The 141,398-nt window shown below is 43.4% G+C and overlaps 4 protein-coding genes and 1 pseudogene across 6 annotated transcripts; 3 read left to right on the forward strand and 2 right to left on the reverse strand.

Moving 5' to 3' along the window:
• Window positions 1-13,729: 13,729 nt before the first annotated feature.
• Window positions 13,730-19,320, forward strand: LOC121544275 (annotated as a pseudogene).
• A 4,993-nt stretch (window positions 19,321-24,313) lies between these two features.
• LOC121544333 (protein yippee-like 5) lies at window positions 24,314-26,122 on the reverse strand. Of its 2 annotated transcripts, none has more exons than XM_041854255.2 (3): window positions 25,961-26,122; window positions 25,502-25,699; window positions 24,314-25,154 (listed from the first exon to the last, which is right to left on the reverse strand). In XM_041854255.2, exons 2-3 carry the CDS (start codon window positions 25,640-25,642, stop codon window positions 24,930-24,932), a joined length of 366 nt encoding a protein of 121 aa, XP_041710189.1. In that variant the 5' UTR covers window positions 25,643-25,699; window positions 25,961-26,122; the 3' UTR covers window positions 24,314-24,929. The 2 variants fall into 2 exon arrangements, with proteins under 2 accessions (XP_041710189.1, XP_041710188.1); XM_041854254.2 differs by having other exon boundaries at window positions 25,502-25,660; window positions 25,961-26,121.
• A 15,174-nt stretch (window positions 26,123-41,296) lies between these two features.
• Window positions 41,297-61,549, forward strand: LOC121544778 (b(0,+)-type amino acid transporter 1). Its single transcript, XM_041854920.2, has 6 exons — window positions 41,297-42,044; window positions 60,136-60,269; window positions 60,355-60,484; window positions 60,619-60,743; window positions 60,834-60,921; window positions 61,081-61,549. The coding sequence occupies exons 1-6, from the start codon at window positions 41,310-41,312 to the stop codon at window positions 61,309-61,311; spliced, it is 1,443 nt and encodes a 480-aa protein (XP_041710854.1). The 5' UTR covers window positions 41,297-41,309; the 3' UTR covers window positions 61,312-61,549.
• hs1bp3 (HCLS1 binding protein 3) lies at window positions 61,550-69,548 on the reverse strand. Its single transcript, XM_041854921.2, has 7 exons — window positions 69,061-69,548; window positions 68,520-68,685; window positions 67,981-68,188; window positions 67,284-67,491; window positions 66,974-67,095; window positions 62,356-62,491; window positions 61,550-62,269 (listed from the first exon to the last, which is right to left on the reverse strand). The coding sequence occupies exons 1-7, from the start codon at window positions 69,084-69,086 to the stop codon at window positions 62,026-62,028; spliced, it is 1,110 nt and encodes a 369-aa protein (XP_041710855.2). The 5' UTR covers window positions 69,087-69,548; the 3' UTR covers window positions 61,550-62,025.
• Window positions 69,549-81,053: 11,505 nt separating this feature from the next.
• Window positions 81,054-117,705, forward strand: apoba (apolipoprotein Ba). 2 transcript variants are annotated; one of them, XM_041854922.2, is made up of 29 exons: window positions 81,054-81,180; window positions 82,654-82,698; window positions 83,168-83,280; window positions 83,414-83,559; window positions 83,774-83,921; window positions 84,009-84,161; window positions 85,085-85,209; window positions 88,219-88,295; window positions 88,617-89,073; window positions 92,289-92,397; window positions 92,526-92,678; window positions 92,850-93,061; window positions 95,040-95,244; window positions 97,050-97,229; window positions 97,321-97,524; window positions 100,682-100,849; window positions 101,002-101,207; window positions 101,482-101,664; window positions 101,775-101,905; window positions 102,019-102,229; window positions 102,327-102,499; window positions 102,622-102,797; window positions 103,512-103,609; window positions 103,776-104,149; window positions 107,649-115,250; window positions 115,359-115,470; window positions 115,574-115,603; window positions 115,739-115,925; window positions 116,119-117,705. In XM_041854922.2, the coding sequence occupies exons 1-29, from the start codon at window positions 81,126-81,128 to the stop codon at window positions 117,208-117,210; spliced, it is 13,125 nt and encodes a 4,374-aa protein (XP_041710856.2). In that variant the 5' UTR covers window positions 81,054-81,125; the 3' UTR covers window positions 117,211-117,705. The 2 variants fall into 2 exon arrangements, with proteins under 2 accessions (XP_041710856.2, XP_041710857.2); XM_041854923.2 differs by having other exon boundaries at window positions 101,005-101,207.
• The last annotated feature ends 23,693 nt before the right edge of the window (window positions 117,706-141,398 follow it).

Genomic DNA, 141,398 nt, shown 5'->3' on the forward strand with positions numbered 1-141,398 from the left:
CCGCAGCAGATTGAAGCTTGTGATTGGTTTAATAATGGTCGGGGACCAAGGCAATGGGATGTGCATTTGTAAAGAAACATACCCTCACAATTAGAGTGGAGTGCAGCCACGGCAGACTGGACAGGCACGTTTGTTCTCCACTGATCAAATTTTATGAACTCAATTGTCAAAAGAGTAGCGCTGTTTTATACACATAATGTGTTGTAGCACTGTTTTCTCCATATAACTGTCAACAAATGAATTTGCGGTCACTACTGTCCCTGTCACAGAATGCTTCCTTATGACATCATGTGATAATGTAGCTTATACTACTAATAATAATAATAATATGCCATTTAGCAGACGCTTTTATCCAAAGCGACTTACAGTCATGCATGCATACATTTTTTGTGTATGGGTGGTCCCGGGGATCGAACCCACTACCTTGGCGTTACAAGCGCCGTGCTCTACCAGCTGAGCTACAAAGGACCACATGATTAGTGATTTACTACTAGTGATTTAATCCACCACTTGCATTAGCCCAGATCCATAGGCTACATTATTCATCTCTGGTCATTGGCAATTTAGCACTATGTTCATTATGCTGTAACAACGAAAAGGCAGCATTGAGTATGAATTTTGGTAGGGTGACCTGATTTGCCTTTAAATGTATTATAAACATTATTTTGCCAAAACAGAATGTGATCCCCAGTAGCGGTGCGTGGGTAAAATCACTGGGGAAGTCAGAAAAAAAAGCCATATTACAACCTATGTGTTGTGATAATTGCGTTGTTTGCTCTATAACCTGTTAGTTCATATGCCTTGCGACCGTGATATATAGGCCTAAAGGACAAGACAATAAGAAGACACAATGGCAGAATAAATTCAACCACACCTTTGTTTCATCACAAAACCAGAGAGGAACCTCTGTCCGGTGAAGTCCACAAAGCATATTGCATGTAACAAACAGTTACATGACCTACAGCATGGTCAAGCAAGTTAATGTTTCCGACATATTCTGACTACTAAACAACTATTGATTTAGAACTACAGAGAGTTACCACAAGTCGCAAAGAAAACAGGAGCTGCCTCCACTATTCCAGCACCATTTATACTTCAACATTTCAACCCCATCAAATTACCTATGCTTAGTGTAATACAGTGACAACTAAAAGATACCAAAAACTATTTAGTCCAATCAACGTAAGAAAAATATGATGTGGCTGTCCATGTTTCTGATTTCTGTGTGTGTTTGTGTGTGTGTGTGCAAGTTCTTGAAAGTAGAAAAAAAACGTATTATTCTTCTTCTGTGGATTTTTAATGGCGGTTGGTTGGTAACCAACTTTAAGGTGCATTACCGCCACCAACTGGAGTGTGGACCAGAGACAGGGAAAGTCTAAATCCTATCCAATATTCTCATATCCGTAAGGAAACTAAATAGATAATTAAATACTACAACCCCTGAAGATTTCCCCAGCAGTTCACTTAATGTTGGCTCTTCAACCCCATTACTCCTCAAATCTAATAACAATCGCTCCCTTTCCCTCCCATATTTCTGGCACTGAAATAGAACATGTTCCACTGTCTCCATCTCCTCCTGACAATGAGCACACCTCCCAGTTGGATGTTTCCCCACCAATTTCAACGTGTGTCCCAGTCTTAGCCTTGTGATTACACTTTTCTCCCTTCTCTCTCGGCCTGGTGACCTCCCTGCTCCCACCTTTTCCTGGATCGTATACAGGTGTCTTCCCTTTCCCTCCCTGTTCCACAACACTTGCCATTTTTTTTTAAACACTGTTTTTATCAAACACTTGGCTTCTGCTTTACTGATTGACAATTCCCATCTCAACATTAGGATGCTTAAGAGGCTGCTTGGCGATAACATCCACCTCCTCATTCCCCTCTACTCCCACATGAGCTGGTATCCAGAGGAACGTCACAAATACCCCCATCGGTTTTACCCTATACAAGCATTGCAAAACCTCATACAATACATTGTTTCTGCTCTGAGACACAAATGAATTTAAGCTCATCAGTGCTGCACAGGAGTCAGAGCAGATGACTACCCTGTCTGGCCTCACCTCCTCCACCCACTCTGCAGACAATAGTTTGGCCATCAACTCCATTGTGTAAACAGACAAATTATCCATTGTTCTTTTCGTCACTGCCACCTTAAACTCAGGAACACTAAAAGCTGCACCTGTCCTGCCTGTTTTAGGGTCCTTAGATCCATCTGTGAATATATTCAAGAAAGCATAGTATTGTGTTCTTAAATGTTTACTTACAACTGAATCAACAGCTCTTACCCTCTCAAGCAACCCTAGATATATCACTGGCTGAGGGAGCAACCAAGGTGAGATAGCAGGAAGAACCACAGAGGGGCTAAACTCCCTCCCAAACAACCCCATCTCTCTCGCCATGCCATTGACTATCCACCCAAAACCAGTGGTGTAAAGTACTTAACCCTCCCGTTGTCCTAGGGTCAAAATGACCCGCCACTGTGTTGAACCAACTTTATTTAATTTTTATATTTTTTGGATCATTTGTGAGAAGGAGGCAGTGATACTTTCTTTAAAGTCTCACTGCCTCCTTCTCACAAATGATCCCAAAAATATAAAAATTGAATAAAGTTGGTTCAACACAGTGGCGGGTCATTTTGACCCTAGGACAACGGGAGGGTTAAGTAAAAATACTTTAAAGTACTACTTAAGTAGCGTTTTTGGGTATCTGTACTTTACTTTACTATTTATATTTTTGACAACTTTTACTTTTACTCCACTACATTCCTAAAGAAAATTATGTACTTTTTACTCCGTACATTTTCCCTGACACCCAAAAGTACTTGTTACATTTTGAATGCATAGCAGGCCAGCGAAATTGTCTAATTCACACACTTATCAAGAGGAACCTAAACCCTCCCACCCTCTCCAGATTCCTTCATACAACTTCAAATATTATTTCCTCCCCTACCTTCCTTCTAGAAAAATAACAGTCTGTGTTTTCTCAACTGAAAACTTGAAGCCCCACCTGAGGGACCACTGCTCAACTTCACTGATTGCTTCTTGAACTCTCCTGGCTGTAAGGGTAATATTTATCCCTCTCTTCCACAGTGCCCCGTCATCTGCAAACAATGACCTACCAATATCAGGTCTCACCTGGGAGAATACATTGTCAATCATAATGGAGAACAACAAAGGACTAATGACAGTTCCCTGGGGGGTACCATCATCTACCTCATAGCTTTCTGACATAGAGCTCCCCACCCTCACTTGTATTGATCGCCCAAAAAGAAAATCCTTTAACCAGTTAAAAACCCTTCCTCCAAACCCCATGATATCCAGCTTGATAAGTATGCCTTCCGTCCACATCATACTGCATCATAGGCCTTCTCTACATCAAAGGAAATGGCTACAACCTCCTCCGTATTTGCCTGTGCCTTCCATATGACTGACTCAAGACACAGTACATAATCCATCGTTCCTCTGCCTTTTCTGAACCCAGTTTGATCTGGTGACATTAGTCATCTACTCTCCAGAAAGTAAGTCAGCCTTTCCCTTAACATCCTTTCCATAAGTTTACATGAGATGTCAATGATATCGTCCTATAGCTTGAACAACTAGTAGGGTCTTTCCCTGGTTTCCGTATCGGCACTACTACTGCCTGCTTCCAACTTACATTTACATTTTAGTCATTTAGCAGACGCTCTTATCCAGAGCGACTTACAGTTAGTGCATACATTATTATTATTTTTCTTTTTCATACTGGCCCCCCGTGGGAATCGAACCCACAACCCTGGCGTTGCAAACGCCATGCTCTACCAACTGAGCTACATCCCTGAACTGAACTTCCAGGCAGTTTCCCTTCCTGACACACCTTATTGTAAAGGCCCAATACTTTCCCCATTGCAGTGTCAATGAGATGAGCCATCATGATGTAACACTTCTCATCCTTCCCAGGAGATGCTACCCCAGCTTTAGCTAATGCCCTCTTCATCTCAGCCAACGTAAAAGGGGCATTCAATGCATCCCCCACCATCTCTCGCTGATCCAGGAACCCCGGACGTTCTCCTCTGACCCTCTCTCTCCCACGCTGCTTCTCTTCTATCAGATTATTTGAGCTGTGCACCTTCACAAATGCCTGGGCTAACATCTCTGCCTTCTCCATATCACTCACTGCAACAATCTCCCCATTTTTCAGCACAGGGAGATCCCAATCTCGTCTGACCCCACTCATCCTTTTAATCATCCCCCGTACCTCTCCCACAGGAGTGGTCCTGCCTATGTTTCCACAGAACCGGCGCCAATACTCCCTCTTAACAGTCCTAATGATCCTCCTTACTACTGCTTGTGCTTGTTTATACTGAATCAGGTGCTGGTAATTATGGGACCTTTTCAACATTCTGAAATTCTGTTCCTACTCTTCACAGATTCTCTACACTCTTCGGTCCACCAGGGAACTGTGTTACTCCCCCCGTACCCATAGGAATCACCTGCCCCTACTATTGCTCCTCTTACTCCATCATTCACTGTTTCTATATCGGAATTGAGATCAACCTGAGACAGCTCCTGTTCACTCAACTCCTTAAACTGACCCCACTCCGCTTTCCCAAATATCCATCTCCTCAATCCTTTTCCTACTGAATCTTCCACCCTCATTCCTACAGTACACATGCTAGGATAGTGATCACTAACCACTGTAGATTCCTCAAAAACCTCCCAACTACATCTGCCTGCCATTGAACTTGAGATCAGAGTAACATCCAGAGCAGATTCCTTTCCAGTTACTGGGTCAATCCTGGTTCCCCGGCTGTCATTAAGACTCACAAGCCCTTTCTCATCAAGTAGTTCCTCCAACACTTGTCCATTTACATCAGTCCGTAACCCTCCCCAGAGCGTACTATGAGCATTAAAATCCCCACACCACATTAGCCGTCTCCTATCTTGACCTTCTACATTCCCAAGGGCCATCAACTCTAGTCTCTTACACGGATTGTAAAATATCACTATTACCATATTCCCCCCTCCCTCCCAACCACACCTCTACCACTACATACTCCTGTTCCACTCCCTCTCCCACACGCCTATATGGGATCCCCCGCTTTATAAAGGTAACACACCCTGCCCTCCCCTTGCCACCCTATCTCTACGGATTGCAACATAGCCTTGTATTACAAAATCTTAAGTAGGTTTAAGCCATGTCTCCTGGAGACATATCACATCAGGTTTGGCTGGTAACTCCTCAAGAAACTGTTTGAACTCTTGCGCATTAGCCATCAAACTTCTGGCATTCCATTGAAGGAATAACACCATTATGAAAATTAACCAATACATGATTCCTGGCTGGACTGATTCTCAATCTTATTGAGGTCATCCTGTACATTTTCCCATGTCAGTCCTGTGATCACATTATACTTCACTGCAAGCTCCACTATGATCTGTGTCTTCTTATTTTTAGATGTACATTTTTCTTTGCAATTGATTGCTGCTATTGTTACAGGTCCCAGTTTTGGGACTGGTGCAGCAGATAATAGTTCCTGTAACACAGGATAAATGATGAAACAGGAGAACGTGGCTTCTCTTTCAAAGGTTCTCTCAATTATTTTATTCAACATTCTCTCAAGGGCAAATCGTCCTTTTCTGTCTTTTCATTGTATTTCAATGTTTTTTCTTCTTTTTCTTCTTTAAAGTGTATATTGTAATCTGTCTCATAAATCCCTGACATATTACTTCATAAACATATCAAACATACATCAATTTACACATAAAAAATATGAAATTCCAATCCAATTCACATCCTCAACTCCTTTACATTTATACCCCAAACACATTTACTCTTATCTTTAATTCACCTGTTTAGGTTATACTTATGTAATTGACTGTTGCCCACTATAGCCTCATTGGAGACTCTAAAACATGAAAGCCTTTAAAGACTGGTATAACTCATTAGAAGTTACTTTATACCCATGCTCAAAATACATTCACCCAGTGTAATAAGAGCTAATAGAAAGACCATACTATTTCAAATTACATTAATGCTAATTATTGGAAAATGACTGAACAAGCTAGCATAGCGCTAACCGAAGCCAGCAACCAACTGACCCGAGCTAGCAAACAGCTAACCGGAGCCAGCCAAAAGCTAACCGGAGCTAGCCAAAAGCTAACCGGAGACAGCTAATAGCTAACCGGAGATAGCTCTAAGCTAGTGGCTTATCTAACATTTACAGTACAACAATTACAAAGTTCTTAAACATCACAATTACAACATGAACTTCTCTTAACCCTTAGGATACTGTCAGGAGTGTCTTAAAAAAAACATGTTTAGGAGTTAACAATTAGTCATTTTTTTAGATCAAAGGAATGCACCGCCATCATTTCATTTTATACTCAACATGCGTTTTCTGTCTAGTATGAAGTTATACAGTTACTATGTTGTTCAAAACCATTACATTCACTTCAACATGAAAGTTACAAAACTATATTGTGGTATTCAGTGTATTTTTGTACTTTACTGACCTGTAACACAGGATAAATGATGAAACTGGAGAACATGGCTTCTTTTTCAAAGGTTCTCTCAATTATGAGAACACACATGTGCAGGATCGCATATAGTCCCAGTGCGAAGCGAACACATCTCACTGCCCCCTACTGGCCAACAGTAGTATAAGTGCATCTCAATTGGGAAACCTTGGAGGACTGACATTTCAGTAAAAGCATTCTTCCCCAATACAAAGACACAATACATAAACACAAATGTGACCATACATTTTGTGTGTGTCACACTATCACAAATGTAACAACCTTCCTCATGTCAACTACCAGTCTTGTGTTCTCCCCCATTCTGCTCCCTACATCACGCCCAACCTACATCCCGATCTGCCCTGGAATACGTGCTCTTCTAGGTGCACCAATTCTTTATGCGTGAGCTACCTTCACTGCTTCTGCATATGAGCTTTTACGCTGCTGAACTTCCACCTGTCTTTTCATCCCTGCACTACCCCTATATGCCCGACTGTGGGCGCCCCCACAGTTAAAGCACTTTAACTGGACCCCTCTCCACATTCCCCATATGCATGTTCTCCCCCACACTTCACACATCTCCATTTGCCTTTACACACCGCCGCCACATGCCCAAACCTTTGACAGTTATAGCAACGCAATGGTTTCGGAACATATGCACGCACATAGTAACTCATATACCCAATCCTAACTTTTTCTGTCTGTACCAGATCCTCAAAATTTAATAGACCTGACAAGCTATACACCTTCTTCCCATCTTGTGTCATCTGGAGGCGCTTTGCCTCAATAAGAGAGCCTCTTATTCAAGTGGTCCTTTATTTTTTTCATGTTAACAATTTCTAGAACTCTTGTAATAACTCCCTTCACCCATTGCCGTCCAGTTTGATCCGGCATGCTACTCTCAACCACACGTTTACATACACTACCAGTCCAAAGTTTGGACACACCTACTCATTCAAGGGTTTTTCTTTATTTTTACTATTTTTTACATTGTAGAATAATAGTGAAGACATCAAAACTATGAAATAACACATATGGAATCATGTAGTAACCCAAAAAAGTGTTAAACAAATCAAAATATATTTTATTCAAATAGCCACCCTTTGCCTTGATGACAGCTTTGCACACTCCTGGCATTCTCTCAACCAGCTTCTCCTGGAATGCTTTTCCAACAGTCTTGAAGGAGTTCCCACATATGCTGAGCACTTGTTGGCTGCTTTTCCTTCACTCTGCCGTCCGACTCATCCCAAACCATCTCAATTGGATTGAGGTCGGGGGATTGTGGAAGCCAAGTCATCTGATGCAGCACTCCATCACGCTCCTTCTTGGTAAAATAGCCCTTACACAGCCTGGAGGTGTGTTGGGTCATTGTCCTGTTGAAAAACAAATGATAGTCCCACTAAGCCCAAACCAGATGGGATGGCGTATCGCTGCAGAATGCTGTGGTAGCCATGCTGGTTAAGTGTGCCTTTAATTCTAAATAAATCACAGACAGTGTCACCAGCAAAGCACCCCCACACCATAACACCTCCTCCTCCATGCTTTACGGTGGGAACTACACATTCGGAGATCATCCGTTCACCCACACCGCGTCTCACAAAGACACGGAGGTTGGAACCAAAAATCTCCAATTTGGACTCCAGACTAAAGGACACATTTCCACCGGTCTGAGGTAGAGAGAGAGGTAGAGAGAGAGAGAGAGAGAGAGAGAGAGAGAGAGAGAGAGAGAGAGAGAGAGAGAGAGAGAGAGAGAGAGAGAGAGAGAGAGAGATGAGGTAGAGAGAGATGAGGTAGAGAGAGAGAGAGAGAGAGAGAGAGAGAGATGTGGTAGAGAGAGTGAGTAACAAGAGAAAGACAGGAGGTATGGAAATGAGACAATTATGCAAGACCCAGTAAGAGGGGTGGGGTGAAAGGGAAGAAGACTTGAGTTAAATCATCCCTGTCTCTTTTCTGAACCCCATGCACCCCTTTCTCCTCCCCTCTCTTTTCTCCTGTGGGGCTGTCAGGGGCCAACCCTCCTACCACGACTAGCACTACAAGCCAGGTGGTCAGCCTAGAATGCAGCCATCAGCTTGAATCCTTGGGATGGGTCATCGTTGGTCACCTGACGGCTTCACTCATGAGAAGAAAGGAATGTGGCGCTGTGAGGGTCATCCACCTAATATCCATGCTCTCACCAGCATCACAAGCCATGTAGTCAGCCGGGAACGCGCGCACTGGCTAGAAGGTGAACAGGCACGGCTGACTTCAATAGGCTCGTTAAGGGTGTGGCCGGCTACTCAATCAGGCACCACACTTATTAGCTGCTGGTTTCCCCTCATGGGGGAAGAGGACTGAGAGAGCAGGTAGCTCTAGTTGCAAGTTTTATTTGCTGAACATTTAAGTCTGATTCTTGAAGAGATTGTTTAGGTTGGAACCTTATAGGCAATAACATCTATTTTGTTTTGAATTTACCCTGTCTCATGAGCCTCTGTACTAGAAACCTAGCCTAGCTCTGGTCAGTGACATCACACCTCCCCACTGGCTGCCACATCTCCCAAAAAGTACAAGGGGTCAGAAGGGACAATAATGTTTAAGAACAACAAACCAGAAGAGATTTTTTCTCTCCAATAAAGTCTTGTTAAAGCGCTTTCTATAGACTCCTTTGAAAATAAACCCAAGACACAATGTCCAATGCCCGAAAAAAGACATCCTCTGTCTCTCTCACAGTCCGAGTCCATCACAGACAAAGTGAAACGACAATGTTTTTACGCTGTTATATGTTGAATGTTATTACTGATATTTTCACCCTATTTGACCTCCAGGTTTTTTCATTAAGAATATATCTCTTCTGAGAAATGGAAGCGTACCCCTGAGTGTCGCATTGACATGTTTAATTAAAAGCCAAGTAGGCTATTTCAGGAGGGACTTCTAGTGTCACCTCTTTACATGGTCCATTAGCTTAAATACTCTTGTCAAAAATTCTGTGGTACTGATGATGGATAAGGTGATCACTTCAGCTTGAACTTGCAGGCACCATTCAACAGGAAGGATGCAGCAACGGCCGGGTGTGTGGGCATCTCATCGGTGTCTTTCTCTGTTGTCAAATGTCAACTAGCATTGAAACAGAACTCAGTAAGGTTGTTTCACAGCCCAGCCTTCAGTATCCCTCTGAAGTGATGCGCGGACCCTGGAGATGTTAACTGATAAACCCCTACAGTCCACTCAGACACTCAGATAATGTGCATGACACGGGGAGCAGGCCTTGGAAAGTCTTGAGAGAGAGAAAGAAACATGCTTCACTGACTGCTGAGGTAATTTAGTAACAGAGGAACTGGTCACAACTTTGGGTAAAATAATAAAATGACACCAGCTTGATCGTTGTCATTCCTCTAAAAGGTTTGGAGCAGAGATTCCAGATCACAATCATTATGAAGTACAGTTGATTGCTAATGCTATGCATCACAAATACACATAATCACCAACACTATCTTCTTCTCTCTTATGCACTTTGATTAGGGGAGGAAGTCTGATGAAGCTGTTTGAGTCCCCTTCAAGCCTTCAACACAGCAGGCCTGCTGTCCACTTTTCCTCACCCAGCCCACATAAACAGCATCTCCTGATGGCGTGTGCTTGGGTATAACATTTTAAACCTTTTCAACCTCCTGAGGGGGAAGAGGCGCATGTCGCTCCTTCTTCACGACTGTGCGTGCGTGTGTGCACCATTTTAAGTCTTTAGTGATTTGGACAGCTTGAAGCTCTTGACCCGCTTTACTGCAGCCCCGTCGATGTGGATGGGGGCGTGCTCGCCCCCTCGTTTCCTATGGTCCACAATCAGCTCCTTCGTCTTACTGACGTTGAGGAAAATATTGTTGTCCCGGCACCACACTGCCAGGTCATTGCAGTAGCTAGAAAGGATTTAGCCGGTATTCTACCCAATAATCCCAGTCTTTGAGTTGAAATCAAAGTGTGCTGTTAGAATGTGAAAATGGCTCCGCTCATGATGAATAAATGAAGAGTCTACTAACTATGCTTTTGATGTTTTTCTTCCAGTTTAGACTGCAGCATCAACCTCATTAAACTGCATTCTCTCTGTCAATTTGAGTTATTTTCCAGGGATTAAGCAGACCCCATAATAAGCCCAGATGCCCTCTATGTGTTCTGACACCAACATAAATCCTCACAGTGGTGATGTCCATTAGCGAAATGAGCAGGCTATCTCCTGGTCACATTCCAAACACTTTTAGGCCTATTCATTTTTGATGGGACTTTTGGAAAGCTTTACACACACGCGCGTGCACACATTCTGCACACATTTCTGGAGGAGGGATGGCAGTGCTTTATGTGGGCCTGTGTGGGCACAGTGTCCGGACCAACTGCCCCGACCCTGATGAGAGCCCTAGCTGAATGGTCGGCCTCTCAGAAATTTACATTCACATTTACATTTTACATTTTAGTCATTTAGCAGACGCTCTTATCCAGAGCGACTTACAGTTAGTGAATACATTTTTTTTTTTATACTGGCCCCCCGTGGGAATCGAACCCACAACCCTGGCGTTGCAAACGCCATGCTCTATCAACTGAGCTACATCTCTGCCGGCCATTCCCTCCCCTACCCTGGACGACGCTGGGCCAATTGTGCGCCGCCCATGAGTCTCCCGGTCGCGGCCGGCGGCGACAGAGCCTGGATTCGAACCAGGATCTCTAGTGGCACAGTTAGCACTGCGATGCAGTGCCTTAGACCACTGCGCCACTCAGGAGTAGAAATGAAGTCATCACTGCACTGGCCCTTGTTCTCTAGGCATTATCCCAAGGGTTTTCAGCTACAAGCACTGCTTACCAGTGGGACCATGTGAACTACAATCCCGACACTCTGTTTTAACGTTTAGAAACATCAATAATCATCACTTATCTTTCATATCGGCAAGAAATAATCTTTAAAATAAAAAAAATACACTTACTGTAGCAGGTCTGCACAGATCCATACAGTTGTGTGCCTAAAACCGACGAACTACAACTCCTCCCCAGTTACGCTTATACAAAGGTGTTCGAGCACGCTAGATAGCTAATTAGCACAGGTGGTCACCTCTGTCTTCCGTCTGTCTTCCGTAAACAAGCGCTGTAACATGGAGATATGGCTTTGTGGGAACACTAACCCTAACCCTATAAAGGTGTGTAGTAATTGAACCTTTTAAAAAAGTATTATTACTTGCTGATATGAAAGATATGTTCCTTATGTTTCCAAAACTGTACCACAAGAGATGAGTGTTAACGTTCAGAATGAGCATCGGGACTCTTAACAAAACTCCCAAGGCCAGAAGATACCTTCATTCATAGACGCTAAAGGTAGTTAACGTCAATGAATGGGCTACACTGGCCCCATTGTCCTATTCAGGTCCAATCACTGTGCCCTGTCTATTACAGGTGCTGTCCCTGGCTTTGATGACCTACTGAAGTGGAAAAGCCTATGTCATGCATTTCAAGTGCAATGGACATTGTACTGAGAAGAATGGATAATGTCACACTTACACTATTGGTTGATAATTGTGCCACAGTTGGGCCTAGTTGACATGTTGTTATTGAGATCTTCTAAGTTCATACTGAAAGTAGGCTAACCTTACAGCCTACTGTATGGACTGACTAGGTCCACGGGCTGCGTATTGATCATTGGCTGTCACGGTTTCGGCCGAGGCTGCTCCTCCTCCTTGCTCGGGCAGGCTTCGGCGGTCGTCGTCCCTGGAGTACTAGCTGCCACCGTTGTATGTTTTCGATGTTTGTTTGGTTTTGTCTTATTTGTACACCTGTTCCCGTTTAGTGTTAATTATGTGTCCTATAAGTTCTCGTTTTGTTAGTCGTGTGTTGTGTGTAATTGTTCCGCCTGTCAGCAGGTGCTGTGATTGTTTTGCTCCATTGTTTGGAGAGTTTTCGCACTTGTGTGCGCGCTCATTGCATTTTTGGTGTTTACTCACGGTGTGCGTAATCGCTCGCCTCCGGGCTCTTTTGAGGCCCGTTTGTATTTCGTTGTCGTCTACTAAAGTCTGTTGGACGAAGCTTCTGTGTCCTGCGCCTGATTCCTGCACCACATCCACATTCAGCATTCTGACATTGGCACAACTAAGCCTTTTTACTGGTGTGTGAGTGTGTGTGTGTATCTGGGTGTGTGTTTGTGTGTCCAGCTTGTTTGTACTTACACTTTTAATCTCCCTGATCTTTATCAGAGATCCAATGGGGAAAAGTTATTAAAGCATTGTTCTTTTCCCCACTGACTAACCCTCACCCTCCCCTCCCTGCAAACTGCACCGCTCATCACAGACAGCAGGCAGCAATTAGCTGTGAGCACAGTGGAGATGGAACCCAGGGGTTGAAGTCCTCTCTGTTTTTCCACTGCAACAGAGAGGGTTGTTCAGCTAGCCTAACTCACAAGTTCAATTACTCAGGCTAATGGTTTTGAGAGCAGAGAACCAAGAATGGGCACGACTCGGCTTGCTGTTTAGACATGGTTGACCTCTCATTTCCATTTGCTCTATGGTGATATCTGGCCTCGACTGGAATGCAAAATGATATCCAGATTATGCAGGGTCAGACTAAGAGCAGATATTTTGCATTGCAGTTAGGCTAGATCATATTTTAGGCAATGATCTGTGGTCATTGCTATGTTGATTGAATAAACATTTAATCAATTATCATTATCTGGACTTCATCACATTTTCAATGATTTTATTAGGCCTACACCATTGAACATTGAAAGAAAATGTTTTCCTTGTGCGGGTGAATAGCCTACATCCCTTGTGTCCTGCGGGTTGGAAAAAATCATGATGTGATGACTTTATCACTTTTCACCTCTCATCCTCTGTGGACCATAAAGGTGTGTTCTTCCCACTGCCTGTGTGTGCTCCAGCATGTTCCTGCAGACACGTGTGCGTGTGTGTGTGTGTGTGTGTGTGTGTGTGTGTGTAGGAGTATGTTGTGGGGGAGAGCAGTAACAAGGGAGGCGTAATTGTGACAATTGTGCTGAGCCAGCGTGTTCCTCACCTCTCCGATGCTTCATATTTTCCATTGCTAAAAAACAACAACCCTTAAACCCCCAGCCCGGCTCTGAATGACACATACACCTGAGTTGTTAGTGCACCAGTCCATCAACCACTTTGCATGCTGCTGCCGTGAGACCTGCTGTGTCATGGTATGGCTGTTGCTAAGCATGGTGGTAATTACGTGAGGGGTGTTGGGACCGGGAGACTTGTGCGATTACAGCGGTAATGGAGGTGGAGGAGCGTGAACCACAGTTCAAAACACCTGCTTCGTCGAGCAGAACTCCCCGTAGCCGAGCTCAGGTTCACTGCGTCAGCAAGACCAAGCAATAAAGACTAGCAGCATAAATAAAGCCATAGGTTCTACTGATTTAGTGTTATGATTATTATTACATTTTTTCATAGGCTTATCCAAAGCCACATGCATAGCATACGTAGCCAACATCCCAATTTTTAGACCAATAGCTGACACTGACAGTAGTTCTGGGAAAGTTTGTCCAACCTGCTGGGTTTACACTTTATGTTAGGCTATGCTCAATTGGTTCATGCTTGGCATACTGAGCTGTTAAAGCCCCATAAACCTAAATCTGATACACTCTTCCACTCAGCAACTGATTTCTATGAACACTAGTAGACACAAAGGGTCCCTGTGGGGCAAGACTAGATATCATCTGACATGATCATATAGAGATTTGCCGTCAGCTGTCAAAGTCTCAGTACTGGGTTTTGAATTTCAGCATGTTTATGTTACGTCTGTTATACTGATTTATTAGAAATAACACCTACTGTAATACAGCAGTAGCTTTGAAAAGAAAATGGAACATTGGCCAAGGCGTATGACAGTATTGAGTGAGCCCCAGATGGTATCATTCTCGAAAGCATGATCCAACAAAAGACACAGCTGTAGGCTGGGTTATATGCAAATATATTTAGGCTATCCAGTGAAAATGTGAAATGTTCAGGTCTAAAAAAAGGTTGTCAGGCGAGCTGCATAAAATCCAGTCTCCGTGCTCACAGCATTTTAGCAGTAAGAAACTCCTGGCTCCAACCCCTATTTACATTCCACAACAGGAATGTCTGCCTTGGTTTTTCCACTGTTTGTGTGGAAGTGTTTAGGAAGATCAACAGAACAGGAGGGTTTGCTATTGATGAGGACATTGATAACTCCATTTGTCTTACATTAGGCTACTCCATGATTCATCCAATCCTTCCTCATTACTCCTAAGCTTGCAGTTCCACATTCACAGAGAATTCTAAAAAATTGATATTATATCCTAATGTACAGTATATCTCCTTCATGATCAGTTTAACTGTTTTTACTGTAGTGAACTAACAAGTTCACTGACGCATAAAGAGAGTCCAAATGTAAATGTGAAATCATCTCTCCCTCTTTCTTCCAGGTATGGTGGTGTCGGTGCGGGGGCTTTACTTTGTGGTGACCCTGTTTCTGGGCAGTTTCTTTGGCAGCATCTTAATGCTGGGCCCTGTGCTTCCTTTCATGCTGATGTCACCCGCCTGGTACCACTGGATCACAGACCGTATCGTGGCCACCTGGCTCACCCTGCCCGTGACGCGTCATCTTACCCCGATCTCTCCCTGTCTGTCTGTGTTCCTTACCTCTGAATCTTCTTACTTATGTCTGTCTGTTTTTCTCACCTTTGTTTGACCACTGTGGTTTAACTGTTTTGCCTTTTTGGTTTTGACCTCCTAACCTTCTTTAATGTCTTCCCTAGACGTTTATTGATCTCTTGCCCTGAAGTTCTTTGACCTCTCACTGACCTTGTTTTGTACTATTCTTGGCCTGTGTTTTGGAACCATTTCAATTTAGTCATTTAGTCAATTTGTTTTTTGTTTTTGTCTAGAGATGATGGGGTTAATACAGGGTGCTCTTGTTAATAAGAATACAAATACAGGGGAATACAGTAGGACCAAATTAAATGACAGTCTTTCTGTTCCTCCCGCCCTCCCTCTGTGCAGGCCCTGCTGGAGCTGGTGTTTGGGTTAAAGGTGGTGATCATGGGTGATGGCTTCATCCCATGGGAGCACAGTGTGATCATCATGAACCACCAGATGCGCCTGGACCGGATGTTCCTGTAGTGCTGCCTGCTGAGGTACAGCTACCTGCGCCTGGATGTGTTAAACCCTATCCAAGAATTGAATGTCTGTCGGCCTTGCATTAAAGAACATAATTGGTTAAGGAAAACTGTGATAAATAAAAAAGTATATCAGTTTCACTTAAGGACCAAAGGATTGACAGCTGACCCATATAGATTGCAAAATAGTTGGGAAGAGATTTTTGACAAACCGATCCCATGGCATGGTGTTTATGAACTGATACGCAAAACGACGCCGGATTCAAAACTTATAATTTTTCAATTTCAATTATTATATAAAATTCTTGCTACCAATAGAATGTTATTTATATGGGGGATTCAATCTTCCCAGCTCTGCAGATTTTGCAGAGAAGAGACAGAATCATTAGATCATTTGTTTTGGTACTGTCCATTTGTAGCTTGTTTTTGGACACAGGTCCAGGAATGGCTAAAGGATTGCAATATTTACCTGGAGCTAACCTTGCAGATAGCATTACTGGGTGATCTGAAAAGTCATAGTCAATCGATCAATAATATAATAATACTTTTAGCAAAATGTTTATTTTCAATTTACAATCTGTAGAAACAATGAGAATAGAAAGGTTCAGAACTTTTGTAAAACATCACAGTACAGTTGAGAATTGTATGGCAGATAGAAATCCAATGTGGATGGTGTTGAGAGATAGATGGGTGGTGTTGAATGGAGCTGAAGGATCGGACTAATAACAACTAACACCAACTAATAACAACAAGTCTCTGCAAGCATGAGTCTCTGCTCAAGTATAATAAGTATATAGGTTATAGGTTGAGAACTTTTGTGAAAGAGCACAGTTAGAAAGATATGGCATATAGAAGCAAACCGGATGGACATCATGAAAATGATCGGCGAGGTTGAGGGTAGAGGAAGTTCAGGAGTAAGAACAAACAAAATATAATTATTGTAAAATTGACTGTGTCCATAAAATGTACAGTGGGGAAAAAAAGTATTTAGTCAGCCACCAATTGTGCAAGTTCTCCCACTTAAAAAGATGAGAGAGGCCTGTAATTTTCATCATAGGTACACGTCAACTATGACAGACAAAATGAGAAAAAAAATCCAGAAAATCACATTGTAGGACTTTTAATGAATTTGTTTGCAAATTATGGTGGAAAATAAGTATTTGGTCAATAACAAAAGTTTCTCAATACTTTGTTGTATACCCTTTGTTGGCAATGACACAGGTCAAACGTTTTCTGTAAGTCTTCACAAGGTTTTCACACACTGTTGCTGGTATTTTGGCCCATTCCTCCATGCAGATCTCCTCTAGAGCAGTGATGTTTTGGGGCTGTCGCTGAGCAACACGGACTTTCAACTCCCCTCCAAAGATTTTCTATGGGGTTGAGATCTGGAGACTGGCTAGGCCACTCCAGGACCTTGAAATGCTTCTTACGAAGCCACTCCTTCGTTGCCCGGGCGGTGTGTTTGGGATCATTGTCATGCTGAAAGACCCAGCCACGTTTCATCTTCAATGGCCTTGCTGATGGAAGGAGGTTTTCACTCAAAATCTCACGATACATGGCCCCATTCGTTCTTTTCTTTACACGGATCAGTCGTCCTGGTCCCTTTGCAGAAAAACAGCCCCAAAGCATGATGTTTCCACCCCCATGCTTCACAGTAGGTATGGTGTTCTTTGGATGCAACTCAGCATTCTTTGTCCTCCAAACACGACGAGTTGAGTTTTTACCAAAAAGTTCAATTTTGGTTTCATCTGACCATATGACATTCTCCCAATCCTCTTCTGGATCATCCAAATGCACTCTAGCAAACTTCAGACGGGCCTGGACATGTACTGGCTTAAGCAGGCGGACACGTCTGGCACTGCAGGATTTGAGTCCCTGGCGGCGTAGTGTGTTACTGATGGTAGGCTTTGTTACTTTGGTCCCAGCTCTCTGCAGGTCATTCACTAGGTCCCCCCCGTGTGGTTCTGGGATTTTTGCTCACCGTTCTTGTGATCATTTTGACCCCACGGGGTGAGATCTTGCGTGGAGCCCCAGATCGAGGGAGATTATCAGTGGTCTTGTATGTCTTCCGTTTCCTAATAATTGCTCCCACAGTTGATTTCTTCAAACCAAGCTGCTTACCTATTGCAGATTCAGTCTTCCCAGCCTGGTGCAGGTCTACAATTTTGTTTCTGGTGTCCTTTGACAGCTCTTTGGTCTTGGCCATAGTGGAGTTTGGAGTGTGACTGTTTGAGGTTGTGGACAGGTGTCTTTTATACTGATAACAAGTTCAAACAGGTGCCATTAATACAGGTAACGAGTGGAGGACAGAGGAGCCTCTTAAAGAAGAAGTTACAGGTCTGTGAGAGCCAGAAATCTTGCTTGTTTGTAGGTGACCAAATACTTATTTTCCACCATAATTTGCAAATAAATTCATAAAAAATCCTACAATGTGATTTTCTGGATTTTTTTTCCTCAATTTGTCTGTCATAGTTGTACCTATGATGAAAATTACAGGCCTCTCTCATCTTTTTAAGTGGGAGAACTTGCACAATTGGTGGCTGACTAAATACTTTTTTCCCCACTGTATGTAAGTGTATGTATGTATATATATATATATATATATATATATATATATATATATATATATATATATATATACGAGATAAAAAATGCATATGGGGGATTGGAAGTGATGCAGACAATTACCTTGATGGAAGTTACAATCTATCTGCAATATTAATGCTGATCTACCCCCTAAAAATATTAATCATAATAAATAAAATAAAAATTTGAATGTAAAATGTCATCTTATGACAGTCAATTATCCTAGATGTCGACAATATTATTTAGGCTGCTTCACATTCTCTGTTGTCCTCTCCCTCCTTCAGACTACACTAGAGTAAGAAGTCATGACTTTGCAGAAAACAATGGCCTGCCTAAGTTTGAGTATGTGCTCCACCGGATTCACCTTCATTGTGGACTCTCGCCGCAAAGGTCAGGGGTTCACTTTTTCGATATATACTGTCATTTTTTACCCATGTTGCACAACATGCAGTGAAGTTTAACCAAGGGTGTTTTACTGACTTTGCATTGTAGTCCTCATTTGTTAACGATTGTTATGACAAGCGTTAGCCTATGTCATTCAAATGACTCAAGCGTGAAGGGAAAATTGATTTTTATCTCAATAAGATTCACCTGGTTAAATAAAGGTTAAATCAAAAACATTACAAGCCACATCAAATAATGTTACCTGTTTTTCTTTAGAAATCTCAGACTAGTGTTTCATCAACACCGTGACACATTACAGCACCCCAGGCATCTCATCTTGCCTTGTTAGCTAATCCTGGCAGCCCTCCAGCAGTCTTAAGTACTGCCGCCTGCGGCGCTTAGCTGGGCACTAACTCACCAAGCAGGTGTTCTGAACCACAGTGATGTCACCGGACTTAGCCCTGTTCCCTCACTTCTTTATTTACATTGACTCAAGGGTATGGGTCTTCCGCATCAGCATCTGCATAAACCCCACGGTTAAAATAAAGATACACGACGTTGGTCATACAGGTTGTGTAACCACCCCTCCCCTCCTTTACAGGAGACAACCTGGATGCCTTCCATGACATCACCATGGCCTACTTCCACGTGCGCTGCTACGAGGCCTTCAACCTGCCCACCTCCCTTTCCGACCTGCAGGACCCAGGAGCACTGGGCAGAGAAGGAGGTCCGCCTGAGGGACTTCTACGCCGCTGAGCCCTGGGGCTTTTGACAGGGAGGGCATGTGCCGCACGCTCATGTTACAGTCATAGTGACCTCACACCATAGACCGTATATACACTACCGTTCAAAAATTTGGGGTCACTTAGAAATGTCCTTGTTTTCGAAAGAAATCAATTTTTTGTCCATTAAAAGAACATCAAATTGATCAGAAATACAGTGTAGACATTGTTAATGTTGTAAATGGCTATTGTAGCTGGAAACGGCTGATTTTTAATGGAATATCTACGTAGGCGTACAGAGGCCCATTATCAGCAACCATCAGTCCTGTGTTCCAATGGCACGTTGTGTTTGCTAATCCAAGTTTATCATTGGAATAGCCTTCATTTCTCAGAACAAGAATAGACTGACCAGTTTCAGAAGAAAGTTCTTTGTTTCTGGCCATTTTGAGCCTGTAATCGAACCCACATTACTGATGCTCCAGATACTCAACTAGTCCCAAGAAGGCCAGTTTTATTGCTTCTTTAATCAGCATAACAGTTTTCAGCTGTGCTAACATAATTGCAAAAGGGTTTTCTAATGATCAATTAACCTTTTAAAATGATAACTTGGATTAGCAAACACAACGTGCCATTGGAACACAGGACTGATGGTTGCTGATAATGGGCCTCTGTACGCCTATGTAGATATTCCATAAAAAATCAGCCATTTCAGCTACAATAGCCATTTACAACATTAACAATGTCTACACTGTATTTCAGATCAATTTGATGTTATTTTAATGGACAAGGAAATTGCTTTTCTTTCGAAAACAAGGACATTTCTATGTGACCCCAAACTTTTGAACGGTAGTGTATAAACACACTCACCACACTAGTCTGCTGTGGCACTGACAGACAGAGGGCAAGAGATTTGAAGGTGAAGCGGTGTTGCCGTGGCAACTATTGTTGACTCATCCGTTCCTTAGCAACGTGATGCAGAATTATGTCAATGGAAAGCATGCTATTTCTTCCTCTACTGCTAAAGGTATGATGCCAGTTGTGTGTGTGTCAGTGTGTGTGCAGAGGGTGGGTGTTGGGTCTATGAGCTGTGTCTGCAAGCATGAGTCTCTGCTCTGATTTTAAATCCCGGCTCATTAATGCAGGAGGTAGAGAGGGAGGGAGTGATGCTGACATCCTTGGGAATAAATGAGGGAGAATGCAGGCCAGGTTGATACAGGACTTTTTTTTAAATAGCCACTCCAGGGACTATGAATCACAGACAATTATGCATATGACTCTAATTATTACCTTACCTGTTTCTTTCATCATCCTTTGTGCTTTGGCCAAAATGAAGTCCACACTAACTATGATAGATATTACAGTGGGTGGAAGGATTATGATACAGCTTCCATCATTCTGTTGGCTGGTTGCAATGACACATCATGAGACATGTTCCTATTCCTTCTCATCCCTGGAGGAACATGAAATCAGGAGCTCCTTTTAGCATAGCTTTCTTAAGAGCTGCATAGGAAGGGTTATGCAAGAAGTATAACGCTGTCACCAATACGGTGCTTACCAACATCCCAACATACACAGCTCCCAGTGTATTAACTTCCATCCTATTGCGTGCAGAGTAAGAGGATGAGCAGGGAAGTGTAATTAACCTAAGATGGCTCAGAAGTCTGCTGAAAGAGATCTAACTAGGGCTCAGGGCGGGAGTAAATGCATGGGGGGGGACACCGTTACGCGGATGTGTCAGCGTGTGCCATCCTGAGCCTGTTGATTTTGTCCATCCACACCAGATGCAATCAGGACACGCAGGTTGAGATATCAAAACGAACTCTGAACCAACTATATTAATTTGGGGGCAGGTCGAAACACATTAAACATTCATGGACATTTAGCTAGCTAGCTTGCTGTTGCTATCTAATTTGTCCTGCGAAATAAACATTGGTCCTTTTTTTCTGGATCTTTGTAGAATTTTGAGTCACACAAAATAGTGTTTTCTCTACTCCAACAATTAATCCACAGATAAAAGGGGAAACCTAGTTAGTTTCTAGTAATCTCTCTTCCTTCAGTCTTCTTCTTCTTCTTCTGTGGACTTCATATGGCGGTTGGCAACCAACTTTAAGGTGCATTACCGCTACCAACTGGACTGGAGTGTGGACCTCAGTTCATCTTTCAATCACCCACGTGGGTATATGCTCCTAAAAACCAATGAGGAGATGCGAGAGGCGGGACTTGCAGCACGTCACGCGTCAAAAATATAACCAAGTTCTATTTTAACGCCTGGCTACGCAGACGTGCGTGAGCAGTTTGGATGAAATTATTGAAAAACATGTATGTGTAAATGTATTTTGCAATGCTCGCGCACACAACGTGGGCGGATTGGTCAGCATGTCAGAGGGGAAAAGGATAACCAATACAATGCATATTAGGGACAAGAAACTTGTTTGTTCGTCTGTGTCAAGGTTGAGGTGTATGTGGTGTGGGAGTCAGGCGCAGGACACCGAAGCTTAGTCCAACAAAGTTTACTTGTGAAACCACAAGGCAAAGATACAATGATCGGCCTCAAACAAAACAGAGGCGAGCAATTACGCAGACTATGCGTAAAACAATAAAACAACAAAACAGAGAAAAACACGCAGCACTACGGACAGGCGAAAAACAACACACAACCTAACCAATACAAAACAGGCAACTTATAGAACAAGTAATCAGACACAAACGGACACAGGTGTAATAGACAGACAAAAGCAATCAAACATAGAAACATTCAACGGTGGCAGCTAGTACTCCGGGGACGACGAACGCCGAAGCCTGCCCGAACTAGGAGGAGGAGCAGCCTCGGCAGAATCCGTGACAGTCTGATTGTTTTGTCTACCTTGAGTATTGGTGGAGTTGGTCATGTCTGGCACTCAACATCTTGCTATTTTAATCCACCCTCCTTTAACACCCTGACCCTCATCCTCTTTAGTTCAATCACCTGAGATGCCTCACAAGTACACTACTGTGCACAAACCCCAGCTAGTTCTAACAAAATGGACCACACAGGGTAACCCATTCTGTCCTGCCAAACCTGTGCATTTAATCAGGATTTGTTAGAGCTTGCCTGGTAAGTGATTGGTAGCACTCTTGCTCGAGTGATTGCAAACCCCTGCTGATTCTACCATCCATGACACATAAACACACTCAGACTGACACCCACAGACAAGGATGGCTTCCAACAGGATCAACTCTAAAAATAACCCCTGTGCTCAGCTCTGTAATATTTATGGGTGGATTAGGAATGCTTTGTCACTGCCTGTTAATAAGCCAATTTCACACACCACCAAACCCCTTTATAGTGGGGATATTTGTGGCCTGTATTGAGTCACCTGTGTTGAGTCACAGAACAAATGATTGTGGTTGCTTGGTCTGTGTTCACACAGCTGTTCCTGTTTGTCTCCTTACCTGGGTTGACTTGGTTCCCATTCTCTCACTTTTTCCACTACTCTTTGTACCCACTTTGACATTCTCTACTATCAGTTTGGTGTGAGTTAGTAGTTTTATATTCATTTTTTATGTGTGTATAACGCCAAAGCCACTTACTGATTTGACAACTCCAACGCAGTTACACCTCCGAACATCGCCTTAATGAAAACAATCAAACTGCTATGCAGCTGTTGGTTATTGCGGGTTAAGGCAGAACTGATTGAATCTAACTATTAAAAAGACATTGGTCGTGTTAGAGCATCAAAACCCTGATGTATCATGGGTAAATTGTGACTGACTCACTGATCTCCAAATACTATTGAGGTTATTTATGATGCAAGGTGATTTGTAGATCACTCAGTCTCGACTCAGCTGCCATGTCGAACGCGTCCACTGCCTAAAGCAGGGGTTCCCAAACCTTTTCACTCGGGGCCCCGCTTCCAGCATTGGGGAACATCCCGCCCCCCACGTCTATTTCTATGGGCACAAGCACTGTTCACGACACAAAATGTTCACACCCCTCTTGTTTGTGGAGAGTATTTCTGACAAGTTATAAATAGCTCTCTAATGTATGCAATGACTAACATGACAAGAGGAACTGATGATGCACTACCCAATTTCCAAATTGCACCTTGTGCATTCTACTATTAGTTTGGAAACCACTGGTCTATAGGATAACCATAGTTACATCACAGCACGCATAGTATCATTAGTATGTAATCGGTATTCTGGTGCCATCTAGTGATCTGACACTCAAACTGCACCAAACAACATTTGGAAACATTACCTTTAGCAAGACTACACACTTTATTCAGAAATCATCACTACAGAGGAAAAATTGCCCAAGCAGGCTAACTGGAAAAAGAGACAATCTTACTTTATTTTTACCTCATATCAAGAAAAACATAATATCTTGTTTTTAAAAATACATAAAGAAAAACAATCATAATCATAATAAAAGCAATATTTTTTTAACTAATTCTGTAATTTCTTGGTTTAGATTTTTGTATTATTTGTATTGTATTTGCGTCACATTCTACTGCACTGTTGGAGCTAGTAACATAAGAATTTCGCTGCACCTGCTATAACACCTGCAAATCTGTGTACGCAACTAATAAACTTTGATTTGAAAAGCAAACCAATTAAAACAATTACTCCACTAAGAATAAAAATACAATAATGATGATAACCATTAATAAAATGATAATAATATCTCTACTAACGAAATAATTTCTGATGATAATGTGTTATTTCTATCTATTGCACATTGACCTGGGCAGGGGATGGAAACAAAGAACAGCATGACAGAGAACACAGATCCCTTCATTCCAACTGGCTGGGAATTGTCAGAGATTGGGAGGAACAGCAACAGTTCATGTGAAGGCCAGCCTGGCAGGCCACCAGTCTTTGGGCATGTTACTGCCCTGCTCAGCTCCTCACTTACAAAGAGGCTCGCACTCATTTTACATTTACATTTTAGTCATTTAGCAGACGCTCTTATCCAGAGAGACTTACAGGAGCAATTAGAGTTAAGTGCCTTGCTTAAGGGCACATCGACAGATTTTTCACCTAGTCGGCTCGGGGTTAGAACCAGCGACCTTTCGGTTACAACGCTCTTACCCACTAACCTACCTGCCTCCCCCCTCCTCACACACAGAAGGAAGGACTTGTGGGGATGTGCATCGCAACAAGCAGGTCTTCACAATGCACGCACAGGCACAGCAGCCAGATAGAGGATAAGGATACACAGTACTAACAGCACTGGGAGGGAGTTATAGTGACTGCAGCTGTAAAGTTGACAAAATATCCAGAGTCAGTGAATATATCTACTAATCATGCATGTGAGCATGTCAAGTGTGTAAATATGAGTGTGTGTGCCTTGCAGTGTGTGTAGTTGTGTTCAAAATCCTGTGTGAATGTGTGCACGTGTGCATGGAGTCCATAGCTATGTGAAAGCGGGCCCGTCGATGTCTCTAGGTGACAGGAGGTGGTCTTTGAAAGAGGGAGGGGTTTAGGAGAGGCCAACACAGCATCAAGAGATCCAGCCAATCAGGAGAGGTCAAAAAGTCATAGCTTGGTCAAAGCTGTGGGTGGAGCCAAGACTATTGACTAGTGTCTGGAATAATGAGCTTGGGGCTTTGGAGGGTTAGGGCAGGGGCGTGGGGGTGAGCGAGTATTTTGAGCATCAACTCAGGAGTTGTCAGAGGGGACGTGCTCTTCGAAACCCTCGCTCTCCCTGACGAGTGCTCTCTCCAGGATGACGCGGCCCTCCTTGTAGCGCTGGCTGTCCTCGGTGGCAAACTCATAGATCCAGCCCAGCTTGCTGTTGCAGTTCTTACAGCTGACATCTCGCACCATGTGTCTGCCCGTCAGCATCACGCGGTCCTGCACCTCGCTGTACTGCAGGTTCACCACCTTACAGATAATGAATAATAATGCAGAGGTTATTACACAGCCATAACATGGTAATAAACACGTATGTGTTTGCTAGGTGTGTTATGTCTGTCTATTGTGGAAGTGGGTTTTCTAGGTGTCACGTTAGTGTAACTTGCTGTGTACATTTTGTGAGTACACTTGTGTGTTATACATAGCTAAGCATAGCGAAAGTGAGTCTGGCATAAAAGTTATTAGTTTGAGTGTTGAGCATAAAAGGCATTTTCACATTGGACCATTTCACTCAAGGGGTAAAAGCACTAATGTGAAAACATGTATTTGGCAGTAGCAGGCTGGTGTCGTGGTGTTACAGCGGAGGTGTCGCTTGCCTTGTTGAAGAGGAATGCTCGGCCGGTGGCTCCGGTGAAGCGGGTGGAGATGAGTTCTGAGCGGTTGGTCAGGATGGTGTCACAGTTGGCACAGGAGAAGAGGCGTGTGCCCCCGATGTGGTCCAGGAAGATCCGCCCCATGCTTCAGTACACACTCACCTACAGGACCAAAGGGAAGGAGAGGGTTAATGCTGCTCTCTGAAAGATAAGACAGAGAGATCATTTCAATTACATCTCTATACTCTGATAAAAAAATTGTTCAATGAAGAACAAAAAGCACTGACAACTGTCATAATACAGTCCCTAACGATAATACAGTCCTTAACGACGCACGCACCCTCTCTTTCATGGCGGTCTTGTCAAACTCAGTAACGCCATATTTAGCAAACGACGTCGATGGCACCAAGCAAAGATCGGGAAAAAATGACATGTCGTAGCCTAAACACAACCCAGTCTTACCGTTTAAAGACTTTTCGACTAGTTGGGCTTTAGCTAGTTGTAGCTAAGGCGTCCTTTTCCACGTTAATTATTTTCTTCCCTGAAGTCTGTTGGGTTCGTTGTCGCTTTGTTGTTCTCTCACAGCTGTTCCTGCGGATTCTGTATCAACATCCGGTACGTTGAGGTGACGTAGAACGTCGCACTGGTTCAGAGAGGAAAAGGAAGAGGCCCAACTCGGCGGAAAATATGTCTCCCTTCCAGCAGGTGGCGTTTTTTTCGTTCTTTCGCCCACCAAGCAAGGAGTTTTTGTATTGAGGTCAATGAGAGAGTGTCGAATTTGGTCAACTGAAATGGCTATTTTGCTACATGAGGTTTATATGATTGAATATACGTTTCGTAATACTTTTAAGTTGTTTCGAGTGTACTGATATAGGACACGTGACATCCCCGCAACTTGATAAAAAACTTTATATCGGAGTTGTCTCGAGATGGCTATGCATATTCATGTCACGAGGGTAGTAGCATAGCATCTATCTCCATTGAATATGTTGACGTCAATAACCCTCATAGAATATTCAAAATAAATTACAATAATGAGATGTATCCACCAATCCAAAGAAAGGATAGGTCAGCCCGCTGTGCCGCTTTTTGGATGACTCCCATTGTTAAGGCGGAAAGACATGTATCTTGTCAGTATATCCATAATCTTTAACTGGTTTTGCCTGATGACCTAAATTGAGCTATCTATATTGAAAATACTGTGATTGAAGAAAACGATATAATATCACTTCTATACACTTTCTTCCTGGTTTAAGTCGTTTAAATTCCGACTGGAGTATTTTTTCGTTGTAATAAAATAAAATAAAAATTACAATAAAACATTTACTCAGACAACCGCGACCCATTCAAAACCTCATCGCGACCCAACAGTTAAGAATCGCTGGGTATGACAATTTTCATTGAGCTACCATACCACGAGAGTTAGGACTTCTGTTTTGAAGCCAGAGAATGAGTCTAAGTCGTATTTCACTGTTAGTTTTACACAAATAATTGTACATTTTCTGTTATAAAATTGACGATTGTTATTTTTTTAAATAAAAGTACTGATGATGGGTGTACTGTTGCTTCTTGCGTTGTATGCGTGTGCTTACTGTGAACTGTAATATCATATGCTTCACGGAGTCGTGGTGAACAAGGACATGGTTAACATAAATCTAGCTGCTATTTTTATGCATCGGCAGGACAGAACGGCTGCGTCTCGCAAACTCAAGGGCGGGGGTGTGTGTCTCTATGTTAAGAACAGCTGGTGCACGATCTCTAACATCAAGGAAGTCTCCAGGTTCTGCTCGCCTGAGTTAGAATACCTCATGATAAGCTGTAGACCATACTATTTACCAAGAGAGTTTTAATCAATGTTTTTCATAGCTGTCTATTTACCACCACAAACCGATGCTGGCACTAACACCACACTCAACTAGCTATATAGAGCCATACGCCAACAAGAAAATGCTCATCCAGAGGCAGAGCTCCTAGTGGCCGGTGGTTTTAATGCAGGAAAACTGAAATCAGTTTTACCTAATTTTTACCAGCATGTCACCTGTGCAACTATATCATATTGACTACACTCACAGAGACGCATACAAAGCTCTCCCTCGCCCTCAATTTGGCAAATCTGACCATAACTCTATCATCCTGATTCCTGCTTACAAGCAAAAACTCAAACAGGAAGTACCAGTGATGTTCAATTCAGAAGTGGTCTGATAAAGTGGATGCTAAGCTACAGGACTATTTTGCTAGCACAGACTGGAATATGTTTTGGGATTCATCCAATGGCATTGAGGAGTTTACCACATCAGTCACCGGCTTCATTAATAAGTGCATCAACGACATCATCCCCACAATGACCGTATGTACATATCCCAACCAGAAGCTATGGATTACAGGCAACATCCGCACTGAGCTAAAGGCTAAAGCTGCCGCTTTCAAGAAGCAGGACACTAACCCGGATGCTTATAAGAAATCCCGCTATGCCCTCTGACGTCCCACCAAAGAGGCAAAATGTCAATACAGGACTAAGATCGAATCCTACTACACTGGCGCTGATGCTCGTCGGATGTGGCAGGGCTTGCAAACTATCACAGATTACAAAGGGAAACCTAGCCACGAGCTGCCCAGTGACGCAAGCCTACCAGAACCATCCATGAGAGCACCAGCTGTTACGGACGACTGAGTGATCACGCTCTCCGTAGCCGATGTGAGTAAGACCATTAAAAAGGTTAATATTCACAAGCCTGCAGGGCCAGATGGATTAACAGGATGCATACTCAGAGCATGCGCTGACCAGCTGGCAAGTGTCTTCACTGATATTTTCAACCTCTCCCTGACCCAGTCTGTAATACCTACATGTTTCAAGCAGACCACCATAGTCCCTGTGCCCAAGAACGCCAAGGTAACCTGTCTAAATGACTATCGCCCCTTAGCTCTCAGATCTGTAGCTATGAAATGCTTTGAAAGGCTGGTCATGGCTCACATCAACACCATCATCCCAGACACGCTGGACCCACTCCAATTTGCATACCACCAACAGATCCACAGATGACGCAATCTCTATTGCACTCCACACTGCCCTTTCTCACTTGGACAAAAGGAACACCTACGTGAGAATGCTGTTCATTGACTACATCTCAGCGTTCAACACCATAGTGCCATCCAAGCTCATCACTAAGCTAAGGTCCCAGGGACTGAACACCTCCCTCTGCAACTGGATCCTGGACTTCCTGATGGGCCGCCCACAGGTGGTGAGGGTAGGCAACAACACATCCGCCACGCTGACCCTCAACACGGGGGCCCCTCAGGAGTGTGTGCTTAGTCCTCTCCTGTACTAACTGCGTGGCCGTACATGATTCCAACACCATCATTAAGTTTGCTTACAACACAACGGTGGTATGCCTGATCACAGACGATGATGAGACAGCCTATAGGGAGGAGGTCAGAGACCTGGCAGTGTGGTGCCAGGACAACAACCTCTGCCTCAACATCAGGAAGACAAAGGAGCTGATCGTGGACTACAGGAAACGGAGGGCAGAGCACGCCCCCATTAACATCGATGGAGCTGTAGTGGAGCAGATCGAGAGCTTCAAGCTCCTTGGTGTCCACATCACTAAGGATCTATCATGGTCCAAACACACCAACACAGTTGTGAAGAGGGCACGGCAATGCCTCTTCCCCCTCAGGAGGCTGAAAATATATGGCATGGGCCCTCAGAGCCTCAAAAATCATTTTGACTGGCTGCATCACCACTTGGTATGGCAACTGCTTGGCATCCAACCGCAAGGTGCTACAGAGGGTAGTGCATATGGCCCAGTACATCACTGGCTCTATACCAGGCGGTGTCAGGGGAAGAACCAAAAAATTGTCAAAGACTCCAGCCACCCAAGCCACAGACTGTTCTCTCTGCTACCGCACAGCAAGTGGTACCATTGCACTAAGTCTGGAAACAACAGGATCCTGAACAGCTTCTACCCCCAAGCCATAAGACTTCTAAACAAGACTGCTAAATAGCTAATCAAATGGCTACCCGGACTACCTTTGCATTAACTCTCTTGCAATGACTATGCACACACACTGGACTCTACCCACACACTCAAACATACTTACACTGACACCCCAACACACACATACTGTACACACACACACTACATACGCCCACACACACATAACATGCACACACCTGCATACTGATGCCACACACACACTCACCACATAGGCTGCTGCTAGTCACTTTACCCCTACCTACAGTATATGTACAGTACATAGCTACCTCAATTACTTCATACCCCTGCACATCGACTCGGTACTGGTACTCCCTGTCTATTCCCTATACATTCACCGGCCAGTTTATTAGGTATCACCCCATTCATGAAAATGGATCACTCCTACAGACAGTGAGTCACGTGGCTGTGGCTTGCGTTATAAAGCAGGCAGAGAGACATCAAGGAATTCAGTTACTGTTCAATTGAACGTTATAATGTGCAAAACGAGTGACCTAAGCGACTTTGAGTGTGGTATGATCATTGGTGCCAGGCGCGCCGGATCCAGTGTCTCAGAAACGGCCACCCTCCAGGGTTTTTCACGCATGACAGTGTGTAGGGTTTACAGAGAATGGTGAGACAAACAAAAACATCCAGTCAGTGGCTGTCCTGTGAGCAAAAACAGCTCGTTGATAAGAGAGTTCGAAGGAGAATGGCAAGAATTGGGCAAGCTAACGGGCGGGCCACAAACAGACAAATAACAGCGCAGTACAACAGTGTGCAGAACGGCATCTCGGAACGCACAACTCGTCGATCCTTGTCACGGATGAGCTATTGCAGCAGAAGACCACACCGGGTTCCACTTCTATCAGCTAAAAACAAGAAGAAGAGGCTCCAGTGGGCACGCGATCACCAACACTGGACAATTGAGGAGTGGAAAAACATCACCAAGAACATGACAGCGAGTTCAGTTTACTTGAGTGGACTCCTTCGACCTCTCTCATCAGTCCCCAGACCTCAACCCAACAGAGCATCTTTGAGATGAGATGGAATGGGCTGTTCGCAGCATGATTGTACCGCCGTCCAATCTGCAGCAACTACCTGATTCCATCTCGTCAGCATGGACCAACATCCCTGTGGAATGTTTCCAACACCTTGAAGAATGCCCCGAAGAATTCAGGCTGTTCTGGAGGCAAATGGGGGTCCAACCCGGTACTAGATGGGTATACCTAATAAACTTACCGGTGAGTGTACATAGCCATGTTATTTTTATTCATTATTCACTGTGCCACTATTTCTATTTGTAATTTAATTGTGTATCTTATCTTTAACTCTGCATTGTTGGAAAAGGTATTTCACTGTTAGGCTACAACTGTTGTCTAGCTACTTCCCACGCCGTTGCCGGACAGTAGCGCTTGTCAGTCGGGAGCGAAGGGCGCTGTGTCCCAATGTTGTTGTCATTCATGCCCTCCCCATTGAGTAGACTGTATATGCATGTATCAAGGTGACATCTAGATGGTTATCAATATTAGTAACTTTGAGAAAAAACACTTTATATCGAAGTTGTGCCTGGTCGTCACTAGTTACCACAGCCACCAAGTCATAAACCCAGCCCATTTCTCAAAATTGTCTTCTTAAAATGTGATTTTAAACATAACCCTAACCACACTGCTAACCTTATGCCTAGCCCTAACCATAAATTAAGACCAAAAAGCACACTTTTATTTTCATGAATTTTTACAATATAGCCAATTGTGACTTTGTGGCTGTGGTAACTAGTGGAAACCGTTGTGCCTGTTGGTCACATGCGTATCTGCCCTCTCATTGGCTAGAATGGTCCCACCTGCTCCTGCCTCCTCCCAACTGCCTTCCATTTTAGAAGACATTGGCCGTGTTTGAGAGCATCAAAATGACTGCAGGCAACTGCCGACTGACTAATCTACAAATCACCTTTCATCATAAATAATGACAATTTACCCATGATACATTGTGGTTTTGATCCTCTCGAACATGGCCATTTATTTTCATTGTCAGAGCGGCCACTAGAGTATCGGGTCAATGGATAATCTGTGGTGATACCCAGTAGGAAGCTTCCTATTGGGTATCACGGCCAGGTCTAGGTCGACAAACATGTCCATACAACACCGGTGCACTGGTCGTAGGTGGTGGGCCAAAGACATAAAACGAGAAGTTGATCAATCTACGTTGAGGGAGGAGCTGCTTTTTTGCATATGACAGTAAGACATTCTTATGATGACTATAACATTTGTTGGCACCATCAATTCTTGCACATTCTCATAAAAAGTATATTTCAACACTCGGCTGCTCAGGCAAATTTGTTGAACTCCTGTACATACCACTCGTGATGAAGGCTGCCAGTGGCCTGCTTCTATCTACGATGTAAACACAGCCTCTTGTGAAAACCCAAGCTGCTGTCTGATGAAGAATGTCAATGTGTTTCATTAGCTATCTCTGTGAGTACATTCAACTGTTGAATTTCGTTTTAGCATGATTATATGTCTCATTTCAAGTAACTAGATGCAGGCTTAAATAAACATTAAATCATATATTTAGCATTGAAATCCAAATAAAAGCATGTAGATAGAAAGATGTGTGTGTGTCATGCTAGAATGGAGATTTTTATATTTAGGTGGTTTAAATTATTAACTTTCCTACTAAATTTCTAAAAGTTAAAGGGATACTTCGGAAGCATGCTAGCAGATACCCATAGACTTCCAGTCAATACGCTAACGCTAGACAGCATTGGCTCGCAAAACTACCTCTCTTAACTTCCTTCATACTGGACACAGAGACATAAAAATTGTATCACTAGTAGATAAAGGGCGTCATTGACAAAATCCCAAAGCTGCCCAGTGACGCGAGCCTACCAGAACCATGCATGAGAGCACCAGCTGTTACGGACGACTATGTGATCACGCTCTCTGTAGCCGATGTGAGTAAGACCATTAAAAAGGTTAATATTCACAAGGCTGCAGGGCCAGATGGATTAACAGGACGCATACTCAGAGCATGCGCTGAACAGCTGGCAAGTGTCTTCACTGATATTTTCAACCTCTCCCTGACCCAGTCTGTAATACCTACAGTGGGGGAAAAAGTATTTAGTCAGCCACCAATTGTGCAAGTTCCCGCTCTCTCACTTTCCCAGATGTTTAGTTCATTTCATTCCGATCTCCTTTGCATTATTGTAGCCTTTTTCTATAGCCTGTCAACTATGTGTCTGTCTATCCCTGTTCTCTCCTCTCTGCACAGGCCATACAAACGCTTCACACCGCGTGGCTGCTGCCACTCTAATCTGGTGGTCCCTTCGCACACGACCCACGTGGAGTTCCAGGTCTCCGGCAGCCTCTGGAACTACCGTTCTGCGGCCAACAAGGCAGAGTTCATCTCAGCCTATGCTACCCTCCAGTCCCTCGACTTCTTGGCGCTGACGGAAACATGGATTACCACAGAAAACACTGCTACTCCTACTGCTCTTTCCTCGTCTGACCATGTCTTCTCGCATCTCCGAGAGCATCTGGTCAGCGCGGCGGTGGCACAGGAATCCTCATCTCTCCCAAGTGGACATTCTCTCTTTTTCCCCTGACCCATCTGTCTATCTCCTCATTTGAATTCCATGCTGTCACAGTCACTAGCCCATTCAAGCTTAACATCCTTGTCATTTATCACCCTCCAGGTTCCCTTGGAGAGTTCATCAATGTGCTTGACGCCTTGATAAGTTCCTTTCCTGAGGATGGCTCACCCCTCACAGTTCTGGGTGACTTTAACCTCCCTACGTCTGCCTTTGACTCATTTCTCTCTGCCTCCTTCTTTCCACTCCTTTCCTCTTTTGACCTCACCCTCTCACCGTCCCCCCCTACTCACAAGGCAGGCAATACGCTTGACCTCATCTTTACTAGATGCTGTTCTTCTACTAATCTCACTGCAACTCCCCTCCAAGTCTCCGACCACTACTTTGTATCCTTTTCTCTCTCGCTCTCCTCCAACACTACTCACTCTGCCCCTACTCAGATGGTAATGTGACGTCGCAACCTTCGCTCTCTCTCTCCCGCTACTCTCTCCTCTTCCATCCTATCATCTCTTCCCTCTGCTAAATCCTTCTCTCTCCGATCTCCTGATTCTGCCTCCTCAACCCTCCTCTCCTCCCTTTCTGCATATTTTGACTCTCTATGTCCCCTATCCTCCCGGCCGGCTCGGTCCTCCCCTCCTGCTCCGTGGCTTGACGACTCATTGCGAGCTGACAGAAGAGGGCTCCGGGCAGCCGAGCGGAAATGGAGGAAAACTAGACTCCCTGCGGACCTGTCATCTTTTCACTCCCGCCTCTCTACATTCTCTTCCTCTGTTACCGCTGCTAAAGCCACTTTCTACCACTCTAAATTTCAAACCCCTGCCTCTAACCCTAGGAAGCTCTTTGCCACCTTCTCCTCCCTGCTGAATCCTCCCCCTCCTCCCCCTCCCTCCTACCTCTCTGTGGATGCCTTCGTCAACCATTTTGAAAAGAAAGTTGACGACATCCGATCCTCATTTATTAAGTCAAATGACATTGCTGGTCCTGCTCACACTGCCCTACCCTATGCTTTGACTTCTTTCTCCCCTCTCTCTCCAAATGAAATCTTGCGACTTGTGATGGCCGGCCGCCCAACAACCTGCCCGCTTGACCCTATCCCCCCCTCTTCTCCAGACCATTTCCGGAGACCTTCTCCCTTACCTCACCTCGCTCATCAACTCATCCTTGACCGCTGGCCATGTCCCTTCCGTCTTCAAGTGAGCGAGAGTTGCACCCCTCCTCAAAAAACCTACACTCGATCCCTCCGATGTCAACAACTACAGACCAGTATCCCTTCTTTCTTTTCTCTCCAAAACTCTTGAGCGTGCCGTGTCTAGCCAACTCTCCTGCTATCTCTCTCAGAATGACCTTCTTGATCCAAACCAGTCAGGTTTCAAGACTGGTCATTCAACTGAGACTGCTCTTCTCTGTGTCACGGAGGCTCTCCGCACTGCTAAAGCTAACTCTCTCTCCTCTGCTCTTATCCTTCTAGACCTATTCGCTGCCTTTGATACTGTGAACCATCAGATCCTCCTCTCCACCCTCTCCGAGTTGGGCATTTCCGGCGCTGCTCACTCTTGGATTGCGTCCTACCTGACAGGTCGCTCCTACCAGGTGGCGTGGCGAGAATCTGTCTCTGCACCACGTGCTCTCACCACTGGTGTCCCCCAGGGATCAGTTCTAGGCCCTCTCCTATTCTCTCTATACACCAAGTCACTTGGCTCTGTCATATCCTCACATGGTCTCTCTTATCATTGCTACGCAGACGACACACAATTAATTTTCTCCTTTCCCCCTTCTGATAACCAGGTAGTGAATCACATCTCTGCATGTCTGGCAGACATATCAGTGTGGATGTCGGATCACCACCTCAAGCTGAACCTCGGCAAGACGGAGTTGCTCTTCCTCCCGGGGAAGGACTGCCCGCTCCATGATCTCGCCATCACGGTTGACAACTCCATTCTGTCCTCCTCCCAGAGTGCAAAGAACCTTGGCGTGACCCTGGACAACACCCTGTCGTTCTCCGCTAACATCAAAGCGGTGACCCAATCCTGCAGGTTCATGCTCTACAACATTCGCAGAGTACGACCCTACCTTACACAGAAAGCGGCACAGGGCCTAATCCAGGCACTTGTCATCTCCTGTCTGGATTACTGCAACTCGCTGTTGGCTGGGCTCCCTGCCTGTGCCATTAAACCCCTACAACTTTTCCAGAACGCTGCAGCCCGTCTGGTGTTCAACCTTCCCAAGTTCTCTCATGTCACCCCGCTCCTCCGCACACTCCACTGGCTTCCAGTTGAGGCTCGCATCTACTACAAGACCATGGTGCTTGCCTACGGAGCTGTGAGGGGAACGGCACCTCCTTACCTTTAGGCTCTGATCAGACCCTACACCCAAACGAGGGCACTACGTTCATCCACCTCTGGCCTGCTAGCTCCCCTACCTTTACGAAAGCCCAGTGAAAGCTATTCGCTGCTCTGGCACCCCAATGGTGGAACAAGCTCCCCATGACGCCAGGACAGTGGAGTCACTGACCACCTTCCGGAGACACTTGAAACCCTACCTCTTTAAGGAATACCTGGAATAGTATAAAGTAATCCTTCTTCCCCCACCCCCCATAAAAAAATAAAATAAAAAAAGGTGGTTGTCCCACTGGCTATCATAAGTTGAATATGCACCAATTTGTAAGTCGCTCTGGATAAGAGTGTCTGCTAAATGATGTAAATGTAAATGTAAAGATCTTACCTCGTGGAGTTGCAATGATCATGAGAACGGTGACGAATCAGCCCAGAACTACACGGGAGGATCTTGTCAATGATCTCAAGGCAGCTGGGACCATAGTCACCAAGAAAACAATTGGTAACACAGTACGCCGTGAAGGACTGAAATCCTGCAGCGCCCGCAAGTTCCCCCTGCTCAAGAAAGCACATATACAGGCCCGTCTGAAGTTTGCCAATGAACATCTGAATGATTCAGAGGAGAACTGGGTGAAAGTGTTGTGGTCAGATGAGACCAAAATCGAGCTCTTTGGCATCAACTCACCTCGCCGTGTTTGGAGGAGGAGGAATGCTGCCTATGACCCCAAGAACACCATCCCCACCGTCAAACATGGAGGTGGAAACATTATGCTTTGGGGTGTTTTTCTGCTAAGGGGACAGGACAACTTCACCGCATCAAAGGGACGATGGACGGCGCCATGTACCGTCAAATCTTAGATGAGAACCTTCTTCCCTCAGCCAGGGCATTGAAAATGGGTCGTGGATGGGTATTCCAGCATGACAATGACCCAAAACACACGGCCAAGGCAACAAAGGAGTGGCTCAAGAAGAAGCACATTAAGGTCCTGGAGTGGCCTAGCCAGTCTCCAGACCTTAATCCCATAGAAAATCTGTGCAGGGAGCTGAAGGTTCGAGTTGCCAAACGTCAGTCTCGAAACCTTAATGACTTGGAGAAGATCTGCAAAGAGGAGTGGGACAAAATCCCTCCTGAGATGTGTGCAAAACTGGTGGCCAACTACAAGAAACGTCTGAGCTCTGTGATTGCCAACAAGGGTTTTGCCACCAAGTACTAAGTCATGTTTTGCAGAGGGGTCAAATACTTGTTTCCCTCATTAAAATGCAAATCAATTTATAACATTTTTAACATGCGTTTTTCTGGATTTTTTTGTTGTTATTCTCTCTCTCACTGTTCAAATAAACCTACTATTAAAATTATAGACTGATCATGTCTTTGTCAGTGGGCAAATGTACAAAATCAGCAGGGGATCAAATACTTTTTCCCCTCACTGTATATAAATAGGCCAGTTTAATTTTGTCTGCCTTGCCATTCCAAATAAAATTGAATATTATTTTCTAATATAATTTAAAAAACTGTTTGCTAGGTGTAGGCAAGACCATAAGCAAATAGGTCAACTGGGATCATACTAAAGAGTTAATCAGGGTGATTTTTCCACAAATAGACAGGTATTTACCTTTCCATGGTAGCAAGATCTTATTTATTTTTGCTAACTTTCTATTAAAATTGATTAGAGTGAGATAATGTATGTATTCCGACCATTATTCCTCCTCCACCAAACTTTACAGTTGGCACTACGTATTGGGGTAGGTAGCGTTCTCCTGGCATCCGCCAAACCCAGATTTGTGCGTTGGACTGCCAGATGGTGAAGCGTGATTAATTACTCCAGAGAACGTGTTTCCACTGCTCCAGAGTCCAATGGCAGCGAGCTTTACACCACTCCAGACGACACTTGGCATTGCGCATGGTGATCTGAGGCTTGTGTGCGGCTGCTCGGCCATGGAAACCCATTTCTTGAAGCTCCCAACGAACAGTTATTGTGCTGACGTTGCTTCCAGAGGCAGTTTGGAACTCGGTAGTGAGTGTTGCAACCGAGGACAGATGATTTTTACACGCTATGTGCTTCAGCACTCGGCGGTCCTGTTCTGTGAGCTTGTGTGGCCTACCACTTCGAAGCTGAGCCATTGTTGCTCCTAGACATTTCCACTTCACAATAACAGCACTTACAGTTGACCGGGGCAGCTCTAGCAGGGCATAAATGTGACGAACTGACTTGTTGGAAAGGTGGCATCCTATGACGGTGCCACGTTGAAAGTCACTGAGCTCTTCAGTAAGACCATTCTACTGCCAATGTTTGTCTATGGAGATTGCATGGCTGTGTGCTCGATTTTATACACCTGTCAGCAACAGGTGTGGCTGAAATAGCCGAATCCACCAATTTGAAGGGGTGTCCACATACTTCTGTGTATATATAGCGTAAGATGTGCAGTTGCTTCATCTAGCTAATGCAGTGCCCCCAGTGTCCGGTCTGGAGCGTGAAGTCACGGGTCGTCACTAGTTACCAAAGCCACAAAGTCAGAAGGCCCGCCTACCCGACCAATCAGATGAGGGAGTGTGATGACACGTTTGCCGACTCAGATGGCCCGCCTACCTGATCAATCAGATGAGGGAGTGTGTGACGCAAAAGGGTACGTTTTCTTAGCTTTTTTAGATATCTAGTAGCTAACTTTTGCTACTCTCGTCTAAAATGAACTTGCTAGCTAGCATAAGGGATTCCATTCCAAGCACAGAGGAGTTATTCTATTAGATAGAGCAACGTTGTTAGTTTCCCTACAAGCCTCATATTCTTGACCTTCAACAGATGCACAGCCTTTGGCAAGAAAAAAACTCAGTTGGGAGAGTAAAAGTCTCCCATTCAATGGTGTTCTGTTTCGAGTTGTTGGCATAAAGACATATAAATGCCACTAGGGGAAAGACAGACAAACAAAAGCAAAGAGAAATATGCTGCTGAAATGAACAAGAGGGCTGTAAGTTCAAAGACAGATCACTGTAATTTATACCATACACTTTTACAACATTAATTTAATTTTAATAATGTTGAAGTACTTACTAACAATGGAATGTTCTTCAATAAAATTGAAGATGAGACTTTAAACGGGTGTCCTAACTCTGTGGTCACTAAAGATCCCATGGCACTTATTGCAAGAGTATGTAATGATGAGTACCTTTTTATGTGTAAATCAAACTGTATTCCTATCATGTAATACTGTGTATAAAAGTAGCATGTATGTAAAGTGTATTGTGGCGTACAGCAGGTCAGCCACCAGGGGGAGACTCGTCGAGGCCTGGAAACAGATGGCGTATACATCACGAGGCAGTGGCTCCATCTGCTGGACGTGCCAGGTCTCGACGGGCTCCCCGGACAGGACTAATTGGGGCTGATTGGGAGCTGGTGAGTAATTAAGGGCAGATTGCTCACCAGCTGTGGAAGGCCCATAAAGCTGCCAGAAGGGCAGCACATGAGAGTGGACTGAGGGAAGTAAGGTAACGTCCATGTAGTTGGAAACGGTATCCTGGAGAGGGTATCATAACCTTTTCTTTTGATTATTTTATTAATAAACACCCTTGAAACTGAGCTACTCATACGCTGTCCATGTCTGATCTGTGTAAACGTCTTGACCCAACCCCCTGATCTGCCACAGTATAAATAATGTACTGTATATGTAACAAAATATCTGTAAAAAAACAAAAATGTAAAACAAATGTACTTTTGTCCTCCGAAGAGGGGGGTGGATGGTCCAATAAAATAAATTAATAAAGTGTATATAAGTGGGGTTAGGTTGGTAAGTTTCCCCTTACACTATAAAGAGATTTGGGTGTCTAGAAAAGTGCCATGTAAGTCCAATCAATTATTATACTAAAATGTTTTGCCATCTTCCATAGCTTGAAGACCATGCCTTTGTACAGAGACTGGAACTGGTACTGTGAGAGATTTATTATTTTTTATAATTGATGGGATGACTAACTTAGGAAGAATGCATTCTTGACTGGGCTAATGTAGGTTGTGACACCTGGCAAGCTGTGATTGATGTGAAGAGCTGTTTTAGGGGGTAAAGGGAGATAAGGATTTGTGTCTCCAGATGCTGGAATATACTGGTTCTTTGTGATCTGTGAACCTTCCTTGGACGTAGGAATGGTGTCTAAGGGAGCTGGCTCTTCTCACTATGACAGGTTGTTATGATATGGACATATGCCTGGCGACAGAGGTGCATCAACGGATTGGCTGAGTAAGTCTAAACCACGCTCAAGTCTTTACTCTAATTGGCCAGCAGAGAGGTGGGAAACTCTCTCTGTCAGAGTATTTGAGCAAGATCCTAGAACAATGTTTTAGTTCTCTGGGGTGCCCTGCGAGGTATTTCAGAGAGCCCGTATATACGAAACATCATATTTACCATTGAGGGCTTTTGCATTAATTAAAATAACTAGTATATCTTAGAAGTCGTGTTGACCTCTTTTGTTCATAATGCCAGATTTGAATTGACGCAACTTTGACAGTACAAAATACCAAAAAGGTGGACTGAAAGGCTATGTTAAGTTAAATAAATTACTATAGTAAGTGCATAGGTGCCAAATAAAGTAACAGGGTTGAAGTTTTCATCTTAAATCAGGCAAAAATCTGCCAGTTTAAAAAAATTACATTTCTGTGAACCTGTGTACGTTTTACTTGTGGATTACTTGTGGATTTTGAAAATAAAAATATAAAATCAAGATGTGTCAATTTGTTTGTCTACATGCCATTTTAAAAACAAAGCAGATATTGGAGTAAACCTATTTTGGTTTAAGACAAATAACTATGAGTAAGGGCAAACATCATAAACTTGCAAGCTGAGTTTGAATAAGACATCCGATTACCACTTTGCCTTAAGAACGGTTGGTTTTATTATAGCTAATAAATAACCAAATCATTGATCACTAGATAAAAGAAATGCATGTGTCTCGTCTACCCCTGCAAGCCAGTCGGCATACGCGTCATCACACTCCCTCATCTGATTGGTCGTTTCCCACGAGCCGTAAAACGGTATATGCTTCATCACACTCCCTCATCTGATTGGGCTAGTAGGCGTGCCTTCTGACTTTGTGGCTGTCGCAACACACCCTCATCTGATTGGTCGAGTATACGGGCCTCCTGACTTTGTAGCTGTGGTAACTAGTGACGATCGAATTCACAAACTCTGCTAGTCGGCTACTGTGTAGCAACCTAATCTCATTGAATTTATTCACATATCAAGTTACGTTTGCAAGTATTGTTGTATTTATTCACACATCACGTTACCTGCTTGCGAGTGTTGTTGCATTTATTCTCAAAATAAGTTACATATTCTCAAATATGTTTTGCAACTACAAAACTGACAATACATGTGCAACTCATATTTTACATGTGCAAATCATACTTTACATGCCTACATACTTATGTCTCTAATTTACTTACATAGTATGCTCTTCATATAGGGTGACATAACTCATTAGTAGTATATAATATTGAAACAACTTGACATTGTGAACAGTAAGTGAATCACATTTTCAATGGGTGTGCAAGCTATCAGATAATCAGGTGTTCAATCACACACACACACGCACATACAAACAAACACATTCACGCACACCTACATACAGTACACACACATGCCACACATTCATTTTACAGAAATGCTGGGGAAAAAACTATTCAGATATGGGTGCAAAATAAAGTTATTTATTTTCATCTGTGTACTTATTTACTCCACCAGTGACCTCACCATCCCCCCCAAAATCTATCTCTATCTAATCTGTTACAATCCCCTGACACTGAAATGTGGTTGTAAAATAGTCAGACTCACTCCTACTTCTGTAATTATTAACCCACTCAATGGTGGTACGAGTGACTTGTACACAGATTTGAAATCTTTTCTTCAGCAGATATCTTGTTGGTCTATGGTAAAACATGACTGTTGAGGACACATTTCCAGCAGTTGAAGTTATGGATGGCAAACCACAGAAGCTCAGCCTGAAACGGGAAGTGGGACTGGTTGGCGCCGTGTCGCTCGTGGCTGGCACTATGATTGGATCTGGGATTTTTATGTCCCCTCAGTTCGTTCTGGTCAACATAGGAAGCCCAGGAGGCAGCCTGGTGATCTGGGCAGCCTGTGGCCTGCTGGCTGTGCTTGGCTCTCTCTGCTATGCTGAACTGGGGACAGTCATCCGAGAGTCAGGGGGAGAGTACATCTATATCCTAAGGACGTCAGGCCCAGTATTGGCCTTCATTTTAATTTTCAGCTCAGTCATATTTGTGAGACCTGCCAGTGTGGCAGGGATCTCACTGAGCTTTGCTGAATATGCATTGGCACCTTTTTACCAAGACTGTCCATGCCCACAGCTGGTGGTGAAGTGTGTGGCTGCAGCAGGGATTGTGGTGACAGCCACTGTTAACTGTCTGAATGTACGATTCGCCATGTCAATGCAAGTGTTCTTCATGGTGGCCAAGGTGCTGGCTCTTTCAGTAATAATTATTGGAGGAGTAGTGTTGCTCATCAGAGGGGAAACAGAAAGTTTTGAGGATTCTTTTAAAGGGACCAACTTGGGCATCAATCCGATAGGTATTGCTTTCTACCAGGGACTGTGGTCCTACGATGGATGGAATAACTTGAATTATGTGACTGAAGAGCTGAAACGTCCTGAGGTAAAGCGATGCATTCACTTCCATTACAGAAACTGTACATTTAAGTTATGTTAGTACTGATTTTGAGTACATAATACATCATATTTCTTATCTCATACAGGTTGATTACAAAGGAACACTAACACTGGTTTAGGTACACAATTTCTGGCGCCAACACTGTGCCCATCTTTTCAGTCTACATTATTTTCAATAATGCAGCATGCTTTTTTCCAGGACACAGGGTGACATAACATGCCTTACTTAACTCATTCAGTTCCGTGGGGTTTAACATTCAGAACATTGACAACCTAGGCTGCTCAAAAAACATGCCATCCACATTCTGAGTGTCACTGACACTGACAAAAAGTGTTTTTCCTTGGCTCCCATTGACGGTTTAGAAACAACTTTATCGATAATAATGTGCAACATCATATACGTTTCAGTTAGTCATCCCTCCTCAGATCTCTGAGGTGTTACTACTGTTCCAGAATGTTTGAAATTATGGAAAATGGGTATACATTGTTACCGGTACGTTTCCTTTTTGAGTACATTAAAGTTGACAGCACTCACAATCTTGTAATTATTAACTGATGTAACAGTAGGTGCAACCTTGTCCTATAAGGACAAAACATTTAAACCTCTCTCCAGCTTAATACAGATAATTTTTGAGGATAGATCTCCTACCACATGGCTGAAACACAGAAACTCTATTGGTGTTATCTCATTCATTGCCGGGACCATGAAGGGATCTGTAATTTTTATGTGTCGTCAGTCTGTGCTGGTTAACATAGGAAGCCCCGAAGCCAGCCTGGTGATCTGGGCAGCCTGTGGCCTGCAGGCCACATTGGGTTCCCTCTGCTCAGAGGTGGGTAGTAATAATAATAATAATAATATGCCATTTAGCAGACGCTTTTATCCAAAGCGACTTATAGTCATGCGTGCATACATTTTTTTTAGTATGGGTGGTCCCGGGGATCGAACCCACTACCTTGGCATTACAAGCGCCGTGCTCTACCAGCTGAGCTACAGAGGTAACGTGCTACAAGTAACAGTTACATGTACTTAAGTACATTTTTGGAGGAACTAGTCGTTTTTCTAGTTACTCTCTGTGGGCTGTACTTGTACCAAATATTTTTTATAACTAACCCAAGACAGACCACAGCCTGTCATTTCAAATGGGAGCAAATTAATCATACTGGGCAGAGCCAAGCACAAGCTAGCTAAATCCTATTGGCGCGTTCTGGCATAGATTTGCATATTTCCGTTAGGCAACGCCTACTCTGTGAAGCGCGTGTACGCAATAACTCAATTCGCCCTTGCACTCCTTCTAAACAATGCAATTTTTGAAAACTTTTGCAAAGGCTAAAGTCTAGAAAACGTAGTCCACTCTGTTCATAGCAGATTCTAGTTTTGGGAACAGAAACTGTATTGGGATCAAATGTTGCATCAATTAGGAATTTAGCAGAACGTCGGCCAAAATCCATCTCGCTCCATCTTCTCCCACCGCCGGCCACTTGGCTTTCTCCATCACCATATTTCGTGGTGAGTGGAAATGCCAACCGGATGCTTCAGATTTATACATCCGATGAAACATTTGGCTCATTATTCTATCTGTGCTTGTACTGTTACTCACACAATTTCTGGAGGAAGTAACTTACTTTTTACTCCGTTACATTTTACCAAATCACTTCAGTTACATAGATTTATATTATTATATCGTCGTTGTCGGATGAAACCCTCATAACTTCAAATGTGGGGATTTTTTTTTTTACATGAATCGATACTATTGGTTCTCCTATACATCTGTATGAATGTGTCACGACCCCTTGGCCAATGAAATGTATTCAAAATAGCTGGTCATCAAAATTCTTAAATCCATTGGCTCTCAAAATTGTCCGTCAAACCCTGCATCTCCATCACGGCTTTTGAAGTGAAGAGCGCATCTTCACTTAACTCCGAGGAGATTTTTGTTTGTGGGTTCTTAGTCAGACGCAATCAGAGGTAAATTGTACTTTAATTACCTTCTGCCTTTGTAATATTATATATTTCTGGAGAAAGATAATTATTTGTCAGATATCATTCTGTTTTTGACGTTGTGTTTTGAGGGCGAGCGCAAATGAAATGGCTAGGTAGCTTCACTTGACTCTGAGGAGATTTTTGTTAGTGGGTTCTTAGCCATGCTGAAATGTGTCTTGATCAGGGGCGGTGTGTTCATTAGGGCGATATGGGCGACGCACTGCCAAACGGGAAAAGGAAGGTTTTTTTTTCTAATCAATTATATCACGGCAACAGTAGTTATCAGTGTTCTAATCTAGACGTCTGATCTGCCACTAAATGTCCAATCAGGCTAAAGTCGTGCTTCAAATGTCCCCGCCCGTTTTGGGGCGATTTCAGTCAGGTTGAAAATAGCCCAGAAGTCTCTCATAGCCTCTAATGTAAAATCAATTTTTTTCAAATATCAGAGCTTTCAATACAATCTCTATGGGTTTCTGAGGGCTTGCACTTACGCGCTTTCGTCATATGTAACATAACCATGAACGTAACTAAGAAAAGAGCGGGTAGCCTCATCAATCAATTCACTACTACTGTCAAAATGGCTAGCCTTCAGTGCAACTCGATTGTCAATTTGAAAGAAGTTCCTTTTTGTCGGCGAACAAATCAAGATAAATTGTCAACGAAACAATTAGGACCTCCCAGACCAAATTTAATAATTCAACAGGTTTCTACTAAGCAGAGTCGTGAACACTGTCTACGAGAATCGAGACGACCTCATATAATGTTTTGAAGCCATTCGGACGGGTTCATTGGGTTCATTTGACCAGCCCACCGTGAGAGAGGCATCTGGCTACGTGAGGATGCTACATGATGAAGATTTTATTTTTTTTCCCTGCGGCTTTTTCACAAAATCATGCCCCACGTCGACATTCTGTACCAGAAGCTACAGAAGAAGGACATCGATGCTGTCTTTATCAAACGTGCCCTCGACAGCTTCACAAGCAGTGTGCAGGCCATAAGGTAAGATTAAACAATATCATTCGATCTTTCTCAAAGCAGAGCTTTATTTGAAAATGTATGCATGAAAGGAGACTGCATTTGTGTTTGAAATTACATTATTCTCATTATATATGGCCAGTGGTGTAATCTAGCTTATTTTATATACTATGTGTACTGTACAGTGGTGCTCATAAGTGTATGAACACATTCTAAAGTTGACTAAAAAGAGGAATAAAAAAATAAAAAAATCATCTTTTGGAAATTGATCTTAATGACTTAATTAAAAAAGTTGGAAAATCCAACCTTTAAGGACACCAATTTTCTTTTCTTTTTATTCCTCTTTTTAGTCAACTTTAGCATGGGATCATAAGCTTATGAGCACCACTGTATACTGTGCTGAACATCCAGGCTATGTGAGACACAAAGGCTAACTTAAACACTAAAGACTTTATGCATCCCTGCCCATTTTAAGTGGAACTGAAGTATTTGTACTATACATGGATACATTGCATATTGTCGTAGTAAATATATATAATGTTATAGCTTGGTCTGACTAAAATCTTGTGCATGACCCATCTTGTGTTGGGCCTTTGGATTTAATACAATGCACAAAGACTTCTATCTTGTCGGCCTTATCAGCAGGTGGCTATGGACAACACCCACGCCATAGGTCTCTCAGTTCTCCCAACTCACAAGTTATTGCTCTGAGGACATACACACACACACCCCCACACACACACACACATACACACACACACACACACACACACATCATCATTGTTAAACATACACACACACACACACACACACATACACACACACACACACACACACACACACACATCATCATTGTTAAGCACACACACACAAAAACCCCCTTCTCTTAGGCTGAACATCTGAAGACAGAGAACCCGACTCAGAGCCAATGCAATGGAAGTGACCTCGACCAACTCATCAGGACCAATCAGAAGATCAGAACTACTAGAATCAACCTACTTTATTTTATTGTATAAAATGTCAGCACACAATGTTTAGGGGCTCGCTCTCTCAGATATCTCCCCTACGAGGTTGACGAACGGGTCCGTGCACGCTATTTACAGATATCTTTACCTCTGAATAAACTGCCTCATATTATACAATTATCCACCTTGTCCGAAAGTCTCTACTTGGTCTCCGTTCTCCAGTAAACTTGTTTTATCAACAAACTTGGTAGCAGAGGGTGGTTTTCTAACTCTGAATTCGGTCCATAAAAGTTGATAGAGACAGGAGACAAGTAAGAGACGGATCTGAAAGGACGGGTGACCTATCCGCAGGAGCAGCCGGGAATCCAGCTCGCCTCAGGAAACTGATCTAGACGGCCGTCAATACAAAGGTAAGCAGAACCTGTTAAAACAAAATCTGCATATTGTATTGTAGGATAAACTAAATTATGATCAGTAAGTACTGGGCGTGAGTATGGATTACTGTAAAATTTATAACATATCTATTATGACTCAAAAGGCACATATGTAAAGATATCTGAATTCTTTAGGTTTTTACTGTTGAAATGTGACTCTAAGAGAAGAAGTCTAGTTACAGTGGTTTTATTTTCTGTTGAAATGCGGCTTTCTAGTGAGGAGCCTATTACAGAGGTTTTGGTCCACAAGCGATGGACCCCTTTTATTTGATCCACAAGAGAAGGATCTGGTGACTTGATAAAAAGATTCAGATAGTCGGGTTGAGTTAATTCCGTGAGAATCCAAGTCCAGAAAAGGTTCTCCCGACTAGACGCCAGTTGAATGGTTTAAACGACTGGGAGTCTCCTTGAGGAGAATCAAAAAAAATAAAAATAAAAATACAAGTTCAGATAGTCGGGCAATTGGTTGACGTGGCACTCAACTATATGTACTGTGAGGAACTTAAACTGAATTCGTGTGTTGATGCTGATATGTAATGAAAATGTAATTGTTGAAATGATAACCTGAATGTTGTGTAAGATTGGCCGTTTCATGAGACTAACTAGTGGATAACTTTTAAGAGGACCACCGAGTCCTATTTTGCCTGTTATGTAGCCGCTGCGCTAAAAGCTGACTTGAACTTTTTCCCTCTTGTGGTGTTGGTATTTTCATAATTCCTAAAATTAGATTGATAATTATTTTGGAAGCGCTCGAGTTTGTTAATATATTGTTCCAAAAGGGCGATTCTGATAGCTTTGGGAAAATATATAATAACTTGAATAACTGAAAAACAATAATAACTTTTGCTAAATAATTCCTAAAATTAAATTGATAATTATTTTGGGAGCGCTTGAGTTTGTTAATATATTGTTCCAAAAGGGCGGTTCTGATACCTTTTGGGAAAATATATAATAACTCGAATAACTGAAAAACAATAATAACTTTTGCTAAATAATTCCTAAAATTAAATTGATAATTATTTTGGGAGCGCTTGAGTTTGTTAATATATTGTTCCAAAAGGGCGGTTCTGATACCTTTTGGGAAAATATATAATAATTCGAATAATTGAAAAACAATAATACCTTTTGCAAAATAATTCCTAATAATAAAGTATTGAACATTTTTTGTGTACGAGGGTGGGACATCAGAGATAAATCTCAGTCAGCGCCAAGAATACATTGCTGGATTCGGCCAGTGACGGGCTAAGAGCACCAAGATAGTCTAAAAAAACTGTATAACCATGGCAACCACTACCGTCCCAAAACTCAAGTTTAATGAATATCTAGATCAAAAAAATACAGGATAGAGCGGGAGTGGTGCCGAATGGTTTTTTAATTCGATCTAAAAGTTGGTGCGAGAGGAAAAGGCAAATCATCGATCTAAAAACAGACGGAAGAGTGACCTGAAAATCCTGGAGAAATCAACTATTCGTCTTGGCTCAGGAAACCTGATCAGAGCGCGCTCTTCTAAAAAGGTATGCAGAGCCTGTTAAAACGAAATCTTGCATATTGTATTATAGACCAATACCAAATTATGATCAGTAGTACTGAGCGTGAGTATGAATACTTGTTAAATAATTTTCCATCCTAATGAATTAAGGCATACATGAGATATCTGGTATTGTGTTTTATACTAAGGAATTAAGGAATAAGGAATAAGGAATAAGGAATAAAGATAAACGTATCCAGAATGTGCCGAACTACGGATTGACGCATTGGTGGATAAGATTTGACCCACAACTAGATTCCTAAAAGGGACCCAGTTTGAACTGAGACCTTTTGCATAAATCCTATTAGGGGAGGTCCTACCCTATAGGTTGCGAGGAGGTAGAAGTTTAACTGTGGCAGAGTTCTAGACATTAGGTGGAGGGAGAGGTATGGTTTTGAGGGACGTCTGGACGCAGATAAACTCGAATCCATGCTTAAAACAGATACATAAGGTGTGTAAAGGAGAAATGAGCAGTGAGAGAGAAAGAGAGAGTTGCGAGGGGGGGGCTGGAGAGAGCGAAAGTGTGGCTTTTGGAGCGAGGAAAGACTGGAGTTGGCTGGGAACACCACGGGGTGATTATTTGAGAGGTGCCTGTGGGTTTCTGACGAGGGATGAGATGGGTGAGAAAGTAGAGAATATTTACATTTGCATTTTTGGTGATTTGGCAGACGCTCTTGTCCAGAGCGACTTGCAGGAGCGATTGGGGTTGAGTGCCTTGCTCGAGGGCACATCGGCAGATTTTTCCGCCTGGTCGGCTCGGGGATTGGAACCGGCGACCTCTCGGTTCTTGGCGCGGGCGCTACTGATCACTAAGCTGCCTGCCGCCCCATATGAGTTTAAGGTTGTGGCGTTGTTTGATCATGTGATAAGGTTTAATTTGTAATCGGACCATAACTAAAGTGGTTGTAGAAGTAATGTATAGGTAGGGGAGAGCCAATAGGGGGGCTCCATTGAACTATTATGGTTTATTTGGCATTTCAATGGCATAAGGTGAAATCTGTATGCATGAGGGGAATTCGATTATGTATTATTATAGTATTATGGACACTCCGTAATAAATAAACTGAACCAAACAAGACGTTACTACAGCAATAGAGAATAGTTAATGTTGTTACGTTAGTTCTTAAACCCGATGATAGAGGAAAATGCAGAACGCTGTTAGAGTGTGTTTTATTTAGGCTACTAGGGTGTTTGAGACGGAAGGGCTGGCTAGACGGGGGTGATGACGTGGCTGGATGTGCGACGTGAAAGTATTTACTTTGTGAGAATCGTAGATGGTGTGGAGTGACTGGCGATGTCCCTGGTTCGAACACAGGTAGGGACAGTAGACAAAGCTTTCGCAGTGGGGCTATATACCTAGATTACTATGTGGATGTGAAAGGTTGAATTAGATAGCTTAAATAGAAGTATTCTAGAAAAGTCTATGAAAATATGTTATAAGGTTACCATGCGCTCTCCCCGAAGGAGCAAGGGGAGGGTGAGAGACAGTACAGTTCAGATGGTAGGAACATTATTAAATGTATGCTAATCAACGATAGCAAGTATTTGTTTTATTAATTAGGGCATAATCAGAGAGAACAGTTAAATAAATTGAATAGCGAACTGAAATGGTTTAGCGGGAAAATATAAATGTTTGGTACATGTAGCAGAGTTAGGGTAATCAATTAAATAATAATTGTATACGCGAGGAATTTTGAGTGGTTTTATAGATTAGTTATGAGGAATTAGATTGATACAAACAATTATTGATGGGTTAAGACTGGGGATAACCAGGAGAAAGAGATTAGCTCATCTCGTTGGAATGTTGCCAAGGGCTAGGGGAGCAGTAGTGAAGTTAGGCCGTATTTAGGTCATGAAAGTGAGCTACCAAATTAAGGCCTGGCTATTTGTGGTTGTTTTTCAAATTGGTTTTCAAATAAAAACAACACACCTAGTATGATGTTTATAAAGCCTTGTTTCAATTTTGGGGGGTTTTCAGCAGGTCAAGGGTTATAGGTCTTAAAGGTGCACACAGTGAATTTTATGGATTTTTTAGGTTTTGGCTGAGTTTGGGGTATATATGATTTCTTATGAGAATGAATGTCATGAGGACTTAATGAACACTTGGGATAACTAACATTTATGAAATATTTAGAATAATGGTAATTGTTTAGTATACTATGGGATTAAACAGTTCGTTAAATGATTTCAATGGCTTCTGAACTCTGTTTTAACATTCTGGTGTTAATTAATCATCCACACTAGTACATTCTAAAGGCATGAGAGGAAGACTTTAAGATAGTTTATTTTACTAAGTTGAGGGTAATTTATAGTACTGTGAAAATTGTGAAGAAGATTATAATTTGGTAATAATATATTTGATTTGAACCATAAATAACAGAAGAGAGAGTGGAGGAATGGCAATTGGATAATGAAATACCAATATTAACTAAAGTGATTGTTTAGGTAGGTGGTAATATTGACACATGGCCAAATCATGTGTCAAAGAGGGGGGATGGTTGGATTAAATATTAAATATATACGAAGGAGAGGACAAAATACTTTATTAAATATATACGAAGGAGAGGACAAAATACTTAAAAAAAAAAAAAAAACATGTATGATAGTTTATTAACCACACCTGTATGTCAGAGGTTTTGTGCCCCACAGGTGAACTAAAGGAGAAGGTGACCCACTCTATCTAACCAGGAGACTGAATCAGGCCTGGCGGGAAGGGCCCTACCAAGTACTGCCTTTGCCAGCAGAATAGCTGAGAGATCCATCTGGGTGCATGTCACACACTGTACAAAACCAGCTACACCTGACGAACAAACACAGAGTTAGGAGAAAGATCCGATCACCACTATGGTTCGGGGGTTGCCTCCTTAACGAAGATTCCCTTACCCTGTCTGATCATCCCTGTGTGAGTTCGAGTAGAAGGTAAAGCAATGGGTTGGCCTCTGGCATCTGACATGTTCTCAGGGCAAGGGTGGGGATTCACAGGTCTCCCGACGGTAGGTAGCTGTCTGATTGTGGGGGCCATATTCCTAACACACACGGACCCTCCTGTTTCAGCCAGAAGTGGTAGTTAACCTAACACAAGTTGAAAAGGCATAGGAGACAGCTAGACGTAGGGAAAGGGGAAATTCTAGAGTAAACCTCTCTGAGGGAGGTAGTGAGACCGGGGCTGTGATAAAGATAGTGCAAAACTATGGACCTGGAGGAAGTAGTACAGGTGGAAACGGGGTATAGAAATCTTAACCTGTGGTTGGAATGGATTCAGTATACGGGAAAAAAAAACTATGTCTAAAGAGGACTGTTTTGCCTGTAGGACAGCCAAACCAGGGATAACAACTACTCCGTTCCCCTTGACAGGCTTTAACTCTCTGTCAGGTTTTTTCCTCCATGCAAGCCACCTGGGAATGTGGTGAAAGAGTCTTATGGTAACTTGCACTATCTGTTTCCCCCCGATAACAAAGTCATCCCGACCTGGGTTGCCTCAGTTTGAAGTCACAGGGGATTCTTATTATTGTTTTTCTAGGACTAGTAAGGATAGGATACAGGGTAGGGCATCTTAGCTCCTGCTCCCACACAGAGAATGTCACACCTAAAGAGACCATGACTAAATCTCTCCTCTTTGTTGCAGCAAGAGGATTATAGGAGCCAAAACCAGGCCCGTGCTGACATCTGATGGATGTGTGGTGATAACTGATTGTGAACGCTCACCTACATACGCAAACAATCAAACGTGTCAGAGATTGGTGAGTTGTCACATAGAAAGTAGGACCTCCTCCCGGGATCCTTTGATGAAAGGATATATATTGATGGGATCCACAATCAGATCGCAGCTGGGTTTGAATCAAGTATTTTCTGGTGGTCAAACAATTAATAAAAATGTAGATTGGATAAATTATATTTAATATAACCAGCAAAAGATTTATTAACCACACTCGTGATGCAATAAAGGGATTAGCTGAGCAGACAGCGGCAACTAGCTTAATGACATGGCAGAATAGAATAGCTTTAGATATGCTTTTGGCTGAGCGGGACGGGGTTTGTGTTCTGTTTGGATATATGTGCTGTACTTTCATCTCCAACAATATAGCACCGGACGGGCCCGTGACCAAAGCGCTTGAGTGACCATCACCACGCTGGCGAACGAACTGGTTGAGAACTCTGGTATTGATAGCGCCATAAACGGTTGGTTTGATAACGTATTTGGTAAATGGAAAACTATTGTTGTGACTATTCTGGGTGAAGTTATGGCCTCTATGGGTATACTTGTTCTTTGTGGATGTTGCCTTATTTCCTGGCTGAGTGACTGGTTTGGTGAGTACTCTTCTATGGTGGTTACTGGATTTCTGACCCTAGTAATTGTGTTTTTTGCTGTTAATGTGTTGTGCTGCTTGCATCGTCCCCCTGTCTCAGGAGGTCAGTGGTAGGAGTGGTGCAGGCGTCAGGTATGATGCTGTTGTTACCGGCCCAGGATGATGCAGGTGACTCTGCTACTGACTCTGAGACCAAGCTGGATGATCCATGTTTTGCCTAGTAAAATACATACACGCATTTATTTTCAGTTCTTGCTCATTTATTACCTTACGTTTTTACTAACCACTGTGATTGTTTATTCTTCCTGATGTGAAGGTAAAGGATTCCTGGGTGGCTGGTAGCCAACTCAGTACATGTTAGGTGTAGGGGAGGAATAGAGGGTTAAAATTATTATTTTTATTTTCTATTAACATTAAATGTTGTGATTTAATTTCCATATCCTGTTATTCTTAAGGGTGATTATACTCTGTTTAGAGTGACACCATAAAATTGTTGGGTTTTATTTTTGGATCTGTATGTGATGAATAGCTTGGAAGGAATGCATTAATGAGGAGCACTATACTGATATGGATTGTTTCACATAACAGGCTGATAAGAACACTCTCTCTTTGTTGTCTGTGAAACTGTCCTTGAACATGGGTACATGGAGTACAGTTTTTGAGGGGCTCGTCCTTTTGGGTGCTGACTGTTGTACTATTAATAAAAACGTCGATAGAATTAACTGCATACATTAATGTTAAAATTAGGCAATTGGACACAACAAGGTTTTGAGGCGGTGCATGGCCAGTTGGCTGCAACCTCTCTCATGGCTTTCCAAAATCGTATTGCTGTCGAGCATGCTCCTGGCTGAAAAAGGAGGAGTATGTGCTATGTTTGGTGAACAATGTTGTACCTTTATTCCCAACAATACAGCCACAGATGGCAGTTTGATAATTGCCCTGGAAGGGTTACGAACTCTTAATGGTAAGATGAAGAGCCACTCAGGGGTGGACACTTCAATGTGGGACTCTTGGATGGATGCGTTTGGTAAATATAAAACGCTTGTTTCTTCTATACTTGTATCCATCTCAATTTTGCTGCAATTCTAGTGCTTTGTGGATGCTGTTGCATTCCATGCATACGGACGCTGACAACCAGGATTATAACCACCGCTATTGATCCACATCCTGCAGATAACGGTCAGATGTTTCCTTTGCTTGCTATTGACGATGCTGACCAAGGATATCTGGATGATGAATAGCATTTAAGCTTTTTGTCACGTCTCTTGTGAGGCGTGAAGAGGGGAATGTAAAACTTTATCTTTTGATAAAGTTTTCCTATTTGCCAATTGCAGCATTTAAGCTTTTTGTCCGTCTCTTGTGAGACGTGAAGAGGGGGAATTAAAACTTTATCTTCTGATAAAGTTTTCCCTATTTTGCCAAATTGCAGCATTTCAGCTTTATGTCACGTCTCTTGTGAGACGTGAGGAGGGGGAATCAAAACTTTATCTTCTGATAAAGTTTTCCCTATTTTGCCAATTACACTGTTAGCTTGTGTCACGTCTTAAGTTTTCCTTCTTTACTGTTACTTGGTCACGTCTCTGGGGAGACGTGAAGAGAGGGATTTGTCGTAGTAAATATATATAATGTTATAGCTTGGTCTGACTAAAATCTTGTGCATGACCCATCTTGTGTTGGGCCTTTGGATTTAATACAATGCACAAAGACTTCTATCTTGTCGGCCTTATCAGCAGGTGGCTATGGACAACACCCACGCCATAGGTCTCTCAGTTCTCCCAACTCACAAGTTATTGCTCTGAGGACATACACACACACACCCACACACACACACATACACACACACACACACACACACACACATCATCATTGTTAAACATACACACATACACACACACACACATACACACACATACACACACACACACATACACACACACACACACACACACACACATACACACACGCACACACACACACACACACATCATCATTGTTAAGCACACACACACAAAAACCCCCTTCTCTTAGGCTGAACATCTGAAGACAGAGAACCCGACTCAGAGCCAATGCAATGGAAGTGACCTCGACCAACTCATCAGGACCAATCAGAAGATCAGAACTACTAGAATCAACCTACTTTATTTTATTGTATAAAATGTCAGCACACAATGTTTAGGGGCTCGCTCTCTCAGATATCTCCCCTACGAGGTTGACGAACGGGTCCGTGCACGCTATTTACAGATATCTTTACCTCTGAATAAACTGCCTCATATTATACAATTATCCACCTTGTCCGAAAGTCTCTACTTGGTCTCCGTTCTCCAGTAAACTTGTTTTATCAACAATATACCTGTGCATCACATAGACAACAGTACTGTACAAAGCCAACAAACACATTGGTCTGTTTGCCTTCAGGGACTCCTCTCAACAGCAGCTGCAAGAAGCAACAGGAGCCAAAAGACCCAGAACAGCTTTGAGAGAAGAGGAGAAGCAGAGGCTGTCTGAAGAGGTCTGCAACACCATCCTGGATCACACCAAAGAAAGGTTCTCTTTCTCTGGCCACCTTGTGAGTGCTACCTTACTGCAAGCAGACATGTTTGAAAGGTACTGCCATTCATTTCCTGATGAGGCTCTGAATGCCACTGTGAATGCATACCCCATGCTGGCAAGGCAAAGCTCAAGACAGAACTATCTCTGATCTATGAGAATCCTGAATTCAAGGGTTGCTGTGGTGCACTGGCACTGTACCAGGTTCTCATGAGCTACAACCTCCAGGAGACGTTCTCTGAGACTGTGACTCTGTTGAACATCCTCATAACTACTCCCATGACAACAGCTGAAGCTGAGAGATGTTTCTCAACTTTGACACGAGTTAAGACATTCCTACGAAATTCAATGGGCCAGGAACGTCTGAATGCACTAGCCATGCTTTCCATGGAGAGGGAACTAGTCCTCAGCATGCCTGATTTCAATGAGAAAGTCATTGAACGCTTTGCTGTATTGAAACAGAGAAGAGAACAGTTTCAGTACAAGTAATGTAGCCTCTCTCTCTCTTTGTCCCTCCCTGTCTGTCTCTTTAACACACACACGCCCAAATCAGTTCACAGTTGATGTTGTTTAAAATAGTTATTTTTCATTTTAAAAAAGTTTTTAAAAAAATAATCTGTTCATGTTCATTTTTACAAATCTATACAATTGGCCAGAATATGGTTGTTCATATTTACAAATCTATACAGATAGCTGTGTTTACCTTTTCTAGAAATTACTTTCAAATTCTGTTTTCAGGCAAAATGTCTATCACTGTTCATTTTCACAAATCTATACAAGAGGGCAGAATATGGAAGTCTATAAAAATGTCTTATTACCAATAACTTGCATCAATGTTTTCAGTAGCCTCTATCAAAAGCTCCTGCTTGCTTGTTGTGAATTATGCTCAGGTGCACATATTTCCAATTCAACCATGAGGCAAAAAATGTGGTAAAAGCTCTTGTTGATCCTGCAATCTGAACAAATACCAAGATGCTGTATTTTCAGCTGATATTTCATTTGTTTATGGAAATGCATATTGTTTATGCAGTGTTGAGGAATGTGAAAGAACACCCTTGATTATTTTGACTGTGATAACTTATTTTGATTTTGTAAGCCAACACTTTTGAGATCAGTCAATAAATGCTTCTGGTATTGACTTATATGCTGCCCCTGTCTTCATGTTGTTGCTGGACATATCTTTTTAAAAATGTGTGTAGGTCACCTAAATCATCAGAAAAATTGCCCCCCCTGAGAATTTTTTCAGGAGCCGCCACTGGTCTTGATGATTTGAATACTTGTAACATGATTGAGTAGACTATGACAATTGATATCTGCACTGTTTGATTGTTCATTACTTACATGATTCTTACCTGAATACCTACCTTGATGTTTAATTCCACGCTCAAATGTGTCTGATTTGCATACTAGTAACATGATTGATAGTGAAATGTCAATATTGATTGTTGTTTTACTGTTGTAACACCTGATCCTCGTAGATATTTAATTCTGAGTAAAAAATGAAAACGTCACACTTGGTGTAAATCTTTTTAGTACGCATTCACCATCACATGTACTTGAAATTATATTGTGAAATACATTTTCAATACTGCTTTTGAAATTGTGAAATGATTACACATTTCTCGAGTACCATTTACCTTTTTATGAAATAAAGCACATTGATAGTTATTAAACCTGCGATTTGTAACTTTCTGGGCTTTGATTGATGTCAGTCTTCATTGGAGACTATCTGTGCTGGAGGACATCTGCAAGATGGTGCTGGCAGGCTTAAATAACAAATTAATGTCAAATCAATTGCACTAACTTGTTGTTCTTTTTGTTTGCTATCACAGTTTACCATAAGGCAAATTACATTTGTTACTCTTACTTGAGTAGTTTCTTAAAAGGGCTACATTTACTTTAGTAAATTACAATCTAAGTAACAGTACTTTTACTTAAGTACAGATTGTCAGTACTCTAATCATTTCTGCCTCTGCTATGCAGAACTGGGCACTGTCATTCCTGAATCTGGGGAAGAGTACATATTTTCTGCGGATATTTGGCCAAGTAGTCGCCTTCATGTTTGTCTTCAGCTTCGTCATTGTGATGAGACCTGCCAGTGTAACAGGGATAGCACTGAGCTTTGCTGAATATGCAGTGGCCCCTTTCTACCATGACTGTACTTCTCCAGAACTGGTGGTCAAGTGTGTGGCTGCAGCATGGGTTGTGGTGTTAGCCATTGTGAACAGTATGAATGTACGTCATATGTTCATATAGGTATTTTGCATGGTGATCAAGCTGGAGGTCTTGGCATTGATCATTATTGGAGGTGTGGTGCTGCTTTTCGAGGGGGACACTGAAAACTTTGAGGATTCCTTTAAAGGGACCCATGTGGAAATCAGTTTGATTTGGATTTCTTTATCAAGGACTGTGGTCCTATGATGGTTGGAACACTTTGAATTATGTCACAGAAGAACTAAAACGCCCTGAGGTAAAGAACAATTAAAAAGTTAGTTTGATATTGAGTGCTGCAATAGTATGTTTGGCCTGGACTAGGCAAAAACAAACCATTTTCTTTTTTGTACTACTGAGGTTACAGCCCACAGGAAATAAACAAAAAATACAGAGTTTAGGATATACAGTGCCTTTCAAAAGTATTCATCCCCCGTGGCATTTTTCCTATTTTGTTGCATTACAACCTGTAATTTAAATTGATTTTTATTTGGATTTCATGCAATGGACATACACAAAATAGTCCAAATTGGTGAGGTGAAATGAAAAAAATAACTTGTTTCAAAGAATTCTAAAAAATAAATAACGGAAAAGTGGTGCGTGCATATGTATTCACCCCCTTTGCTATGAAGCCCCTAAATAAGATCTGGTGCAACCAATTACCTTTAGAAGTCACATAATTAGTTAAATAAAGTCCACCTGTGTGCAATCTAAGTGTCACATGATCTGTCACATGATCTCAGTATATATACACCTGTTCTGAAAGGCCCCAGAGTCTGCAACACCACTAAGCAAGGGGCACCACCAAGCAAGCGGCACCATGAAGACCAAGGAGCTCTCCAAACAGGTCAGGGACAAAGTTGTGGAGAAGTACAGATCAGGGTTGGGTTATAAAAAAAATATCTGAAACTTTGAACATCCCACGGAGCACCATTAAATCCATTATTTAAAAAATGGAAAGAATATGGCACCACAACAAACCTGCCAAGAGAGGGCCGCCCACCAAAACTCAGACCAGGCAAGGAGGGCATTAATCAGAGAGGCAACAAAGAGACCAAAGATAACCCTGAAGGAGCTGCAAAGCTCCACAGCGGAGATTGGAGTATCTGTCCATAGGACCACTTTAAGCCGTATACTCCACAGAGCTGGGCTTTACGGAAGAGTGGCCAGAAAAAAGCCATTGCTTAAAGAAAAACATAAGCAAACACGTTTGGTGTTCACCAAAAGGCATGTGGGAGACTCCCCAAACATATGGAAGAAGGTACTCTGGTCAGATGAGACTAAAATTGAGCTTTTTGGCCAGACCTCAATCCAATAGAGAATCTGTGGTATGACTTAAAGATTGCTGTACACCAGCGGAACCCATCCAACTTGAAGGAGCTGGAGCAGTTTTGCCTTGAAGAATGGGCAAAAATCCCAGTGGCTAGATATGCCAAGCTTATAGAGACATACCCCAAGAGACTTGCAGCTGTAATTGCTGCAAAAGGTGGCTCTACAGAGTATTGACTTTGGGGGGGGGTGAATAGTTATGCGCGCTCAAGTTCTGTTTTTTTGGTCTTATTTCTTGTTTGTTTCACAAGAAAAAATATTTTGCATCTTCAACGTGGTAGGCATGTTGTGTAAATCAAATGATACAAACTCCCAAAAAATCCATTTTAATTCCAGGTTGTAAGGCAACAAAATAGGAAAAATGCCAAGGGGGGTGAATAGTTTCGCAAGCTACTGTACAGGCAAATCATCTGAGACAATACCTGACAAGTCCACTCTATCGCATCCTGCCAAATGGATTTGATCTTTGGACCATCCCACAGACAGATACAGTGTGCGTTTATCTGTTTTTTAAAATTGCATTTGATACACTAATCAGGATGGAAATATGGTGTAACATGTCTGCAGAACTACATCAATAGCTAGAGGGCAAGTCTACACTCAAGACCTCAGCTGTAATATTTTATAATCACATGACTTCTGACAGTAATTGCAGTTGGCTTTATGACCAACACATATAGCAAGGGTGAGAGAGGTCAACCTTGGCCTTAACCTTTCCAACCTTCAGGGATTGAATTATCCAAGTGTACGATGACATAGCATCCCCTTTTCTCACTCTCCTTTTTTTGTTGCAGTAGTAATTTGGTGAATCTTTAACAAACACTTTGGGGGGTTAATCTTTATAGGAACCATTTTACAGCTGTAAACAAAGAAGACACAACAACATATCTTATGCAACCTGAGAAGTTAATATTAACTACTAAGTACTTTGCACCAAGCATCAATGATTTGCTAGGTCTTTGTATTTATTTGTCTTGCTTAAGAAGAAAGGATTGATCGTTGACAACAGTTTCTCCTGTTGTTTGAATCCGTAAGCTGGCCATGGCAAAAACAGAAACAGAGGAGCTTCAACTGAAGCGCGAGTTGGGTTTAGTCAGTGCTGTGTCACTGGTAGCAGGAACCATGATTGGATCGGGTATATTCATGTCCCCTCAGTTTGTGCTGTCCTACATTGGAAGTCCAAAGGCATGCCTGATCATTTGGGCCCTGTCTTGCCTACTAGCCATGCTGGTGGCACTCTCGTAAGCTGAGCTCGGAACCATTATTAAAGAATCAGGAGGGGGCTTCATCTACATCCTTCGAATCTACGGACAGTTCCCTGCCGCCTTTTGAGGCCTTTACCTTCCTACTAGTGGTGAAGCCAGCGAGCATCGCTGCAATATCCCTCAGCTTTGCAGAATACGCAGTGGCACCTTTCTACCAAGACTGTTCTCCTCCTCAGCTAATAGTGAAATGTGCTGCTGTTGCAGCCATCATGGTTGTAGCCATGGCCAACATCTTGAATGTACGTTTAGCCATGAGAATTCAGGTGGTTTTCTTGGTGGCATAGCTACGTATTTGCCCTGATGGTTATAGTAATCGGAGGAATAGTGCTCATTGCACAGGGGAATGTTACTGTACAACAAAATGCTTTTGATGGTACGAACTTGGGTGTAAGCTCCATAGGGATGGCTTTTTACTAAGGCCATTGGTCCTTCGCTGGCTTGTACAACTTAAACTATGTGAAAGAAGAGTTAAAAAGACCTTCCTTCCATGATCTTAAGGACTTAACATATCTTTCTCCATCTTGCACCCTCTCAGGTAAATCTGCCCAGGGCAGTTATGATTGCCATCCCCATGGTAACCATGCTGTATCTACTGGTCAATGTGAGCTACTTGGCTGCCATGACGCCCAGAGAACTGATGTTGTCGAGTGCAGTGGCTGTCACCTGGGGGTGAGAGAGCTTGACTCCATCCACACCTCTCTCCAAAAAAAAATTAAATGTGTGGTGAGCTGACAAATTACATTGTCATTAACAGGAATAAGGTGCTCGGGAGCTGGGGATGGGTGATGTCCATCGCAGCCGCTTTGTCTGCTTTTGGCTCTCTGAATGGAACATTCTTTAGTGGCAGCCGGGTGTGCTTTGTGGCTGCAAGAGAGGGACACATGGTGAGAAACACATGCAAGTGACAGGCATTTTTAACTTATATTTTTCAAAATAAAACTCTGGCATAGTCTGATGTAGGTATTGAGTGAGTGAGTTTTGTAGTTTTTATGTCAACAGTTGTTTTTTTTGTCTCCAGCCTGATATTCTGGCCATGGCCCATGTGAATCGACTGACCCCCTCTCCAGCCCTGATCTTCACCACGGCAATCTCACTTCTGGTTCTCATCCCTGGGGACTTCCAGAGCATTGTCAACTTCTTCAGGTAGTTTATGCTATGACTTCAAAATTGCTCAATACATTTATGAAATTGTTGCTTTATTTATCTTACATCCCTCTCCATTGATATTGCCAGTTTTACAGCCTGGTTCTTCTATACAATCACTCTGTCTGGGCTCCTCTACCTCAAGATCAAGAAACCTGAACTTCCCAGGACATATAGCGTGAGTCTCATAGGATATCTAATTTCTTATTTTATTTATAAAGTTCTGAGTCCTTTTGAACAAGACGACATTGATTTATTAAAATTCAATTGCCCAAATGGTCCCATCTGCTTTCCACAACTCTTGTGACAGTACCACTATTTTTGCTTATTCACCCAGGTTCCCATTGTAATCCCCATCTTGGTCATCATGGCAGCGATTTTCCTTGTGCTGGCACCTATCATTGACAAGCCCGCGATAGAGTACCTCTACGTCACCTTATTCATCTTCAGTGGTGTATTGGTTTATGTGCCGTTCATTCACTACAAACTCTGCCCTGGACTGTTGGAGAAAGTCACTGTGTTCCTGCAGCTCTTCCTAGAGGTTGCCCCAACAGACAAAAATCTATGATTTAATTTTTTTACAGGCTATACAGTATGTCTGAGGACAATAATGTCTTGAGTAATACCTGGACCAAAATAATTTGATCTCAGATTGGCACCACCATATCCTGATTTTCAATAGTATATAGGTTGAAACTTTTTTTTTTTGAACTGTTTGTTATACAATTCTGTAAATATCAGATTAAATTTGTACTGACTTGTACTGTAATATAAGATGCTCTCAATAAATAATGCCAGTGAACATACACATTTGTAAAATTGTAGACTTTATTTGGTTAAAGAAAAATATGTTTCTGCTTAACTTCCAAGAGAATGTGTTTAAAAACATTTTTACATGAATATGTTCTGACAAAGACATCATTTAGTAGGATAAATCCAAAATGACTGTGCAGGCTTTCCAAAAATGAGTTTGATTTTTTTGTAGACATTGCATTTGGAACCACTCAGTCATGGTAATGTATACAGCATGTTCAGTATAAAAAGTAGGAAAGCAATATGGGTAGAAATAAATGATACCACACTGGCCCATTTCCACCAGTGATTGTAACTAGACATGTTCAGTAGACTTTTTGTTAGAATCAGACTTCCAAAAGTCATCCTTGATGGAATAATCCTGGGTAATGTCAACATATAATCATAGGCATAATCAACAGGTTGTTATTTTCCTGTGTAGCCTGCTAAGAACTTAATGAGTCCTAATCAGTTATCATTTAGTTGGCAATTAAAACAGATCATCACTAGATGTAGACTCATTTTGTTGGATATACTTGAGGATGTCCATTTGATCCTTCACCTCATCTACAACTGGAAGAACGCCCACAACTGGCCCCACACCACCTGAGACTAGAGAGGAGGGCTTCCCAGGCAGTTTTGGCTTTGTCGCCAGTTTGGGTTTGGGGGCAGGAACTGGCTTTGCCTTGACACTTTTCTTCACCTGGAGGAGCTTGTCAAAGTTGTCTTCTATCCTGAAAAGGGAAACAAGGACAATGTCGAATGGCTAATACAATGTTGTAATAACCACTTTGTCTCGCAAATAACTGTGACTGTATACCTGAAAAGTTCATCTGTATCCTCGTCCAGTCCTGAATCTGCAGATGCCACATCCTTGTATGCTGTTGGAAGTAGTAAAGGGTCCCCCAACTTCACTTTCCCTACCAAGTCTGGATCCTTAAACAGCTTCACGTTGCCTGTTAGCACAATAAAGATATGAGTTGGACAAGAGGCAGGCTTGCTTGGGACCAGATCTGATATTTTCATTTACGGGATTATTTTACTTATTATTTATTTCATCTTTATTTAACCAGGTAAGCCAGTTGAGAACAAGTTCTCATTTACAACTGCGACCTGGCCAAGATAAAGCAAAGCAGTGTGATAAAAACAACAGTAACATATGGAATAAACAAACGTACAGTCAATAACACAGTAGAAAATAGAAAATCTATATACAGCGTGTGCAAATGTAGTAAGTTATGGAGGTAAGGCAATAAATAGGCCATAGTGCAAAATAATTACAATTTAGTATTAACACTGGAGTGATTGATGTGCAAATAGAGATACTGGGGTGCAAATGAGCGAAATAAATAACAATATGGGGATGAGGTAGTTGGGTGGGCTAATTACAAATGGGCTGTGTACAGGTACAGTGATCGGTAAGCTGCTCTGACAACTTATGCTTAAAGTTAGTGAGGGAGATAAGAGTCTCCAGCTTCAGAGATTTTTGTAGTTCGTTCCAGTCATTTGCAGCAGAGAACTGGAAGGAATGGCGGCCAAAGGAGGTGTTGGCTTTGGGGATGACCAGTGAGATATACCTGCTGGAGCGTATACTACGGGTGGGTGTTGCTATGGTGACCAATGAGCTAAGATAATCTTTGCCTAGAAGTGATTTATAGATGACTTGGAGCCAGTGGGTTTGGTGACTAATATGTAGTGGGGGCCAGCCAACAAGAGCATACAGGTCAAAATGGTGGGTAGTATATGGGGCTTTGGTGACAAAACGGACGGCACTGTGATAGACTACATCCAATTTGCTGAGTTGAGTGTTGGAAGCTATTTTGTAAATTACATCGCCGAAGTCAAGGATCAGTAGGATAGTCAGTTTTACCAGGGCATGTTTAGCAGCATGGGTGAAGGAGGCTTTGTTGCGAAACAGGAAGCCGATTCTAGATTTAACTTTGGATTGGAGATGCTTAATGTAGGTCTGGAAGGAGAGTTTACGGTCTAACCAGACACCTAGGTATTTGTAGTTGTCCACATATTCTAAGTCAGACCCGCCGAGAGTAGTGATTCTAGTCGGGCTGGCGGGTGCAAGCAGCGTTCGATTGAAGAGCATGCATTTAGTTTTACTAGCGTTTAAGAGCAGTTGGAGGCCACGGAAGGAGTGTTGTATGGCATTGAAGCTCGTTTGGAGGTTTGTTAACACAGTGTCCAATGAAGGGCCAGATGTATACAAAATGGTGTCGTCTGCGTAGAGGTGGATCTGAGAGTCACCAGCAGCAAGAGCGACATCATTGATATACGCAGAGAATAGAGTCGGCCCGAGAATTGAACCCTGGGGCACCCCCATAGAGACTGCCAGAGGTCCAGACAACAGGCCCTCCGATTTTACACATTGAACTCTATCTGAAAAGTAGTTGGTGAACCAGGCGAGGCAGTCAGTTGAAAACCAAGGCTATTTAGTCTGCCAATAAGAATGCGGTGATTGACAGAGTCAAAAGCCTTGGCCAGGTCGATGAAGACGGCTGCACAGTACTGTCTTTAATCAATCGCGGTTATTATATCGTTTAGGACCTTGAGCGTGGCTGAGGTGCACCCATGACCAGCTCGGAAACCAGATTGCATAGCGGAGAAGGTACGGTGGGATTCGAAGTGGTCGGTGATTTGTTTGTTAACTTGGCTTTCAAATACTCTCGAAAGGCAGGGTAGGATGGATATAGGTCTGTAACAGTTTGGATCTAGAGTGTCACCCCCTTTGAAGAGGGGGATGACCGCGGCTGCTTTCCAATCTCTGGGGATCTCAGACGATACGAAAGAGAGGTTGAACAGGCTAGTAATAGGGGTTGCGAAATTTCGGTGGCTAATTTTAGAAAGAAAGGGTCCAGATTGTCTAGCCCAGCTGATTTGTAGGGGTCCAGATTTTGCAGCTCTTTCAGGACATCAGCTATCTGGATTTGGGTGAAGGAGAAGCGGGGGTGGGGGGGGACATGGGCAAGTTGCAGCGGAGGGTGCAGAGCTGCTGGCCGGGGTAGAGGTAGCCAGGTGGAAAGCATGGCCAGCCGTAGCAAAATGCTTACTGAAATTATCGTAGATTCATCGGTGGTGACAGTGTTTCCTAGCCTCAGTGCAGTGGGTAGCTGGGAGGAGGTGCTTTTATTCTCCATGGACTTTACAGTGTCCCAAAACTTTTTGGAGTTAGTGCTACAGGATGCAAATTTCTGTTTGAAAAAGCTAGCCTTTGCTTTACTAACTGATTGTGTATATTGGTTCCTGACTTCCCTGAAAAGTTGCATATCGCGGGGGCTGTTTGATGCTAATGCAGTACGCCACAGGATGTTTTTGTGCTGGTCAAGGGCAGTCAAGTCTGGGGTGAACCAGGGGCTATATCTGTTCTTAGTTCTGCATTTTTTGAATGGGGCATGTTTATTTAAGATGGAAAGTAAGCAATTTTGAAGAACATCCAGGCATCCTCTACTGATGTGCCCATGTTTACGGATTTAGGGTTGTACCTGGTAGGTTCCTTGATCATTTGTGTGAGATTGAGGGCATCTAGTTTAGATTGTAGGACGGCCGGGGTGTTAAGCATATCCCAGTTTAGGTCACCAAGCAGTACGAACTCTGAGGATAGATGGGGGGCAAGCAATTCGCATATGGTGTCCAGGGCACAACTGGGGGCTGAGGGGGGTCTGTAGCAAGCGGCAACAGTGAGAGACTTATTCCTGGAAAGGTGGATTTTTAGAAGTAGAAGCTCAAACTGTTTGGGTACAGACCTGGATAGTATGACAGAGCTCTGCAGGCTATCTCTACAGTAGATTGCAACTCCGCCCCCTTTGGCAGTTCTATTTAGACGGAAAATGTTGTAGTTGGGGATGGAAGTTTCTGAATTGTTGGTGGCCTTCCTAAGCCAGGATTCAGACACTGCTAGAACATCAGGGTTGGCAGAGTGTGCTAACGCAGTGAACTTGGGGAGGAGGCTTCTGATGTTAACATGCAAGAAACCAAGGCTTTTACGGTTACAGAAGTCAACACATGATAGCGCCTGGGGAGTAGGAGTGATACTGGGGGCTACAGGGCCTGGGTTAACCTCTACATCACCAGAGGAACAGAGGAGGAATATAATAAGTATATGGCTAAAGGCTTTAAGAACTGGTCTTCTAGTGCGTTGGGTACAGAGAATAAACGGGGCAGATTTCCGGGTGTTGTAGAATAGATTCAGGGCATTATGTACAGACAAGGATATGGAAGGATATGAGTACAGTGGAGGTACACCTAAGCATTGGGTAACGATGAAAGAGATAGCATCACTGGAGGTACCGATTGAGCTGGTCTCCGCGTTTATGGGGGGTGGGACAAAGAAGCTATCTGAGGCAGGTTGAGCGGGACTGGGGGCTTTACAGTGAAATAGTACAATAACAACTAACCCAAACAGCAATAGGCTAGGCATACTGAAATGGGAGAGAGGCATAACACAATCACAGGTGTTATTCGAGAGGGCTAAGACAACAACTGGTAATTGCGATAAAAGTTTGGGCTGAGGCTAAACAGATAAACAGGATGGGGTACAGTGTAAAGGAACAGTCCAGCGGGCATCAGAAGTGTAGCTGAGTGATCATAAGGTCCAGTGAACAGCAATAGGTAAGTCCGGGAGCAGTTTGTAAGCTGCTACAGCACAGGCGAGCAGGAGGCACGGCTGTTGATTGTGCGTGCTAGCGGGCCGGTGCTAGCAGATGGATCTTCGTGGTCGTCGCAAAGGGAAGCCTGTTGAAACCACATCAGACGATTACGTCGGCAGACCAGTCGTGATGGATCGGCGGGGCTCCGTGTCGACACTAGGAGGTCCCGTCCGGTTGACAGAGAGGTGGATAGCCGGGAGATGGGCCTGGCTCGAGGCTAGCTCAAGGCTAACTGGTGCTAGCTTTGGGACAAGTGGTGATTAGTGGTGATTAGCCAACAACAACATCCATTCGGTTGCAGCTAGCTAGTTGTGATGATCCGGTGTTAAGGTCCAGTGATTCAGTGATTCCGGCAGAAAATCGATAATTGTCCAGGCTAGAGCTGGCTGGTAGGTAGTGCAGGCCACGTACAATGGTGAAGACCGCTAACGGTGGCTAATAGCTAATAGCAAGTAGCGAGTTAGCTGGCTAGTTTCAGCTGTGGGTTCTTGATAAAAGGTATGAAGAAATAATAGAATCCGTTCCACATTGGGTGAGGCGGGTTGCAGGAAAGTATATTTAGTTAAGGATAGAGTGAGAAATATATACCAAAAAAGACAAAAAAACAGGCTATTTACACGAGGACACAACATAATACACGACCGCACTGCTATGCCATCTTGGATCAATGTCTGGGATGTCAGTCTGGAATGACACTGTTTGTAGACAGCTTATGACATTATGGCAGTTCCTATGGAAGCAATAAATGGAACACAGAATCTGTATTTAAATATTTATACTCACTGTCTTTGGCTGCAAGTTGAAACAAGTCGTCATCTATATCCTCAGCCTCATCAAACAGAGATAACTTAGGTTGGGTAGCCACTTTAGCCTGTGGAGGCGTTTTCTTCTTCTGCCTCGTGCACCTGGGGGAAAGGGTGACAGATGGCGTTAAATACCATACAGTGCCTGTAGAAAGTATCCCAATTTTCAAATTTGGTTGATTTACAGCCTGAAATGAAATTCTCTTCATCCAGAATACAGATATTTGAGAAGACGCCAAAACCATTGAGAAAAACATCTAAGATGACCACAACCTCAGCAAGGTTCTTACTTTAAATTGCCTAGAGGTCCAAGGTACTCATCATCATCGTCATGTTCCTCCTCTTCACTAGGCTTCACTGGTGGAACATGTTTGGTTACTCTCGCAGGAGCAGCAGGGATCTCATCCCTTTCAAAGAAATTAAAGCCTTCGTCTTTATCCTGGTCCTGCCAATCTGCAACGTTCCTAGTTTTCAGATCTGCCATTGTGGACTTCGCCCCTGCAGAAATATGAACTGTGAGCCAAATATTCTTTATGATGATATATTATTGATTAAATAAGGCAACTTCTACACTACAGGGAAGTACTGTGCTTTTTTTTCTGTTGGTTCATAATTCATACCTTTCTTAAATAACTAGCAAGGCAGATACATGTCAGTTTGAACTCCTGACCGCCTTGATATACAGTAACCTCATTGTTCAAATAATAACGTCACAGTTTGGTGCAGTGCGGTAGTATTAGTACTACTCCCCAAAGTTGAAAGTTTTCTGACCTATGTAGTTGTCATTAAGCTGGGAGGGGTGGCATTAATGTAGGTGAATGAGTTAGAAAGTGCAAGTTTCGGTCAGAGACAAGCAAATCCAGCCATTTACCAGCCAACAGTGCATGGTGCCATATTTAGTTGGAACGAGTGGGAAAGAGCATATTAAAATGTCTAAAAACTGTATAGAAAAAATAATATTTACTGTAGTGGATTGTGGTACATTACCTAAGAGCTCCAACACCTCTGGGCAAGTAGCAAGTGTGGAATTCTTGGAGATGAACTTGACCAGTTCGTCAAAGGCCACCCTACGCTCCCGGATGTCTGCCTCGCCTACAAACAGGGCCTTGCGAGGCATGGCTGGTAAGGTGATCTTCGGATACTGACCCATGAGTCTGTAGTAAAACTCATCAATTTCACTGTATTTCTTTGAAACCTGCAAAACACATGTAAAACATGCAGGGTCTAGGTACACCTGTAGCCTTTATAGCAATGCTTTGGGGTTAAATTCCAGCCGGTAGAATTGTATATTTTGTTGTTGTTCAAAATCTTAATGTGATTATGCATTATGTAGCTGTTATAAAGGGTTTAGGAATGCATACTGTACATACTCAATACTACAGTGAAGTGTTCCTACAATTTCAAACCAAGCAGTAGCTACTACACCATCACTTTCAATGTTAGTTTGAGGTGACTTTGAGGTGAATAAGGACAGGATGCTAATACTTATGTTTCCACCTAACTTACATGGGACTATGACTACCTACCACCAGCTGTACAATGTCTTCAGGTTTGTGCTTGGCGGATTTGAAGGCAGCCAGCCGAGTCACCACAATGATCTGGTACTCCACATGACCTGTCATCATGGTACCACGGATCTCCTGGTAAAGAGGCACCTGCAGATCTATGCCTGTCACCTCATTCTGCAACGGCCTGGGATGAAAAACATTGTGACATTGACCAAAAGTAATTGCACAAAGTGCAAGATTCATACAAGAACAGAACTGTGGAGTGACATCTTGCATAAACATCATTCCACACTGTCCCAACGGTAAACATCAAGAAAGGAATCCAGCAAACATGTCAATGACAACTTTTATTTCTCTACTTGCTGGTATGAATTAATATGTGCACAATAGTTTGGTGAATAGTTGCAACTAAGTCAAAGGGACCCCTGGGCTGGTACAGGGAAATACAAGGACTGGCTAAAACAAGTAAACAAAGATGGGGATGTGTTTCACAAGTGTTATTATCAGGCAACACCGAAACATCCTAAGAAAGATAGCTACGAAATTTTCTTCATCTTACCTGCTTGTAATAAGTCCGTCTGGCATTGTGCTAAGATTGCTGTCCTGTCTAGACTCTGTTTATAGCCGTAATCAAGTAGACCACCCCATTCCCTACTGTTGATACAAGTCATGGGATGGGAACTAGATACTGTTTTTGCTGCCAGCACAGAAAAAAGGAACTTCCGGTTTTAGCTTTCAAAATAAAAGCGCGCAGCTGCACTTCTTCTGCACTGCACGAGCGCCAGGCGGTGAGTTGAGAATACTTTGCAGTTGCTTGTCGTCTGGGAAGGAGGCAAATCGACTCTTTGACAGTAAGAGCCGAGGCATATGTCAGTAGCAGAACAAGCTCAAATCAAGTAAAAACTAGCTTGTTTCGACAGCATAGCTAGCTAACTAACTCATCATCTACATTGGCTATGATCAGCTGATAGCCCATCCCTCTTTGCCTCTATGGCTCTTGCTTACAGCCCTGCTACACTATTGCCATCGGTCACACGGTGTGGTGAGTACTCGATCCGTTGGAATACGCCCATACCAGCGCTTATTTCAAAGAGCGCTTTATAAGCCACGCCCCAGTGGGCAGATCTAGGCATGTTGCACTGGGACAAGTTTTAATATAGAAAAAACTCAATTTACAATGGGTCCGCCGTGGTTCTATGTAGCCTAGTTATGCTAATATTTTGAGACCAGTGTATTGCAGTTAATTTCGTCTTTGACTTAATAAGTAAAATATATTTGAGTAGTAAACAGGGAAACAACAACGAAGGGAAGAGAGATACCTAGTCCGTTTCACAGCTGAATGCATTCAACCGAAATGTGTCTGCCGCATTTAACCCAACCCCTCTAGGTTCCATAGAGTACGCAATAGAATATATACCAGAGGGGGCATCGTTTACTAGGCTACCTAAATTATTGGGATAATTTGGTTACCACCAGTGTTTGGAATACATTGAGTTCGTTGACAAAACAGACTACGGAGATGGACGGACGGAGATGTATTTGTCAAAGCTCCGCGGTGGGTCTGTGTAAACTATGCAATTATATTGGAGACTGCTTGAGCAGTGAATGTCATCTATTAATTTACTGTTATAGTATTTCTAAGTAGCAGCCATATCAGCCAGGGAAACTAATTGTTCTCACTGTATGATAGAACAATCCGATTTTCTGCCTGACCGTGGCGCTCTTTACCTGAATTGTTAGGATTTTCTTGTAATCTCAACAAAACTGCTTATTTTGCTGAAATATAGATAATTTAATTGTTTTCTTTGAAAATGTAAAAAGATGGGCCTGGCTGAGAATAGAACATTCCGTTTTCTGCCTGAGTGTGGCGCTGTTTATTGCAATGTTCTGGATTATCTTGTGACCAGAACAAAACTACTTATTTTACTCAACTAGAGATGGAAATAAATGGTGTTTCTTTAAAAAGATGGGCCTGGCTGACGTGAAAAATACATTAAGGGGAAAGGATCCAGAGACACAGAGGCTAATTATCTTTCTGCACATCTCTTATTTACAATGCTGGCTGCCATGGTTAACAAAAACGCAGGACATTGAAGGCTACCTGAATTGATTCAGAAAAGTAACATAAGTAGTCTGAAAGTCAAACAGCGAGGTCAAACAGGTTTGTGTTAGTCCGATTATCTAGTGTCCACAGCAACACTATTGATTATTCTCTACCCCTAGTGCATGTGGTGTACTATGGTGTTAGCCATGCTCCCCCTAACCCTCATCTTTTCTCTTTCTCTGTCTCCCCTTCCGGAGGGCCTGAGGCTTTTGGACCGCGACTTAGGACACCCTGGCCTGACACCTGGACGTGCCTGGCCAAATCTCCCCTCTACCTGCCTGTTACTTTAAAGTCCATAATTAACCTATACAGCTCTGGATCCATTGTCTTACCTACTACTGCAAAAACTTTTATGGAATACCAATTATTTGCCCTTTTATGCCATTTTTTTTACTAATGATTCAAAGCTGTGTGACCATTAACAATTGCTGCATATCCATTGTCCTTCTCCCAAAGTGTGGACTTGCATGTTTCTTCTCATCTCAGGGATTTAACAATGGTGTAAAGTAGCTCAAGCCAATGCTTACACCTAGCCAATGCTTGGATATCCATGAGGAGAGAGATGGACAATTGTTATGCAGCCACTGATTTCAGATGGCTTCATCTACAGATGGAATGTGTTCCAAATGGCACCCTATTCCGTATACATAGTGCACTCATTTTTACCAGGGCCCATAAGGCTTTGGGACACATTCTGCCTATTGAGCCCCACCCTGCCTATTGTTAACCATTTCTCCATCCCATTCCCCCAGTTAAACAAACAAAGGGGAGTGGCTCTGACTATAATTTATGTAGTTATAATAATATGCCATTTAGCAGACGCTTTTATCCAAAGCGACTTACAGTCATGCGTGCATACATTTTTGTGTATGGGTGGTCCCGGGGATCGAACCCACTACCTTGGCGTTACAAGCGCCGTGCTCTACCAGCTGAGCTACAAAAGTCATGTTTATTTTTCAGAAAACAGTGTTATTTGAATATAACCTCTAAGGTAGCTGACATGGTCTGCCAAAGCAACATACAGTGGGGGAAAAAAGTATTTAGTCAGCCACCAATTGTGCAAGTTCTCCCACTTAAAAAGATGAGAGGCCTGTAATTTTCATCATAGGTACACGTCAACTATGACAGACAAAATGAGAATTTTTTTCCCAGAAAATCACATTGTAGGATTTTTAATGAATTTATTTGCAAATTATGGTGGAAAATAAGTATTTGGTCAATAACAAAAGTTTCTCAATACTTTGTTATACCCTTTGTTGGCAATGACACAGGTCAAACGTTTTCTGTAAGTCTTCACAATGTTTTCACACACTGTTGCTGGTATTTTGGCCCATTCCTCCATGCAGATCTCCTCTAGAGCAGTGATGTTTTGGGGCTGTCGCTGGGCAACACAGACTTTCAACTCCCTCCAAATATTTTCTATGGGGTTGAGATCTGGAGACTGGCTAGGCCACTCCAGGACCTTGAAATGCTTCTTACGAAGCCACTCCTTCGTTGCCCGGGCGGTGTGTTTGGGATCATTGTCATGCTGAAAGACCCAGCCACGTTTCATCTTCAAAGCCCTTGCTGATGGAAGGAGGTTTTCACTCAAAATCTCACGATACATGGCCCCATTCATTCTTTCCTTTATACGGATCAGTCGTCCTGGTCCCTTTGCAGAAAAACAGCCCCAAAGCATGATGTTTCCACCCCCATGCTTCACAGTAGGTATGGTGTTCTTTGGATGCAACTCAGCATTCTTTGTCCTCCAAACACAACAAGTTGAGTTTTTACCTAAAAGTTATATTTTGGTTTCATCTGACCATATGACATTCTCCCAATCCTCTTCTGCATCATCCAAATGCACTCTAGCAAACTTCAGACGGGCCTGGACATGTACTGGCTTAAGCAGGGGGACACGTCTGGCACTGCAGGATTTGAGTCCCTGGCGGCGTAGTGTGTTACTGATGGTAGGCTTTGTTACTTTGGTCCCAGCTCTCTGCAGGTCATTCACTAGGTCCCCCTGTGTGGTTCTGGGATTTTTGCTCACTGTTCTTGTGATCATTTTGACCCCACGGGGTGAGATCTTGCGTGGAGCCCCAGATCAAGGGAGATTATCAGTGGTCTTGTATGTCTTCCATTTCCTAATAATTGCTCCCACAGTTGATTTCTTCAAACCAAGCTGCTTACCTATTGCAGATTCAGTCTTCCCAGCCTGGTGCAGGTCTACAATTTTGTTTCTGGTGTCCTTTGACAGCTCTTTGGTCTTGGCCATAGTGGAGTTTGGAGTGTGACTGTTTGAGGTTGTGGACAGGTGTCTTTTATACTGATAACAAGTTCAAACAGGTGCCATTAATACAGGTAACGAGTGGAGGACAGAGGAGCCTCTTAAAGAAGAAGTTACAGTTCTGTGAGAGCCAGAAATCTTGCTTGTTTGTAGGTGACCAAATACTTATTTTCCACCATAATTTGCAAATAAATTCATTAAAAATCCTACAATGTGATTTTCTGGAGAAAAAAAAATCTCAATTTGTCTGTCATAGTTGACGTGTACCTATGATGAAAATTACAGGCCTCTCTCATCTTTTTAAGTGGGAGAACTTGCACAATTGTTGGCTGACTAAATACTTTTTTCCCCCACTGTACCAATGAGATTCACTAATTGTATTGCAGTTGTGTGTGTGGTGTTGCCATTCAGCCTCATCTAGCCTTGGTATGGAATAACTGATAAAATACCTCAGCCTTAGGAAATCTTTGGGGAAAGAAGTCACACTTCCGGTTTGCACAAATCTTTATTTGACTTGCTGTAATAGAGATTCAGACCATATCAAAGCAGACGTCATGGTAAGTAATGGAATCCAAGTTTCTGGGTGTGTAGGGGTCAGTGACTTGAGGGGAAGAAATAACCATTGGAGGCAGCAACAGGCAGGTAGATGGGGACCAGGTGGGATTGGGCCAGGCACATCCAGGTGTCAGGCCAGGGTGTACTCAGTCGCAGTCCAAGAGCCTCAGGCCCTCCGGAAGGGGAGACAGAGACAAGATGAGGGTTGTGAGCATGCACTGGGGGTAAAGACTAATCAATCATGTTGTTGTGGAAACTGGATAATCTGACTAACACACACACACCTGTTTGACCTCGCTGTGATACTGTAGGCCTACTTATGTTACTTTTCAATTCAGGTAGCATTCAATGTCCTGCGTTTGTGTTAACCATGGCAGCCAGCATTGTAAATAAAGAGATGTGCAGATTGATAATCAGCCTCTCTCAGTCACACAACACAATGACACAGATGTCTGAAGTTTTGAGGGAGCGTGCAATTGGCATGCTGACTGCAGGAATATCCACCAGAGCTGTTGCCAGAGAATTTAATGTTAATTTCTCTACCATAACCCTCCTCCAACGTTGTTTTAGAGAATTTGGCAGTACGTCCAACTGGCCTCACCACGTGTAACCACGCCAGCCCAGGACCTCCACATCCAGCTTCTTCACCTGCGGGAGAGTCTCAGACCAGCCACCAGGACAGCTGATGAAACTGAGGAGTATTTCTGTCTGTAATAAAGCCCTTTTGTGGGGAAAAACTCATTCAGATTGGCTGGGCCTGGTTCCCCAGTGGGTGGGCCTGGCTCCCAAGTGGGTGGGCCTATGCCCACCCATGGCTGCGCCCCTGCCCAAACATGTGAAATCCATGGATTAGGGTCTAAGGATTTTATTTCAATTGACTGATTTCCTTATATGAACTGTAATTCAGTAAAATCAATGTTGCATTTATATTTTTGTTCAGTATATATACCTTTGGTTTCTGCATTTTTAGTAAATCTAAATTCCAGGTCTCATTCATCAATTACACCCCTCAATTTAGAATGAATAAGGTTGACTTGACTATAATTCCACGGTAACAGAGTGATGCTGAGTCTCTTTAAAATGTATGTCAATCAAAAAACAATGATTGCAAAGTTAAAGAAATCATACAACTGTCCACAAGGACTTCTTTTAACAATTTCCACTGAACATTTACAAAAACGAATGTACATGAACAACATTGCAAAATGAACAACAGTGCATTTTCAAAGGAAATTGTTTAAAGTAGTCATTGTGCATAGAGTTGTGTGGTTTGTTTAACTTTGCAATCATTGGTTTTTGTTTGGCATACATTTTAAAGGGAAAAATATGAGTCTAAGCATCACTCTGTTACCGTGGAATCGACCCTATGGCAACAGTTTTGCTTAGGAAATCCTAATCTCAAAGCCTATACCATCTGTCTTGATAGTGATACTCCAACTACTTGCCTGCTTCCCCTGTGTCATATATTGGAAGGCTGTAGTTGGCTATAGCCCAAATAGGTTAACTATAAATTCATTATGTACAGTACATCAGGGGTCACTAAACGTTAGGCTATTGTGCTCTCACCATACAATCAGCATTTTAAAGCTACTGTGCATTGCCGTGTGAAAAAGCTTAGAAAGCTTTTTTATTATCTTTAGCGAGTTTGTGACCCAATTTTTATTTAGGCATAGTGATTGTTGGGAAACCCCTTTGCTACTTGTTTAAGGCAGGTTTACACTGGGGATGTGGGTAGACTAGGTGCAGCCAAAAAACAAAGACATAGCCTACTGTACATGCCAGTAAAAGTGCAACTTTTGCTTGTTGAAAAAACTGGTAATTTCATACTTACATATTTTCTCGCCACAAAGGTTAAGCTAAATTCAAACAGTAAAAGGTCTCACCCCTCCAGGAAAACAAATGTATGATGACCAATCAGCATGCTCGCCTCAACATCTGACTATGGGGTTAATTGAAAAATCAAAAAATATATACGGTGGGGAAAAATAGTATTTAGTCAGCCAACAATTGTGCAAGTTCTCCCACTTAAAAAGATGAGAGAGGCCTGTAATTTTCATCATAGGTACACGTCAACTATGACAGACAAATTGAGAATTTTTTTCTCCAGAAAATCACATTGTAGGATTTTTAATGAATTTATTTGCAAATTATGGTGGAAAATAAGTAGCCAGTTGAGAACATGTTCTCATTTACAACTGCGACCTGGCCAAGATAAAGCAAAGCAGTGCGATAAAAACAACAACAACACAGAGTTACATATGGAATAAACAAAATGTACAGTCAATAACACAATAGAAAATCTATATACAGTGTGTGCAAATGTAGTAAGTTATGGAGGTAAGGCAATAAATAGGCCATAGTGCAAAATAATTACAATTTAGTATTAACACTGGAGTGATTGATGTGCAGAAGATGATGTGCAAATAGAGATACTGGGGTGTAAATGAGCAAAAATAAATAACAATGTAAATAACAATATGGAGATGAGGTAGTTGGGTGGGCTAATTACAGATGGGCTGTGTACAGGTACAGTGATCGGTAAGCTGCTCTAACGACTGATGCTTAAAGTTAGTGAGGGAGATAAGAGTCTCCAGCTTCAGAGATTTTTGCAATTTGTTCCAGTCATTGGCAGCAGAGAACTGGAAGGAATGGCGGCCAAAGGAGGTGTTGGCTTTGGGGATGACCAGTGAGATATACCTGCTGGAGCGCATACTACGGGTGGGTGTTGCTATGGTGACCAATGAGCTAAGATAAGGCGGGGATTTGCCTAGAAGGGATATATAGATGACCTGGACCCAGTGGGTTTGGCGACAAATATTTAGTGAGGGCCAGCCAACAAGAGCGTACAGGTCACAATGGTGGGTAGTATATGGGGCTTTGGTGACAAAACGGATGGCACTGTGATAGACTACATCCAATTTGCTGAGTAGAGTGTTGGAGGCTATTTTGTAAATGACATCGCCAAAGTCAAGGATCGGTAGGATAGTCAGTTTTAGTCAGACTTTGCATCTTAGGTTGTCCATTAACTGGTGTGTTTGCTTTTAAAAACACAATGTTATCCGTCTGTTTGATTTCAAGTCACATCTTGTGTCATTTAACCTATGTTTGGGTAAAAACTATTTTGCCAAGGTCATAATCCTTACATTTTTGTTGACAGGTTGTAGATTGGCATAAGGTTTTAAACTACGGCAGAAAAGCAGAGAAAATAGGTTGAGTCTGATGGGTCCCACAGCTCCCGCCAAAAACTATACTTCAAGCGTTGAATGTCTGTTTCTTTAATGTCCACCAGCTGTAGTTGAAACACCCCCACTGTAATCAATGAGGCACGCTACATACACAGCCGCAGAAGCAGCATGTCAGTGTCATATTCCAGGCCGCCTATATTGCAGTAGGGTTGCACAGGTTATCAGATCATTAAGTCATACTGATTGGGTTCCTGGAATGTTAAACAGATATTAAACTGAAAGTTTATCAGACCTGTATCAGATCTCTGCAAGTTCCAAAATCTTTCAAATATATACACTACCAGTCAAAAGTTTGGACACACCTACTCATTCAAGGGTTTTTCTTTATCTATACCATTTTTACATTGTAGAATAATAGTGAAGACATCAAAACTATGAAATAACACATATGGAATCATGTAGTAGCCAAAAAAGTTTAAACAAATCAGAATATATTTTATATTTGAGATTCTTCAAATAGCCACCCTTTGCTTGATGACAGCTTTGCACGCTCTTGGCATTGTCTCAACCAGCTTCATGAGGTAGTCACCTGGAATGCATTTCAATTAACAGGTGTGCCTTCTTAAAAGTTAATTTGTGGAATTTCTTTCCTTCTTAATGCGCTTCAGCCAATCAGGTAACGAGCTGAGACTCTTAAAGGGAGTGCTCCTAATCTCAGCTTGTTACCTGTATAAAAGACACTTGTCCACAGAAACAATCAATCAATCAGATTCCAAACTCTCCACCATGGCCAAGACCAAAGAGCTCTCCAAGGATGTCAGGGACAAGATTGTAGACCTACACAAGAATGGAATGGGCTACAAGACCATCGCCAAGCTGCTTGGTGAGACGGTGACAACAGTTGGTGCGATTATTCGCAAATGGAAGAAACACAAAAGACCTGTCAATCTCCCTCGGCCTGGGGCTCCATGCAAGATCTCACCTCGTGGAGTTGCAATGATCATGAGAACGGTGAGGAATCAGCCCAGAACTATACGGGAGGATCTTGTCAATGATCTCAAGGCAGCTGGGACCATAGTCACCAAAAAAACAATTGGTAACACACTACGCCGTGAAGGACTGAAATCCTGCAGTGCCAGCAAGGTCCCCCTGCTCAAGAAAGCATATATACAGGGCCGTCTGAAGTTTGCCAATGAACATCTGAATGATTCAGAGGAGAACTGGGTGAAAGTGTTGTGGTCAGATGAGACCAAAATCGAGCTCTTTGGCATCAACTCAACTCGCCGTGTTTGGAGGAGGAGGAATGCTGCCTATGACCCCAAGAACACCATCCCCACCGTCAAACATGGAGGTGAAACATTATGCTTTGGGGGTGTTTTTCTGCTAAGGGGACAGGACAACTTCACCGCATCAAAGGGACGATGGACGGGGCCATGTACCGTCAAATCTTGGGTGAGAACCTCCTTCCCTCAGCCTGGGCATTGAACATGGGTCGTGGATGGGTATTCCAGCATGACAATGACCCAAAACACACGGCCAAGGCAACAAAGGAGTGGCTCAAGAAGAAGCACATTAAGGTCCTGGAGTGGCCTAGCCAGTCTCCAGACCTTAATCCCATAGAACATCTGTGGAGGGAGCTGAAGATTCGAGTTGCCAAACGTCAGCCTCAAAACCTTGATGACTTGGAGAAGATCTGCAAAGAGGAGTGGAACAAAATCCCTCCTGAGATGTGTGCAAACCTGGTGGCCAACTACAAGAAACGTCTGACCTCTGTGATTGCCAACAAGGGTTTTGCCACCAAGTACTAAGTCATGTTTTGCAGAGGGGTCAAATACTTATTTCCCTCATTAAAATGCAAATACATTTATAATATTTTTGACATGTTTTTTTTCTGGATTTTGTTGTTGTTATTCTGTCTCTCACTGTTCAAATAAACCTACTATTAAAATTATAGACTGATCATGTCTTTGTCAGTGGGCAAACGTACAAAATCAGCAGGGGATCAAATACATTTTTCCCTCACTGTAGCTCTCATGAGGACCGCCACAGGAATGGAAGACTCATAATTACCTCTGCTGCAGAGGATAAGTTCATTAGAGTTACCAGCCTCAGAAATTGCAGCCCAAATAAATGCTTCACAGAGTTCAAGTAACAGACACATCTCAACATCAACTGTTCAGAGGGGACTGTGTGAATCAGGCCTTCATGGTCGAATTGCTGCAAAGAAACCACTACTAAAGGACACCAATAAGAAGAGACCTGCTTGGGCCAAGAAACACTAGCAATGGACATTAGACCGGTGGAAATTTGTCCTTTGGTCTAGAGTCCAAATTTGAGATTTTTGGTTCCAATCGGCATGTCTTTGTGAGACACGGTGTGGGTGAACGGATAATCTCTGCATGTGTAGTTCTCACCGTAAAGCATGGAGGAGGAGGTGTTATGGTGTGGGGATGCTTTGCTGGTGACACTGTCTGTGATTTATTTAGAATTCAAGGCAAACTTAACCAGCATGGCTACCACAGCATTCTGCAGCGATACGCCATCCCATTTGGTTTGGGCTTAGTGGGACTATCATTTATTTTTCAACAGGACAATAACCCAACATACCTCCAGGCTGTGTAAGGGCTATTTTATCAAGAAGGAGAGTGATGGAGTGCTGCATCAGATGACCTGGCCTCCACAATCCCCCGACCTCAACCAAATTGCGATGGTTTGGGATGAGTCAGACCGCAGAGTGAAGGAAAAGCAGCCAACAAGTGCGCAGCATTTGTGGGAACTCCTTCAAGACTGTTGGAAAAGCATTCCAGGTGAAGCTGGTTGAGAGAATGCCAAGAGTGTGCAAAGCTGTCATCAAGGCAAAGGGTGGCTATGTGATGAGGTGTGAATGACGGAGTCAGGCGCAGGAGGTAAAACACAGAAATCTAGAGTTTATTCAGTGCACATGAATAAAGCGCAGCAAGCGTCAAAACGAAACTAGCACAAGGGAAAAATCCACCTTGGCTACATACAAGGAAAGAGTAGCTCAACCGAGGTACTCACTCTCACAATGAACAATCACTCACAAAGGACAAGGGGGCAGAGGGAACACTTATACACAGATTAATGAGGGAATGAGTACCAGGTGTGTGTGATTTACAAGACAAGACAAGACAAGACAAGACAAATGGAGTGATGATAAATGGAGCGGGAGTGGCTAGTAAGCCAGTGACGATGAACACCGAAACCTGCCCGAGCAAAGAGGGTCAGCCTCGGCTGAATTCGTGACAGGCTACTTTCAAGAATCTCAAATATAAAATATATTTTGATTTGTTTAACACTTTTTTGGTTACTACATGATTCCATATGTGTTATTTAATAGTTTTGATGTCTTCACTATTATTCTAGTGTAGAAAATAGTAAAAATAAAGAAAAACCCTAGAATTAGTAGGTGTGTCCAAACTTTTGACTGGTACTGTATGTTTTTTTTATATATATATATATATATATATATATATATATATATATATATATATATATATACAGTGGGGGGAAAAAGTATTTAACAGCCACCAATTGTGCAAGTTCTCCCACTTAAAAAGATGAGAGAGGCCTGTAATTTTCATCATAGGTACACGTCAACTATGACAAACAAAATGAGCATTTTTTTTCCAGAAAATCACATTGTAGGATTTTTAATGAATTTATTTGCAAATTATGCCTCTTAAAGAAGAAGTTACAGGTCTGTGAGAGCCAGAAATCTTGCTTGTTTGTAGGGACCAAATACTTATTTTCCACCATAATTTTCAAATAAATTCATTAAACATCCTACAATGTGATTTTCTGGATTTCTTTTTCTCAATTTGTCTGTCATAGTTGACGTGTACCTATGATGAAAATTACAGGCCTCTCTCATCTTTTTAAGTGGGAGAACTTGCACAATTGGTGGCTGACTAAATAATTTTTTCCCCCACTGTATATATATATATATATGTATATATATACCAAATATTCAGCGTGCATTACTATAATAGACTTTTGTGTAATTTAATTAATGTACGATAACCTTTTCCAACTTTTCCAAAAACTATACAAGGAACATTATGGCAAAGAATAGCTATAATTCCTCATACAGTATACCTACATAATGTTCAACGGGTAGTTGTTGCAAGTTGCTACAGGACAGTAGACAAGATACCTGAGAAACAAAACAGGAGACAATGATATTTTGATGCAAAACAATTGCCAAACGGGAGAATCAATACTGACAAATGTGCAATACACATATTCTAGAATAGTGACTACAGACTCCTTTGTTCAAATAGTCAAAGTTGGTGACCTTTGGATTGGCCACAACATTTGTAACATTGATTTATCTCCCATAGCTCTAAGTTGGGCTGTCTTTGGGAGGGACTAGGAGAGATATGGGGAGACATTATAAAAAATCTAGGGTCCTGTGGTTAGTGAATCAGTTACGGTTGAGAGAGAGCTCAACCAAACGTAAGGGACAGAGCTTTTTTTGTTGTTGAGCGCCCATCATGGGGGACCCCAAGATCTGGCTATTACTTCTTCTGAGCACCAATGTCTTTGCTCGTAAGTTTGTATATATTTTATTGCTCTCTGATATTCATAAGATAGTGAAAACTGTTCATGATTTGCATTGTATTTAGTCAATATAGGAAGATACATATTTTTTGTAATATATTAGGAAAATAATTATATTCTATACTACACTATACTTTAATTAATGACATAAAATAATCTTGGATAGTTTGAAAAAATATGTGTCTAAAAATGTATGCTCAACTGCATCTCTGACATTTACACAGATTCAATGTAGCTAAGTATACTGAACAAAAATATAAACACAACATGTAAAGTGTTTGTCCCATGTTTCATGAGCTGAAATAAAAGATCCCAGAAATTGTCCATACGCACAAAACGCTTATTTCTTTAAAATGTTGTGCACAAATTGGTTTATGAGCATTTCTCCTTTGCCAAGATAATCCATCCACCTGAGAGGTGTGGCATATCAAGAAGCTGATTAAACAGCATGATCATTACACAGGTGCACCTTGTGCTGGAGACAATAAAATGAACTAAAATGTGCGGTTGTGTCACACAACACAATGCCACAGATGTCTCGAGTTTTGAGGGAGTGTGCAATTAGCCTGCTGACTGCAGGAATGTCCACCAGAGCTGCTGCCAGACAATTAAATGTTAATTTCTCTACAATAAGCCTCCTCCAACGTCGTTTTAGAGAATTTGGCAGTATGTCCAACCGGCCTCACAACTGCAGACCACTTGTATGGCGTCATGTGGGCGAGCAGTTTACTGATGTCAACGTTGTGAACAGAGTGCCCCATGGAGGCGGTGGGGTTATGATATAGGCTGGCATAAGCTACGGACAACGAACACAACTGCATTTGATCGATGGCAATTTGAATGCACAAAGATACCATGATGAGATCCTGAGGCCCATTGTCATGCCATTCATCCGCTGCCATCACCTCATGTTTCAGCATGATAATGCATGGCCCCATGTCGCAAGGATCTATACACAATTCTTGGAAGCTGAACATGTCCAAGTTCTTCTCACCAGACATGTCACCCATTGAGCATGTTTGGGATGCTCTGGATCGACCTGTACAACAGCGGGTTCCAGTTCCCGCCAATATCCAGCAACTTCGCACAGCTATCGAGTGGGACAACATTCCACAGGCCACAATCAACAGCCTGATCAACTCTATGTGAAGGAGATGTGTCGCGCTGCATGAGGCAAATGGTGGTCACACCAGATACTGACTGGTTTTATGATCCACAACCCTACCTTTTTCTAAGGTATCTGCGACCAACAGATGCATATCTGTATTCCCAGTCATGTGAAACCCGTAGATTAGGGCCTAATTAATTAATTTTAATTGACTGATTTCCTTAAATGAACTGTAACTCAGTAAAATCTTTGAAATTGTTGCATGTTGCGTTTATATTTTGTTCAGTATAAATAAATGCTACACCAATGTAAAATGTTTCACAAAAATTAGGACTTTTTTATTTGCTTTTTAGAGAAAGGCAGTGAGAATGCTGATGAACAGACGTCAACATGCCCATGTAAGTCTCTAAGGATTTACTTGAACTGTTAATCTTACATTCAGTTAATAAATGCTTTTAGATCGATGCCTGTCCTGGTTTTTGACTTTTAGTGGAACTGGAGATAACAGAGATAACTTGGCTGGATCTGAACTCTTACGCCATGATGTTTATGATTAGTACAATTGATGTCATTCACTAAGAGAGTTGCCATTTACTCAGTAAAGGGTCCAGAGTTCAAGTGGTGATGTGGAACTTCGACTGTGAACCCAACCGTGACTCAATTAGGGGAAACCCCTTTTTTTATTGTTTTATTCTTCATTCTAAAAAAAAGTATGTTTTGTTTTGCATTATGTAGAAGTACATCTAAAACGTAGCCATTGGCTAGGAGCTAGTATATTATAAATATTGATAGAAATGATATAATACTTGATAAAGTACAAGCAGTGACATTATTCAAATTGATCTGCCCATTATTTGTGATCTCCAGTGTCAGCAAGGTTTAAAACCTTTAAGAAATATGTGTACCAATACACAACAGAGAGCAAAAATGGTGTGGCTGGTACATCGAAACTCAGGAATGGCCCCAAAGTCACATGTCAGGTAGGCCTATGTCTGTTTGTTTTTGTGGCTCCACTTCTTCTTGTTCCTCCTGGTAACCGGGGGAGATGTTATCTTACTGACCCTCCCTCTCTCTGTTTGCTTGACCTCTCTTGTTATCATCCTCCTCATTCAGGTGGAACTCGAAGTCCCACAAGAATGCAGCTTCGTTCTTCACACAGCGGACTGTGCCCTCAGTGAGGTGTCGGTCATCGACCCTCAGGGAGAGCCTGTGTATAGACAGGCCGCAGGAGCTGAGGCATTCCAGGCTGCTATGGAGAAGTCAGTGCAAACATTTACCATAAAGATAAAACATGTATTGTCAATTTGATGATTTGGACATAAAATGTTCTCCATCACTTTCCCTCATCTGTTTTTACCATTTCAATCATTTTTCGCTTGTAAAATGAATAACACTTTTTATTAGTCTATCCTGTGAAAGAACAGATCAACTATAATGAATTTGACAATGTTGACTTATTGTTTGCTGTACCAGGAACCCTCTGAAAATCACATGGGAGCCGGTCATCGGGATACGCCTCTACCCTGAGTCAGATGAGCCTGTCAACATCCTGAACATCAAGAGGGGCATCATCTCCGCACTCAACGTCCCTGTCATGGAGGAGGAGAGCAACAGCATTATGGTAGGTCAAGTGTCTCTTAGAACTGCACTTCTGCACTGAGGGAAAGTTAGGTAAATATTGATGTATATTTTTCCCTTTCCTCATTAGAACACTGTGCATGGCCTGTGCAAGACTGACTACATGGTCAACTCCAGGAAGGACATTGATACAGATGTAACCCTCACCAGAGATCTGTCTCAGTGTGATCAGTTCCGCAGTATGAAGCTCCCCAGTAGCCCGCTGGCCCTCCTCCCAAGCCTGGTGAGACCTGACTTCACTGTGTTGGAAAAGTTGTGGGTTCGATTCCCTCAGGGGCCAACCATACAGATGTAGGATCTTAATTTGACCAGTTTCTCACAGTAGGAAAATAATTTTAAGCAACAGGAAATGTGAAATATTGTGTGGATTATAATGAATGGACATTTTTGTAGGGGTTCATACCTTTTTAGTTAGGGCAAATCCAGTCTGAAATTTTAAAGTGGAAATTACAAACTTTAGAAGCCTTTTTAAACCTCGAATACACTACAAGTTGCATTTCCTGCAGTGCAGGACATTTCCTGCAACAACAGGGTGATCAAATTAAGATCCTACACCTGTATAAAAATGTTTGCTCTCAAAGTGACTGCTAAAAGTGACATATGCTATGATATTATATGATGATGATCAGTCCCTACACCCAAATGAGGGCACTGCGTTCATCCACCTCTGGCCTGCTGGCTCCCCTACCTCTGCGGAAGCATAGTTCCCGCTCAGCCCAGTCAAAACTGTTCGCTGCTCTGGCACGACGCCAGGACAGCGGAGTCACTCACCACCTTCCGGAGACATTTGAAACCCCACCTCTTTAAGGAATAGGATAAAGTAATCCTTCTACCCCCCTTACTCCACCCCCCAAAAAAAACAAACATTGTAAAGTGGTTATCCCACTGGCTATAAGGTGAATGCACCTATTTGTAAGTCGCTCTGGATAAGAGCGTCTGCTAAATGACGTAAATGTAAATGTAATGTTATGTTATATTTGAGCCATGATAGTCTATGAAAGATCTGACATTTCAAGGAGGTCCTGAACATACCATACAGCCATTTTGATAGATATGTGTCTGTTCTTATAACTTCAAAAGTGAGATGTTTCCAGGAAATTGAAAAAAGATAATAATGTAATCATATGGCTATCGCTCTGTCTTCAGCATGGCCCTTTGTCCAAGCTCATCAGTAGTACTCAGGACTGCAACTATCAGTTTGACAACAGGAGAAAGCATATGACAAATGCTGTGTGCACAGAAAAGCACATCTTCCTGCCCTTCTCACATGAGTAAGTCACCCACAAATATTAATGTGTGTGTGCAGTGTGCGAGTGTGCGTGTGTGTGCTAGGATTTTATTGCGGGAACCGGGTTACCGAGATTTCCCGCCCAAACCCATTCTCGTTTCGCGAGATAAATAATGCATGATCAATCAGCGCTCAGTGTGTGTGTGTGTGTGTGTGTGTGTGTGTGTGAGAGTGTGTGTGCTGTTGTAGCCTACTATAGGCCTATTACTCAAAGTCGGCATTATTTCAAAGCGCTACGTGCGATGGGTTCACCTACAATGCCATTGCAAACATCAAGTAGGCCTACACGCTACATCAGATCAGCAATCAAATAAGATGGCCATAGCCTACCCTCCCCAAGAATCCCCGAACATATCACAACTAGTGAGAGAATATACAGAGAACGAGAAGGGCAAATTAGCCGAGATGCAAAAATACTAACTATGCACGTGCAACATATCAACTCTCTGGCTTCATTCATACATTAGACTCCTGAGTGGCGCAGTGGTCTAAGGCACTGCATCTCAGTGCTTGAGGTGTCACTACAGACCTCCTGGTTCGGTTCTAGGCTGTATCACAACTGGACGTGATTGGGAGTCCCATAGGGCGGCGCACAATTGGCCCTGCGTCGTCCGGGTTTGGCCGGTGTAGGCCGTCATTGTAAATAAGAATTTGTTCTTAACTGACTTGCCTAGTTAAATAAAGGTAAAATAAAATAAATAAAAGACCAGTCATCACAATGCTAGCAGCTTACCATATTTGCTCAAAATGAAGTACCCAATAGAAAACATCCCTTACACACTAAGAAAGGAGGGTTCCTCCTTCTTTGGGAAGGGTGAGGGTTCTGTGTGGAACCATAATGACTCAAAGAACCCTTTGAGCCCTTCACTGGTTCTTTACAGTTCACAGTGGTTTGCTCACAGCTCTTTTTGTGCAACAGTGAATGAGAATGTCATTCCAGTTGATCTAGTCTGTTGTGCTATGCCATTACATGTTAAATGTGATTATGGCCAGTGACGGTATCTTGTGAAAGACTCACGTATGGCCTTGTGTCAATTGAGAACTGATGAACAGTGGTTCTCAAACCTCTCCTCAGGGACCCCCAGCCATTCCAGAGCTAGCACACCTGATTCAACTTGTCAATTAACCCAACAATAAAACCTATGGAATTTTAACAATATAATATGGCGAAACAAAAACAACAACACTATTGTTCTTACAAAGGTTATTTCTAGAACCTTTGATATTGAGAAAGGTTCTATAGAACCATTCTCCATAAAAGTTATATAAAGAACCATTGAAAAGGGTTCTGTACAGAGACAAAAAGGGTTTTAATGGTTCTTTATAGGGAACATGTTCTTTATAGCACCATCAAGGTTCCATTTAGACATGTATGAGCATGGTTCTTTATAGAAGCTTCAAAAATGGTTCTATATAGCACCAAAAAGGGATATACTATCGTTACGAGCCAAATAACCCTTATTTGGCACAATATAGAACCATTTGTTTTTAGTGTGACGGCTACTTGCATGGTTTCTATTAATATTTACATTTTAGTCATTTAGCAGACGCTCTTATCCAGAGCGACTTACAGGAGCAATTAGGGTTAAGTGCCTTGCTCAAGGGCACCTCGACAGATTTTTCACCTAGTCGGCTCGGGATTAGAACCGGCGACCTTTCAGTTACTGGCACAACGCTCTTAACCACTAAGCTACCTGCCGCCCCATAATATAATTGCTTACTAAGTGTGCAGGCTACACGCGACCTCTTGATGCACTTACAGTAGACAATGTACTAACGTGTGGCACTGGCAGAGGCTCAAAATATAAACTGTTGCTAATCCCAAAACGGAGGATACACTGTGTCCACAAAAGCGCTTGAGGAAATAGACATTTGCAACATTGTTTCATGATGTTAGGCCTACGCTAACAAAAGTGAGCGCATGGTGGGCAACTGGTCAGATTCACGGGCAAATTATCAACTGCGATATCCATGATGATTCTCCGCTAGCCTAGGCCTACTTAGCTTATCTGTTTGTTTAGCGGAGAATCTGATGTTCCCTGGGACAAAGTCACCACAGTAAGTGGGTTATCATCAAGTAAAAACAGCCACAACCTCCCCCAATTCCACAATAGCCAGGTGCAAGCCAGGGGAGAGAAAAGGGCCAACAAGCTGTCTGACATCTTTCAGTCAAAGGTATACTAAAACAAATGTTGTAATATTCACTAGTCCTCATAATATTTTACCAGTCGGCCATCAGTGCTTCATAGGCTTACATTAAAACTAGGCTACATCGCCTCCCGAGTTAAAACTAGGCTACAGACCCGGGTTCCATCCCAGGCAGTGTCGCAGCCGGCCGCGACTGGGAGACCCATGAGGCAGCGCACAATTGGCCTAGCGTTGTCCGGGTTAGGGGAGGGTTTGGCCTGCCGGGATGTCCTTGTCCCATCGCGCTCTAGCGACTCCTTGTGGCGGGCTGGGCGCATGCACGCTGACTTCGGTCGCCAGTTGTACAGTGTTTCCTCCGACACATTGGTGCGGCTGGCTTCCGGGTTAAGCGAGCATTGTGTCAAGAAGCAGTGCGGCTTGGCAGGGTCGTGTTTCGGAGGACGCATGGCTCTCAACCTTCGCCTCTCCCGAGTCCGTACGGGAGTTGCAGCGATGGGACAAGACTGTAACTACCAATTGGATATTACGAAATTGGGGAGAAAAATGGGTTAAAAAAAAACCCAACAACAACTAGGCTACATCAACAAAATAGTGTGGTGACTTTGAGAGAACTTTGAGTTGATTAAATTGCAACAAATACAACAAGAAAACGTTAGATTAATGTGTATATTTCTCCATTTACAGTGGTATTATATGTTTTAAATAGCACTTCCGATTTGAATGGGAATATCTGAATCCCGGTCATTTCTTGCAATTTTCTCTGGAAAATATTCAACCCTAGTTTGTGCGTGTTACAAAAATATTTGAAGGGGTTTCAGTAAAGCCAATTTTTACCCCTCTGCAGGAATAGTGGAATCTCATCTGTGGTGACACAGAGCCTGACCTTGAAAGACACAGCAAAGATCAACATCAGAGTCTTTGGTAAGGAACATGTAGGCATGTACTGTACTATCAAGAAATGTGTGAGTGTTGTGTTTGTTGTGATCTGTGATAGCTCTTGCTAACAAGATCCCCCTGTTATAAGAGCTGCATAACATTGTGTTAACAATTACATACTGATACCATGAAAGCTGATGTCAGTTTATGACATTAAATTCAGCTAATTTGGCTTGGGTCATGACCCTGTCGTTTGGCCATTATACATCAAGAAAGTGTCAATTATTAAGCAGATAACATGAGTTGAAGGGAACTTCTTGAATGGTTTTCCATACCTGTTCTTTTTCTCCCTGTATGTTGATGTAGAGGCTGAAACCAGCCGCATTCAACCCCTTCACATGGAGTACCCAGAGGACAAGGCTCCTGCTCAGACCAAAAACGCTGTGCTGAGAACACTGCGAGACCTCAGCGGTCTGTCGAGCACTGACCAGGGCCAGAGGAGGCCAGGTCTCTTCCAGAAACTGGTCTCCGAGCTCCGTGCCCTTAAGAACGAGACACTGAGCCTGGCTGTGGAAGAGATGATGGTGGAGGGTGGTATGCTGACCTGGCAGGCCCTGGCCCAGTGTGGAACACCGGAGTGCACCAGTGCCATCCTCCAAGTCATCAGGACGATGGACAGCACCGCTGTGGAGGGGGACGCCTTTGTGTACGCCCTTGGCCTCCAGTCGAGCCCTGACTCCCACCGGGTCAGAGATATGCTCAGTGTGGCCCAACACAAACAGAGCAAAGCCATTATGTACGCTCTGGCAAACACAGTCAGGAAGTAAGTGAAATTACACTCTTTACTATTTTTACTCTACCTCAAAATAACTGGAATCATCGATATCTCATCAATTGCCTTTTTGTCACGATCGTCTGAAGAAGCGGACCAATACGCAGCGCGTGGAGTGAACATGATGACTTTATTTAATAAAGCAACCACGAAAAACAACAAATGACGATAGTGAAGTCCTCTGTAACACTGACAGAAACATGGAACAAAAACCCACAACCACAAAGTGAAACCCCACAGTATAAATATGGCTCCCAATCAGAGATAACGAGCCGACAGCTGACACTCGTTACCTCCGATTGGGAGTCATTGACAAAACCTAGAAATAAACCCGACAGAAAAGCAAACATAGAAATACACCCAACAGAAAATGAACAACCCTGGCTCAATAATCAAAGTCCCGGAGCCAGAGTGTCACAGTACCCCCCCCTAAAGGTGCGAACTCCGGGCGCACCAGCATACAGTCTAGGAGAGGGTCTGGGTGGGCGTCTGTCCACGGTGGCGGCTCTGGCACTGGTCGTGGTCCCCACCCCACCATAGTCACTACCCGCTGTAGTAACCTCCTCCACATGACCACCCCCCAACTAAACCCCACAGGATTAAGGGGCAGCACTGGACTAAGAGGCAGCACCGGACTCAGGGGCAGCACCGGACTAAGGGGCAGCACCGGACTAAGGGGCAGTACCGGGCTAAGGGGCAGCACCGGACTAAGGGGCAGCACCGGGCTAAGGGGCAGTACCGGACTAAGGGGCAGCTCCGGACTAAGGGGCAGCACCGGGCTAAGGGGCAGTACCGGACTAAGGGGCAGCTCCGGACTGAACGGCGGATCCTGGCTGGCTGGCTCTGGCGGATCCTGGCTGGCTGGCGGATCCGGGCTGGACGGCTCTGGCGGATCCTGGCTGGGCGGCTCTGGCGGATCCTGGCTGGACGGCTCTGGCGGATCCCTGGCTGGACGGCTCTGGCGGATCCTGGCTGGACGGCTCCTGGCGGATCCTGGCTGGGCCGGCTCTGGCGGATCCTGGCTGAGCGGCTCTGGCGGATCCTGGCTGGGCGGCTCTGGCGGATCCTGGCAGGACGGCTCCGGCGGATCCTGGCTGGAGCGGCTCTGGCGGATCCTGGCTGGGCGGCTCTGGCGGATCCTTGCTGGACCGGCTCTGGCGGATCCTGGCTGGGACGGCTCTGGCGGATCCTGGCTGGACGGCTCTGGCGGATCCTGGCTGGACGGCTCTGGCGGATCCTGGCTGGACGGCTCTGGCGGATCCTGGCTGGACGGCTCTGGCGGATCCTGGCTGGACGACTCATGGCTGGCCGACGGGTCTGGCTGCTCATGGCTGGCCGACGGATCTGGCTGCTCATGGCTGGCCGACGGATCTGGCTGCTCATGGCTGGCCGACGGATCTGGCTGCTCATGGCTGGCCGCCGGATCTGGCTGCTCATGGCTGGCCGACGGATCTGGCTGCTCATGGCTGGCCGACGGATCTGGCTGCTCATGGCTGGCGACGGATCTGGCTGCTCGTGGCTGGCCGACGGATCTGGCTGCTCATGGCTGGCTGACGGATCTGGCTGCTCATGGCTGGCTGACGGATCTGGCTGCTCGTGGCTGGCTGACGGATCTGGCTGCTCATGGCTGGCTGACGGTGCTGGCTGCTCATGGCTGGCTGGACGGATCTGGCTGCTCGTGGCTGGCTGGACGGATCTGGCTGCTCATGGCTGGCTGGCGGATCTGGCTGCTCGCTGGCTGGCTGAGGATCTGGCTGCTCATGGCTGGCTGACGGATCTGGCTGCTCATGGCTGGCTGACGGATCTGGCTGCTCATGGCTGGCTGACGGATCTGGCTGCTCATGGCTGGCTGACGGATCTGGCTGCTCATGGCTGGCTGACGGTGCTGGCTGGGCGGCTGGCGGTGGAGCGGACCCCAGCCTCGGAGAGTGGTCATCACCTCCAGCAGGGCGGTTCCCATCTGCAGGAGCTGCTCTTGCTGGTCCCGAACCTGGGCTTCCAGTCTTGTACGGGCTGCGTCGGCTCCTGCTGATTCCATAGCTGGTGTATGCTTCTGTCTGGCGGAAGGCTCTAGCCGGCTCCTGTCTGGCGGAAGGCTCTAGCGGCTCCGGTCTGGCGGACGGCTCTGAAGGCTCATGGCAGACGGGCGGCTTTGCAGGCTCAGTACAGACGGGCGGCTTATGCAGCGCTTGGCAGACGGGCAGTTCAGGCGCCATAGGGCAGACGGGCAGTACAGGCGCCGTTGAGCAGACGGGCAGTTCAGGCGCCCAAGCCATGTGCCCCCCCCCAAAATTTTTTTGGGGTTGCCTCCCGTCCTTCCGACGATAGCCCTGCCGACGCTGTTTCTCCTCTCGCCGTCGCCTCTCCACCGTTTCGCTCCATGGACGGCGATCCATCCCATCCAGGATCTCCTCCCACGTCCAGGACCCTTTTCCGTCCAACAGCTCCTCCCATGTCCAGACCCTTTGCTCCTGGACGCGCTGCTTGGTCCTTTTGTGGTGGGTTTTTCTGTCACGATCGTCTGAAGAAGCGGACCAATACGCAGCGCGTGGAGTGAACATGATGACTTTATTTAATAAAGCAACCACGAAAAACAACAAATGACGATAGTGAAGTCCTCTGTAACACTGACAGAAACATGGAACAAAAACCCACAACCACAAAGTGAAACCCCACAGTATAAATATGGCTCCCAATCAGAGATAACGAGCCGACAGCTGACACTCGTTACCTCCGATTGGGAGTCATTGACAAAACCTAGAAATAAACCCGACAGAAAAGCAAACATAGAAATACACCCAACAGAAAATGAACAACCCTGGCTCAATAATCAAAGTCCCGGAGCCAGAGTGTCACACTTTTTTTGGGAGGGGGGAACATGGTTGATGTTTATTTGACTGTAACCATAACAGCTTTGTAACTTTTTAGATTTTTTTATTCAATTAATTGTTGAAGCTAACCACCAGAGGGCAATAATTACTATCACAACTAAGGTTGCAAAATTCTGCGAACTTTCAATATATTCCCTGGTTTTCCCAAAATCGTGGTTGGAGGATTACGGATTTCCTGTTTACTGCTTATACTCCTCCAACCGGGATTTCAGGACAACCAGGGAATTTATTGAAAGTGCCCGGAATTTTGCAACCCTAATCACAACACAATTCAGCACTAGTGTTTGGTAACATATTCCCAACACTCATCTGCAGGTTCCACCCAGGACATCCCACCGCTGAGGTCAAAGAGGTGAAAGAGTTCATGGATACCATGTTGGGAGACTGCTCAGGGGATGAGGATATGACTTTCCTGACACTAAGGGTACACAACCGCTTATACGCAATATTAAAAGTATTGTTTTAAGTATTGTGTTGTTGTATACCTAACATACAGATACAGCTAGTCAGTATTGCACCTTGCAACTTGATTTTTTCACAACCATTTTCTAGGTTGTAGGCGTTATGGGTAAAGCAATGAAATCTACAGGTGATGTCGGTCTGGGCTTGAAGGAGTCCCTCATCAACTGTGTGCAGAAGGGTGCTTCTCTATCTGTCCAGAAGGCAGCAATTCAGTCCTTCAGACTCATGGACATCGACCAGGAGGTGATTCCATACCCACCACCATACCCACCACCTAAACCTGCTCAATAAATGCTCAACATTCTTCTTTGAGTTCTCTTCAGTTATATGCTTTTATTAATTAGCACACTTTTCATAATCTAATCATTAACAATCTGTACTAATAAGCTAAATGGTTTGTGCTCTGAATGACAGGTCAGAGAAACTCTCTTGGAGGTGTACCAGGATGCTGAGAGCCCCATCCAGAAACGTGTGGCAGCTTATCTGATGCTTATGAAGAGTCCTGACGATGCACTCCTTGGCAAGGTGATCACCACGCTGAATGATGAACAGGACCCACAGGTCAGGAGCTTTGTGGCCTCCCATCTTGACAACATCAGGCACTCTGATGATCCCAAAACGCAGCAGTAAGTGACTGTTTTCTGTATGATATGTTCAGTCACTCCCCATTCATTTATATACAGTTGAAGTCGGAAGTTTACATACACGTTAGCCAAATACATTTAAACTCAGTTTTTCACAATTCCTGACATTTAATCCTAGTAATAATTCCCTGTCTTAGGTCATTTAGGATCACCACTTTATTTTAAGAATGTGAAATGTCAGAATAATAGTAGAGAGAATGATTTATTTCAGCTTTTATTTATTTCATCACATTCCCAGTGGGTCAGAAGTTTACATACACTCAATTAGTATTTGGTAGCATTGCCTTTAAATTGTTTAACTTGGGTCAAACGTTTTGGGTAGCCTTCCACAAGTTTCCCACAATAAATTGGGTGAATTTTGGCCCATTCCTCCTGACAGAGCTGGTGTAACTGAGTCAGGTTTGTAGGCCTCCTTGCTTGCACACGCTTTTTCAGTTCTGCCCACACATTTTCTATAGGATTGAGGTCAGGGCTTTGTGATGGCCACTCCAATACCTTGACTTTGTTGTCCTTAAGCCATTTTGCCACAACTTTGGAAGTATGCTTGGGGTCATTGTCCATTTGGAAGACCCATTTGTGACCAAGCTTTAACTTCCTGACTGATGTCTTGAGATGCTGCTTCAATATATCCACATAATTTTCCTTCCTCATGATGCCATCTATTTTGTGAAGTGCACCAGTCCCTCCTGCAGCAAAGCACCCCCACAGCATGATGCTGCTACCCCCGTGCTTCACGGTTGGGATGGTGTTCTTCGGCTTGCAAGACCACCCCCTTTTTCCTCCAAACATAACGATGGTCATTATGGCCAAATAGTTATATTTTTGTTTCATTAGACCAGAGGACATTTCTCCAAAAAGTATGATCTTTGTCCCCATGTGCAGTTGCAAACCGTAGTCTGGCTTTTTTATGACGGTTTTGGAGCAGTGGCTTCTTCCTTGCTGAGCGGCCTTTCAGGTTATGCCGATATAGAACTCGTTTTACTGTGGATATAGATATTTTTGTACCTGTTTCCTCCAGCATCTTCACAGGGTCCTTTGCTGTTGTTCTGGGATTGATTTGCACTTTTCACACCAAAGTACGTTCATCTCTAGGAGACAGAACGCGTCTCCTTCCTGAGCGGTATGACAGCTGCGTGGTCCAATGGTGTTTATACTTGCGTACTATTGTTTGTGACAGATGAACATGGTACCTTCAGGCGTTTGGAAATTGCTCCCAAGGATGAACCAGACTTGTGGAGGTCTACCATTTTTTTTCTGAGGTCTTGGCTGATTTCTTTTGATTTTCCCATGATGTCAAGCAAAGAGGCACTGAGTTTGAAGGTAGGCCTTGAAATACATCCACAGGTATACCTCCAATTGACTCAAATGATGTCAATTAGCCTATCAGAAGCTTCTAAAGCCATGACATCATTTTCTGGAATTTTCCAAGCTGTTTAAAGGCACAGTCAACTTAGTGTATGCAAACTTCTGACCCACTGGAATTGTGATACAGTGAATTATAAGTGAAATAATCTGTCTTTAAACAATTGTTGCAAAAATTACTTGTGTCAGGCACAAAGTAGATGTCCTAACTGACTTGCCAAAACTATAGTTTGTTAGCAAGAAATGTGTGGAGTGGTTGAAAAACGAGTTTTAATGACTCCAACCTAAGTGTATGTAAACTTCCGACTTCAACTGTACATGGTTTACAAGGTTAATTTAATGTGTGTGATCACAGTGGTAGAAGGTGTTGTTGTTTTCTGTATCTCCTACTGTAGATGTTTTTGACACCTGTCTAAGAGAATCACCTTCATTGAGTTATATTTTTCATCTGTCCAGCTGCAAAATCATGGGCATGATTGTGTTCAACAGAATCACAACAGCAAAATAATATCCTTTATTTTCCCAATCCCCATAATCACTTGTGCAACACAAACAAGTTGTGGGGTCTGAAAAGTGCTCTCTTTCTCTCTTCCTCAAGAATAAGACAGTATATCGAGGAGGCATTGCAAAACCATCAGCACCCTGCTAACCCCTTCGCCACAATGTCCCGCAACTTCAAAATGGACACTGCCATGGGATCCATGAAGGGCAACATGATCTTTGATTCCACTGACTCCCTGCCAAAGGAAGTCCTGCTGGAGACCACCCTCAAAGCCTTTGGGTACAGCAGTGACATGCTAGAGGTAAGGGTTGAAAAGACATTAGAAAATGATTTGGTAGATACAAAAAGTGTGTTTGTCTAATAAATGAAACATTTAATTAAAATGCATATTATTTCAAATAATAATTGCATCTACAGTGGGGGAAAAAAGTATTTAGTCAGCCACCAATTGTGCAAGTTCTCCCACTTAAAAAGATGAGAGAGGCCTGTAATTTTCATCATAGGTATACGTCAACTATGACAGACAAACTGAGAGAAGAAAATCCAGAAAATCACATTGTAGGATTTTTAATGAATTTATTTGCAAATTATGGTGGAAAATATATTGTATTTGGTCACCTACAAACAAGCAAGATTTCTGGCTCTCACAGACCTGTAACTTCTTCTGTAAGAGGCTCCTCTGTCCTCCACTCATTACCTGTATTAATGGCACCTGTTTGAACTTGTTATCAGTATAAAAGACACCTGTCCACAGCCTCAAACAGTCACACTCCAAACTCCACTATGGCCAAGACCAAAGAGCTGTCAAAGGACACCAGAAACAAAATTGTAGACCTGCACCAGGCTGGGAAGACTGAATCTGCAATAGGTAAGCAGCTTGGTTTGAAGAAATCAACTGTGGGAGCAATTATTAGGAAATGGAAGACATACAAGACCACTGATAATCTCCCTCGATCTGGGGCTCCACTCAAGATCTCACCCTGTGGGGTCAAAATGATCACAAGAACAGTGAGCAAAAATCCCAGAACCACACGGGGGGACCTAGTGAATGACCTGCAGAGAGCTGGGACCAAAGTAACAAAGCCTACCATCAGTAACACACTACGCCGCCAGGGACTCAAATCCTGCAGTGCCAGACGTGTCCCCCTGCTTAAACCAGTACATGTCCAGGTCCGTCTGAAGTTTGCTAGAGTGCATTTGGATGATCCAGAAGAGGATTGGGAGAATGTCATATGGTCAGATGAAACCAAAATATAACTTTTTGGTAAAAACTCAACTCGTCGTGTTTGGAGGACAAAGAATGCTGAGTTGCATCCAAAGAACACCATACCTACTGTGAAGCATGGGGGTGGAAACATCATGCTTTGGGGCTGTTTTTCTGCAAAGGGACCAGGAAGACTGATCCGTGTAAAGGAAAGAATGAATGGGGCCATGTATCGTGAGATTTTGAGTGAAGACCTCCTTCCATCAGCAAGGGCATTGAAGATTAAACGTGGCTGGGTCTTTCAGCATGACAATGATCCCAAACACACCGCTCGGGCAACGAAGGAGTGGCTTCGTAAGAAGCATTTCAAGGTCCTGGAGTGGCCTAGCCAGTCTCCAGATCTCAACCCCATAGAAAATCTTTGGAGGGAGTTGAAAGTCCGTGTTGCCCAGCGACAGCCCCAAAACATCACTGCTCTAGAGGAGATCTGCATGGAGGAATGGGCCAAAATACCAGCAACAGTGTGTGAAAACCTTGTGAAGACTTACAGAAAACGTTTGACCTGTGTCATTGCCAACAAAGGGTATATAACAAAGTATTGGGAAACTTTTGTTATTGACCAAATACTTATTTTCCACCATAATTTGCAAATAAATTTATTAAAAATCGTACAATGGGATTTTCTGGAAAGAAAAATCTCATTTTGTCTGTCATAGTTGACGTGTACCTATGATGAAAAGTACAGGCCTCTCTCATCTTTTTAAGTGGGAGACCTTGCACAATTGGTGGCTGACTAAATACGTTTTTCCCCCACTGTATATTGGTGTGATTACATTGATATCTTGTCCAACCCTTTACTTGTTTTTTAAGTGTTAAAACGTATTCTCACTTCTATTTTTAAGGTTGGTATTGAAGGTAATGGATTTGAACCGAGACTTGAGGCCCTTTTTGGAGAGCAAGGTTTCTTCCCTGACTCTGTCTCCAAGGCCATGTACTGGGCGGGTGACAAGATACCAGACTCGGTCCAGCAGGTGCTGGAGAACTGGATTTCACCCTTGAGGAGTGACAGAAAGAAAAGACAGGTAAAAGTGTATGATTTTATATATTGATGTTCAAGGAATAGTTTTTTGGTTTGGCTTTTTAAAGACATGTGTAATCCTCCATATTTTACAGGCCCCACAGGACCTCATGAGAGATATTGGACAGAACTTCCGAAAGCTTGTCAGGGAACTACACTCTCAAGACTCCCCTGAAGCTATGGCCTACCTAAGGATTCTTGAAAATGAAGTTGGATACATCAAGTTCAGTGAGATGGAGCACATGGCCCAGACCCTAGCCATGTACTCAGAGGTGTTCTTCAAGATCATGCCTCTTAAGGTAAATCGTGGTTGACTGAACAGGTTATTCTGAAGAAAAAAGCACATACAATCCCATTGCAAAATGGTGCTATTGTTTTTGGTATTTGAACTATGTGCAAACTAGAAAACTCAACAAAACAGGAAATTACAAACAGAGCTAACCCACTGGGCCCGGACTGGTTGAATGAACATTGTTTCCACATCATTTCAATGAAAGTACACTGAACAAAAATATAAACGCAACATGTAAAGTGTTGGTCCCATGTTTCATGAGCTGAAATAAAATATTTCTGAAATTTTCCATACGCACAAAAAGCTTATTTCTCTCAAATATTGTGCACAAATTTGTTTACATCCCTGTTAGTGAGCATTTCTCCTTTGCCAAGATAATCCATTCTCCTGACAGGTGTGGCATATCAAGAAGCTGATTAAACAGCACGATCATTACACAGGTGCATCTTGTGCTGTGGACAATAAAAGGCCACTCTAAAATGTGCAGTTTTGTCACACAACACAATGCCACAGTTTTGAGGGAGCGTTCAATTGGCATGCTGACTGCAGGAATGTCCACCAGAGCTGTTACCAGAGAATTGAATGTTAATTTCTCTACCATAAGCCACCTCCAACATCATTTTAGAGAATTTGGCAGTATGTCCAACCGGCCTCACAACCGCAGACCACGTGTAACCACGCCAGCCCAGGACCTCCACATCGGGCTTCTTCACCTGTGGGATCGTTTGAGACCAGCCACCCGGACAGCTGATGAAACTGTGGGTTTGCAAAAAATGAAGAATTTCTGCACAAACTCTCAGAAACCGTTTCAGGGAAGCTCATCTGCGTGCTCGTCATCCTCACTAGGGTTTTGACCTGACTGCACTTCGGCGTCATAACTGACTTCAGTGTGCAAATGCTCACCTTCGATGGCCACTGGCACATTGGAGAAGTGTCCTCTTCACGGATGAATCCCGGTTTGAACTGTACCGGGCAGATGGCAGACAGCGTGTATGGCGTTGTGTGGGCAAGCGGTTTGCTGATGTCAACGTTGTGACCAGAGTGCTCCATGGTGGCGGTGGGGTTATGGTATGGGCAGGCATAAGCTACGGACAATGAACACAATTGCATTTTATCAATGGAAATTTGAATGCACAGAGATAACGTGATGAGATCCTGAGGCCCATTGTTGTTCCACTCATCCGCCGCCATCACCTATGTTTCAGCATGATAATGCACAGCCCCATGCCGCAAGGATCTGTACACAATTCCTGGAAACTGAAAATGTCCCAGTTCTTCCATGGCCTGCATACTCACCAGACATGTCACCCATTGAGCATGTTTGGGATGCTCCGGATGGATGTGTTTGACAGCATGTTCCAGTTCCCACCAAAATCCAGCAACTTTTCACAGGCATTGAAGAGGAGGGGGACAACATTCCACAGGCCACAATCAACAGCCTGATCAACTCTATGCAAAGGAGATGTGTCATGCTGCATGAGGCAAATGGTGGTCACACCAGATACTGACTGGTTTTCTGATCCATGCCACTACCTTTTTTTTAAAGGTATCTGTGACCAACAGATGCATATCTGTATTCCCAGTAATGAGAAATCCATAGATTAGGGCCTAATGAATTGATTTCAATTGACTGGTTTCCTTATATGAACTGTAACTCAGTAAAATCTTTGAAATTGTTGCATGTGGCGTTTATATTTTTGTTCAGTGTACGTAGAACCAACGTGGAAAAAACGTTGAATTGACGTCTGTGCCCAGTGGGAAACATGATTTCAATTATCTCCATACACTGATTGAGTTAAAGTGAACTTACCCACACCCAAAGCAGTGGCGGTCGGAGATGTTTAAGATGAGGGAGGACGATTTATTTTGTTATGAGCATGACCTTATTTATATTACAGCATATTGGATGACTGTCATTCATATTCCATTCACCCAGCTCAATGTAACATCGATAGGTTTAGGCTACTACATGATACTTGAATTTTCCCTATACCTATCATGAGGTTGCTACAACCTAGCCTATGAATTAAAGTTTACAATTTAGGTGCAAAATTAGAGTAATCAAGATGACAGACTAACACATTCAATACCGCCTTTCACACTCCTGCCTGCATCTAGCTGATCTAGTGTGTAATCATTAGTCCAACAGTTGCAAACAAGAGTTTCTATTGGATAAATTCAGGTATGTTTATCCCCATTTCCTTCCGTTTAAGAAACGTTTTTCAACAGAATTGGCAGAATGAATACACCCCTGATCACACGCAAACACAGTTCACTTTCAGAGCAGCCACATAGAAACAGCATGATCATTTTGCTCATTGTAGAATTCCTTCTCGCATCTATGCGCTCTCCTCCTCTCAAGCAGTTTAGCACTTACACCGGCAGGCCCCGATGGCAATAAATTAATAAAACCAAAAGCTTACCTTGACTTGGAAGAGTTCCAGTGTTGGATAGCCATAGCCAGCTAGCTAACATAGCGTCCCTCTCTGTTTGAGCCGGGTGTTTGAGTAGGCTAAACTAGCTAGATGCATTTGCTAGCTAAGTAAAAATGCAAGTGAACAAAAATACAACTAAATATAGCTATCTCTCTCTCTCTCGCTTCTCCTTCATTTTTAAAGAAATTAATTTGTTCAAAACTGTTCAACATTGTCTTTCTCTCTCTTTGAGTCAACTACTCACCACATTGTATGCACTGCAGTGCTAGCTAGCTGTAGTTTATGCTTTCAGTCCTAGACTAATTCTCTGATCCTTTGATTGGGTTGACAACGTGTCAGTTCATGCTGCAAGAGCTCTGATAGGTCTATGGAAGGGGGTGAGAACCATGAGCCTCCTAGGTTTTGTATTGAAGTCAATGTACCCAGAGGAGGATGGAAACTAACTGTCCTCCGGCTACACCATGGTACTACCCTACAGAGTGCTGTTGAGGCTACTGTAGACCTTCATTGCAAAATGTGTGTTTTAATCAATTATTTGGTGAAGTGAAAAAAGAAAGCAAATCAACAGTTTTATTTTATCTAAAAAGGATAACTTTTTAAATGTTTCACTATTTTTATTTTTATGAATTTCACTGAGGAGGATGGTCCTCCTCTTCCTCCTTTGAGGAGCCTCCGCTGACCCACATTCCTTTTGTTTCAATTAGCCTTATTGTCTTTATTTTTGCACAGGTTATGCAGTCTCTAATGTCGAGCACTGGCAACGAGCTTTATGCCCACTATATCTTCCTGGATGAGAGCTTTTCTCTGCCCTCCGCATCTGGCTTACCCCTGAAATTCTCCTTGTCTGGTGTCTTTGCCCCTGGAGCCAAGGGAGGTCTGAACTTCTCCCCTGGTATGGTAAGCTGCCTGATCTTTTGTTTCTATTCAATTAAACATATATGCCTTATGGAACATTTTGAATGGATTTCAACCCTATTTGAACAAATTCTTTCATTTATTTAGGATCCTAGGTTATTTTAAAGTGTGAATTATGCCTATCTTACCTGTAGCAGCAGCTGTCTTTCATGCCATCTGTCGGTGTGGAGTTTATTACGCAAATGGGCATCCAAATTCCTGAGTTTGTGGTGGCTGGCATCGAAATGCACACCAACATGTACCATGAGAGTTCCCTGAATGCCAAAGTCACCATTAGCAGGAACGAGATCAAACTCTCCATCCCTGCACCCAAGGGAACCACTCAGCTATTCAGCGTCAGGTGGGAATTACTCTAACTTCAACTTCAAATACTTCTACTTCAAATAATTGTTATTAAATATAAGTGGAACATTAAGGGTAACTCACATACTGTTGTCAATGTGAATCGGAGTACAGACTTAAGAATCCAGTTGTATCAAATGCCATCATCTTTTAACATAGAAAAACTTTACATAAACCAGCCTCAACCTGCATCAGTTATATTAAGCATTACTATGTAAAAAGTCATATTAAATATTTTGTAATTATTTTTCCTGCACCTCTTCAAAATCCAGCAACATGCTGATGTCAGTGTCCTCCACCCAGACTAAGATGGTGCCATCAATAGGGGAGGGTATGACAGACTCCACTGAATGCCAGCCCCTGTTTACTGGTATGAATATCTGCACAACACTGCGTTATGCCAACGCAAGCTCAGTAGATGATGCTCCGTACTACCCCCTTACAGGAGAGAGCAGGTGAGAGTTGAGTCCATCGCCAGGATTTCCAAACACATTTAATTTCAACTGTATCATTCTATTGATTAAAAGGATCATCTTTAAGAGACACATGTCTATCAATCTATTAGGCTTGCTCTAGAGATCCAACCAACAGGGGAGGTAACAGAATACACTGCTGCCATTACTTCTGAAACTCTCAGAGAGGGTAAGGAGGGACGCCAGAAAGTGGACTCTCTGAAGCTAACCCTGAGGGCGTCAGGTATGTGTGTCCAATGAAAAGAAATTGAACAAATTAAGACTGGCAAATGATATAGATACCCCAATAGACTCTACATAAAATGTATTGAAGCCCATCTGTCCTCTTCATATTAGGTGCTGAGCCCACAGAGGTGACCGCAACACTGAAGTACAACCGAAACAAGAACACTCTAACCACTGAAGTCCATATCCCTGATTATGACATTGAGGCAGGGATAAAGCTGGCAGTCACAGACAGCAATGTGAAGGGGAAGAAGATGCGTGGCATCACCTTAGATGTGACCAACCACAATATTCCACAGTTGTCTCTAGTTGGTCGTGCCAGGTACAAGAAAACCCAGCATTATATTTTTGCCATTTTGGCAAGGTTGGTAATACTGCAACTAGCTAACATGCTTTTCTTTGAATGTTTATTAACTTAGACTTGGGTCAATGGAAAATGGAATGCTGCAAGTCCAGATGACCATCCCGGCCCTGAGATCAGATGCCTCTGCTACTGCAACCCTGAAGAACACCGATGGTCTAGTCATGCAATTAGAGACAGCAGTCAACATTCCAGAGACTTCCTCCGTGCAAACAGTAATTGTGAGATATGGTAAGTGTCAGACAGCTTTTTCTCTGTACTGTGTGACCTGACAAAGTCAATAGCTAAATGTAACTGCAAACAGTAATGATTCAAGTCTTACTTCAAGTCTTACATGTGGTTTTCCCATACAGATGACATCAAGTTTGAGGTGGAGATGAAGTCCGACCTGAACTCTGAGATCCAAAAACTCATCCCAAACACAGAAGATTACCAGAGGGAGCTACAAAAGCTAATTGATGACATACTAGATCAGAAGGTGGCTAAGACTGATATGAAAGTGCGGCACATTGTTACCAAAGCCATTGAGGTGAGAGTTGTGTTTTTTAAATACAGTGAGCTCCAAAAGTAATGGGAATACAACATGTTTCTAAACTATATTTGTGCATCTGTAACTTTCTCACTCATCATTATTCACGATTCATTCAGGACTATCCGTAATCCTGGTAGCATCCACATTAATGTAGAAGTGTTTAGAAATATATTATATTCTTATTTACAATAAAAGTCACTCCAAAATGACACAATACATTATTTACAATTAATTTCTATTGGGCACAAAATAATCTGAAACACAACCAAAACAAAAAGCAAATGCATCAAACAAGTTTGTAGAGTGTCACGCTTGATGTAATCATTGCGTGCTATGAATATGGGACCAAATATAAAAAATTTCACTACTTTACACATATAAGTGAATTTGTCCCAATACTTTTGGTCCCCTAAAATGGGGGGACTATGTACAAAAGGGGCCGTAATAACGGTTCACCCGATATGGATGAAAATACCCTCAAATTAAAACTGACTGCACTTTACCCTCATTGTATCCAAAGTGCTGGAGTACCAAGCCAAAACAACAACACAATTGTCACTGTCCCAATACTTTTGGAGCTCACTGTATCTTTTGGTTAATGGTATCGGCAGTAACTTTTCAAATTCTCTACTCCCAATTGTAACAATTTTGTTTCCATTGATAACATTTCTCTACAACAATTTTCAATCTAAAAAGTACATCTCTTTTTAGGCATGCAACATTTGGCTGGACAAGGTTGCTGGAAGAAACAAGAGGAGCCTCGCAGAACTCAGTCTACCCACCGTGCCTGAGAAACTGTTCCTTCAATCGTAAGTATCTGACAATTCGCATATTAAATGGGGTTGGGATTATTTCCATTCAATTCAGGAGATAAAATGAAATGTTATAATGGCAAAGTGTCAGGGGAAATCAGGATAAATTCGTCACTAATGACAATAAATTAATTTGTCACTTTCTTTTTTGTTTTTACAACAGTGACAGTTTATTCAGATACGAGTTCAACCAGAACAAAATGGCCATCTCCCTTGTTGTGCCTTTGGGAGGAAAATCCTCTAAGGAGTTAAACATTCCTACTACCCTGTCCATTCCTGCCATCGATGTTCCTGAAATAGGTTGGATGGTTCCTGCCAATGAGATCCACATCCCAACTTTCACCATACCTCACTCTTATGGCTTCATGCTGCCCTTGCTTGGCCTTGCTGAGGTGACCTCCAAAGTGAACAGCAACTTCTACAACTGGGAGGGATCCATCTCTGGGGGCAACAACACTGTTGATGTTCCCAGCTATATTGCTCAATTTAAAGTCACGGCTCAGTCGCCTGTCAGCCCGCTCTCCTACAGACTTGAAGGTAAACTTTGATGATCTTTCCACATTTCATTACGGGTTCATAGTGAAGCTGTGTAACCTATTGTTATTCTTACATTTAGTTTTTCCTTGACATGGTCAAATAACTCAAGCATAGATTGGTAACTTTTTTCTAATTTGGCACACAGAAACTAGAGGCCATGAGTAACTTTGTAAAAAATAATGGCACTGATTGGCCTATAGATGGTGCTGGTATGATGCATTTTGCATCATATGATGCAAAACGCAGCATCCTATGATGCAAAATGCATCATTCCGGCTGTATTTCTGTATTTTCAGTTATATATCTTGTGAACTTGATTGTTGACATGCAAAACATTTTGGGACTATATCAACAATGAACTCATGAAAGAAATACCAACATATCATTTTTGGGTGGTTTTCTTTTAAACCCTCATATCCCCTGCCATTTGACCTAGAGACTTTAAACTTTGTATGTAGGTGTCTGTTGTCATGCTGAACAAATTTGCCTTAAGGACCCATAAGGTCCATCAGGATCGATTTTCCTCCATCTTGGACATAACAAATTAAAATAAAAAATCTTCTCATGAACCATAAGTCCAAATAACACCAAATGATCACCAAAACGTTATGTAGGCCCATTGTACATCTCTTAACTTAGTTTGAGAAAAGCTAAGTGATTGGTTAAGAGATGGCTGAGTTATTGATAAATCAGGAAATCTGATTTTACGTGTCCATTTAAATCCTTTATAAATCCACTCCACAATGGCCTATCATCTTGGGGTCATCAAAGACGTTACCATGATGAACCATGTTACATTTTGGCATTGATATGTAAAAAAAATAAGAAAACTATTAACAATTCACTTTCTTTTTACTATGTAACGCTAATGCTTAAATTAATCATAAAAAAATCTTCTTCTCATGGACTAAAAGTCAGATTCACTCAAAATGTGGTCCTTGGACACATCACAATAGTCCCTAAAGAGTTTGAGAAAATAACATTGATGCATTCAAAGATGGACACACTATACCAGTAGATGCATATTAGCACATACGCTTCTTCTCATGAACCATATGACCAAATTACACCAAATTTAGAATGTAGGCCCATGGTACATGTCTTAACGTTGTCTTAAGTTTGAGAAAAGCTAAGGGATTGGTCAAAAGATGGCTGAGTTATTGACAAATCTGATTTTACATGTCCATTTAAACCACTGTAAATCGACTCCACGGTGGCCTATCAACTTGAAACTTGTCATCACTATCATGGACATCCCTAAGATGAACCACACTGAATTTGGTATTGATATCTCAAAAAACAAGGAAACTATTATTTGCATATGTAGCGCTAATGCTCAAAATCATCTGCAATCATCTTCTCCTCATGAACCAAGATTCACTCCAGATTTTGTATTTAACGCAGTCATATAAGTATTTCAAATTATATTTCTGTTGTGATTTTCTTGACTGCACCTACAGTCTCGCTTCGGTACTGCAGTTTAACTGACGTACAGCCCAGAAAGACAATTCTCATAGGCTGCCCCATAGAGAAGTCGGATTTGAAAATTCCTAATAAGACACTTTAGTCCTCATCTTTGTGCACAAAACCATATTTGGTACATAGACTTAACACATTAATCTCTAATGAGTTTAACAAAATAAATTCCCAGAATTCAAAGATGACCGCAATATACCAACACACTAATGCTGAAAATATTTCACAAATCTTAACATACACCAATAGTCAAATTGACTCCAGAATTGGTATATAAACTCAGTACATTAAGTAATGACTTTAAGAATGATTACCTGCTGCATTCAAAGATAACCAACCTACGGCGCTAGACTAAACTTAACTTGCGTCATCCTTGTGGTATGGAGAGATAAACATGGTAATGTTTTCACTGATTGCACATAGAGGAAGATAGTTCCTACATGATAGAGTTTGCCGCTTGCTGTGTTATCCAACTAATTCTTGTCCTTTCTGTCATCTTGTGAACCCCGTTCATTGCTGCTCGCAGCTATATTTTAATGTACAGCACATTCGGAAAGTATTCAGACCCCTTTACTTTTCCCACATTTTCTTACGTTACAGCCTTATTCTAAAATGGATTAAATTGTTTTTCCCCCCTCATCAATCTACACACAATACCCCATATTGACAAAGTGAAAACAGGTTTTTAGACATTTTAGCAAATGTATTAAAAATAGAAAACAGAAATACCTTATTTACATAAGTATTCAGACCCTTTGCATTTAAGGACATTCAGAGACATGTCCCGAAGCCACTCCTGTGTTGTCTTGGCTGTGTGCTTAGGGTCGTTGTCCTGTTGGAAGGTGAACCTTCACCCCAGTCTGAGCTCCTGAGCGCTCTGGAGCAGGTTTTCATCAAGGATCTCTCTGTACTTTGCTCCGTTAATCTTTCTCTCGATCCTGATTAGTTTCCCAGTCCCTGCTGCTGAAAAACATCCCCACAGCATGATGCTGCCACCACCATGCTTCACCGTAGGGATGGTGCCAGGTTTCCTCCAGACGTGACACTTGGCATTCAGGCCAAAGAGTTCAATCTTGGTTTCATCAGACCAGAGAATCTTGTTTCTCACGGTCTCAGAGTCCTTTAGGTGCCTTTTGGCAAACTCCAAGCGGGCTGTCATGTGCCTTTACAGAGGAGTGGCTTCTGTCAGGCCACTCTACCATAAAATCCTGATTGGTGGAGTGCTGCAGAGATGGTTGTCCTTCTGGAAGGTTCTCCGATCTCCACAGAGGAACTCTGGAGCTCTGTCAGAGTGACCATCGGGTTCTTGGTCACCTCCCTGACCAAGGCCCTTCTCCCATGATTGCTCAGTTCTAGGAAGAGTCTTTGTGGTTCCAAACTTCTTTCATTTAAGAATGATGGAGGCCACTGTGTTCTTGGGGACCTTCAATGCTGCAGAAATGTTTTGGTACCCTTCCCCAGATCTGTGCCCCGACACAATCCTGTCTCGGCGCTCTATGGACAATTTCTTCGACCTCATAGCTTGGTTTTTGCTCTGACATGCACTGTCAACTGTGGGACCTTATATAGACAGGTGTGTGCCTTTCCAAATCATGTCCAATTAATTGTATTTACCACAGGTTGTAGAAACATCTCAAGGATGATCAATGGAAACAGGATGCACCTGAGCTCAATTTTGAGTCTCATAGCAAAGGGTCTGAATACTTATGTAAATAAGGTATTTATGTTTTATACTTTTAATAAATTTGCAAACATTTTATAAAAACCCATTTTTTTCTTTGCCATTATGGGGTTTGTGTGTAGATTGATGAGGGGGGGAAATGATTGAATCAATTTCAGAATAAAAATAGTTATTCTATAATAAATAGAAACAAAATGTGGAAAAAGAGAAGGGGTCTGAATACTTTCTGAATGCACTGTATATTTTCCACACATGGTCCTCATAGTTTTAAGAACATAGAAGATCACCATATTTCACTGTTTAGATAATGACAATGGTTTAATCTCCTTTTGTCTTATAAAGGCACAGGCATGATCTCAGGAACAGTGGAAGATAATCTGAAGTACCTCGTCAACGGGTCCCTGAGCCACAGCTTCATCGATGCCAGCTTCAGTGCCTTTGAAACCTTGAGCGTTACAGACAAACTGAATGCTAAGTCCAACTACAAAATTGAAGCCTCAAGTCCTCTGGGCCTGCAGACCTCTCTGTACTACTCTGCAATGTCAGAATCCACTTCTGAAGAGGACACAGGGGATGGTAACTTGGATGGAACCATCAGAGTGGGCTCATGGAAAGCCGACTCCACCTACAGATATAACTATGCCATTCGCCCCCTCGATAGAGAAGGAAGAGGAGAGTCCAACCTGCGGGTGAACTCCCCACTTATCCAGGCTCACAACATGATCAAGGGAGTGTATGCCAATGACGAATTGTCCATTGTGTTCAAAACCAATATGCAGGACGATGCTCTCAAGCATGTGGCAGATCTCAAGTACAAGGATGGCCAACTATCTCTGAAGTGTGATGCTGTTTCCAACTCCCTGGGCAATATACTTAAGAACAAAGTTGAGCTTGGAATATCCAGTGAGGTAATCATTCTGAGAGTTGAGTCCCAGGCTGATGATGCAACAAACCGGGCTTACTCCCTTCTAACAGGTTCCCTGAACACGGATGGTCTTGAAGTCAACTCTGAAGGCTCCCTTACTTTTAAAGGTGGCCGTGGATTGCATAAGGCCACTGTGACAGTGAACAGAAATGGTCTGGTTACCAGTGGCACCAATAGCATGCAGTGCAGTCCCTTGACGTTTGAGAACATCTACAATGGGGGCATAGATAGTCGTGGAGCCTCCCTGACCTCCACGACCAAAGGAATGGCTGAAGACAGCAGAGCTGAGCTAAGCTTGGAGGGCAGAATATCAAGTACTGAGACTTCTCTAGGCAGTGCCTTCAGAGGCAACGCCTATGATTCAAACGCAAGAAGTACAACAAACCTGGTATTGAACAGGAGGGGTTTGACCTTCTCCAACAACATGAAGGGATCTCTGCAGAACATGAAGACAGAAAACACCCATAGTCTGACTCTCACATTATGGACCCTGGCCTTCCGCTCTAAGACAGACAACTTAATCTGTGAGGATGCCTCTTACAAGCATGATATAAAGGTTGATGTGAAGCCTTTTGTTACCTCCATTGACATGAAAAATGATCTCAAGCTCTTTGACGTCCGTATGAACAATGAAGGCCAGGTGAAGATGGAGCCTACCAAGCTGGACCTGAGTGGAAGTGTAAGAGGAGCCTACGGAGACGAACATGAGCTCAGACACACTTATGAGATAAACTATGCTGACCTAGCTGGCACTCTGAAGTGTAGCACAACAGGGAAGATAATGGATGCACAGATGAGCCACAACTGTGAAATTGAGATTGCAGGACTGACCTCCAAGTCTAACTGTGAGGCAAGGATAAACTCAGAATCATTACGTTTTGTCAGCACTATTCGCACCTTGGCACTGCCATTCAGTGTCAATGTCAATGCCATAATCAACAGCGATGGCGAGGTGGATGTGTTTGGGAAGCACACTGGGCAGCTCTATAGCAAATTGCTTGTGAAAGCAGAGCCTCTTGCACTTGCTTACTCACATGACTGCCGGGCCACAACCACACATATGCTGGAGAGTGGGGAATCTGCTGCTCACCTGGATAACAAGTTTGACGGTCTTCTAACACCCAGTGAACAGTCATTGACCTGGAAAACTAAATCCAAGTTTGACAACCACGCTTATAATCAAGACATCAGCACTTACAACAATGCTCAGAAACTTGGAATTGAGTTTGAGGGACTAATATCCACAAACCTTTTAAACGAGCCTGGAGAGGGTAGAGACAAAAGGTCAGTGAAGGAAAACCAAGAATTCAGTGTCTCTGGTTTCCTGAAGTATGACAAGAACAGTGATTCACATATCATCGAGCTTCCCTTCATTAAAAGCCTTCCTGCTGCTTTTGAGCTTCTCAAGACTGCTGTTGTCAATGCTCTGGAGGCCATGCAACAATATATCATCAGCTTAGACATTAACCAGCTAATTGGTGGGCTAAGAGTCCATTTGGACAATCTGCCGCAGCAAGTCAGTGACTTCATGACAGAGATTGATTTGGAGAACAAAGTGAATGATGTGAAAGAGAAACTGATTATTTTGACACAAGAGTATGCTGTGACACTGGAAGACTTGGAGGCCTCTGTGGAGAATCTTAAGGTGAACGTTGAAAAAACCCTGATTAATATTGCAACCAAAATCAGAGACCTGATTGCTACAGTCAGGGTCAGCATTGAGAGCGGAGACTTGTCAGACGCCATTTCAAATGTCCTCTCACAAATTGGAAATAAGCTGAAGAACTTTGATTACCATTTTAATATCAGAGAGACAATTGTCAGAGCCATTGATGCAATTGAGGATGTCATCAGACAGATTGATCTACAGAAGCTAGGAGACAGCAGTGTTGCCTGGTTGGGGGACATTGATGGTAGATTTAGAATCAAAGAAAAACTTCAAGATAAAATTGGTGAATTGAAACAGGTTATTGAGACCTTTGATGTCACAATGTTTTTCCAGGATCTGAGGGATTACACCCTCTCAATCAACTTTGACTTTGCTAAATATGTGGAGCAGCTAACTGCTCAGATTCCCACTGAGCAGATGGCCAGGGTCCTTGAATCTATAAAGGATGTAATTGTCAACTGGATTGAAGAATATGAAATTGCAGACAAAATCAATGCTGTGTATTCTTATATCAGAGGTCTGCTTCTCATGTATGAGTTTGACAAGAGAATTGAAGTGTTCATGGATCAGACTGTAGTACTCATCAAGGAATTCAGAATCCAAGAAACTGTGCAATCACTGGTTGATGCTTTGAGATCTATAGACTTTGAAGTCATGTATGACAAAGTTATGCAACTACTGGATGGGGCTGTAAATCAATTCAAATCAATTGACTTCAAGCAAAGTATTGATGAGCTAAATGAATACATTTCCTCAGTCATCAAGACCATAAAGGAATTTGATTACAATGTGTTTGTTGCTGATGCTAACCAGAAGATCAGTGAACTAACAAGTTATGTTAATAATCAGATTGAAGCATATGGAATTGCACCAAAAATAGAGGCCTCCAGACTATTTGTTAGAAAGATCCAGGCTTCTATCTTCAAATACTTGAAACAACTCAAAGAGACAAAAATTGCAGAAGTCGTGAAGATGATGAAGGATGTGATTGACACTACAGCCTTCAACGATATAAAGACGATTGTACAGCAAGCCCTTCAAGACATGAGAGATAGAGTCGATGGCATGAACATTAGAGATGAGATACTCATATATCTGCAAAGGGCAAGTGACTCCTACACCAACATGGTCGCCTACATTTCTGTTCAGTTCAACAAACTGATTGAGGAAATCCGCAAGTTGGCTGAGGACCAAGATATATTAAACCAGATCAGTCAGGCTGTGGACGGTGTTCTGGATGCACTGAAGACAGCAGAGGTTGAGATTCCCTCTTTTGTAGTGCCTCTCACTGACCTCGTCATTCCCACCATCCAAATCAACCTGAACAGGCTGCATGACATAAGCATTCCGGCTCAAATCTCAGTCCCTGAGTTCACCATCCTGAGTTCTTACACTGTCCCAGCCATGAACATAGATTTTGAGGAAATCAAAGAAAAGATAATTGCATTTATCGACCAAGTAAGAGAATATGAGGTTCCAATGCCTCCACCCGAGGCTATCTTTGGAGACTTGAGAGCACTTTACTTATCCGACCTCCCAGACTTGACCTTCCCAGAAATAACTATTTTAGAGATTAAGCTTCCAGCCATGAACCTCCCAAAGTTGAATCTGGAGAACTTTGAAATCACAATGCTTCCAATTCCGGAGTTCAAGTTCCCTCAGGTCCCCAGTGAAGTTCAAATTCCTGCTTTTGGCAAGCTCTATGGCGAGTTTAGAGTGAACTCCCCCCATTACACTCTTGTGACAGCAGCCACATTAGAGAACTCAACAACAATTAATTTGAATAGGGAGAAGAGAGATGCGCCAGAGACTTCCAAGTTCACAGCCACGCTTACTTCTCAGGCCAAATCAGCCTTTGAATTCCTTGACTACTCCTTGGATGCCACTGCTCTTCTAGAAGCTTCTCAGATGGAAACATTGGTGTTTACTGAGACTATGAAGGCCAACCACATGGCCTTCTCTGTAGATCACGAGGGATCACTGACTTTCAGCGCACCCTCTGCAGAAGTAACAGCAAAGACCACTGCTAAGGCCACTACTGAGATGTACACAGCTGATCTGGTGAACAACATTGCACTGTCCCTAAAGAGTGGAATTTCTGCATCAATAGACACTACCTACAACCACAACTTGAACATCCCAGCTGTTGAAACTTCAAGCCAAGCCACCATGACCCAGACTGCAGCAGCCAGTCTTGAATCTGGTATTATTTCTGTGACTGTTGGAACTGAAGGAAGTGGAAAGTGGTCCATTCAAGACTACTCAGATGAAGGCACACACAAAAACAATCTAGAGTTCAACATCAATGTTAGCACTGCCAAATTAACCTTTGTTGGAGAAACAGACAGCAAGGTCTTGAAAATGAAACAAACCATGAATGCTGAATCTGTCATTTTCAGCCACTTCACTGTTGATGCCAGGGCTGAAACAGAACTTCCTTTCGTCAAGAGCAGTGTTGTGGTTTTAAATGGAGATGCCCATGTGGGAGACCTGAAGATTGCACTGACAGCCTCCCACAAGGCAGAACTCATGGGAAGAATGAGTGGAACCATATCTAACACTTTGGAATTTTTGGTCCGTCCTTTTGAGATTGTCCTTGATTGCAAAAACGAAGGAAATTCAAAGGTTATCTTCCCATTGAAACTCACAGGAAAGTTTGATCTCCAAAATGAATTTGGTGTGATTCTTAACTCTGAAATGCAGCGCGCCTGCTGGGCTGGCTTAGCTCGATTCAATCAGTACAAGTACTATCATAATTTCACCATGGACAACAATCAGAAAGACATTGGAATCTATGCAGCAATGAACGGTGAAGCCAATGTTGACTTTTTGACCATTCCCCTTACCATCCCAGAGATGACAGTGCCTTATCTTAGAATGAAAACACCTCACATTCAAGAACTTTCTCTTTGGGAGCATGCTGGGCTCAAGGAACTACTGACCACCCCTAGGCAGTCATTTGAAATGAACCTAAAGCTTCAGTATCAGAAGAACACTGACATGCACACCATTGATTACGACCTACAACCCTTCTACAATGCAATTAGTAATTTAGACATTTTTAGGGCTCACTTTGAGTTAGGGAGAAACAAACTAGTAAACCTTCTGACAACCTCTTACAATGAAGCCAAGACACATTTTGACAAATATAAGATTGACACATCCAACCAACCTCCTATGTTCGTCACAGTCCCTGGATACAAAATCCCCATCCTGAATATTGAAGTCTCTAGCTTCAGAGCAGAGTTACCTGCATTTGGCTTTTTCATCCCTAAGGAGGTCAGTACACCAGGTTTTAAAGTTCCAACAATGGGTTTTTCTGTGCCATCTTATACCCTGGTGCTGCCATCTCTGGAGCTGCCAGTCCTACATATTCCTGAGACATTGAGTGAGCTGACTCTTCCCTCTTTCACACTACCTGCCATTCAGAACAACATCATGATCCCTGCCATGGGCAACATGACATACGATTTCTCTTTCAAGTCCACTGTGATTACCCTGACTGCTAATGCAGGCCTCTATAACCAGTCTGACATTGTTGCCCGATTTGGAGCTTCCTCAACTTCTGTGTTTGATATTCTAAAAGGTAAAATTGACGGGACTACCAGCCTGACAAGGTCAAGGGGTTTAAAACTTGCCACTGCTCTGTCCTGGGAGCACCAGAACATAGAAGGCAGTCACGACTGTACTGTTAGTCTCTCTAAAAGGAACATGGAAGCTTTTCTGGCAACTGTTGCAAGACTCAACCTTCCCTTTGTGAGTATGGAATTGAGTCAGGAACTTCTTGGAAATACCAAGACCAAACCAAATGTAGCCTCCAAGATTAAACTAAAATACATGCTTAATATGCCACTGATTGAGGCTGTAGGCAAGGGGAACATTGATCATAACTTGGTGTTGGAGGGACTTACATCTTATGTCTCACTGGAGACCTCTAACAAAGGAAAAACTGACATAACAGTAAGAAGGATCGTTTACGATGGAGCTATAGACAACGAGGCTAACATTTACCTAAACGCAAATGGCTTGCGATCCACAGTGAAGACTGACCTAGGCTCCAACCTGGTTTACAATAAGGTTACCATCTTGAATCTGAACATCAATGACAACCTAGACCTTGAGGCATCTCTGAGGCGTGTGTATGCAACTTTGAATTACACCTGCAACAATATGGTTAACATTGTATGGGCAGGGTTTGATACAAATGGGAAGCACTCTGTTAAAGCAAATTTAGACTTTGTTCCTCTAACAACGCTGACAGCTAAGGTAGACATTGAGGCATCACAGCCATTCAATTACATGGATCTTCCCGGTGAAGCAGGAGTGGATCAGAAATTCGATCTTTCCATCACTGCAGATAAGCAGATATTCAGCTGGAGTGGCAGAGAGAAACTTGCCTCTGTTATACATTCCTGTGACTTACTTCTGTCAAATGATGAGGCTGAAGTGAAGATAGATATTGCTGAATCTGTGGAAGGATCTCTTGCTTTCCTGAAGTCTGTCAGGCTTCCTATCTACCAGAAGACTATTTGGGATGTGCTTAAGTTAGATCAGGTCTCCAGAATGGATGAAATACAATTCCTCAATGTGTCCACTACTGTAGTTTACACAAAGAACAAAGAAGGACTAGTTTTCACTTTACCATCTAAATTATTTGAGAATAGGGTCACCTTCAATATACCAGAATTGACACTAGCAGTGCCTAGCTGGGTGAAAGAGATCCCAAAGGCTGTAAGGACGATTGACATGCGATTCCAAAATATTGATCTCCCAGATCAGGTCTCAGTGCCACCTGTCATCGATGTTCCAGCGTTCGATGTACCATTCACCACTCTACATGTGCCAGGCTTCTCAATTGATTTGAAGAATTTGGAGATCCCTACGATGATAAGCACCACTGGCTTTGACATCATGCTGCCTGGTCTGCCAAAGGTGGAAATTCCCAGTTTTGATATTGACACAGAGTATCTACAGAACAGAATGTCCTTCCTGTCAGTGAAACTGCAACAGTATGAAATCACCATCTCATCATTCACCCTCCCCAATGTCACCATTACCATTGGTGAGCACACCATTAATTTGGATGAGATTGCAAGTCAGATTTCCAACTTTGAAATGCCAACCATTACCATCCCAGAACAGAAGATTGAAATCCCTGAAATCTCCCTAATCTTGCCTGCAAGTGTGTTTATCCCAGCCTTCGGTGCCATCTCCACCACTGTGAAGGTGTTATCCCCAATTTACAATGTGACATCAACTGCAAACCTGGAAAACAAGGAGTCCAACATTGTCACTTCACTGAAGTCCATCTGCACCTCCACTATGATCTTCCTGGAGTATGACCTCGATGGTAAGATTTGAACATTTTCTTTATTACAATTTTCTGTCCAATTGATTTGGATTACTTTCTCCAAGTACTTTTAGGTTGACATTTATTTTTGTATATTTGTCCCTGCAGCCACCGCCACTCTTCATTTTGAGAATGGAGCAGTCCGCATGAATGGGAAATGCAACTTGGTTCACAGTGACGTAAATGTCGACTGGCAGCATGTCTTCTCACAAAATCTGAGGTAAAATATTGTTATGACAGTAAGACTGATGATTTTGAAAATACAACTTCTACGAAATAATAAGATAACATATTTCTGATTTAAATTTGATCTATTTTCTTAGGATGAAACGGCAAGCCTCTCCTGATGCTATGTAAGTACCACAAGATAATTAGATCCAGACATCCTGTACATTTCTACCTTTCAGCCCAGGCTTTCAGCCCAGATTTTCCCCAACATACAAGTCATAATTGCATAAAAATCGAACCAAGTGTCCTTTATCTTTCAGTGTATCTCGTCATACTTTGAATGTGGATATCACCAGCCCAACCTTTGTTGATGTGAGCTTCCGCTATGCTTCCCGCAAGGATGGCATCACCACTTCCATGGCTTCCCCATCGGTTGGTTTCCTCGGATTCCTTCTTACGTGGAGGTCACCTTCACAGGTGTACGGAAAAGTGTTCAGCCGCTACCTGGTAAGACACACCTGAATTACTGGCACTTTTATATACATACTACACACCTCAACCTATACATGTTCATACTGAAAGCTTAGAGTTTTCAAGATGTTATTTTTTTATGAACACAATACATTGCAATTTCTTTTTGCCTTAATTAGCATTTATACTGAAAGAATAATCCCCTCTTACTTGTTCCTTATCCATCCAGTCTACCCCTGATAAGGATACGGACATTGTGAGTGTCAAAGCTACTCTGAAGAACTCTGAGAAGTTGAGTTTCCAGGTTGCCTGGAACATGGATACCATGCATTACACCATCAAAGGGCTCAAAGAGAGGATGCCTGCCATCACAGATGCGCTGCTCAAGTTCATAAACAAGTATCACACAGCTCACTTTGGCTTCAGTGTAAACCGTGCCTCCATTAAGCTGAAGAACTCTGTCTCCAACATCATTGAGAGAGCCTATCATGAGGTCCCATTGGGTCTCGATACACTACAGAATTCTATGAGAGAGATGTTTAGGAATGCAGCTGACAGCATACCGTCTATCGACATCACTGAACTGAGCAACAGTGTTCTTACGTTCTTGCGTGAGACTAATTTTGCTCTGCCCGGATTAGAGGAGAGACTTTCTGGACTGGAGCTCTACGAGAAGGCCAGTAGCTCTGTGTCTGTGACCATTGACCGGGCTGCCCAAAGGTTCTCAAATCTCATGGAGACCATAACTGACATAATTGAAAGTTTAATTAAAGGTGTTCAGTTCACAATCCCTGGTAGCAATGTAGTCGTCAATGGAAACGAGTTTGTTGCCAACCTGAGGTCTGCCATGAGTGCCATCCAGGATGAGATGACCAAGGTAGCGAGACACTTGGAGGATGTGAGTCTGGAGGAGCTGATCCAGGGAGTTCATGACCTCCTGGAGCTATGTTTCCAGAGGGCAGGAGAGTTCCTTGCCTCTCTGAAGACACAAGACCTGAAGGAAATATTGCGTTCTCTTGAGCGTGACATGCACGTGGCAAGATCTGAAGCTGGTGAGTACAAAGATACTGCCAAAATAAAGATCCAGGAAATCTATAACGAGGTGACAGTGGAGCGTGTGAACAATGACCTCAAGAAGCTTGTCGATTTTTTCCAGTCTCACTTTTATGGGGGACTCAATGAATTTATCAACCTAATGGAGCAGGCATCGCAAAGCACGGCTCCATACATAAGAGTAACATCGAAAAAGATGGACGTTGATGTTCCGCTTCCCTTCTTCTGGAAGTCTTTCAGTGAGTGGCCAACACAAATCAAGCAGTGAGTGAGCGAGCAATGCTTATTACCACCACTTGAATAAGAACAGCTAATTTAATTGACTTTTCTATATGAAAAGAAAACACTATACTAAGCACAGGAGGTTGGTGGCACCTTTATTGGGGAGAACGGGCTCGTGGTAATGGCTGGAGCGGAATCAGTGGAATGGTATCAAATACATCAAACACATGGTTTCTGTATTTGATGCCATTCCATATGCTCCATTCCGACCATTATTATGAGCCGTTCTCCCATTCAGCAGCCTCCTGTGATACTAACATATACTTTATGTTTGAGCTGTGACTTTGCTATATGGAAAACCAACAAATATTATACTAATACATATATTATATTTGAGCTGTTATTATATATCACTGTGTTTAATTTTTTTAAAGAGCTAGTTTGGTTTTTAATGCCTGAACAATTAACAATTAATGTAGCATGTGGCTTCTTTTTGATGACCATGTTAATTGAGACAATAAAGGGAATTTTTACAGCACAACCCAAGGTATGGTCAACAATGCATTTAAATGGAGTTATTTCAAGTCTAAGAAATCTACACGTGCCGCTGGTGTAGTGGTATCATGCAATATTCCCATTCTTGCGACCTGTGTTCGATTCCCCGGCGCATGTATTTTGGGCTCCCGAGTGGCGCAGCGTTCTAAGGCACTGCATCTCAGTGCTAGAGGCGTCACTACAGCTTCGTCCAGGTTTGGCCGGGGTAGGCTGTCATTGTAAATAAGAATTTGTTCTTAACTGACTTGCCTAGTTAAATAAGGGTTAAATAAAAAAATACAATAAGTGAGACATCCCAACAAATTAAGGAAGATGGTTCACACACATAAAGTACAGACTCCAAGACTCTTCTTTTGTTGAAGCTCAAGTTGAAATGGTGTGGCCTTTAGATGGCAGGGTAGTCCAACTCATTGGAATGCTTCTGGTTTTAGAATTCCAGCTGTCTACAACATAGGAAGCTAAAAACCTTTGTTTGCTACAGATGTAAGATCTTAATTTGATCACTCTTTTGTTGCTGAAAAACTTCATGCACCGCAGGAAATGCAGATGAGCTTTGTGATTTACATAAATTCACTGAAAACCCGCACTAACACACGGCTATATTAACATTATTGCACTTTTCATGTAGTCTAATTTTGGCCAGCTAATAGCCTAACCACGGATCAAGCAACATTAGTCCCCTGTAGCTCAGTTGGTAGAGCATGGCGCTTGCAACGCCAGGGTTGTGGGTTCGTTTCCCACGGGGGGCCAGTATGAGAATGTATGCACTCACTAACTGTAAGTTGCTCTGGATAAGAGCGTCTGCTAAATGACTAAAATGTAAATGTAAACATTCAAATCCTGTTGCTGCAGGATTATTTCACTGAGACAATACAGGTCAAATTAAGATCCTACATCTGTAGGTCCAATTTTTCACCCTGCCTCTTCTCACCCTCTTGCCCTCCCTTCTTTCTCACTCCCAATATCCTGTACAGCCTTTTGCTCTCTTTCATAATGTGTGCCACATTCCCCCTGCTTATTTCCCCTGGTTACCTGGTTGGACACTTACTGCCCCCACTGCTATTTCATATACTCTATCAAAGAGGGGACCATAACAAATGTTGCTAACCATGGTGGCTGTCATCTGTTTGGAATTCAGGGCTGTGATGGTCGCAAGAGCAAGCTGCTTTTCCCACAGTAGTCTATCAAAAAGTGTTGTGTTTGAGCTTTGCTCAAACATCAAATTATATGAACATCAAAAATATATAAAATATCAAAATGTAGAAATGTATTCTATCACTAAATAACTAACATTAGAATGAAAAAATATTAAAGATCATTGCTGGAACGTGGAAAGGATGTTGGCTTCATGTATTACTTCATTATGAGTAATCCCCTTCAGATTCAAGTGACTAAGTCACATGTCCAGCTTGGACAAGTATCTGTATGAGTTTCATGTTAATTTCAGAAAATGTAAAAAATAAAAAGTTCAGTTTGGCTTTATTTTTAGGAGAAAACATACGTCATATTTCTTAAAATATTCATAGCAGTCAACAAATGAGGGTGTGTTTTGGTGTTGGACGGTAGCAAATTAGTTTTTTTGTCATTTATTTATATGAAGACATAGAAGTTATACAGTTGTAGACACAACTGCTCTCTCCACCTGACCCCAAAAATGAAAGACAAAAACAGAACACCCCCATCCTTACCATCCAATACCCCATTTCTTATTACATTGTCGTACCAACACACGATTACTTCTCTATCAGACATCGTGGAAGTGAATCATACTGTATGTCTGGAGGTGACCTGGGCATCTACTGGCCTGCCAAGAGGGTGCCACTATAGGCTGCAAGTAGCCAGACTTAACTGACAAGGTGGTATCTATAACACAAGCCATTGCCCAGATGTTAAAGTGACTTCAGTTCATTAATAAGATTTCCTATTTTTGAATACCCCTGAATTGGATTACTGCCAGCCATGAGTAATCTAATTTCTGTGAAGGAGTAACAAGGCTGTGAAAGAAAACAAAATGTCTGTGATTTACGAGGTGCGTATAAGGCAATAAAACATCCACTGTGACACCCCCACCCCTTTCCCATAATATTCCTCCTGCACATTGCCAGCTGTGTGTTGAAATGGACAGTGATAAAACTCATATGACTTATTGTAAATTCTTGCAATGTTTCATCTCTGACCTTCAAGATCAGATGCAGCCTTGCTCCTGAGAGACCTTGGCATTTGGGTGTCATCAGCACCTTGCATCGGGATCGTATTAGTCAAAAGGTCAGTTTCCTTTCCTTTAGGGCCTTGATGAAGACACACTGGCTACTTAAAAAAAAACACCAAAGCCAGCCAGTAGCTTTCCTCTCGCACCTGCTGACACCCTTCGCTCCTTGAAATTAAGGCAAATAAACACAATATTCTGTCACTCTGAAATATTATGTCACGATACTCATGATAATTGTGTGCAAGCTTTTTAAATTCCATTATTGTTTGTATCATTACTGTAAACTAAAGTACCGCCTACCTAACTAAGAAGGATGCCCCCAAGAAACAGCCCAAGAACAAATCTGCAAATGGAAGAGAGGCCCCACTGGGCACACCACGTAGTTTCAGCGTGGACATTTGGGTAATATTTGGTTGAGATGTTGATCAATGACATTTCAACCTTTATTCACTCACTCAAAAAGACAGCCAGAAGTTTGTTAAATTCCCAATGTGTTACTACTATTCTTTCAATCATCTAACAGCACTTTCAAATTCCAATAAAAAAAGATTTCTGATTTTTGGTTTAGTTGTCATCAACATGTGTTATCACTGCGTTTTCAACCATTTAAAAGCACAACAAAGCCCTGAATCAGATCAAGTGTTAACAAGCAATAGCTGACACCCACATAGCTGGTGGCGGTGTCGGAGGTAGAGCTGTCAAATCAAAGTGGTTGCGCGTGTGATCATAGTCACGAAGCCACACCCGTCCCACTCATGTTAGAAGTTCAGAATGAGAAAGTGTAGGCTATATAGAAACAAGAACACTCAAATTTCAAATCATTAAACAAAATAATTAGGATTTCTATCAGCCTAATTGAGGTGTAGATTACATCTCACATTCCAGTGTTCCAACTTGTAAGCAAGGCTGATTTCTCTTAATGTGACTCCGTGCAGCCAATTGCAATGTCCGCTTTACGTATAATGCCGGGAGCCGCTTGTGGATTTGACAGCTCTAACGCAGGTCCATCTCAGACACCGCCAAAACAACCACTATGCGGGTGTTGGCTAGCGCGGATCTGATACAATCTAGCCCAAGGTTCAAATGGGAATACAATGTCAGATATTTTGTATTTATACAACAATTTAATGTCACTGTACTTTGTCTAATAGGACAACCTAAATGGCCTGAAATTACATTAAAAGTTCATAGTGCAAGTGATCAATGAATTTCGAGATTCTGCTCATATTATTATAGCAGTTGTGAAGATCTCCACAGACCTGTGACCTTTGCATGCTATCTTGAACATGCACACTTTCTATTATTACATAAGAAGACATTTATAGTTACAGTAACCTCAAAATGAGGCCATGGATGTGTTACTAATTTTAAGGTTGAATAAATTAAGAGTTTAATTTTTTTATTTTATCATTTAGCAGACACTCTTATCCAGAGCGACTTACAGGAGCAATTAGGGTTAAGTGCCTTGCTCAAGGGCACATCGACAGATATTTCACCTAGTCGGCTCGGGGATTAGAACCAGCGACCTGCCGCTATACATCCATTTTCTGAAATGCTGGTAAATTAGCTTTTATTGTTTAAAGAAATGATGAAAGAAATTGGTGTGTTTTATCACTATCTAATCATGGCATTTCAATGACAGACATATTTGTTTCAAATCTATCACTTGATTGTTTCATTTCATAGAGACAAATAATCATGTTTTTTTTGCAAAATGCTATAGATCCGCCTAGATAGGCCTAGTATCATTGATTGAAAGTATGGTTACATTTCATTTGCTCCGTTAAACCTACCCTTTAAATGACTTCAATAGCAACAGTGAATCTACTTAGTTATTAAGAAATCTCTCAATAATCCTTTTTATTTTTATTTTTTATTTTTTATCATTCTCACGATAGCACATTACTTTTGGCAAATCCAATGTATTTTTCACATAGATTCTACGTCACAATACTTTGACAAATTACGTTGAAACAATGTTGATTCAACCAGTTTGTGCCCAGTGGGCCACCTCTGACAGCAGGAGAGGGACATCCCACAACCTGGGAGGAGGAGTGATTTTATTGCTACACACAAGGTGCTGATGTGCTCTCTCCTTCAGTCCTGGAGATTTAACAGCTCCCAGCTTGAGGCTCCTAAATAAGAAGGAGGTCAGGTCTGAGAACTTTTCAGCCACCCCATCACATCACAACACACCACATCATACCACATAACATCACACCACATTACACCACATCGCACCACACCACATCACATCACACCACATCACACCACATCACATCACATTCCACTGGAAACAGCAGCAGCAACATCACCACCCCTTTTGCCTCCCACAGGCTGCATGTAGCCCCACACTCCTCCTCCTCACCCCCTGCACCCTCCCATCCTGCTCTCCCTCCCTGCAGGTTTGGGAGCACATCCAATTCTATTACGCACAGGGCCAAGCCTAGCTCCTCTCTGAGTGAACTCTTCACAGCTGGACCCAAATGACTTGCAGGTGTCTCTGTAGGCTGCATATCACTGGCTCTCTACTCACGGCCAACGGGGGGCATCACCTTTGCTACATTAGGGATCACAGCTGGTGCAGCGTAACACTCGGCAGAAAATGTCTGACAGCAGCCCGCCAGCGTGAATCTGGGAAGTACCCATAGAGAGAGAGGAGAGAGAGAGAGAGGAGAGAGAGTGCAATAGAGAGAGCGCAAGGGCGGGAAGTGGGGGGATTGGTGTTGCGTGAATGCGAAGGCCAAACAGGAAATGTTGACCAACTTTTGAATGTGTTGCTGCCCCATCTGACAAGGCGCAGGTGCAACAGCGAGTAACACACTGTGATAGTGAGCAATTTTGCTGGACTATGGATGTGATGCACAGTAGTTGTAAGCGTGCTACGGTTCTTATATGTTTCTCAATCATTGCCCAGCTGCTGTTTTATGGACCTGGTCAGGCATATATCAGCCCCTACATAGTTAAAGCTCTGAAATGTGCCTAAGTGATTTAGGTGTAGCGTGTAGGCCAGACCCAACGGGTTGAGGAGAGTTTTATATCCTCTCCCCAGAGAGAGGCTCTCTCAGTCCTGCGTGTTAACGTGTTTCCTGAAATCAAAGCACACACAGGAGCACACACACACACACAGAAGGCATGATAATCAACCAGCATAAAATATGCTAGAAGTATGTTTGTTTATACTCCAACTCAGAAGGTGGCGGTAATGCACCTAAACATTGTTTTGCACACTTGCATTAAACCTCAATGAGAAAGAAGAAGACAAAGAACGAGGCTGTGTTCCAGACCGCCTACATTGCAGTCGTGTTGCTCAGATGAGCAAAATGCTAAGCCATACGGATGGGATTCCTGCCATATTAAACACTTCTTACATGTTTACAGAGATCTAAAACAGATGTAAATGGTCTTAGATCCATACACATGCGGAAGTAGTGTTTTAATGATCTGATTATTATGGGCGCCAGGTAGCCTAGCGGGTAAAGCTTTGGGCCAGTAACAGAAAAGGTCGCTAGTTCGAATCGCTGAGCTGACAAGGTGAGAAATCAGTCAATATGCCCTTGAGCAAGGCACGTAATCCTAATTGCTCCAGGGGCCCTGGACAATAGAGCTCGCCAGCTTGTAGGCTAGTCCTAAAAAACAGAAATGGTTTGTTGGCCATTCCTATGGGGGAAATGAATAGGGAAAAAAGGGGGTTTGGGGATAAACGCTGGAAATAAGGTCTTATGTTAGCACAGGCTAAGGAGATCTTATGCATTTTGTTCAATGAGATAATATCAGTCAGTTAACATGAATTATGAAGCCTTTATGTGCTTGTTTTGATTAAAGAAATACTTCAAAATTCACAAAAGTGACGTTATCTGATTAACATTACCTCATAGAACAAAACATAATGTATAAGCTCTGTGTTTACCACAGACCTTATTTTCTGAGTTTATCCAAAAACCCTACAAAGAAAACATTAATTTCCCAAATGTTTCCCGAGGGTCAGTGTCTCAGGGGTTTGTGATATGCAAAAAACATATTTTCAATTGGACAAATGTAAGCACTCACCCAAATTATTATTATTATCTGCGCACCACTATGAAAATGTAAGCGGCCAGGATCGCCACCAAGACTATCAGACTGGACAAGCTGGAAGCCGGGTGAGTGGCAAAAGCCCTCGCGGGAGGAGGTCGACCGGAAGTTGGCGGAAGCAGAAGTGTCATTTGAAGTTGAAAGCACGTCGAGTACAGTTAGCGAGAAAGACGAGTGGACAACAATGAAGTCCAAGAATGGAACAAAAAGGGCTAAAATTATTGCGGAAAATGAGTCTGATGAATCGTTGCTTGTTGGAGTACGTTTTTTGGATAAGGATGTTTATTTGGGAAACCCTTTTAAAGTCACGAGGATGGTGAAGAAGGCTTTGGGAAAGGTGGATGCAGTCAAAGTAACCAGGTGTGGTATGGTGTTGATATCGTGTGTATCTAAAGGGCAAAAGGAGCGTGCATTGTGGCTCGCGGAATGCAACGCATGAAGTGAACAGCTTTGATTTTCGGAGCAGGGCACCGGTAAAAGGTGTTATCTATGGCGTCCCGTTGGACATTGATAATCAATATCTTAGGCAAAAAATTCCAGGAGTCGTTAATGCACGTCGCTTGACCATGGAGAATGGGGAAAAGGAGCAAAGTTTATTTTTATTATTGATGTTTGGTGAGTATTTACCACCCTATGTAAAGTTGGGATATATAAGATTGTTTGTGCAAAACCCGATGCAATGCAAGAAGTGTAAAAAGTTTGGCCATGTTTCAAGTGTTTGCAGATGGAAGGAATATGTTATTGAAGAGTCTGTGAATGTGAAATGTTGCAACTGTGGTGGGGATCATATTTCCGAATTCCCAGAGTGCCCTGTTAGGGTGAAAGTGGTTGAGGTGTCAAGGATCAGGGCTGTACAGCAAATCTCCTATGTGGAGGCGGTGAAGAGCGTTGAAGGGGCAAGAGGCCACAGTTTTGAATAAGATATGGCGGTTCATGCACCACAACCAGTTGCCAATGTTATACGTCAATCAAGTGATCTGGTGGATTTTGTAGCATTTATAGCCACGGTTATTAATTGTACTGCACAAGTGTCCAAGAATTCCAAGAAGCTGGACATCATTATATCTGCAGCCGATACGTTTTTGGGCCTCCAAGACTTAACGGCAGAAGCACTGCAAGGACTACTGTCGCCAGGAAATGTCCCGGCATAACAGGATCCTTCTGAGCCTGTGTAGGGACCTTATTAAAACAGAAAAGCATGCTGATTTAGTTTAATTAACATTTCGTTACTGATAGTTTGTATGGAATTGAACGTATTTATTTTTTACCCCGCATTTTTTCCTTTTTGGGTCCTTATTATCCACCTGTACAGTAGGTAGCGGAATGCACATATAATTGTTGCGAACGCCATTATACCAAAGACGAAGTAGAAGGAGCCGAAGCCGGAGCCGGAGCCGAAGCCGGAGCCGGAGCCGGAGCCAGAGCCAGAGCCGGAGCCGGAGCCGGAGCCAGAGCCGGAGCCGGAGCCGGAGCCGGAGCCGAGCCAGAGCCGGAGCCGAAGCCAGAGCCGGGTGAGCACAAACCACTCGTGCCCCATCAGTGTCCATTGGCACTAGGGCAGCAGCATCATCAGCGTAGCAAAACATTTGGGTACAGTAGGCAAAATTTCGAGAAAGCATTTGGTAGGTAACGTCGCAGTGAAAATCTTAGGAGTAATAGCTAGCTAATTAGGTAGCTAGCTGGCTATGCTATTGCCAACAACATTAGCAACATAATTAGCTAAGCAGCTCACAGTCAGAATGTTCTATGCAATGAGATAGCTAGCAAGCTGCGACTTCAAACGTACAAGTTGTCATGTCAACCAACCTAGAAACGATTCCCTAATCCCTGTAAATTTTATCAAAATTAATGAAATAACAAACATTTCATGCCTCTCTCTTTTGCTAGCCTTTGACATGGGAACCTCGGCAATGGAGGATAGAGATGAGGTCTTCACAGAGCACCTATACTGCTGTGGCGTTGTCACAGAGGTCCTCAAATCTGTCACCCCGTAACCTACACTCTGGCAATACCCCTAAAGTGCTTTTTCTCATCATTCCAGGTGTCTCTTTAAAGCATTTTCTTAATTCATGGAAAATGCATTATGTTATTCCTGGTTAGATTATTGTGAGATGCCAAAAACTACTGGTAAATCGACTACAGCCAAGGTATGTGTATTTTGAGTGGGCTACCCTTTAGAGTAGAGTAGAGTCTCTATTATCCCCAGGGGCCATTTCATTTTGCAGCACGTAGTAAAAGCACATGACAATAAATATACGGCAAAACAATATATACAGCAATATGTACACAAGTTCACAACTATCAGTACTACTACAGCTTATTGAGAAAGCTGATAGCAGCTGGCATGAAGGAGAGTTTAGACCTATTAGTTTTTCACTTGGGGAGCCTGTATCTGCGTGGTGAGGGAAGCATCATAAATTCATCAAACAAACTCCTCCACCACTGAGCCACAGGGCTCACCTCAACATCCTGTCAAAGACTCACAATAACCGAGTCGTCTGCAAACTTAATGACATGTCTAGTCGTGATTACTCTGACAATCATTAGTGTACAGTATAAACAACAGAGGGGAAAGGACGCACCCTTGTGGTGAACCAGTGGAGGAGGATATTGTGTGGTATAGGGAACAATTGAATCTCACCATTTGAGTTATTTTGGTTAAAAAGTTAATCAACCAGCTGACTGTTAAAATGAAGATCAAAATTGGACAAAAGCCTCTCTGCTAAGATGTGGTTGTATACAATTAAAAGCGGAAGAGAAGTCAACAAATAGTAGTCTGGCATGGGTCTTACCGTACTTCCCTCAAGATGTTTAAGGACATAGTTAAGAAGAACGACAGTTGCATCCTCCATCCCTCTCCCAATCCTATAAGCAAACTGCAATGGGTCTAATCGATCCTGAACCTTGGCCATAATCTCACCCTTAACAATATGTTCAAAGGCTTTTTAAACTCCCATTTTTAAAAGTAGTATCGTTAATGCAACACATTTCATCGTATTCCTGACAAAGCAGTTTGCTGTAATTGACCCTTAGTGTCTCGTCATGTGATGTTGATATTAAACGTGTTAAGCCTTATTCACTATAGTCTCCTGTAGCTCAGTTGGTAGAGCATGGCGCTTGCAACGCCAGGGTTGTGGGTTTGTTTCCCACGGGGGGCCAGTATGAAAATGTATGCACTCACTAACTGTAAGTCGCTCTGGATAAGAGCGTCTGCTAAATGACTAAAATGTAAAATATCCTGTGACTGTGTTCTCACCACGTCCGGACCAAATAGTACACAAACATAATTTGGGTCTCGTGTGCCTCGATAATACTCTGCCTATGTCACCCCACTTCTTTGTGTTTAAATATGGAAACTTTGAGAAAGATGAGCCATAGAGTCAGGGGGAGAATCTCAGTCATGCCAGTGACCTTTGAAAGGTCGCAGTGACTGGAGCTCGTTCATTGCCCTCTGAATATCACTGAGCATGCGGCTCAATGGACCCATTATGGCTGACAGAGACACCACGAAGGCCCAGTTATTCTAGACCAGCTGCCCTTTTCTCCGTGATCAGAGCAATGATCTTTGTGTCCAACCTTATGTACAACCAGTTTCATACTCTAAAGCACTCACAGGTGCATCTGTATTCTCTGTAGGTGTGTGTTTTGATTGACGAATGGAAACCATGACGACTTGAATAGAGGTTGACCTCCTCCAATTAAACATGTTTTTTTGACTGTTTTGATAGAGCACAGGTGCCACAGCCAATCATTCTAAAATCTCAAAGTGTGTAGCCTACTACAATCATAGACATTCAGTATTCCTTGGTGGAAAAATGGGTTAGTGAAAAGTTTGTGTGTGTGTGATGGTGTTGTGTGTGTGTGTGATGGTGTTGTGTGTGTGTGTGTGATGGTGTTGTGTGTTCTGTGTGATGGTGTTGTATGTGTGTGTGATGGTGGTGTGTGTGTGATGGTGTTGTGTGTATATGTGTGTGTGTGATAGTGTTGTGTGTGATGTGTTCTGTGTTCTGTGTGATGGTGGTGTTGTGTGTGCTGGTGTGTGTGTGTGTGTGTGTGTGTGATGGTGTGTGTGTGATGGTGTTGTGTGTGGTTGATGGTGTTGTGCGTGATGTGTTCTGTGTGATGGTGGTGTGTGTGTGATGGTGTTGTGTGTGTGATGGTGTTGTGTGTGTGATGGTGTTGTGCAAGATGTGTTCTGTGTGATGGTGATGTGTGTGTGATAGTGTTGTGTGTGTGTGATGGTGTTGTGTGTGCGCCTGTGACATCTTAATTTCCTCCTGAGGATCAGTAAAGTTCAATTCAACAGATGAAAAAGTAACCAGGAGCAACTCGCTTTAGCCTCAAGGGTAAATGGATAGGATAGTCTACTTGATACATAGGCCACTCTCTATCGATACATCCCTCCACCCTCCCTCCAGGCCACCATCTATCGATACATCCCTCCACCCTCCCTCCAGGCCACCCGCTATCGATACATCCCTCCACCCTCCCTCCAGGCCACCCTCTATCGATACATCCCTCCACCCTCCCTCCAGGCCACCCTCTATCGATACATCCCTCCACCCTCCCTCCAGGCCACCCGCTATCGATACATCCCTCCACCCTCCCTCCATGCCACCCTCTATCGATACATCCCTCCACCCTCCCTCCAGGCCACCCTCTATCGATACATCCCTCCACCCTCCCTCCAGGCCACCCTCAATCGATACATCCCTCCACCCTCCCACCAGGCCACCCTCTATCGATACATCCCTCCACCCTCCCACCAGGCCACCCTTTATCGATACATCCCTCCACCCTCCCTCCAGGCCACACTCTATTCTCAACAGATGGAGGAGAGGTAAAAAGGTCAGGAAGACCAAGGGAAGGAATAGCAATAAAATGTTACCTCCAGGTTACATTCCAAAATCATTCCACCAAATATTTCAGCAATGCATGAAAAAAGCAAAACCAATAACTTGGGCTGACATTCCAGTCTTAGCCCTCAATCCACCTGCTGCAATGCTATTAGCAGTACCAGGCATGTCACCATTAGATACATGTCAGAATTGAGCCCCAATAATACCTCTGTAATTAAAGTGAGTTAAAATACATATTTTAAGGTGTGGTGACTGCAGTGCGTAAAATGTACCACTGCTCATTGATAATTTCAACCACTTGATTTTCGCAGAATAGGCCTAAAAGGCAAATGTGTTTTGGGAAGTCTAACTCAATCTTTGGAAGTGCAGTGGAAGCTCTAAGTGGGCTGCAGGTGCGGGACTACGTCAGTGCTGCGGTACTTCAGGCACCCAGCTGAGAGGTCAAAGATGCTAGGGAGGGAGGTCTCCACAGTGTTCAGCTCAGCAGACCCACATTTATAGACACTAGATAAGCACCCTTTCTAGTGGAGGAAAACAGGGAGGGTTGTTTGACTTTCTTGAATGAATCAAGTCTGGAGGGATTCAGGAGTTGTCCTCTTCCAAAAATGAGACATTTGGTCACGAGACATCTGTATTTAAATAATTAACAGATATCCAATGTGCTGTTGTGCTTCTTTTAGCTAAGAAATGAGTCAGTCTCTCATTAAGGCACTTATGTCACTACATTAATAGTGCATCATCATCATGTGTCACTCTCTTATTGCCAGTGTCTGCTCTGTGCCTCCAGAAGCACTTTTTGTTAACTGCTGTTGCCAATACTAAGGTGATTTATTTTATTTATTTAACCTTTATTTAAACAGGGAGTCACATTGAGATAAAATATCTATTTTACAAGAGAGCCCTGTATACATTACAATAAAAACAGAATAATAAAACAACATACACATATATATGTATAAAACAATATAATTCAGCATACAATAAACCAAAATAAACATATTTAATAAATCACATTCAACTACGTAGAGCTCCTCAATCAATAATTTTAACTGCCTGAGTGGCACCAGCACATCTAACTGCAGTGAACTCTGCAGATTGTTCCACAAATTAGGGGCAAAAAAACTAAACGCAGATTTTCCCAAATGTGTGGAGACTGAAGGGATCTCGAGTGTTATCCATTCCTGAGAATGGTTTTGGTAACTTATGATTCTTAACTTAATTAATGAAGTTACATATGGAGGGAGTTTCTGTAAGATTGTTTTGTAAATAAATAAAAGAGAATGCAGCTCTCTTCTTACAGAGAGCTGTAATAAAATTATTGCGTAGTGGTAGACTGCGTCCAAGGGTTTCAGAGGTTGCCGCATGCATGTAAAAAATATCACCAAAATCCAATACAGAGAGAAGCGTTGTTTGGACAATCTTTCTCCTATTTTCAATACTGAGGCATGATTTATTTCGATATAAAAAAAACATCTTATCTTCTTAGTCAGATTTTCTATATGCGTTACGAAAGACAACTTCTCATCAATCCAGACACCCAGGTACTAATATTGAGAAACAAGCTCAATTTGGGCTCCATTTGTAGCGCAAATATGCAGGTCCTCAGGGTCAACATTTCTTGACCTAGAGAACAGCATGAGCTTGGTTTTACTTGTATTTAACACTAATTTAAGATCTGTAAGTGATTTCTGAATTGAATCAAAGTCATGCTAAAGTTTTGACTCCACACCCACCCTGCCCGGCCATCTAGATGTGTGAAGGTAAGTGTATTTTCTGTAGGGAAGCTAATGATCCATCATTTATGACATTCCTGGGAGTGTGCAAACTTTAAATGTTGTATTACTATAGCATTTTTGTATGTTCTCTATAGTTACAGTGAGGGAAAAAAGTATTTGATCCCCTGCTGATGTTGTACGTTTTCCCACTGACAAAGACATGATCAGTCTATAATTTTAATGGTAGGTTTATTTGAACAGTGAGAGACAGAATAACAACAAAAAAATCCAGAAAAACACATGTCAAAAATGTTATAAATTGATTTGCATTTTAATGAGGGAAATAAGTATTTGACCCCTCTGCAAAACATGACTTAGTACTTGGTGGCAAAACCCTTGTTGGCAATCACAGAGGTCAGACGTTTCTTGTAGTTGGCCACCAGGTTTGCACACATCTCAGGAGGGATTTTGTCCCACTCCTCTTTGCAGATCTTCTCCAAGTCATTAAGGTTTCGAGGCTAACGTTTGGCAACTCGAACCTTCAGCTCCCTCCACAGATTTTCTATGGGATTAAGGTCTGGAGACTGGCTAGGCCACTCCAGGACCTTAATGTGCTTCTTCTTGAGCCACTCCTTTGTTGCCTTGGCCGTGTGTTTTGGGTCATTGTCATGCTGGAATACCCATCCACGACCCAATTTCAATGCCCTGGCTGAGGGAAGGAGGTTCTCACCCAAGTTTTGACGGTACATGGCCCCGTCCATCGTCCCTTTAATGCTGTGAAGTTGTCCTGTCCCCTTAGCAGAAAACCCCCCCCAAAGCATAATGTTTCCACCTCCATGTTTGACGGTGGGGATGGTGTTCTTGGGGTCATAGGCAGCATTCCTCCTCCTCCAAACATGGCGAGTTGAGTTGATGCCAAAGAGCTCGATTTTGGTCTCATCTGACCACAACACTTTCACCCAGTTCTCCTCTGAATCATTCAGATGTTCATTTGCAAACTTCAGATGGCCCTGTATATGTGCTTTCTTGAGCAGGGGGACCTTGCGGGCGCTGCAGGTTTTCAGTCCTTCACGGCGTAGTGTGTTACCAATTGTTTTCTTGGTGACTATGGTCCCAGCTGCCTTGAGATCATTGACAAGATCCTCCCGTGTAGTTCTCGGCTGATTCCTCACCGTTCTCATGATCATTGCAACTCCACGAGGTGAGATCTTGCATGGAGCCCCAGGCCTAGTGAGATTGACAGTTATTTTGTTTCTTCCATTTGTGAATAATCGCACCAATTGTTGTCACCTTCTCACCAAGCTGCTTGGCGATGGTCTTGTAGCCCATTCCAGCCTTGTGTAGGTCTACAATCTTGTCCCTGACATCCTTGGAGAGCTCTTTGGTCTTGGCCATGGTGGAGAGTTTGGAATCTGATTGATTGATTGCTTCTGTGGACAGGTGTCTTTTATACAGGTAACAAACTGAGATTAGGTGCACTCCCTTTAAGAGTGTGCTTCTAATCTCAGCTCGTTACTGGTATAAAAGACACCTGGGAGCCAGAAATCTCTCTGATTGAGAGGGGGTCAAATACTTATTTCCCTCATTAAAATGTATATCAATTTATAACATTTTTGACATTTTTTGTTTTGTTATTCTGTCTCTCACTGTTCAAATAAACCTACCATTAAAATTATAGACTGATAATTTTTTTGTCAGTGGGCAAACGTACAAAATCAGCAGGGGATCAAATACTTTTTTCCCTCACTGTATGTACTTGAAAACCAATTCGGCACATTTGGGAAAACTCATGGCAGACTTGATACAAAATATTGTGTAGTGATGTAATTCTTCACTGGATCAGTCTGAAACTTTGCAAACACACTGGCTCCATCTAGTGGACAAAATCTAAATTACATACATAATCCTACATCACTGTCTGGCCTTTCTCTTGCATTTCAAAGATGATGCAACAAAAAAACATAGAAAACGCATGTTTTTTTGTTTGTATTATCTTTTACCAGATCTAATGTGTTATATTCTCCTACATTAATTTCACATTTCCACAAACTCCAAAGTGTTTCCTTTCAAATGATATCAAGAATATGTAAATCCTTGCTTCAGGTCCTGAGCTACAGGCAGTTAGATTTGGGTATGTCATTTTAGGCGAAAATTGAAAAAAAAGGGTCCGATCCTTAAGAGGTTAACCTGTCTCCTCCCCTTCATCTACACTGATTGAAGTGGATTTAACAAGTGATATCAATAAGGGATCGTGGCTTTCACTTGGATTCATCTGGTCAGTCAATGTCATGGAAAGAGCAGGTGTTCTTAATGTTTTATATACTCAGTGTATAATGAATATCTTCTCATTGATGTCTTACTAACTTTAATCTCTTACAAACATATTCCATAATCAAGAAGCCTTCTGGTTTTTCTTTCATTCTATAGGCTGTCTGCTCCATTCCTCCTATAGAGGGAGTGGTGTTACTGTCACACAGTTCTAGTTGGGGAAGGGAAACAAATGAAAGTGTGGATTCAAACCTGACAGCTCTCTACCCATTGTCTGCAGTTTGAACTGATGTAGGACCTCCCTTGCTATTTGATACTTGATACCAGTGACTCGGTTAATAAAAAAGTGGTCAGATGACGCAGATGCTAAGCTACAGGACTGTTTTGCTAGCACAGACTGGAACATGTTCCGGGATTCTTCAGACAGCATTGAGCAGTACACCACATCAGTCACTGGCTTCATCAATAAGTGCATCGATGATGTCGTCCCCACAGTGACCGTACGTACATACCCCAACCAGAAGCCATGGATTACAGGAAACATCCGCACTGAGCTAAAGGGTAGAGCTGCCGCTTTCAAGGAACGGGACTCTAACCCGGACGCTTATAAGAAATCCCGCTATGCCCTCCGACGAACCATCAAACAGGCAAAGAGTCAATACAGGACTAAGATTGAATTGTACTACACTGGCTCTGACACTCGTCGGATGTGGCAGGGCTTGAAAACTATTACAGACTACAAAGGGAAGCACAGCCGCGAGCTGCCCAGTGACACAAGCCTACCAGATGAGCTAAACCACTTCTATGCTCGCTTCGAGGCAAGCAACACTGAAGCATGCATGAGAGCACCAGCTGTTCCGGATGACTATGTGATCACGCTCTCCGTAGCCGATGTGAGTAAGACTTTTAAGCAGGTCAACATTCAAAAGGCCGCAGGGCCAGACGGATTACCAGGACGTGTACTCCGAGCATGTGCTGACCAACTGGCAAGTGTCTTCACTGACATTTTCAACATGTCCCTGACTGAGTCTGTAATACCAACATGTTTCAAGCAGACCACCATAGTCCCCGTGCCCAAGGACTCTAAGATAACCTGCCTAAATAACTACCGACCCGTAGCACTGACGTCTGTAGCCATGAAGTGCTTTGAAAGGCTGGTCATGGCTCACATCAACAGCATTATCCCAGAAACCCTAGACCCACTCCAATTTGCATACCGCCCCAACAGATCCACAGATGATGCAATCTCTATTGCACTCCACACTGCCCTTTCCCACCTAGACAAGAGGAACACCTATGTGAGAATGCTATTCATTGACTACAGCTCAGCATTCAACACCATAGTGCCCTCTAAGCTCATCACTAAGCTAAGGATCCTGGGACTAAACACCTCCCTCTGCAACTGGATCCTGGACTTCCTGACGGGCCGCCCCCAGGTGGTAAGGGTAGGTAACAACACATCTGCCACACTGATCCTCAACACGGGGGCCCCTCAGGGGTGCGTGCTCAGTCCCCCTCCTGTACTCTCTGTTCACCCATGACTGCATGGCCAGGCACGACTCCAACACCATCATTAAGTTTGCCGACGACACAACAGTGGTAGGCCTGATCACCGACAACGATGAGACAGCCTATAGGGAGGAGGTCAGAGACCTGGCCGTGTGGTGCCAGGACAACAACCTCTCCCTCAACGTGACCAAGACAAAGGAGATGTTTGTGGACTACAGGAAAAAAAAGAGGACTGAGCACGCCCCCATTCTCATCGACGGGGCTGTAGTGGAACAGGTTGAGAGCTTCAAGTTCCTTGGTGTCCACATCACCAACGAACTATCATGGTCCAAACACACCAAGATAGTCGTGAAGAGGGCACAACAAAGCCTATTCCCCCTCAGGAGACTGAAAAGATTTGGCATGGGTCCTCAGATCCTCAAAAAATTCTACAGCTGCACCATCGAGAGCATCCTGACTGGTTGCATCACCGCCTGATATGGCAACTGCTTGGCCTCCGACCGCAAGGCACTACAGAGGGTAGTGCATACGGCCCAGTACATCACTGGGGCCAAGCTTCCTGCCATCCAGGACCTCTATACCAGGCGGTGTCAGAGGAAGGCCCTCAAAATTGTCAAAGACTCCAGCCACCCTAGTCATAGACTGTTCTCCCTGCTACCGCACGGCAAGCGGTACCGGAGTGCCAAGTCTAGGTCCAAAATACTTCTCAACAGCTTCTACCCCCAAGCCATAAGACTCCTGAACAGCTAATCATGGCTACCCGGACTATTTGCACTGCCCCCCCACCCCATCCTATTTACGCTGCTGCTACTCTGTTAATTATTTATGCATAGTCACTTTAACTCTACCCACATGCACATATTACCTCAACTACCTCAACTAGCCGGTGCCCCCGCACATTGACTCTGCACCGGTACCCCCCTGTATATATACCTACTGTTATTTTATTTTACTTCTGCTCTTTTTTTTCCCAACACTTTTTTTGTTGTTGTTTTATTTTTACTTTTTTTGTTAAAAATAAATGCACTGTTGGTTAAGGGCTGTAAGTAAGCATTTCACTGTAATGTCTGCACCTGTTGTATTCGGTGCATGTGACCAATAAAATTTGATTTGATTTGATACTTTGACCCACAGATCTCTTTAAAGACTTATAATGTAAACACCTTCTTCCTTAGGCTGAATGAAATACCATTATAGCCTCATACGTTGTCTGGATCAAACCTGTAGACTTAAGTAGCATGTAGTTCACTCTGACTTGTTAAATAAACAAATATTATTAATATATAGTAAGACATTACATTACTACAGTAACTGCTCACCCTTTCAAGTTTTTCTCTCCCACTTATTTTATCAAGAGTTAGAATGATGTATTTAAACTCAATACTTTTTAAGTATCTGATTTAAGTGTCACGGTTTACTAAGCCAGAACCCAGAAGCAGACCAGGACAAGGTAAATTGAAACAAAGGTGAGTGTTTATTTAATAGATCCACGAGTGAGGCTGAATAATCCAGGGAACAGAGCGGGTGGCGTGGATGGGTTGTTGAGGGTGCAGTGGTAGGTCCAGTAATGGCTCGGCAGCCGCCGACCATCAGGCAGAGGTTGGGTGAAGGTTCCGGGTGAGTGACTGCAGATAGAACAAAACGGAGGTAAGTATACATCAAGTCAAAAAGGTGCAAAACAACAAAACTAACGCTAGAAGTTCCAAGGCTGATACACGGACAAACATACTGTTCATGGCTAACGATCCGGCAGGGAATGGATGTTAGGACAGAGCCTAAGAAGGGTGATGATCAGGACCAGGTGTGCAGATTGCTGATGGGATGCAGGTGCGGAAATCAAGAGAGCTCCCGCCTAGCAACGTTGCCCGGCAACCAGGCAGGGAGCGTTCCAGAACCCTCGGGAAACTGGAGATCCCGAGCAGAAAAACTAATACCCAGACAGAAACCGACTCAGACTGCAGGGATCGTTACAGTACCCCCCTCCGACGAACGCCACCGGGCGGACTCCCCGGAGCGCCAGGATGGAGGCGGTAGAAGTCACGAATGAGGTCAGCATCTAGGATCTGTCGCCGCGGAATCCAACTCCTCTCTTCAGGACCATACCCCTCCCAGTCCACGAGATACTGGAAACCCCGGCCCCGCCGTCTGGAATCCATGATGCGTCGCACCGTGTAGGCAGGACCACCTCCGATCATCCGAGGAGGAGGAGGAGGAGGCGGAGGAGGCAACAGAGGACTGAGGAGAACAGGCTTGAGGCAGGAGACATGAAAGGTGGGATGGACTCTGAGCGTCCTCGGTAGTTTGAGTGAACTGCCACCGGATTGATCACCTTCTCCACCACAAACGGACCAATGAACTTCGGTAACAACTTCCTAGACTCAGTCCGTAAAGGAAGATCCCGTGTGGCCAACCAGACCCTATCTCCGATGGTATAGGTGGGAGCGGGGATCCGGCGACGATTCGCCTGGAGCTGATACCGGTCCGAAACTCTAAGGAGTGCCTTTCTGGCCCGATGCCAGGTCCGGTGGCAACGACGAATATGGGCCTGAACAGAGGGCACTGAGAGCTCCTTCTCCTGAGAAGGGAACAAGGGAGGTTGGTAGCCATACAGGCACTGGAAGGGAGACATCCCAGTGGCAGATGTAGGGAGAGTATTGTGGGCATACTCAACCCAAGGCAACTGAGAGACCCAGGAGGTGGGGTTGGAGGAGACAAGGCAGCGTAGCGTGGATTCCATCTTCTGGTTGGCTCTCTCCGCCTGACCATTAGATTGGGGGTGAAAACCAGATGTGAGGCTGACTGTAGCTCCAATGGCCAAACAGAAGGACTTCCAGACAGCAGAGGTAAACTGAGGGCCACGGTCGGAAACGATATCACTGGGCAAACCGTGGACCCTGAAAACCTCCCTAACCAGGATCTCGGACGTCTCCGAGGCAGAGGGAAGCTTGGCAATAGGCACAAAGTGGGCGAACTTGCTGAATCTGTCCACGATAGTCAGAACGACCGTGTTTCCCTCAGAAGCGGGCAACCCAGTGACAAAGTCCAGGGCCAGATGCGACCATGGTCGCCGGGGAATAGGAAGGGGGTGAAGTAGTCCAGAGCTGGGCCGATTGGTACTCTTATTCTGCGCACACACTGGACAGGCAGCAACATAACCCCGAGTATCCTCGGCCATGGCAGGCCACCAAAAACGTCTGCGAAGAAACGCCATCGTCCGAGCCACGCCAGGGTGACAAGCCATCTTGCTGGCGTGGGACCATTTGAGGACAGCAGGACGAACCGACTCAGGCACAAACAACCGACCGGGTGGACCGTTACGGGACCGGGCTGCGTCCGAAGGGCCGCCATCACCTCCTCCTCAATCTTCCACCTAACTGCTCCCACGACGCAGTTCCGGGGGAGAATTGTCTCGGTCTTGGACCCACTCTCCTCCGTCTTGGAGAACATCCGGGACAAGGCGTCCGCCTTGCCGTTCTTAGATCCAGGTCGGAACGTCAGGGAAAAATTGAATCGTCCGAAAAACAACGCCCACCTGGCCTGACGGGAGTTGAGACGTCTAGCCGATTGCACGTAAGCAAGATTCTTGTGGTCAGTCCAGACAATAAACGGTTGCTCCGCCCCTCCAACCAGTGGCGCCACTCCTCCAAGGCAAGTTTCACCGCGAGAAGCTCCCGGTTACCCACATCGTAATTCCTCTCCGCAGGCGAAAGGCGACGAGAGTAGTAGGCGCAGGGATGGAGTTTACTGTCCGTGGAGCATCGCTGCGACAGGATGGCGCCAACTCCCACATCAGACGCGTCCACTTCAACGACGAACTGACGGGCCGTGTCCGGTTGAGAGAGAATCGGTGCGTTGGTGAACGCCTCTTCAAATCCAGAAACGCTCGATCCGCCTCCGGATTCCACTTGAAGATCCTGATACTGGAAGTCAAGGCAGTTAACGGAGCGGCCACACGGCTGTAATCCCGGATGAATCTGCGGTAGAAATTCGCAAACCCCAAAAATCTCTGGAGCTGCAATCTCGTACCGGGCTGGGCCCATTCCAGAACCGCTCTAACCTTCTCCTGGTCCATCCTAATCTCTCCCCTGGAGATGATGTACCCGAGAAAGGATGTCGTGTGGGCGTGAAACTCGCACTTCTCGGCCTTCACGAACAGGCGATTCTCCAACAATCGCTGCAGAACCTGCCGGACATGCTGGACGTGGTCGGAAGGTTCCTTCGAGAAGATCAGAATGTCATCCAGGTAAACAAACACAAAGAGACCGATCATATCTCTCAGGACGTCGTTCACCATACTCTGGAATACCGCTGGAGCATTGGTCAGTCCAAACGGCATCACCTGATACTCGAAGTGACCCATCGGGTGTATTGAAACCCGTCAACCACTCGTCCCCTTCTCTGATCCGGACCATGTGATACGCATTGCGTAGGTCTAGCTTGGTGAACACCGTAGCACCCTGTAAGGAGTCGAAGGCAGAACTCATCAAGGGCAGGGGATACTTGTTCTTGACCGTGATGTCATTCAACCCCCGATAATCAATACACGGTCGAAGAGAGCCATCCTTCTTACCCACAAAGAAGAATCCTGCCCCCAGGGGGTGATGACGAGGGGACGAACGAGACCAGCAGCTAGGGACTCCTTGATGTAGGTCTCCAAAGCCTCACGTTCAGGTCGGGAGATACTGTATAACCTTCCCTTGGGGTAGACAGCTCCAGGGAACAGGTTGATGGCACAATCATATGGTCGGGTGGGGAGGGAGTGACAGAGCCTTCTGCTTACTGAACACTTTCCCCAAATCGTGATATGTCTCGGGAACCAGGGACAAATCTGGGGGTTTAGCCTCAATCACCTGACTGGGAACCGAATGGGGACAGGCAGTCTTGAGACAGTTAGCATGACAATCAAGGCTCCAACTCGTTACCTTGCCCGTCACCCAATCGAACGTGGGATTGTGTTCCTTCAGCCAGGGGTATCCAAGGACCAGAGGAACATGGGAAGACGGCAGAATGAAGAATGAAATCATCTCCGAATGATTCCCCGACAACAGCATCTTAACCGGGTTCAGTCCTCATCGTGATACGTGCCAGACTACTGCCGTTCAGAGTGGTCGCTTCAATGGCTTCCGGCAATTGCTCCTTGGAAAGCCCCAGCTGTTCCACCAACTCGGCATCAAGAAAGCTTCCATCGGCACCTGAATCGATAAAAGCGTTAATCGCTAAGCTCTGATTCCTGTTCATAAGGGTAGCCGGGAAAGCGGGGTCTGACAGAGGTATTGAGAGGTCGAAACTGGCTCGCTAAAAGTCCTCCCAACTTTAGCGAGCCGCGCAGTTTGACGACCGCCGGGAACAGGTGGCGAGGTAATGTCCCGAACCACCACAGTAGAGGCAACAGTTAGTCCTACGTCTGAGTTGGCGTTCCTCCTTGGTTAACCCGTGCCGCCCTACTTGCATTGGTTCAGAATCGGGAGACAGGACCTCTCCACTAATCCTGTGTGGTGGACGATGATCGACGTATTCTGGTCCAATCCCCGACCCGACTGGAACCTGAGAAGCTGATCGATTGGCCGGAACCCATTGCTTCTCCCTCCTTCGCTCTCGGACTCGATTATCCACCCGAATAGACAAGGCTACCAAGCTGTCCAGGTCACTAGGCTCCGGATAGGAGATCAACTCATCCTTGAGCTGCTCCGACAGACCCTGGTAAAAGGCCGCTTGCAGAGACTCCTCATTCCACCCACTCTCCACAGCCAACGTCTTGAACTCGATCACGAAGTCGGCCACGCTGCGAGTTCCTTGGTGAAGCGAAAACAGGCGCCTAGCTGCGTCCCTCCCTCGGACGGAATGGTCGAAGAGCTTCCTCATCTCGGCCGTGAACCCCTGGTATGACGCCATGCAGGGGTCTTGTCGTTCCCAAACGGCTGAAGCCCACTCCAGCGCTCGACCACGCAGCAACTCAATCACAAAGGCTATCCTAGCCTTGTCTGTGGCATAAGAGTAGGGCTGTAGATCGAACACTAACCCACACTGCATAAGGAAAGAACGGCATCTTCCCAGCTCCCCCTCATATTTATCCGGCGTCGGAACCTTGGGCTCACGGAAGGACACAGCTCCAGAAGCGGCAGGCGAGATGGGTGAAACCGGTAGTGGATCCTCCACCGGTAACTTGCGCTGGTTCTGGACCTCCGTCAGACCGGTAGAAAGGTTCCGAACTGCCAACGCGATCTCCTGTAGCTCCGTGCTATGATGGCCCAACATCTTCTCCTGATGGGTAATGGCATGGCGAACAGAGTCCAGGTCCGCTGGGTTCATTACTGGCCGGATCGTTCTGTCACGGTTTACTAAGCCAGAACCCAGAAGCAGACCAGGACAAGGTAAATTGAAACAAAGGTGAGTGTTTATTTAATAGATCCCTCCACGAAGGTGAGTGTTTGCTGAATAATCCAGGGAACAGAGCGGGCGGCGTTGATTAGTTGTTGGGGGTGCAGTGGTTGATCCAGTCATGGCTCGGCAGCCGCCGACCACCAGGCAGAGGTTGGGTGAAGGTTCCGGAGGACTAAACATGATGTTCATGGCTAACGATCCGGCAGGGAATGGATGTTAGGCCAGAGCCTAAGAAGGGTGATGATCAGGACCAGGTGTGCAGATTGCTGATGGGATGCAGGTGCGGAACTCAGAGAGCTCCCGAAACTCCCGGCCAGGAGCGTTCCAGAACCCTCGGGAAACTGGAGATCACGAGCAGAAAAACTAGTCCCACAGACCGAACCCGACTCAGACTGCAGGGATCGTTACAGTACCCCCCCCTCCGACGAACGCCACCGGGCGGACTCCCCGGAGCGCCAGGATGGAGGCGGTAGAAGTCACGGATGAGGTCAGCATCTAGGATCTGTCGCCGCGGAATCCAACTCCTCTCTTCAGGACCATACCCCTCCCAGTCCACGAGATACTGGAAACCCCGGCCCCGCCGTCTGGAATCCATGATGCGTCGCACCGTGTAGGCAGGACCACCTCCGATCATCCGAGGAGGAGGAGGAGGAGGCGGAGGAGG

The sequence above is a fragment of the Coregonus clupeaformis genome, chromosome 29, assembly GCF_020615455.1.
Source record: "Coregonus clupeaformis isolate EN_2021a chromosome 29, ASM2061545v1, whole genome shotgun sequence".
In the NCBI taxonomy this organism is placed as follows: domain Eukaryota; kingdom Metazoa; phylum Chordata; class Actinopteri; order Salmoniformes; family Salmonidae; genus Coregonus; species Coregonus clupeaformis.

Coding starts and splice junctions, on each gene's coding strand:
- LOC121544333 (XM_041854255.2), bottom strand. CDS start 25,642: ATGGGGCGGATCTTCCTGGACCACATCGGGGGCACACGCCTCTTCTCC. Junction 25,155..25,501: donor GAGCATTCCTCTTCAACAAG/GCAAGCGACACC, acceptor ATTATCTGTAAG/GTGGTGAACCTGCAGTACAG.
- hs1bp3 (XM_041854921.2), bottom strand. CDS start 69,086: ATGCCAGACGGACTTATTACAAGCAG. Junction 68,189..68,519: donor AAGACATTGTACAGCTGGTG/GTAGGTAGTCAT, acceptor TGTGTTTTGCAG/GTTTCAAAGAAATACAGTGA. Junction 67,492..67,980: donor AGAGGTGTTGGAGCTCTTAG/GTAATGTACCAC, acceptor ATATTTCTGCAG/GGGCGAAGTCCACAATGGCA.
- LOC121544778 (XM_041854920.2), top strand. CDS start 41,310: ATGACTGTTGAGGACACATTTCCAGCAGTTGAAGTTATGGATGGCAAA. Junction 60,485..60,618: donor CTGCAAGAGAGGGACACATG/GTGAGAAACACA, acceptor TTTTGTCTCCAG/CCTGATATTCTGGCCATGGC. Junction 60,744..60,833: donor AGCATTGTCAACTTCTTCAG/GTAGTTTATGCT, acceptor TGATATTGCCAG/TTTTACAGCCTGGTTCTTCT.
- apoba (XM_041854922.2), top strand. CDS start 81,126: ATGGGGGACCCCAAGATCTGGCTATTACTTCTTCTGAGCACCAATGTC. Junction 92,398..92,525: donor TGACTTTCCTGACACTAAGG/GTACACAACCGC, acceptor ACCATTTTCTAG/GTTGTAGGCGTTATGGGTAA. Junction 97,230..97,320: donor GTGACAGAAAGAAAAGACAG/GTAAAAGTGTAT, acceptor CATATTTTACAG/GCCCCACAGGACCTCATGAG.